Source organism: Balaenoptera physalus (assembly GCF_965194825.1).
Source record: "Balaenoptera physalus genome assembly, chromosome: 10".
NCBI classification, from domain to species: domain Eukaryota; kingdom Metazoa; phylum Chordata; class Mammalia; order Artiodactyla; family Balaenopteridae; genus Balaenoptera; species Balaenoptera physalus.
This window is the reverse complement of record NC_138889.1, coordinates 435,957-580,135: the sequence shown is the minus strand read 5'-3', so window position 1 is coordinate 580,135 and position 144,179 is coordinate 435,957.

The following is a 144,179-nucleotide window of genomic DNA, read 5'->3' as shown; positions in this document are numbered from 1 at the left end:
ACCCTAACACGTACCCTAATCCTAAACCGTACCCTAAACCGAGCCCTAACCCTAACACTAACCCTAACCCTAACCCTAACCGATACCCTACGCAGTACCCGAAGCCCTCACCGAACCCGTACCCTAAGCCGTACCCTAAGCCTAACCCTAAGCCTAACCCAAACCCTAGGCTACCCTTGACTGCTTCTGCCTCCAATAGATTTCCTAAGCATTAGTGTTTTAAGGAACAGCTTTAAAAAAGAATCCTAATGTGATTTCTTTATAATGGGTGTGTTCCTTATTTTATCCTAGTGTCTAAACTCTTCTCCATGGCTGGACCCCCAAATAATATTCCTTTACGTGCTAAGGGGTATCTAGAGAGTGGGATAGGTTTAATAACTACCCTAAACCTAATGCATACCCGAACCCTAACCCCTACCCTAACCCTAACACGTAACCTAATCCTAACCCGTTCCCTAAACGGAGCCCTAAACCTAACCCTATCCCATACCCTACGCCGTACCCGAAGCCCTCCCCGAACCCGTACCCTAAGCCGTACCCTAAGCCGTACCCTAAGCCTAGGCTACCCTTGACTGCTTCTGCCTCCAATAGATTTCCTAAGCACTAGTGTTTAAAGGAACAGCTTAAAAAGAGAATCCTAATGTGATTTCTTTATAATGGGTGTGTTCCTTATCTTATCCTAGTGTCTAAACTCTTCTCCATGGCTGGACCTGCAAATAGTATTCCTTTACGTGCTAAGGGGTATCTAGAGAGTGGGATAGGTTTAATAACTACCCTAACCCTAATGCGTACCCTAACCCTAACCCCTACCCTAACCCTAACACGTACACTAATCCTAACCCGTACCCTAAACGGAGCCCTAACCCTAACACTAACCCTAACCCTAACCCTAACCCATACCCTACGCCGTACCCGAAGCCCTCCCCGAACCTGTACCCTAAGCCGTACCCTAAGCCGTACCCTAAGCCTAACCCTAACCCTAGGCTACCCTTGACTGCTTCTGCCTCCAATAGATTTCCTAAGCACTAGTGTTTTAAGGAACAGCTTGAAAAGAGAATCCTAATGTGATTTCTTTATAATGGGTGTGTTCCTTATCTTATCCTAGTGTCAAAACTCTTCTCCATGGCTGGACCCCCAAATAATATTCGTTTACGTGCTAAGGTGTATCTAGAGAGTGGGATAGGTTTAATAACTACCCTAACCCTAACGCGTACCCTAACCCTAACCCCTACCCTAATCCTAACATGTACCCTGATCCTAACCCGTATCCTAAACTGAGCCCTAACCCTAACACTAACCCTAACCCTAACCCTAACCCATACCCTACGCCGTACCCAAACCCCTCCCCGAACCCGTACCCTAAGCCGTACCCTAAGCCGTACCCTAAGCCTAACCCTAACCCTAGGCTACCCTTGACTGCTTCTGCCTCCAATAGATTTCCTAAGCACTAGTGTTTTAAGGAACAGCTTAAAAAGAGAATCCTAATGTGATTTCTTTATAATGGGTGTGTTCCTTATCTTATCCTAGTGTCAAAACTCTTCTCCATGGCTGGACCCCCAAATAATATTCGTTTACGTGCTAAGGTGTATCTAGAGAGTGGGATAGGTTTAATAACTACCCTAACCCTAACGCGTACCCTAACCCTAACCCCTACCCTAATCCTAACATGTACCCTGATCCTAACCCGTATCCTAAACTGAGCCCTAACCCTAACACTAACCCTAACCCTAACCCTAACCCATACCCTACGCCGTACCCAAACCCCTCCCCGAACCCGTACCCTAAGCCGTACCCTAAGCCGTACCCTAAGCCTAACCCTAACCCTAGGCTACCCTTGACTGCTTCTGCCTCCAATAGATTTCCTAAGCACTAGTGTTTTAAGGAACAGCTTAAAAAGAGAATCCTAATGTGATTTCTTTATAATGGGTGTGTTCCTTATCTTATCCTAGTGTCTAAACTCTTCTCCATGGCTGGACCCCCAAATAATACTCCTTTACGTGCTAAGGGGTATCTAGAGAGTGGGATAGGTTTAATAACTACCCTAACCCTAACGCGTACCCTAACCCTAACCCCTACCCTAACCCTAACACGTACCCTAATCCTAAACCGTACCCTAAACCGAGCCCTAACCCTAACACTAACCCTAACCCTAACCCTAACCGATACCCTACGCAGTACCCGAAGCCCTCACCGAACCCGTACCCTAAGCCGTACCCTAAGCCTAACCCTAAGCCTAACCCAAACCCTAGGCTACCCTTGACTGCTTCTGCCTCCAATAGATTTCCTAAGCATTAGTGTTTTAAGGAACAGCTTTAAAAGAGAATCCTAATGTGATTTCTTTATAATGGGTGTGTTCCTTATTTTATCCTAGTGTCTAAACTCTTCTCCATGGCTGGACCCCCAAATAATATTCCTTTACGTGCTAAGGGGTATCTAGAGAGTGGGATAGGTTTAATAACTACCCTAAACCTAATGCATACCCGAACCCTAACCCCTACCCTAACCCTAACACGTAACCTAATCCTAACCCGTTCCCTAAACGGAGCCCTAACCCTAACCCTATCCCATACCCTACGCCGTACCCGAAGCCCTCCCCGAACCCGTACCCTAAGCCGTTCCCTAAGCCTAACCCTAACCCTAGGCTACCCTTGACTGCTTCTGCCTCCAATAGATTTCCTAAGCACTAGTGTTTAAAGGAACAGCTTAAAAAGAGAATCCTAATGTGATTTCTTTATAATGGGTGTGTTCCTTATCTTATCCTAGTGTCTAAACTCTTCTCCATGGCTGGACCTGCAAATAGTATTCCTTTACGTGCTAAGGGGTATCTAGAGAGTGGGATAGGTTTAATAACTACCCTAACCCTAATGCGTACCCTAACCCTAATCCCTACCCTAACCCTAACACGTAACCTAATACTAACCCGTACCCTAAACGGAGCCCTAACCCTAACACTAACCCTAACCCTAACCCTAACCCATACCCTACGCCGTACCCGAAGCCCTCCCCGAACCCGTACCCTAAGCCGTACCCTAAGCCTAACCCTAAGCCTAACCCTAACCCTAGGCTACCCTTGACTGCTTCTGCCTCCAATAGATTTCCTAAGCACTAGTGTTTTAAGGAACAGCTTAAAAAGAGAATCCTAATGTGATTTCTTTATAATGGGTGTGTTCCTTATCTTATCCTAGTGTCAAAACTCTTCTCCATGGCTGGACCCCCAAATAATATTCGTTTACGTGCTAAGGTGTATCTAGAGAGTGGGATAGGTTTAATAACTACCCTGACCCTAACGCGTACCCTAACCCTAACCCCTACCCTAATCCTAACATGTACCCTGATCCTAACCCGTATCCTAAACTGAGCCCTAACCCTAACACTAACCCTAACCCTAACCCTAACCCATACCCTACGCCGTACCCGAACCCCTCCCCGAACCCGTACCCTAAGCCGTACCCTAAGCCGTACCCTAAGCCTAACCCTAACCCTAGGCTACCCTTTACTGCTTCTGCCTCCAATAGATTTCCTAAGCACTAGTGTTTTAAGGAACAGCTTAAAAAGAGAATCCTAATGTGATTTCTTTATAATGGGTGTGTTCCTTATCTTATCCTAGTGTCTAAACTCTTCTCCATGGCTGGACCCCCAAATAATATTCCTTTAGGTGCTAAGGGGTATCTAGAGGGTGGGATAGGTTTAATAACTACCCTAACCCTAATGCGTACCCTAACCCTAACCCCTACCCTAACCCTAACACGTACCCTAATCCTAAACCGTACCCTAAACCGAGCCCTAACCCTAACACTAACCCTAACCCTAACCCTAACCGATACCCTACGCAGTACCCGAAGCCCTCACCGAACCCGTACCCTAAGCCTAACCCTAAGCCTAACCCTAAGCCTAACCCTAACCCTAGGCTACCCTTGACTGCTTCTGCCTCCAATAGATTTCCTAAGCATTAGTGTTTTAAGGAACAGCTTTAAAAGAGAATCCTAATGTGATTTCTTTATAATGGGTGTGTTCCTTATCTTATCCTAGTGTCTAAACTCTTCTCCATGGCTGGACCCCCAAATAATATTCCTTTACGTGCTAAGGGGTATCTAGAGAGTGGGATAGGTTTAATAACTACCCTAAACCTAATGCGTACCCGAACCCTAACCCCTACCCTAACCCTAACACGTAACCTAATCCTAACCCGTTCCCTAAACGGAGCCCTAACCCTAACCCTAACCCATACCCTACGCCGTACCCGAAGCCCTCCCCGAACCCGTACCCTAAGCCGTACCCTAAGCCGTTCCCTAAGCCTAACCCTAACCCTAGGCTACCCTTGACTGCTTCTGCCTCCAATAGATTTCCTAAGCACTAGAGTTTAAAGGAACAGCTTAAAAAGAGAATCCTAATGTGATTTCTTTATAATGGGTGTGTTCCTTATCTTATCCTAGTGTCTAAACTCTTCTCCATGGCTGGACCCGCAAATAGTATTCCTTTACGTTCTAAGGGGTATCTAGAGAGTGGGATAGGTTTAATAACTACCCTAACCCTAATGCGTACCCTAACCCTAACCCCTACCCTAACCCTAACACGTACACTAATCCTAACCCGTACCCTAAACGGAGCCCTAACCCTAACACTAACCCTAACCCTAACCCTAACCCATACCCTACGCCGTACCCGAAGCCCTCCCCGAACCTGTACCCTAAGCCGTACCCTAAGCCGTACCCTAAGCCTAACCCTAACCCTAGGCTACCCTTGACTGCTTCTGCCTCCAATAGATTTCCTAAGCACTAGTGTTTTAAGGAACAGCTTAAAAAGAGAATCCTAATGTGATTTCTTTATAATGGGTGTGTTCCTTATCTTATCCTAGTGTCAAAACTCTTCTCCATGGCTGGACCCCCAAATAATATTCGTTTACGTGCTAAGGTGTATCTAGAGAGTGGGATAGGTTTAATAACTACCCTAACCCTAACGCATACCCTAACCCTAACCCCTACCCTAATCCTAACATGTACCCTGATCCTAACCCGTATCCTAAACTGAGCCCTAACCCTAACACTAACCCTAACCCTAACCCTAACCCATACCCTACGCCGTACCCGAACCCCTCCCCGAACCCGTACCCTAAGCCGTACCCTAAGCCGTACCCTAAGCCTAACCCTAACCCTAGGCTACCCTTGACTGCTTCTGCCTCCAATAGATTTCCTAAGCACTAGTGTTTCAAGGAACAGCTTAAAAAGAGAATCCTAATGTGATTTCTTTATAATGGGTGTGTTCCTTATCTTATCCTAGTGTCTAAACTCTTCTCCATGGCTGGACCCCCAAATAATATTCCTTTACGTGCTAAGGGGTATCTAGAGAGTGGGATAGGTTTAATAACTACCCTAACCCTAATGCGTACCCTAACCCTAACCCCTACCCTAACCCTAACACGTACCCTAATCCTAAACCGTACCCTAAACCGAGCCCTAACCCTAACACTAACCCTAACCCTAACCCTAACCGATACCCTACGCAGTACCCGAAGCCCTCACCGAACCCATACCCTAAGCCGTACCCTAAGCCTAACCCTAAGCCTAACCCTAACCCTAGGCTACCCTTGACTGCTTCTGCCTCCAATAGATTTCCTAAGCATTAGTGTTTTAAGGAACAGCTTTAAAAGAGAATCCTAATGTGATTTCTTTATAATGGGTGTGTTCCTTATCTTATCCTAGTGTCTAAACTCTTCTCCATGGCTGGACCCCCAAATAATATTCCTTTACGTGCTAAGGGGTATCTAGAGAGTGGGATAGGTTTAATAACTACCCTAAACCTAATGCGTACCCGAACCCTAACCCCTACCCTAACCCTAACACGTAACCTAATCCTAACCCGTTCCCTAAACGGAGCCCTAACCCTAACCCTAACCCATACCCTACGCCGTACCCGAAGCCCTCCCCGAACCCGTACCCTATGCCGTACCCTAAGCTGTACCCTAAGCCTAACCCTAACCCTAGGCTACCCTTGACTGCTTCTGCCTCCAATAGATTTCCTAAGCACTAGTGTTTAAAGGAACAGCTTAAAAAGAGAATCCTAATGTGATTTCTTTATAATGGGTGTGTTCCTTATCTTATCCTAGTGTCTAAACTCTTCTCCATGGCTGGACCTGCAAATAGTATTCCTTTACGGGCTAAGGGGTATCTAGAGAGTGGGATAGGTTTAATAACTACCCTAACCCTAATGCGTACCCTAACCCTAACCCCTACCCTAACCCTAACACGTACACTAATCCTAACCCGTACCCTAAACGGAGCCCTAACCCTAACACTAACCCTAACCCTAACCCTAACCCATACCCTACGCCGTACCCGAAGCCCTCCCCGAACCTGTACCCTAAGCCGTACCCTAAGCCGTACCCTAAGCCTAACCCTAACCCTAGGCTACCCTTGACTGCTTCTGCCTCCAATAGATTTCCTAAGCACTAGTGTTTTAAGGAACAGCTTAAAAAGAGAATCCTAATGTGATTTCTTTATAATGGGTGTGTTCCTTATCTTATCCTAGTGTCAAAACTCTTCTCCATGGCTGGACCCCCAAATAATATTCGTTTACGTGCTAAGGTGTATCTAGAGAGTGGGATAGGTTTAATAACTACCCTAACCCTAACGCGTACCCTAACCCTAACCCCTACCCTAATCCTAACATGTACCCTGATCCTAACCCGTATCCTAAACTGAGCCCTAACCCTAACACTAACCCTAACCCTAACCCTAACCCATACCCTACGCCGTAACCAAACCCCTCCCCGAACCCGTACCCTAAGCCGTACCCTAAGCCTAACCCTAACCCTAGGCTACCCTTGACTGCTTCTGCCTCCAATAGATTTCCTAAGCACTAGTGTTTTAAGGAACAGCTTAAAAAGAGAATCCTAATGTGATTTCTTTATAATGGGTGTGTTCCTTATCTTATCCTAGTGTCTAAACTCTTCTCCATGGCTGGACCCCCAAATAATATTCCTTTACGTGCTAAGGGGTATCTAGAGAGTGGGATAGGTTTAATAACTACCCTAACCCTAACGCGTACCCTAACCCTAACCCCTACCCTAACCCTAACACGTACCCTAATCCTAAACCGTACCCTAAACCGAGCCCTAACCCTAACACTAACCCTAACCCTAACCCTAACCGATACCCTACGCAGTACCCGAAGCCCTCACCGAACCCGTACCCTAAGCCGTACCCTAAGCCTAACCCTAAGCCTAACCCAAACCCTAGGCTACCCTTGACTGCTTCTGCCTCCAATAGATTTCCTAAGCATTAGTGTTTTAAGGAACAGCTTTAAAAGAGAATCCTAATGTGATTTCTTTATAATGGGTGTGTTCCTTATTTTATCCTAGTGTCTAAACTCTTCTCCATGGCTGGACCCCCAAATAATATTCCTTTACGTGCTAAGGGGTATCTAGAGAGTGGGATAGGTTTAATAACTACCCTAAACCTAATGCATACCCGAAACCTAACCCCTACCCTAACCCTAACACGTAACCTAATCCTAACCCGTTCCCTAAACGGAGCCCTAAACCTAACCCTATCCCATACCCTACGCCGTACCCGAAGCCCTCCCCGAACCCGTACCCTAAGCCGTACCCTAAGCCGTACCCTAAGCCTAACCCTAACCCTAGGCTACCCTTGACTGCTTCTGCCTCCAATAGATTTCCTAAGCACTAGTGTTTAAAGGAACAGCTTAAAAAGAGAATCCTAATGTGATTTCTTTATAATGGGTGTGTTCCTTATCTTATCCTAGTGTCTAAACTCTTCTCCATGGCTGGACCTGCAAATAGTATTCCTTTACGTGCTAAGGGGTATCTAGAGAGTGGGATAGGTTTAATAACTACCCTAACCCTAATGCGTACCCTAACCCTAACCCCTACCCTAACCCTAACACGTACACTAATCCTAACCCGTACCCTAAACGGAGCCCTAACCCTAACACTAACCCTAACCCTAACCCTAACCCATACCCTACGCCGTACCCAAAGCCCTCCCCGAACCTGTACCCTAAGCCGTACCCTAAGCCGTACCCTAAGCCTAACCCTAACCCTAGGCTACCCTTGACTGCTTCTGCCTCCAATAGATTTCCTAAGCACTAGTGTTTTAAGGAACAGCTTGAAAAGAGAATCCTAATGTGATTTCTTTATAATGGGTGTGTTCCTTATCTTATCCTAGTGTCAAAACTCTTCTCCATGGCTGGACCCCCAAATAATATTCGTTTACGTGCTAAGGTGTATCTAGAGAGTGGGATAGGTTTAATAACTACCCTAACCCTAACGCGTACCCTAACCCTAACCCCTACCCTAATCCTAACATGTACCCTGATCCTAACCCGTATCCTAAACTGAGCCCTAACCCTAACACTAACCCTAACCCTAACCCTAACCCATACCCTACGCCGTACCCAAACCCCTCCCCGAACCCGTACCCTAAGCCGTACCCTAAGCCGTACCCTAAGCCTAACCCTAACCCTAGGCTACCCTTGACTGCTTCTGCCTCCAATAGATTTCCTAAGCACTAGTGTTTTAAGGAACAGCTTAAAAAGAGAATCCTAATGTGATTTCTTTATAATGGGTGTGTTCCTTATCTTATCCTAGTGTCTAAACTCTTCTCTACGTCTGGACCCCCAAATAATATTCCTTTACGTGCTAAGGGGTATCTAGAGAGTGGGATAGTTTTAATAACTACCCTAACCATAACGCGTACCCTAACCCTAACCCATACCCTAAACATAACACGTACCCTAATCGTAACCCGTACCCTAAACCGAGCCCTAACCCTAACACTAACCCTAACCCTAACCCTAACCCATACCCTACACCGTACACGAAGCCCTCCCCGAACCCGTACCGTAAGCCGTACCCTAAGCCTAACCCTAAGCCTAACCCTACCCCTAGGCTACCCTTGACTGCTTCTGCCTCCAATAGATTTCCTAAGCACTAGTGTTTTAAGGAACAGCTTAAAAAGAGAATCCTAATGTGATTTCTTTATAATGGGTGTGTTCCTTAACTTATCCTAGTGTCTAAACTCTTCTCTACGGCTGGACCTCCCAATAATATTCCTTTACGTGCTAAGGGGAATCTAGAGAGTGGGATAGGTTTAATAACTACACTAACCCTAACGCGTACCCTAACCCAACCCCTACCCTAACCCTAACACATACCCTAATCCTAACCAATAACCTAAACCGAGCCCTAAACCTAACACTAACCCTAACCCTAACCCTAACCCATACACTTCGCCGTACACGAAGCCCTCCCCGAACCCGTACCCTAAGCCTAACCCTAAGCCTAACCCTAAGCCTAACCCTAATCCTAGGCTACCGTTGACTGATTCTGCCTCCAATACATTTCCTAAGCACTAGTGTTTTAAGGAACAGCTTAAAAAGAGAATCCTAATGTGATTTCTTTGTAATGTGTGTGTTCCTTATATTATCTTAGTGTCTAAACTCTTCTCCATGGCTGGACCCCCAAATAATATTCCTTTACGTGCTAAGGGGTATCTACAGAGTGGGAGAGGTTTAATAACTACCCTAACCCTAACACGTACCCTAACCCTAACCGCTACACTAACCCTAACACGTGCCCTAATCCTAACCCGTACCCTAAACCGAGCCCTAACCCTAACAGTAACCCTAACCCTAACCCTAACCCATACCCTACGCCGTACCCTAAGCCCTCCCCGAACCCGTACCCTAAGCCGTACCCTAAGCCTAACCCTAAGCCTAACCCTAACCCTAGGCTACCCTTGACTGCTTCTGCCTCCAATAGATTTCCTAAGCACTAGTGTTTTAAGGAACAGCTTAAAAAGAGAATCCTAATGTGATTTCCTTATAATGTGTGTGTTCCTTATATTATCTTAGTGTCTAAACTCTTCTCCATGGCTGGACCCCCAAATAATATTACTTTACGGGCTAAGGGGTATCTAGAGAGTGGGATAGGTTTAATAACTACCCTAACACTAACGCGTACCCTAACCCTAACCCCTACCCTAACACTAACACGTATCCTAATCCTAACCCGTACCCTAAACCGAGCCGTAACCCTAACACTAACCCTAACCTTAACCCTAACCCATACCCTACGCCGTACCCGAAGCCCTCCCCGAACCCGTACCCTAAGCCGTACCCTAAGCCTAACCCTAAGCCTAACCCTAACCCTAGGCTACCCTTGACTGCTTCTGCCTCCAATAGATTTCCTAAGCACTAGTGTTTTAAGGAACAGCTTAAAAAGAGAATCCTAATGTGATTTCTTTATAATGTGTGTGTTCCTTATCTAATCCTAGTGTCTAAACTGTTCTCCATGGCTGGACCCCCAAATAATATTCCTTTACGTGCTAAGGGGTATCTAGAGAGTGGGATAGGTTTAATCACTATCCTAACCCTAACGCGTACCCTAACCCTAACCCCTACCCTAACCCTAACACGTACCCTAATCCTAACCCGTACCCTAAACCGAGCCCTAACCCTAACACTAACCTAACCCTAACCCTAACCCATACCCTACGCCGTACCCGAAGCCCTCCCCGAACCCGTACCCTAAGCCGTACCCTAAGCCGTACCCTAAGCCTAACCCTAACCCTAGGCTACCCTCGACTGCTTCTGCCTCCAATAGATTTCCTAAGCACTAGTGTTTTAAGGAACAGCTTAAAAAGAGAATCCTAATGTGATTTCTTTATAATGGGTGTGTTCCTTCTCTTATCCTAGTGTCTAAACTCTTCTCCATGACTGGAACCCCAAATAATATTCCTTTACGTACTAAGGGATATCTAGAGAATGGGATAGGTTTAATAACTACCCTAACCCTAACGCGTACCCTAACCCTAACCCCTACCATAACCCTAACGCGTACCCTAATCCTAACCCGTACCCTAAACCGAGCCCTAACCCTAACACTAACCCTAACCCTAACCCATACCCTACGCCGTACCCGAAGCCCTCCCCGAACCCGTACCCTAAGCCGTACCCTAAGCCTAACACTAAGCCTAACCCTAACCCTAGGCTACTCTTGACTGCTTCTGCCTCCAATAGATATCCTAAGCACTAGTGTTTTAAGGAACAGCTTAAAAAGAGAATCCTAATGTGATTTCTTTATAATGTGTGTGTTCCTTATATTATCTTAGTGTCTAAACTCTTCTCCATGGCTGGACCCCCAAATAATATTACTTTACGGGCTAAGGGGTATCTAGAGAGTGGGATAGGTTTAATAACTACCCTAACACTAACGCGTACCCTAACCCTAACCCCTACCCTAACACTAACACGTACCCTAATCCTAACCCGTACCCTAAACCGAGCCCTAACCCTAACACTAACCTAACACTAACCCTAACCCTTGACTGCTTCTGCCTCCAATACATTTCCTAAGCACTAGTGTTTTAAGGAACAGCTTAAAAAGAGAATCCTAATGTGATTTCTTTATAATGGGTGTGTTCCGTATCTAATCCTAGTGTGTAAACTCTTCTCCATGGCTGGACCCCCAAATAATATTCTTTTACGTGCTAAGGGGTATCTAGAGAGTGGGATAGTTTTAATCAGTACCCTAACCCTAACGCGTACCCTAACCCTAACTCCTACCCTAACCCTAACACGTACCCTAATCCTAACCCGTACCCTAAACCAAGCCGTAACCCTAACACTAACCCTAACCCTAACCCTAACCCATACCCTACGCCGTACCCGAAGCCCTCCCCGAACCCGTACACTAAGCCATACCCTAAGCCTAACCCTAAGCCTAACCCTAACCCTAGTCTACCCTTGACTGCTTCTGCCTCCAATAGATTTCTTAAGCACTAGTGTTTTAAGGAACAGCTTAAAAAGGGAATCCTAATGTGATATCTTTATAATGGGTGTGTTCCTTATCTTATCCTAGTGTCTAAAGTCTTCTCCATGGCTGGACCCCCAAATAATATTCCTTTACGTGCTAAGGGGTATCTAGAGAGTGGGATAGGTTTAATCACTACCCTAACCCTAACGCGTACCCTAACCCTAACCCCTACCCTAACCCTAACACGTACCCTAACCCTAACCCGTACCCTAAACGGAGCCCTAACCCTAACACTAACCCTAACTAAAACCCTAACCCATACACTACGCCGTACCCGAAGCCCTCCCCGAACCCGTACCCTAAGCCGTACCCTAAGCCTAACCCTAAGCCTAACACTAACCCTAGGCTACCCTTGACTGCTTCTGCCTCCAATAGATTTCCTAAGCACTAGTGTTTTAAGGAACAGCTTAAAAAGAGAATCCTAATGTGATTTCTTTATAATGGGTGTGTTCCTTATCTTATCGTAGTGTCTAAACTCTTCTCCATGGCTGGACCCCCAAATAATATTCCTTTACGTGCTATGGGGTATCTAGAGAGTGGGATAGGTTTAATAACTACCCTAACCCTAACGCGTACCCTAACCCTAACCCCTACCCTAACCCTAACACGTATCCTAATCCTAACCTGTACCCTAAACCGAGCCCTAACCCTAACACTAACCTAACCCTAACCCTAACCCATACCCTACGGCGTACCCGAAGCCCTCCCCAAACCCGTACCCTAAGCCATACCCTAAGCCTAACCCTAAGCCTAACGCTAACCCTAGGCTACCCTTGACTGCTTCTGCCTCCAATAGATTTCCTAAGCACTAGTGTTTTAAGGAACAGCTTAAAAAGAGAATCCTAATGTGATTTCTTTATAATGGGTGTGTTCCTTCTCTTATCCTAGTGTCTAAACTCTTTTCCATGGCTGGACCCCCAAATAATATTCCTTTATGTGCTAAGGGGTATCTAGAGAGTGGGATAGGTTTAATAACTACCCTAACCCTAATCCGTACCCTAACCCTAACCCCTACCCTAACCCTAACACGTACCCTAATCCTAACCCGTACCCTAAACCGAGCCCTAACCCTAACACTAACCTAACACTAACCCTAACCCATACCCTACGCCGTACCCGAAGCCCTCCCCGTACCCGTACCCTAAGCCGTACCCTAAGCCGTACCCTAAGCCTAACCCTAACCCTAGGCTACCCTTGACTGCTTCTGCCTCCAATACATTTCCTAAGCACTAGTGTTTTAAGGAACAGCTTAAAAAGAGAATCCTAATGTGATTTCTTTATAATGGGTGTGTTCCGTATCTAATCCTAGTGTGTAAACTCTTCTCCATGGCTGGACCCCCAAATAATATTCTTTTACGTGCTAAGGGGTATCTAGAGAGTGGGATAGGTTTAATCAGTACCCTAACCCTAACGCGTACCCTAACCCTAACTCCTACCCTAACCCTAACACGTACCCTAATCCTAACCCGTACCCTAAACCGAGCCGTAACCCTAACACTAACCCTAACCCTAACCCTAACCCCTACCCTAACCGTAACACGTACCCTAAGCCTAACCCGTACCCTAAACCGAGCCCTAACCCTAACACTAACCCTAACTAAAACCCTAACCCATACACTACGCCGTACCCGAAGCCCTCCCCGAACCCGTACCCTAAGCCGTACCCTAAGCCTAACCCTAAGCCTAACCCTAACCCTAGGCTACCCTTGACTTCTTCTGCCTCCAATAGATTTCCTAAGCATTAGTGTTTTAAGGAACAGCTTAAAAAGAGAATCCTAATGTGATTTCTTTATAATGGGTGTGTTCCTTATCTTATCGTAGTGTCTAAACTCTTCTCCATGGCTGGACCCCCAAATAATATTCCTTTACGTGCTAAGGGGTATCTAGAGAGTGGGATAGGTTTAATAACTACCCTAACCCTAACGCGTACCCTAACCCTAACCCCTACACTAACCCTAACACGTGCCCTAATCCTAACCCGTACCCTAAACCGAGCCCTAACCCTAACAGTAACCCTAAACCTAACCCTAACCCATACCCTACGCCGTACCCTAAGTCCTCCCCGAACCCGTACCCTAAGCCGTACCCTAAGCCTAACCCTAAGCCTAACCCTAACCCTAGGCTACCCTTGACTGCTTCTGCCTCCAATAGATTTCCTAAGTACTAGTGTTTTAAGGAACAGCTTAAAAAGATAATCCTAATGTGATTTCTTTATAATGTGTGTGTTCCTTATATTATCTTAGTGTCTAAACTCTTCTCCATGGCTGGACCCCCAAATAATATTACTTTACGGGCTAAGGGGTATCTAGAGAGTGGGATAGGTTTAATAACTACCCTAACCCTAACGCGTACCCTAACCCTAACCCCTACCCTAACCCTAACACGTACCCTAATCATAACCCGTACCCTAAACCGAGCCCTATCCCTAACACTAACCTAACCCTAACCCTAACCCATACCCTACGCCGTACCCGAAGCCCTCCCCGAACCCGTACCCTAAGCCATACCCTAAGCCTAACCCTAAGCCTAACGCTAACCCTAGGCTACCCTTGACTGCTTCTGCCTCCAATACATTTCCTAAGCACTATTGTTTTAAGGAACAGCTTAAAAAGAGAATCCTAATGTGATTTCTTTATAATGGGTGTGTTCCTTCTCTTATCCTAGTGTCTAAACTCTTTTCCATGGCTGGACCCCCAAATAATATTCCTTTATGTGCTAAGGGGTATCTAGAGAGTGGGATAGGTTTAATAACTCCCCTAACCCTAATCCGTACCCTAACCCTAACCCCTACCCTAACCCTAACACGTACCCTAATCCTAACCCGTACCCTAAACCGAGCCCTAACCCTAACACTAACCCTAACCTTAACCCTAACCCATACCCTACGCCGTACCCGAAGCCCTCCCCGAACCCGTACCCTAAGCCGTACCCTAAGCCTAACCCTAAGCCTAACCCTAACCCTAGGCTACCCTTGACTGCTTCTGCCTCCAATAGATTTCCTAAGCATTAGTGTTTTAAGGAACAGCTTTAAAAGAGAATCCTAATGTGATTTCTTTATAATGGGTGTGTTCCTTATCTTATCCTAGTGTCTAAACTCTTCTCCATGGCTGGACCCCCAAATAATATTCCTTTACGTGCTAAGGGGTATCTAGAGAGTGGGATAGGTTTAATAACTACCCTAACCCTAACGCGTACCCTAACCCTAACCCCTACCCTAACCCTAACACGTACCCTAATCCTAAACCGTACCCTAAACCGAGCCCTAACCCTAACACTAACCCTAACCCTAACCCTAACCGATACCCTACGCAGTACCCGAAGCCCTCACCGAACCCGTACCCTAAGCCGTACCCTAAGCCTAACCCTAAGCCTAACCCAAACCCTAGGCTACCCTTGACTGCTTCTGCCTCCAATAGATTTCCTAAGCATTAGTGTTTTAAGGAACAGCTTTAAAAAAGAATCCTAATGTGATTTCTTTATAATGGGTGTGTTCCTTATTTTATCCTAGTGTCTAAACTCTTCTCCATGGCTGGACCCCCAAATAATATTCCTTTACGTGCTAAGGGGTATCTAGAGAGTGGGATAGGTTTAATAACTACCCTAAACCTAATGCATACCCGAACCCTAACCCCTACCCTAACCCTAACACGTAACCTAATCCTAACCCGTTCCCTAAACGGAGCCCTAAACCTAACCCTATCCCATACCCTACGCCGTACCCGAAGCCCTCCCCGAACCCGTACCCTAAGCCGTACCCTAAGCCGTACCCTAAGCCTAGGCTACCCTTGACTGCTTCTGCCTCCAATAGATTTCCTAAGCACTAGTGTTTAAAGGAACAGCTTAAAAAGAGAATCCTAATGTGATTTCTTTATAATGGGTGTGTTCCTTATCTTATCCTAGTGTCTAAACTCTTCTCCATGGCTGGACCTGCAAATAGTATTCCTTTACGTGCTAAGGGGTATCTAGAGAGTGGGATAGGTTTAATAACTACCCTAACCCTAATGCGTACCCTAACCCTAACCCCTACCCTAACCCTAACACGTACACTAATCCTAACCCGTACCCTAAACGGAGCCCTAACCCTAACACTAACCCTAACCCTAACCCTAACCCATACCCTACGCCGTACCCGAAGCCCTCCCCGAACCTGTACCCTAAGCCGTACCCTAAGCCGTACCCTAAGCCTAACCCTAACCCTAGGCTACCCTTGACTGCTTCTGCCTCCAATAGATTTCCTAAGCACTAGTGTTTTAAGGAACAGCTTGAAAAGAGAATCCTAATGTGATTTCTTTATAATGGGTGTGTTCCTTATCTTATCCTAGTGTCAAAACTCTTCTCCATGGCTGGACCCCCAAATAATATTCGTTTACGTGCTAAGGTGTATCTAGAGAGTGGGATAGGTTTAATAACTACCCTAACCCTAACGCGTACCCTAACCCTAACCCCTACCCTAATCCTAACATGTACCCTGATCCTAACCCGTATCCTAAACTGAGCCCTAACCCTAACACTAACCCTAACCCTAACCCTAACCCATACCCTACGCCGTACCCAAACCCCTCCCCGAACCCGTACCCTAAGCCGTACCCTAAGCCGTACCCTAAGCCTAACCCTAACCCTAGGCTACCCTTGACTGCTTCTGCCTCCAATAGATTTCCTAAGCACTAGTGTTTTAAGGAACAGCTTAAAAAGAGAATCCTAATGTGATTTCTTTATAATGGGTGTGTTCCTTATCTTATCCTAGTGTCAAAACTCTTCTCCATGGCTGGACCCCCAAATAATATTCGTTTACGTGCTAAGGTGTATCTAGAGAGTGGGATAGGTTTAATAACTACCCTAACCCTAACGCGTACCCTAACCCTAACCCCTACCCTAATCCTAACATGTACCCTGATCCTAACCCGTATCCTAAACTGAGCCCTAACCCTAACACTAACCCTAACCCTAACCCTAACCCATACCCTACGCCGTACCCAAACCCCTCCCCGAACCCGTACCCTAAGCCGTACCCTAAGCCGTACCCTAAGCCTAACCCTAACCCTAGGCTACCCTTGACTGCTTCTGCCTCCAATAGATTTCCTAAGCACTAGTGTTTTAAGGAACAGCTTAAAAAGAGAATCCTAATGTGATTTCTTTATAATGGGTGTGTTCCTTATCTTATCCTAGTGTCTAAACTCTTCTCCATGGCTGGACCCCCAAATAATACTCCTTTACGTGCTAAGGGGTATCTAGAGAGTGGGATAGGTTTAATAACTACCCTAACCCTAACGCGTACCCTAACCCTAACCCCTACCCTAACCCTAACACGTACCCTAATCCTAAACCGTACCCTAAACCGAGCCCTAACCCTAACACTAACCCTAACCCTAACCCTAACCGATACCCTACGCAGTACCCGAAGCCCTCACCGAACCCGTACCCTAAGCCGTACCCTAAGCCTAACCCTAAGCCTAACCCAAACCCTAGGCTACCCTTGACTGCTTCTGCCTCCAATAGATTTCCTAAGCATTAGTGTTTTAAGGAACAGCTTTAAAAGAGAATCCTAATGTGATTTCTTTATAATGGGTGTGTTCCTTATTTTATCCTAGTGTCTAAACTCTTCTCCATGGCTGGACCCCCAAATAATATTCCTTTACGTGCTAAGGGGTATCTAGAGAGTGGGATAGGTTTAATAACTACCCTAAACCTAATGCATACCCGAACCCTAACCCCTACCCTAACCCTAACACGTAACCTAATCCTAACCCGTTCCCTAAACGGAGCCCTAACCCTAACCCTATCCCATACCCTACGCCGTACCCGAAGCCCTCCCCGAACCCGTACCCTAAGCCGTTCCCTAAGCCTAACCCTAACCCTAGGCTACCCTTGACTGCTTCTGCCTCCAATAGATTTCCTAAGCACTAGTGTTTAAAGGAACAGCTTAAAAAGAGAATCCTAATGTGATTTCTTTATAATGGGTGTGTTCCTTATCTTATCCTAGTGTCTAAACTCTTCTCCATGGCTGGACCTGCAAATAGTATTCCTTTACGTGCTAAGGGGTATCTAGAGAGTGGGATAGGTTTAATAACTACCCTAACCCTAATGCGTACCCTAACCCTAATCCCTACCCTAACCCTAACACGTAACCTAATACTAACCCGTACCCTAAACGGAGCCCTAACCCTAACACTAACCCTAACCCTAACCCTAACCCATACCCTACGCCGTACCCGAAGCCCTCCCCGAACCCGTACCCTAAGCCGTACCCTAAGCCTAACCCTAAGCCTAACCCTAACCCTAGGCTACCCTTGACTGCTTCTGCCTCCAATAGATTTCCTAAGCACTAGTGTTTTAAGGAACAGCTTAAAAAGAGAATCCTAATGTGATTTCTTTATAATGGGTGTGTTCCTTATCTTATCCTAGTGTCAAAACTCTTCTCCATGGCTGGACCCCCAAATAATATTCGTTTACGTGCTAAGGTGTATCTAGAGAGTGGGATAGGTTTAATAACTACCCTGACCCTAACGCGTACCCTAACCCTAACCCCTACCCTAATCCTAACATGTACCCTGATCCTAACCCGTATCCTAAACTGAGCCCTAACCCTAACACTAACCCTAACCCTAACCCTAACCCATACCCTACGCCGTACCCGAACCCCTCCCCGAACCCGTACCCTAAGCCGTACCCTAAGCCGTACCCTAAGCCTAACCCTAACCCTAGGCTACCCTTTACTGCTTCTGCCTCCAATAGATTTCCTAAGCACTAGTGTTTTAAGGAACAGCTTAAAAAGAGAATCCTAATGTGATTTCTTTATAATGGGTGTGTTCCTTATCTTATCCTAGTGTCTAAACTCTTCTCCATGGCTGGACCCCCAAATAATATTCCTTTAGGTGCTAAGGGGTATCTAGAGGGTGGGATAGGTTTAATAACTACCCTAACCCTAATGCGTACCCTAACCCTAACCCCTACCCTAACCCTAACACGTACCCTAATCCTAAACCGTACCCTAAACCGAGCCCTAACCCTAACACTAACCCTAACCCTAACCCTAACCGATACCCTACGCAGTACCCGAAGCCCTCACCGAACCCGTACCCTAAGCCTAACCCTAAGCCTAACCCTAAGCCTAACCCTAACCCTAGGCTACCCTTGACTGCTTCTGCCTCCAATAGATTTCCTAAGCATTAGTGTTTTAAGGAACAGCTTTAAAAGAGAATCCTAATGTGATTTCTTTATAATGGGTGTGTTCCTTATCTTATCCTAGTGTCTAAACTCTTCTCCATGGCTGGACCCCCAAATAATATTCCTTTACGTGCTAAGGGGTATCTAGAGAGTGGGATAGGTTTAATAACTACCCTAAACCTAATGCGTACCCGAACCCTAACCCCTACCCTAACCCTAACACGTAACCTAATCCTAACCCGTTCCCTAAACGGAGCCCTAACCCTAACCCTAACCCATACCCTACGCCGTACCCGAAGCCCTCCCCGAACCCGTACCCTAAGCCGTACCCTAAGCCGTTCCCTAAGCCTAACCCTAACCCTAGGCTACCCTTGACTGCTTCTGCCTCCAATAGATTTCCTAAGCACTAGAGTTTAAAGGAACAGCTTAAAAAGAGAATCCTAATGTGATTTCTTTATAATGGGTGTGTTCCTTATCTTATCCTAGTGTCTAAACTCTTCTCCATGGCTGGACCCGCAAATAGTATTCCTTTACGTTCTAAGGGGTATCTAGAGAGTGGGATAGGTTTAATAACTACCCTAACCCTAATGCGTACCCTAACCCTAACCCCTACCCTAACCCTAACACGTACACTAATCCTAACCCGTACCCTAAACGGAGCCCTAACCCTAACACTAACCCTAACCCTAACCCTAACCCATACCCTACGCCGTACCCGAAGCCCTCCCCGAACCTGTACCCTAAGCCGTACCCTAAGCCGTACCCTAAGCCTAACCCTAACCCTAGGCTACCCTTGACTGCTTCTGCCTCCAATAGATTTCCTAAGCACTAGTGTTTTAAGGAACAGCTTAAAAAGAGAATCCTAATGTGATTTCTTTATAATGGGTGTGTTCCTTATCTTATCCTAGTGTCAAAACTCTTCTCCATGGCTGGACCCCCAAATAATATTCGTTTACGTGCTAAGGTGTATCTAGAGAGTGGGATAGGTTTAATAACTACCCTAACCCTAACGCATACCCTAACCCTAACCCCTACCCTAATCCTAACATGTACCCTGATCCTAACCCGTATCCTAAACTGAGCCCTAACCCTAACACTAACCCTAACCCTAACCCTAACCCATACCCTACGCCGTACCCGAACCCCTCCCCGAACCCGTACCCTAAGCCGTACCCTAAGCCGTACCCTAAGCCTAACCCTAACCCTAGGCTACCCTTGACTGCTTCTGCCTCCAATAGATTTCCTAAGCACTAGTGTTTCAAGGAACAGCTTAAAAAGAGAATCCTAATGTGATTTCTTTATAATGGGTGTGTTCCTTATCTTATCCTAGTGTCTAAACTCTTCTCCATGGCTGGACCCCCAAATAATATTCCTTTACGTGCTAAGGGGTATCTAGAGAGTGGGATAGGTTTAATAACTACCCTAACCCTAATGCGTACCCTAACCCTAACCCCTACCCTAACCCTAACACGTACCCTAATCCTAAACCGTACCCTAAACCGAGCCCTAACCCTAACACTAACCCTAACCCTAACCCTAACCGATACCCTACGCAGTACCCGAAGCCCTCACCGAACCCATACCCTAAGCCGTACCCTAAGCCTAACCCTAAGCCTAACCCTAACCCTAGGCTACCCTTGACTGCTTCTGCCTCCAATAGATTTCCTAAGCATTAGTGTTTTAAGGAACAGCTTTAAAAGAGAATCCTAATGTGATTTCTTTATAATGGGTGTGTTCCTTATCTTATCCTAGTGTCTAAACTCTTCTCCATGGCTGGACCCCCAAATAATATTCCTTTACGTGCTAAGGGGTATCTAGAGAGTGGGATAGGTTTAATAACTACCCTAAACCTAATGCGTACCCGAACCCTAACCCCTACCCTAACCCTAACACGTAACCTAATCCTAACCCGTTCCCTAAACGGAGCCCTAACCCTAACCCTAACCCATACCCTACGCCGTACCCGAAGCCCTCCCCGAACCCGTACCCTATGCCGTACCCTAAGCTGTACCCTAAGCCTAACCCTAACCCTAGGCTACCCTTGACTGCTTCTGCCTCCAATAGATTTCCTAAGCACTAGTGTTTAAAGGAACAGCTTAAAAAGAGAATCCTAATGTGATTTCTTTATAATGGGTGTGTTCCTTATCTTATCCTAGTGTCTAAACTCTTCTCCATGGCTGGACCTGCAAATAGTATTCCTTTACGGGCTAAGGGGTATCTAGAGAGTGGGATAGGTTTAATAACTACCCTAACCCTAATGTGTACCCTAACCCTAACCCCTACCCTAACCCTAACACGTACACTAATCCTAACCCGTACCCTAAACAGAGCCCTAACCCTAACACTAACCCTAACCCTAACCCTAACCCATACCCTACGCCGTACCCGAAGCCCTCCCCGAACCTGTACCCTAAGCCGTACCCTAAGCCGTACCCTAAGCCTAACCCTAACCCTAGGCTACCCTTGACTGCTTCTGCCTCCAATAGATTTCCTAAGCACTAGTGTTTTAAGGAACAGCTTAAAAAGAGAATCCTAATGTGATTTCTTTATAATGGGTGTGTTCCTTATCTTATCCTAGTGTCAAAACTCTTCTCCATGGCTGGACCCCCAAATAATATTCGTTTACGTGCTAAGGTGTATCTAGAGAGTGGGATAGGTTTAATAACTACCCTAACCCTAACGCGTACCCTAACCCTAACCCCTACCCTAATCCTAACATGTACCCTGATCCTAACCCGTATCCTAAACTGAGCCCTAACCCTAACACTAACCCTAACCCTAACCCTAACCCATACCCTACGCCGTACCCAAACCCCTCCCCGAACCCGTACCCTAAGCCGTACCCTAAGCCTAACCCTAACCCTAGGCTACCCTTGACTGCTTCTGCCTCCAATAGATTTCCTAAGCACTAGTGTTTTAAGGAACAGCTTAAAAAGAGAATCCTAATGTGATTTCTTTATAATGGGTGTGTTCCTTATCTTATCCTAGTGTCTAAACTCTTCTCCATGGCTGGACCCCCAAATAATATTCCTTTACGTGCTAAGGGGTATCTAGAGAGTGGGATAGGTTTAATAACTACCCTAACCCTAACGCGTACCCTAACCCTAACCCCTACCCTAACCCTAACACGTACCCTAATCCTAAACCGTACCCTAAACCGAGCCCTAACCCTAACACTAACCCTAACCCTAACCCTAACCGATACCCTACGCAGTACCCGAAGCCCTCACCGAACCCGTACCCTAAGCCGTACCCTAAGCCTAACCCTAAGCCTAACCCAAACCCTAGGCTACCCTTGACTGCTTCTGCCTCCAATAGATTTCCTAAGCATTAGTGTTTTAAGGAACAGCTTTAAAAGAGAATCCTAATGTGATTTCTTTATAATGGGTGTGTTCCTTATTTTATCCTAGTGTCTAAACTCTTCTCCATGGCTGGACCCCCAAATAATATTCCTTTACGTGCTAAGGGGTATCTAGAGAGTGGGATAGGTTTAATAACTACCCTAAACCTAATGCATACCCGAAACCTAACCCCTACCCTAACCCTAACACGTAACCTAATCCTAACCCGTTCCCTAAACGGAGCCCTAAACCTAACCCTATCCCATACCCTACGCCGTACCCGAAGCCCTCCCCGAACCCGTACCCTAAGCCGTACCCTAAGCCGTACCCTAAGCCTAACCCTAACCCTAGGCTACCCTTGACTGCTTCTGCCTCCAATAGATTTCCTAAGCACTAGTGTTTAAAGGAACAGCTTAAAAAGAGAATCCTAATGTGATTTCTTTATAATGGGTGTGTTCCTTATCTTATCCTAGTGTCTAAACTCTTCTCCATGGCTGGACCTGCAAATAGTATTCCTTTACGTGCTAAGGGGTATCTAGAGAGTGGGATAGGTTTAATAACTACCCTAACCCTAATGCGTACCCTAACCCTAACCCCTACCCTAACCCTAACACGTACACTAATCCTAACCCGTACCCTAAACGGAGCCCTAACCCTAACACTAACCCTAACCCTAACCCTAACCCATACCCTACGCCGTACCCGAAGCCCTCCCCGAACCTGTACCCTAAGCCGTACCCTAAGCCGTACCCTAAGCCTAACCCTAACCCTAGGCTACCCTTGACTGCTTCTGCCTCCAATAGATTTCCTAAGCACTAGTGTTTTAAGGAACAGCTTGAAAAGAGAATCCTAATGTGATTTCTTTATAATGGGTGTGTTCCTTATCTTATCCTAGTGTCAAAACTCTTCTCCATGGCTGGACCCCCAAATAATATTCGTTTACGTGCTAAGGTGTATCTAGAGAGTGGGATAGGTTTAATAACTACCCTAACCCTAACGCGTACCCTAACCCTAACCCCTACCCTAATCCTAACATGTACCCTGATCCTAACCCGTATCCTAAACTGAGCCCTAACCCTAACACTAACCCTAACCCTAACCCTAACCCATACCCTACGCCGTACCCAAACCCCTCCCCGAACCCGTACCCTAAGCCGTACCCTAAGCCGTACCCTAAGCCTAACCCTAACCCTAGGCTACCCTTGACTGCTTCTGCCTCCAATAGATTTCCTAAGCACTAGTGTTTTAAGGAACAGCTTAAAAAGAGAATCCTAATGTGATTTCTTTATAATGGGTGTGTTCCTTATCTTATCCTAGTGTCTAAACTCTTCTCCATGGCTGGACCCCCAAATAATATTCCTTTACGTGCTAAGGGGTATCTAGAGAGTGGGATAGGTTTAATAACTACCCTAACCCTAACGCGTACCCTAACCCTAACCCCTACCCTAACCCTAACACGTACCCTAATCCTAAACCGTACCCTAAACCGAGCCCTAACCCTAACACTAACCCTAACCCTAACCCTAACCGATACCCTACGCAGTACCCGAAGCCCTCACCGAACCCGTACCCTAAGCCGTACCCTAAGCCTAACCCTATGCCTAACCCAAACCCTAGGCTACCCTTGACTGCTTCTGCCTCCAATAGATTTCCTAAGCATTAGTGTTTTAAGGAACAGCTTTAAAAGAGAATCCTAATGTGATTTCTTTATAATGGGTGTGTTCCTTATTTTATCCTAGTGTCTAAACTCTTCTCCATGGCTGGACCCCCAAATAATATTCCTTTACGTGCTAAGGGGTATCTAGAGAGTGGGATAGGTTTAATAACTACCCTAAACCTAATGCATACCCGAACCCTAACCCCTACCCTAACCCTAACACGTAACCTAATCCTAACCCGTTCCCTAAACGGAGCCCTAACCCTAACCCTATCCCATACCCTACGCCGTACCCGAAGCCCTCCCCGAACCCGTACCCTAAGCCGTACCCTAAGTCTAACCCTAACCCTAGGCTACCCTTGACTGCTTCTGCCTCCAATAGATTTCCTAAGCACTAGTGTTTAAAGGAACAGCTTAAAAAGAGAATCCTAATGTGATTTCTTTATAATGGGTGTGTTCCTTATCTTATCCTAGTGTCTAAACTCTTCTCCATGGCTGGACCTGCAAATAGTATTCCTTTACGTGCTAAGGGGTATCTAGAGAGTGGGATAGGTTTAATAACTACCCTAACCCTAATGCGTACCCTAACCCTAATCCCTACCCTAACCCTAACACGTAACCTAATACTAACCCGTACCCTAAACGGAGCCCTAACCCTAACACTAACCCTAACCCTAACCCTAACCCATACCCTACGCCGTACCCGAAGCCCTCCCCGAACCCGTACCCTAAGCCGTACCCTAAGCCTAACCCTAAGCCTAACCCTAACCCTAGGCTACCCTTGACTGCTTCTGCCTCCAATAGATTTCCTAAGCACTAGTGTTTTAAGGAACAGCTTAAAAAGAGAATCCTAATGTGATTTCTTTATAATGGGTGTGTTCCTTATCTTATCCTAGTGTCAAAACTCTTCTCCATGGCTGGACCCCCAAATAATATTCGTTTACGTGCTAAGGTGTATCTAGAGAGTGGGATAGGTTTAATAACTACCCTGACCCTAACGCGTACCCTAACCCTAACCCCTACCCTAATCCTAACATGTACCCTGATCCTAACCCGTATCCTAAACTGAGCCCTAACCCTAACACTAACCCTAACCCTAACCCTAACCCATACCCTACGCCGTACCCGAACCCCTCCCCGAACCCGTACCCTAAGCCGTACCCTAAGCCGTACCCTAAGCCTAACCCTAACCCTAGGCTACCCTTTACTGCTTCTGCCTCCAATAGATTTCCTAAGCACTAGTGTTTTAAGGAATAGCTTAAAAAGAGAATCCTAATGTGATTTCTTTATAATGGGTGTGTTCCTTATCTTATCCTAGTGTCTAAACTCTTCTCCATGGCTGGACCCCCAAATAATATTCCTTTAGGTGCTAAGGGGTATCTAGAGAGTGGGATAGGTTTAATAACTACCCTAACCCTAATGCGTACCCTAACCCTAACCCCTACCCTAACCCTAACACGTACCCTAATCCTAAACCGTACCCTAAACCGAGCCCTAACCCTAACACTAACCCTAACCCTAACCCTAACCGATACCCTACGCAGTACCCGAAGCCCTCACCGAACCCGTACCCTAAGCCTAACCCTAAGCCTAACCCTAAGCCTAACCCTAACCCTAGGCTACCCTTGACTGCTTCTGCCTCCAATAGATTTCCTAAGCATTAGTGTTTTAAGGAACAGCTTTAAAAGAGAATCCTAATGTGATTTCTTTATAATGGGTGTGTTCCTTATCTTATCCTAGTGTCTAAACTCTTCTCCATGGCTGGACCCCCAAATAATATTCCTTTACGTGCTAAGGGGTATCTAGAGAGTGGGATAGGTTTAATAACTACCCTAAACCTAATGCGTACCCGAACCCTAACCCCTACCCTAACCCTAACACGTAACCTAATCCTAACCCGTTCCCTAAACGGAGCCCTAACCCTAACCCTAACCCATACCCTACGCCGTACCCGAAGCCCTCCCCGAACCCGTACCCTAAGCCGTACCCTAAGCCGTTCCCTAAGCCTAACCCTAACCCTAGGCTACCCTTGACTGCTTCTGCCTCCAATAGATTTCCTAAGCACTAGAGTTTAAAGGAACAGCTTAAAAAGAGAATCCTAATGTGATTTCTTTATAATGGGTGTGTTCCTTATCTTATCCTAGTGTCTAAACACTTCTCCATGGCTGGACCCGCAAATAGTATTCCTTTACGTTCTAAGGGGTATCTAGAGAGTGGGATAGGTTTAATAACTACCCTAACCCTAATGCGTACCCTAACCCTAACCCCTACCCTAACCCTAACACGTACACTAATCCTAACCCGTACCCTAAACGGAGCCCTAACCCTAACACTAACCCTAACCCTAACCCTAACCCATACCCTACGCCGTACCCGAAGCCCTCCCCGAACCTGTACCCTAAGCCGTACCCTAAGCCGTACCCTAAGCCTAACCCTAACCCTAGGCTACCCTTGACTGCTTCTGCCTCCAATAGATTTCCTAAGCACTAGTGTTTTAAGGAACAGCTTGAAAAGAGAATCCTAATGTGATTTCTTTATAATGGGTGTGTTCCTTATCTTATCCTAGTGTCAAAACTCTTCTCCATGGCTGGACCCCCAAATAATATTCGTTTACGTGCTAAGGTGTATCTAGAGAGTGGGATAGGTTTAATAACTACCCTAACCCTAACGCGTACCCTAACCCTAACCCCTACCCTAATCCTAACATGTACCCTGATCCTAACCCGTATCCTAAACTGAGCCCTAACCCTAACACTAACCCTAACCCTAACCCTAACCCATACCCTACGCCGTACCCAAACCCCTCCCCGAACCCGTACCCTAAGCCGTACCCTAAGCCGTACCCTAAGCCTAACCCTAACCCTAGGCTACCCTTGACTGCTTCTGCCTCCAATAGATTTCCTAAGCACTAGTGTTTTAAGGAACAGCTTAAAAAGAGAATCCTAATGTGATTTCTTTATAATGGGTGTGTTCCTTATCTTATCCTAGTGTCTAAACTCTTCTCCATGGCTGGACCCCCAAATAATATTCCTTTACGTGCTAAGGGGTATCTAGAGAGTGGGATAGGTTTAATAACTACCCTAACCCTAACGCGTACCCTAACCCTAACCCCTACCCTAACCCTAACACGTACCCTAATCCTAAACCGTACCCTAAACCGAGCCCTAACCCTAACACTAACCCTAACCCTAACCCTAACCGATACCCTACGCAGTACCCGAAGCCCTCACCGAACCCGTACCCTAAGCCGTACCCTAAGCCTAACCCTAAGCCTAACCCAAACCCTAGGCTACCCTTGACTGCTTCTGCCTCCAATAGATTTCCTAAGCATTAGTGTTTTAAGGAACAGCTTTAAAAGAGAATCCTAATGTGATTTCTTTATAATGGGTGTGTTCCTTATTTTATCCTAGTGTCTAAACTCTTCTCCATGGCTGGACCCCCAAATAATATTCCTTTACGTGCTAAGGGGTATCTAGAGAGTGGGATAGGTTTAATAACTACCCTAAACCTAATGCATACCCGAACCCTAACCCCTACCCTAACCCTAACACGTAACCTAATCCTAACCCGTTCCCTAAACGGAGCCCTAACCCTAACCCTATCCCATACCCTACGCCGTACCCGAAGCCCTCCCCGAACCCGTACCCTAAGCCGTACCCTAAGTCTAACCCTAACCCTAGGCTACCCTTGACTGCTTCTGCCTCCAATAGATTTCCTAAGCACTAGTGTTTAAAGGAACAGCTTAAAAAGAGAATCCTAATGTGATTTCTTTATAATGGGTGTGTTCCTTATCTTATCCTAGTGTCTAAACTCTTCTCCATGGCTGGACCTGCAAATAGTATTCCTTTACGTGCTAAGGGGTATCTAGAGAGTGGGATAGGTTTAATAACTACCCTAACCCTAATGCGTACCCTAACCCTAATCCCTACCCTAACCCTAACACGTAACCTAATACTAACCCGTACCCTAAACGGAGCCCTAACCCTAACACTAACCCTAACCCTAACCCTAACCCATACCCTACGCCGTACCCGAAGCCCTCCCCGAACCCGTACCCTAAGCCGTACCCTAAGCCTAACCCTAAGCCTAACCCTAACCCTAGGCTACCCTTGACTGCTTCTGCCTCCAATAGATTTCCTAAGCACTAGTGTTTTAAGGAACAGCTTAAAAAGAGAATCCTAATGTGATTTCTTTATAATGGGTGTGTTCCTTATCTTATCCTAGTGTCAAAACTCTTCTCCATGGCTGGACCCCCAAATAATATTCGTTTACGTGCTAAGGTGTATCTAGAGAGTGGGATAGGTTTAATAACTACCCTGACCCTAACGCGTACCCTAACCCTAACCCCTACCCTAATCCTAACATGTACCCTGATCCTAACCCGTATCCTAAACTGAGCCCTAACCCTAACACTAACCCTAACCCTAACCCTAACCCATACCCTACGCCGTACCCGAACCCCTCCCCGAACCCGTACCCTAAGCCGTACCCTAAGCCGTACCCTAAGCCTAACCCTAACCCTAGGCTACCCTTTACTGCTTCTGCCTCCAATAGATTTCCTAAGCACTAGTGTTTTAAGGAACAGCTTAAAAAGAGAATCCTAATGTGATTTCTTTATAATGGGTGTGTTCCTTATCTTATCCTAGTGTCTAAACTCTTCTCCATGGCTGGACCCCCAAATAATATTCCTTTAGGTGCTAAGGGGTATCTAGAGAGTGGGATAGGTTTAATAACTACCCTAACCCTAATGCGTACCCTAACCCTAACCCCTACCCTAACCCTAACACGTACCCTAATCCTAAACCGTACCCTAAACCGAGCCCTAACCCTAACACTAACCCTAACCCTAACCCTAACCGATACCCTACGCAGTACCCGAAGCCCTCACCGAACCCGTACCCTAAGCCTAACCCTAAGCCTAACCCTAAGCCTAACCCTAACCCTAGGCTACCCTTGACTGCTTCTGCCTCCAATAGATTTCCTAAGCATTAGTGTTTTAAGGAAGAGCTTTAAAAGAGAATCCTAATGTGATTTCTTTATAATGGGTGTGTTCCTTATCTTATCCTAGTGTCTAAACTCTTCTCCATGGCTGGACCCCCAAATAATATTCCTTTACGTGCTAAGGGGTATCTAGAGAGTGGGATAGGTTTAATAACTACCCTAAACCTAATGCGTACCCGAACCCTAACCCCTACCCTAACCCTAACACGTAACCTAATCCTAACCCGTTCCCTAAACGGAGCCCTAACCCTAACCCTAACCCATACCCTACGCCGTACCCGAAGCCCTCCCCGAACCCGTACCCTAAGCCGTACCCTAAGCCGTTCCCTAAGCCTAACCCTAACCCTAGGCTACCCTTGACTGCTTCTGCCTCCAATAGATTTCCTAAGCACTAGAGTTTAAAGGAACAGCTTAAAAAGAGAATCCTAATGTGATTTCTTTATAATGGGTGTGTTCCTTATCTTATCCTAGTGTCTAAACTCTTCTCCATGGCTGGACCCGCAAATAGTATTCCTTTACGTTCTAAGGGGTATCTAGAGAGTGGGATAGGTTTAATAACTACCCTAACCCTAATGCGTACCCTAACCCTAACCCCTACCCTAACCCTAACACGTACACTAATCCTAACCCGTACCCTAAACGGAGCCCTAACCCTAACACTAACCCTAACCCTAACCCTAACCCATACCCTACGCCGTACCCGAAGCCCTCCCCGAACCTGTACCCTAAGCCGTACCCTAAGCCGTACCCTAAGCCTAACCCTAACCCTAGGCTACCCTTGACTGCTTCTGCCTCCAATAGATTTCCTAAGCACTAGTGTTTTAAGGAACAGCTTAAAAAGAGAATCCTAATGTGATTTCTTTATAATGGGTGTGTTCCTTATCTTATCCTAGTGTCAAAACTCTTCTCCATGGCTGGACCCCCAAATAATATTCGTTTACGTGCTAAGGTGTATCTAGAGAGTGGGATAGGTTTAATAACTACCCTAACCCTAACGCATACCCTAACCCTAACCCCTACCCTAATCCTAACATGTACCCTGATCCTAACCCGTATCCTAAACTGAGCCCTAACCCTAACACTAACCCTAACCCTAACCCTAACCCATACCCTACGCCGTACCCGAACCCCTCCCCGAACCCGTACCCTAAGCCGTACCCTAAGCCGTACCCTAAGCCTAACCCTAACCCTAGGCTACCCTTGACTGCTTCTGCCTCCAATAGATTTCCTAAGCACTAGTGTTTCAAGGAACAGCTTAAAAAGAGAATCCTAATGTGATTTCTTTATAATGGGTGTGTTCCTTATCTTATCCTAGTGTCTAAACTCTTCTCCATGGCTGGACCCCCAAATAATATTCCTTTACGTGCTAAGGGGTATCTAGAGAGTGGGATAGGTTTAATAACTACCCTAACCCTAATGCGTACCCTAACCCTAACCCCTACCCTAACCCTAACACGTACCCTAATCCTAAACCGTACCCTAAACCGAGCCCTAACCCTAACACTAACCCTAACCCTAACCCTAACCGATACCCTACGCAGTACCCGAAGCCCTCACCGAACCCATACCCTAAGCCGTACCCTAAGCCTAACCCTAAGCCTAACCCTAACCCTAGGCTACCCTTGACTGCTTCTGCCTCCAATAGATTTCCTAAGCATTAGTGTTTTAAGGAACAGCTTTAAAAGAGAATCCTAATGTGATTTCTTTATAATGGGTGTGTTCCTTATCTTATCCTAGTGTCTAAACTCTTCTCCATGGCTGGACCCCCAAATAATATTCCTTTACGTGCTAAGGGGTATCTAGAGAGTGGGATAGGTTTAATAACTACCCTAAACCTAATGCGTACCCGAACCCTAACCCCTACCCTAACCCTAACACGTAACCTAATCCTAACCCGTTCCCTAAACGGAGCCCTAACCCTAACCCTAACCCATACCCTACGCCGTACCCGAAGCCCTCCCCGAACCCGTACCCTATGCCGTACCCTAAGCTGTACCCTAAGCCTAACCCTAACCCTAGGCTACCCTTGACTGCTTCTGCCTCCAATAGATTTCCTAAGCACTAGTGTTTAAAGGAACAGCTTAAAAAGAGAATCCTAATGTGATTTCTTTATAATGGGTGTGTTCCTTATCTTATCCTAGTGTCTAAACTCTTCTCCATGGCTGGACCTGCAAATAGTATTCCTTTACGGGCTAAGGGGTATCTAGAGAGTGGGATAGGTTTAATAACTACCCTAACCCTAATGCGTACCCTAACCCTAACCCCTACCCTAACCCTAACACGTACACTAATCCTAACCCGTACCCTAAACGGAGCCCTAACCCTAACACTAACCCTAACCCTAACCCTAACCCATACCCTACGCCGTACCCGAAGCCCTCCCCGAACCTGTACCCTAAGCCGTACCCTAAGCCGTACCCTAAGCCTAACCCTAACCCTAGGCTACCCTTGACTGCTTCTGCCTCCAATAGATTTCCTAAGCACTAGTGTTTTAAGGAACAGCTTAAAAAGAGAATCCTAATGTGATTTCTTTATAATGGGTGTGTTCCTTATCTTATCCTAGTGTCAAAACTCTTCTCCATGGCTGGACCCCCAAATAATATTCGTTTACGTGCTAAGGTGTATCTAGAGAGTGGGATAGGTTTAATAACTACCCTAACCCTAACGCGTACCCTAACCCTAACCCCTACCCTAATCCTAACATGTACCCTGATCCTAACCCGTATCCTAAACTGAGCCCTAACCCTAACACTAACCCTAACCCTAACCCTAACCCATACCCTACGCCGTACCCAAACCCCTCCCCGAACCCGTACCCTAAGCCGTACCCTAAGCCTAACCCTAACCCTAGGCTACCCTTGACTGCTTCTGCCTCCAATAGATTTCCTAAGCACTAGTGTTTTAAGGAACAGCTTAAAAAGAGAATCCTAATGTGATTTCTTTATAATGGGTGTGTTCCTTATCTTATCCTAGTGTCTAAACTCTTCTCCATGGCTGGACCCCCAAATAATATTCCTTTACGTGCTAAGGGGTATCTAGAGAGTGGGATAGGTTTAATAACTACCCTAACCCTAACGCGTACCCTAACCCTAACCCCTACCCTAACCCTAACACGTACCCTAATCCTAAACCGTACCCTAAACCGAGCCCTAACCCTAACACTAACCCTAACCCTAACCCTAACCGATACCCTACGCAGTACCCGAAGCCCTCACCGAACCCGTACCCTAAGCCGTACCCTAAGCCTAACCCTAAGCCTAACCCAAACCCTAGGCTACCCTTGACTGCTTCTGCCTCCAATAGATTTCCTAAGCATTAGTGTTTTAAGGAACAGCTTTAAAAGAGAATCCTAATGTGATTTCTTTATAATGGGTGTGTTCCTTATTTTATCCTAGTGTCTAAACTCTTCTCCATGGCTGGACCCCCAAATAATATTCCTTTACGTGCTAAGGGGTATCTAGAGAGTGGGATAGGTTTAATAACTACCCTAAACCTAATGCATACCCGAAACCTAACCCCTACCCTAACCCTAACACGTAACCTAATCCTAACCCGTTCCCTAAACGGAGCCCTAAACCTAACCCTATCCCATACCCTACGCCGTACCCGAAGCCCTCCCCGAACCCGTACCCTAAGCCGTACCCTAAGCCGTACCCTAAGCCTAACCCTAACCCTAGGCTACCCTTGACTGCTTCTGCCTCCAATAGATTTCCTAAGCACTAGTGTTTAAAGGAACAGCTTAAAAAGAGAATCCTAATGTGATTTCTTTATAATGGGTGTGTTCCTTATCTTATCCTAGTGTCTAAACTCTTCTCCATGGCTGGACCTGCAAATAGTACTCCTTTACGTGCTAAGGGGTATCTAGAGAGTGGGATAGGTTTAATAACTACCCTAACCCTAATGCGTACCCTAACCCTAACCCCTACCCTAACCCTAACACGTACACTAATCCTAACCCGTACCCTAAACGGAGCCCTAACCCTAACACTAACCCTAACCCTAACCCTAACCCATACCCTACGCCGTACCCGAAGCCCTCCCCGAACCTGTACCCTAAGCCGTACCCTAAGCCGTACCCTAAGCCTAACCCTAACCCTAGGCTACCCTTGACTGCTTCTGCCTCCAATAGATTTCCTAAGCACTAGTGTTTTAAGGAACAGCTTGAAAAGAGAATCCTAATGTGATTTCTTTATAATGGGTGTGTTCCTTATCTTATCCTAGTGTCAAAACTCTTCTCCATGGCTGGACCCCCAAATAATATTCGTTTACGTGCTAAGGTGTATCTAGAGAGTGGGATAGGTTTAATAACTACCCTAACCCTAACGCGTACCCTAACCCTAACCCCTACCCTAATCCTAACATGTACCCTGATCCTAACCCGTATCCTAAACTGAGCCCTAACCCTAACACTAACCCTAACCCTAACCCTAACCCATACCCTACGCCATACCCAAACCCCTCCCCGAACCCGTACCCTAAGCCGTACCCTAAGCCGTACCCTAAGCCTAACCCTAACCCTAGGCTACCCTTGACTGCTTCTGCCTCCAATAGATTTCCTAAGCACTAGTGTTTTAAGGAACAGCTTAAAAAGAGAATCCTAATGTGATTTCTTTATAATGGGTGTGTTCCTTATCTTATCCTAGTGTCTAAACTCTTCTCCATGGCTGGACCCCCAAATAATATTCCTTTACGTGCTAAGGGGTATCTAGAGAGTGGGATAGGTTTAATAACTACCCTAACCCTAACGCGTACCCTAACCCTAACCCCTACCCTAACCCTAACACGTACCCTAATCCTAAACCGTACCCTAAACCGAGCCCTAACCCTAACACTAACCCTAACCCTAACCCTAACCGATACCCTACGCAGTACCCGAAGCCCTCACCGAACCCGTACCCTAAGCCGTACCCTAAGCCTAACCCTAAGCCTAACCCAAACCCTAGGCTACCCTTGACTGCTTCTGCCTCCAATAGATTTCCTAAGCATTAGTGTTTTAAGGAACAGCTTTAAAAGAGAATCCTAATGTGATTTCTTTATAATGGGTGTGTTCCTTATTTTATCCTAGTGTCTAAACTCTTCTCCATGGCTGGACCCCCAAATAATATTCCTTTACGTGCTAAGGGGTATCTAGAGAGTGGGATAGGTTTAATAACTACCCTAAACCTAATGCATACCCGAACCCTAACCCCTACCCTAACCCTAACACGTAACCTAATCCTAACCCGTTCCCTAAACGGAGCCCTAACCCTAACCCTAACCCATACCCTACGCCGTACCCGAAGCCCTCCCCGAACCCGTACCCTAAGCCGTACCCTAAGCCGTACCCTAAGCCTAACCCTAACCCTAGGCTACCCTTGACTGCTTCTGCCTCCAATCGATTTCCTAAGCACTAGTGTTTAAAGGAACAGCTTAAAAAGAGAATCCTAATGTGATTTCTTTATAATGGGTGTGTTCCTTATCTTATCCTAGTGTCTAAACTCTTCTCCATGGCTGGACCTGCAAATAGTATTACTTTACGTGATAAGGGGTATCTAGAGAGTGGGATAGGTTTAATAACTACCCTAACCCTAATGCGTACCCTAACCCTAACCCCTACCCTAACCCTAACACGTAACCTAATCCTAACCCGTACCCTAAACGGAGCCCTAACCCTAACACTAACCCTAACCCTAACCCTAACCCATACCCTACGACGTACCCGAAGCCCTCCCCGAACCTGTACCCTAAGCCGTACCCTAAGCCGTACCCTAAGCCTAACCCTAACCCTAGGATACCCTTGACTGCTTCTGCCTCCAATAGATTTCCTAAGCACTAGTGTTTTAAGGAACAGCTTAAAAAGAGAATCCTAATGTGATTTCTTTATAATGGGTGTGTTCCTTATCTTATCCTAGTGTCAAAACTCTTCTCCATGGCTGGACCCCCAAATAATATTCGTTTACGTGCTAAGGTGTATCTAGAGAGTGGGATAGGTTTAATAACTACCCTAACCCTAACGCGTACCCTAACCCTAACCCCTACCCTAATCCTAACATGTACCCTGATCCTAACCCGTATCCTAAACTGAGCCCTAACCCTAACACTAACCCTAACCCTAACCCTAACCCATACCCTACGCCGTACCCGAACCCCTCCCCGAACCCGTACCCTAAGCCGTACCCTAAGCCGTACCCTAAGCCTAACCCTAACCCTAGGCTACCCTTGACTGCTTCTGCCTGCAATAGATTTCCTAAGCACTAGTGTTTTAAGGGACAGCTTAAAAAGAGAATCCTAATGTGATTTCTTTATAATGGGTGTGTTCCTTATCTTATCCTAGTGTCTAAACTCTTCTCCATGGCTGGACCCCCAAATAATATTCCTTTACGTGCTAAGGGGTATCTAGAGAGTGGGATAGGTTTAATAACTACCCTAAACCTAATGCGTACCCGAACCCTAACCCCTACCCTAACCCTAACACGTAACCTAATCCTAACCCGTTCCCTAAACGGAGCCCTAACCCTAACCCTAACCCATACCCTACGCCGTACCCGAAGCCCTCCCCGAACCCGTACCCTAAGCCGTACCCTAAGCCGTACCCTAAGCCTAACCCTAACCCTAGGCTACCCTTGACTGCTTCTGCCTCCAATCGATTTCCTAAGCACTAGTGTTTAAAGGAACAGCTTAAAAAGAGAATCCTAATGTGATTTCTTTATAATGGGTGTGTTCCTTATCTTATCCTAGTGTCTAAACTCTTCTCCATGGCTGGACCTGCAAATAGTATTACTTTACGTGATAAGGGGTATCTAGAGAGTGGGATAGGTTTAATAACTACCCTAACCCTAATGCGTACCCTAACCCTAACCCCTACCCTAACCCTAACACGTAACCTAATCCTAACCCGTACCCTAAACGGAGCCCTAACCCTAACACTAACCCTAACCCTAACCCTAACCCATACCCTACGACGTACCCGAAGCCCTCCCCGAACCTGTACCCTAAGCCGTACCCTAAGCCGTACCCTAAGCCTAACCCTAACCCTAGGATACCCTTGACTGCTTCTGCCTCCAATAGATTTCCTAAGCACTAGTGTTTTAAGGAACAGCTTAAAAAGAGAATCCTAATGTGATTTCTTTATAATGGGTGTGTTCCTTATCTTATCCTAGTGTCAAAACTCTTCTCCATGGCTGGACCCCCAAATAATATTCGTTTACGTGCTAAGGTGTATCTAGAGAGTGGGATAGGTTTAATAACTACCCTAACCCTAACGCGTACCCTAACCCTAACCCCTACCCTAATCCTAACATGTACCCTGATCCTAACCCGTATCCTAAACTGAGCCCTAACCCTAACACTAACCCTAACCCTAACCCTAACCCATACCCTACGCCGTACCCGAACCCCTCCCCGAACCCGTACCCTAAGCCGTACCCTAAGCCGTACCCTAAGCCTAACCCTAACCCTAGGCTACCCTTGACTGCTTCTGCCTGCAATAGATTTCCTAAGCACTAGTGTTTTAAGGGACAGCTTAAAAAGAGAATCCTAATGTGATTTCTTTATAATGGGTGTGTTCCTTATCTTATCCTAGTGTCTAAACTCTTCTCCATGGCTGGACCCCCAAATAATATTCCTTTACGTGCTAAGGGGTATCTAGAGAGTGGGATAGGTTTAATAACTACCCTAAACCTAATGCGTACCCGAACCCTAACCCCTACCCTAACCCTAACACGTAACCTAATCCTAACCCGTTCCCTAAACGGAGCCCTAACCCTAACCCTAACCCATACCCTACGCCGTACCCGAAGCCCTCCCCGAACCCGTACCCTAAGCCGTACCCTAAGCCTAACCCTAACCCTAGGCTACCCTTGACTGCTTCTGCCTCCAATAGATTTCCTCAGCACTAGTGTTTAAAGGAACAGCTTAAAAAGAGAATCCTAATGTGATTTCTTTATAATGGGTGTGTTCCTTATCTTATCCTAGTGTCTAAACTCTTCTCCATGCCTGGACCTGCAAATAGTATTCCTTTACGTGCTAAGGGGTATCTAGAGAGTGGGATAGGTTTAATAACTACCCTAACCCTAACGCGTACCCTAACCCTAACCCCTACCCTAATCCTAACATGTACCCTGATCCTAACCCGTATCCTAAACTGAGCCCTAACCCTAACACTAACCCTAAACCTAACCCTAACCCTAACCCATACGCTACGCCGTACTCGAACCCCTCCCGAACCCGTACCCTAAACCGTACCCTAAGCCTAACCCTAACCCTAGGCTACCCTTGACTACTTCTGCCTCCAATAGATTTCCTAAGCACTAGTGTTTAAAGGAACAGCTTAAAAAGAGAATCCTAATGTGATTTCTTTATAATGGGTGTGTTCCTTATCTTATCCTAGTGTCTAAACTCTTCTCCATGGCTGGACCTGCAAATAGTATTCCTTTACGTGCTAAGGGGTATCTAGAGAGTGGGATAGGTTTAATAACTACCCTAACCCTAATGCGTACCCTAACCCTAACCCCTACCCTAACCCTAACACCTAACCTAATCCTAACCCGTACCCTAAACGGAGCCCTAACCCTAACACTAACCCTAACCCTAACCCTAACCCATACCCTACGCCGTACCCGAAGCCCTCCCCGAACCTGTACCCTAAGCCGTACCCTAAGCCGTACCCTAAGCCTAACCCTAACCCTAGGCTACCCTTGACAGCTTCTGCCTCCAATAGATTTCCTAAGCACTAGTGTTTTAAGGAACAGCTTAAAAAGAGAATCCTAATGTGATTTCTTTATAATGGGTGTGTTCCTTATCTTATCCTAGTGTCAAAACTCTTCTCCATGGCTGGACCCCCAAATAATATTCGTTTACGTGCTAAGGTGTATCTAGAGAGTGGGATAGGTTTAATAACTACCCTAACCCTAACGCGTACCCTAACCCTAACCCCTACCCTAATCCTAACATGTACCCTGATCCTAACCCGTATCCTAAACTGAGCCCTAACCCTAACACTAACCCTAACCCTAACCCTAACCCATACCCTACGCCGTACCCGAACCCCTCCCCGAACCCGTACCCTAAGCCGTACCCTAAGCCGTACCCTAAGCCTAACCCTAACCCTAGGCTACCCTTGACTGCTTCTGCCTCCAATAGATTTCCTAAGCACTAGTGTTTAAAGGAACAGCTTAAAAAGAGAATCCTAATGTGATTTCTTTATAATGGGTGTGTTCCTTATCTTATCCTAGTGTCTAAACTCTTCTCCATGGCTGGACCTGCAAATAGTATTCCTTTACGTGCTAAGGGGTATCTAGAGAGTGGGATAGGTTTAATAACTACCCTAACCCTAATGCGTACCCTAACCCTAACCCCTACCCTAACCCTAACACGTAACCTAATCCTAACCCGTTCCCTAAACGGAGCCCTAACCCTAACACTAACCCTAACCCTAACCCTAACCCATACCCTACGCCGTACCCGAACCCCTCCCCGAACCCGTACCCTAAGCCGTACCCTAAGCCGTACCCTAAGCCTAACCCTAACCCTAGGCTACCCTTGACTGCTTCTGCCTCCAATAGATTTCCTAAGCACTAGTGTTTTAAGGAACAGCTTAAAAAGAGAATCCTAATGTGATTTCTTTATAATGGGTGTGTTCCTTATCTTATCCTAGTGTCAAAACTCTTCTCCATGGCTGGACCCCCAAATAATATTCGTTTACGTGCTAAGGTGTATCTAGAGAGTGGGATAGGTTTAATAACTACCCTAACCCTAACGCGTACCCTAACCCTAACCCCTACCCTAATCCTAACATGTACCCTGATCCTAACCCGTATCCTAAACTGAGCCCTAACCCTATCACTAACCCTAACCCTAACCCAAACCCATACCCTACGCCGTACCCGAACCCCTCCCCGAACCCGTACCCTAAGCCGTACCCTAATCCGTACCCTAAGCCGTACCCTAACCCTAGGCTACCCTTGACTGCTTCTGCCTCCAATAGATTTCCTAAGCACTAGTGTTTTAAGGAACAGCTTAAAAAGAGAATCCTAATGTGATTTCTTTATAATGGGTGTGTTCCTTATCTTATCCTAGTGTCTAAACTCTTCTCCATGGCTGGACCCCCAAATAATATTCGTTTACGTGCTAAGGTGTATCTAGAGAGTGGGATAGGTTTAATAACTACCCTAACCCTAACGCGTACCCTAACCCTAACCCCTACCCTAATCCTAACATGTACCCTGATCCTAACCCGTATCCTAAACTGAGCCCTAACCCTAACACTAACCCTAACCCTAACCCTAACCCATACCCTACGCCGTACCCGAACCCCTCCCCGAACCCGTACCCTAAGCCGTACCCTAAGCCGTACCCTAAGCCTAACCCTAACCCTAGGCTACCCTTGACTGCTTCTGCCTGCAATAGATTTCCTAAGCACTAGTGTTTTAAGGGACAGCTTAAAAAGAGAATCCTAATATGATTTCTTTATAATGGGTGTGTTCCTTATCTTATCCTAGTGTCTAAACTCTTCTCCATGGCTGGACCCCCAAATAATATTCCTTTACGTGCTAAGGGGTATCTAGAGAGTGGGATAGGTTTAATAACTACCCTAAACCTAATGCGTACCCGAACCCTAACCCCTACCCTAACCCTAACACGTAACCTAATCCTAACCCGTTCCCTAAACGGAGCCCTAACCCTAACCCTAACCCATACCCTACGCCGTACCCGAAGCCCTCCCCGAACCCGTACCCTAAGCCGTACCCTAAGCCTAACCCTAACCCTAGGCTACCCTTGACTGCTTCTGCCTCCAATAGATTTCCTCAGCACTAGTGTTTAAAGGAACAGCTTAAAAAGAGAATCCTAATGTGATTTCTTTATAATGGGTGTGTTCCTTATCTTATCCTAGTGTCTAAACTCTTCTCCATGCCTGGACCTGCAAATAGTATTCCTTTACGTGCTAAGGGGTATCTAGAGAGTGGGATAGGTTTAATAACTACCCTAACCCTAACGCGTACCCTAACCCTAACCCCTACCCTAATCCTAACATGTACCCTGATCCTAACCCGTATCCTAAACTGAGCCCTAACCCTAACACTAACCCTAAACCTAACCCTAACCCTAACCCATACGCTACGCCGTACTCGAACCCCTCCCGAACCCGTACCCTAAACCGTACCCTAAGCCTAACCCTAACCCTAGGCTACCCTTGACTACTTCTGCCTCCAATAGATTTCCTAAGCACTAGTGTTTAAAGGAACAGCTTAAAAAGAGAATCCTAATGTGATTTCTTTATAATGGGTGTGTTCCTTATCTTATCCTAGTGTCTAAACTCTTCTCCATGGCTGGACCTGCAAATAGTATTCCTTTACGTGCTAAGGGGTATCTAGAGAGTGGGATAGGTTTAATAACTACCCTAACCCTAATGCGTACCCTAACCCTAACCCCTACCCTAACCCTAACACCTAACCTAATCCTAACCCGTACCCTAAACGGAGCCCTAACCCTAACACTAACCCTAACCCTAACCCTAACCCATACCCTACGCCGTACCCGAAGCCCTCCCCGAACCTGTACCCTAAGCCGTACCCTAAGCCGTACCCTAAGCCTAACCCTAACCCTAGGCTACCCTTGACTGCTTCTGCCTCCAATAGATTTCCTAAGCACTAGTGTTTTAAGGAACAGCTTAAAAAGAGAATCCTAATGTGATTTCTTTATAATGGGTGTGTTCCTTATCTTATCCTAGTGTCAAAACTCTTCTCCATGGCTGGACCCCCAAATAATATTCGTTTACGTGCTAAGGTGTATCTAGAGAGTGGGATAGGTTTAATAACTACCCTAACCCTAACGCGTACCCTAACCCTAACCCCTACCCTAATCCTAACATGTACCCTGATCCTAACCCGTATCCTAAACTGAGCCCTAACCCTAACACTAACCCTAACCCTAACCCTAACCCATACCCTACGCCGTACCCGAACCCCTCTCCGAACCCGTACCCTAAGCCGTACCCTAAGCCGTACCCTAAGCCTAACCCTAACCCTAGGCTACCCTTGACTGCTTCTGCCTCCAATAGATTTCCTAAGCACTAGTGTTTAAAGGAACAGCTTAAAAAGAGAATCCTAATGTGATTTCTTTATAATGGGTGTGTTCCTTATCTTATCCTAGTGTCTAAACTCTTCTCCATGGCTGGACCTGCAAATAGTATTCCTTTACGTGCTAAGGGGTATCTAGAGAGTGGGATAGGTTTAATAACTACCCTAACCCTAATGCGTACCCTAACCCTAACCCCTACCCTAACCCTAACACGTAACCTAATCCTAACCCGTTCCCTAAACGGAGCCCTAACCCTAACACTAACCCTAACCCTAACCCTAACCCATACCCTACGCCGTACCCGAACCCCTCCCCGAACCCGTACCCTAAGCCGTACCCTAAGCCGTACCCTAAGCCTAACCCTAACCCTAGGCTACCCTTGACTGCTTCTGCCTCCAATAGATTTCCTAAGCACTAGTGTTTTAAGGAACAGCTTAAAAAGAGAATCCTAATGTGATTTCTTTATAATGGGTGTGTTCCTTATCTTATCCTAGTGTCAAAACTCTTCTCCATGGCTGGACCCCCAAATAATATTCGTTTACGTGCTAAGGTGTATCTAGAGAGTGGGATAGGTTTAATAACTACCCTAACCCTAACGCGTACCCTAACCCTAACCCCTACCCTAATCCTAACATGTACCCTGATCCTAACCCGTATCCTAAACTGAGCCCTAACCCTATCACTAACCCTAACCCTAACCCTAACCCATACCCTACGCCGTACCCGAACCCCTCCCCGAACCCGTACCCTAAGCCGTACCCTAATCCGTACCCTAAGCCGTACCCTAACCCTAGGCTACCCTTGACTGCTTCTGCCTCCAATAGATTTCCTAAGCACTAGTGTTTTAAGGAACAGCTTAAAAAGAGAATCCTAATGTGATTTCTTTATAATGGGTGTGTTCCTTATCTTATCCTAGTGTCTAAACTCTTCTCCATGGCTGGACCCCCAAATAATATTCCTTTACGTGCTAAGGGGTATCTAGAGAGTGGGATAGGTTTAATAACTACCCTAACCCTAATGCGTACCCTAACCGTAACCCCTACCCTAACCCTAACACGTACCCTAATCCTAAACCGTACCCTAAACCGAGCCCTAACCCTAACACTAACCCTAACCCTAACCCTAACCGATACCCTACGCAGTACCCGAAGGCCTCACCGAACCCGTACCCTAAGCCTAACCCTAAGCGTAACCCTAAGCCTAACCCTAACCCTAGGCTACCCTTGACTGCTTCTGCCTCCAATAGATTTCCTAAGCATTAGTGTTTTAAGGAACAGCTTTAAAAGAGAATCCTAATGTGATTTCTTTATAATGGGTGTGTTCCTTATCTTATCCTAGTGTCTAAACTCTTCTCCATGGCTGGACCCCCAAATAATATTCCTTTACGTGCTAAGGGGTATCTAGAGAGTGGGATAGGTTTAATAACTACCCTAAACCTAATGCGTACCCGAACCCTAACCCCTACCCTAACCCTAACACGTAACCTAATCCTAACCCGTTCCCTAAACGGAGCCCTAACCCTAACCCTAACCCATACCCTACGCCGTACCCGAAGCCCTCCCCGAACCCGTACCCTAAGCCGTACCCTAAGCCGTACCCTAAGCCTAACCCTAACCCTAGGCTACCCTTGACTGCTTCTGCCTCCAATAGATTTCCTAAGCACTAGTGTTTAAAGGAACAGCTTAAAAAGAGAATCCTAATGTGATTTCTTTATAATGGGTGTGTTCCTTATCGTATCCTAGTGTCTAAACTCTTCTCCATGGCTGGACCTGCAAATAGTATTCCTTTACGTGCTAAGGGGTATCTAGAGAGTGGGATAGGTTTAATAACTACCCTAACCCTAATGCGTACCCTAACCCTAACCCCTACCCTAACCCTAACACGTAACCTAATCCTAACCCATACCCTAAACGGAGCCTTAACCCTAACACCAACCCTAACCCTAACCCTAACCCATACCCTACGCCGTACCCGAAGCCCTCCCCGAACCTGTACCCTAAGCCGTACCCTAAGCCGTACCCTAAGCCTAACCCTAACCCTAGGCTACCCTTGACTGCTTCTGCCTCCAATAGATTTCCTAAGCACTAGTGTTTTAAGGAACAGCTTAAAAAGAGAATCCTAATGTGATTTCTTTATAATGGGTGTGTTCCTTATCTTATCCTAGTGTCAAAACTCTTCTCCATGGCTGGACCCCCAAATAATATTCGTTTACGTGCTAAGGTGTATCTAGAGAGTGGGATAGGTTTAATAACTACCCTAACCCTAACGCGTACCCTAACCCTAACCCCTACCCTAATCCTAACATGTACCCTGATCCTAACCCGTATCCTAAACTGAGCCCTAACCCTAACACTAACCCTAACCCTAACCCTAACCCATACCCTACGCCGTACCCGAACCCCTCCCCGAACCCGTACCCTAAGCCGTACCCTAAGCCGTACCCTAAGCCTAACCCTAACCCTAGGCTACCCTTGACTGCTTCTGCCTCCAATAGATTTCCTAAGCACTAGTGTTTTAAGGAACAGCTTAAAAAGAGAATCCTAATGTGATTTCTTTATAATGGGTGTGTTCCTTATCTTATCCTAGTGTCTAAACTCTTCTCCATGGCTGGACCCCAAAATAATATTCCTTTACGTGCTAAGGGGTATCTAGAGAGTGGGATAGGTTTAATAACTACCCTAACCCTAATGCGTACCCTAACCCTAACCCCTACCATAACCCTAACACGTACCCTAATCCTAAACCGTACCCTAAACCGAGCCCTAACCCTAACACTAACCCTAACCCTAACCCTAACCGATACCCTACGCAGTACCCGAAGCCCTCACCGAACCCGTACCCTAAGCCGTACCCTAAGCCTAACCCTAAGCCTAACCCTAACCCTAGGCTACCCTTGACTGCTTCTGCCTCCAATAGATTTCCTAAGCATTAGTGTTTTAAGGAACAGCTTTAAAAGAGAATCCTAATGTGATTTCTTTATAATGGGTGTGTTCCTTATCTTATCCTAGTGTCTAAACTCTTCTCCATGGCTGGACCCCCAAATAATATTCCTTTACGTGCTAAGGGGTATCTAGAGAGTGGGATAGGTTTAATAACTACCCTAATCCTAATGCGTACCCGAACCCTAACCCCTACCCTAACCCTAACACGTAACCTAATCCTAACCCGTTCCCTAAACGGAGCCCTAACCCTAACCCTAACCCATACCCTACGCCGTACCCGAAGCCCTCCCCGAACCCGTACCCTAAGCCGTACCCTAAGCCGTACCCTAAGCCTAACCCTAACCCTAGGCTACCCTTGACTGCTTCTGCCTCCAATAGATTTCCTAAGCACTAGTGTTTAAAGGAACAGCTTAAAAAGAGAATCCTAATGTGATTTCTTTATAATGGGTGTGTTCCTTATCTTATCCTAGTGTCTAAACTCTTCTCCATGGCTGGACCTGCAAATAGTATTCCTTTACGTGCTAAGGGGTATCTAGAGAGTGGGATAGGTTTAATAACTACCCTAACCCTAATGCGTACCCTAACCCTAACCCCTACCCTAACCCTAACACGTAACCTAATCCTAACCCGTACCCTAAACGGAGCCGTAACCCTAACACTAACCCTAACCCTAACCCTAACCCATACCCTACGCCGTACCCGAAGCCCTCCCCGAACCTGTACCCTAAGCCGTACCCTAAGCCGTACCCTAAGCCTAACCCTAACCCTAGGCTACCCTTGACTGCTTCTGCCTCCAATAGATTTCCTAAGCACTAGTGTTTTAAGGAACAGCTTAAAAAGAGAATCCTAATGTGATTTCTTTATAATGGGTGTGTTCCTTATCTTATCCTAGTGTCAAAACTCTTCTCCATGGCTGGACCCCCAAATAATATTCGTTTACGTGCTAAGGTGTATCTAGAGAGTGGGATAGGTTTAATAACTACCCTAACCCTAACGCGTACCCTAACCCTAACCCCTACCCTAATCCTAACATGTACCCTGATCCTAACCCGTATCCTAAACTGAGCCCTAACCCTAACACTAACCCTAACCCTAACCCTAACCCATACCCTACGCTGTACCCGAACCCCTCCCCGAACCCGTACCCTAAGCCGTACCCTAAGCCGTACCCAAAGCCTAACCCTAACCCTAGGCTACCCTTGACTGCTTCTGCCTCCAATAGATTTCCTAAGCACTAGTGTTTTAAGGAACTGCTTAAAAAGAGAATCCTAATGTGATTTCTTTATAATGGGTGTGTTCCTTATCTTATCCTAGTGTCTAAACTCTTCTCCATGGCTGGACCCCCAAATAATATTCCTTTACGTGCTAAGGGGTATCTAGAGAGTGGGATAGGTTTAATAACTACCCTAACCCTAATGCGTACCCTAACCCTAACCCCTACCCTAACCCTAACACGTACCCTAATCCTAAACCGTACCCTAAACCGAGCCCTAACCCTAACACTAACCCTAACCCTAACCCTAACCGATACCCTACGCAGTACCCGAAGCCCTCCCCGAACCCGTATCCTAAGCCGTACCCTAAGCCGTTCCCTAAGCCTAACCCTAACCCTAGGCTACCCTTGACTGCTTCTGCCTCCAATAGATTTCCTAAGCACTAGTGTTTAAAGGAACAGCTTAAAAAGAGAATCCTAATGTGATTTCTTTATAATGGGTGTGTTCCTTATCTTATCCTAGTGTCTAAACTCTTCTCCATGGCTGGACCTGCAAATAGTATTCCTTTACGTGCTAAGGGGTATCTAGAGAGTGGGATAGGTTTAATAACTACCCTAACCCTAATGCGTACCCTAACCCTAACCCCTACCCTAACCCTAACACGTAACCTAATCCTAACCCGTACCCTAAACGGAGCCCTAACCCTAACACTAACCCTAACCCTAACCCTAACCCATACCCTACGCCGTACTCGAAGCCCTCCCCGAACCTGTACCCTAAGCCGTACCCTAAGCCGTACCCAAAGCCTAAACCTAACCCTAGGCTACCCTTGACTGCTTCTGCCTCCAATAGATTTCCTAAGCACTAGTGTTTTAAGGAACAGCTTAAAAAGAGAATCCTAATGTGATTTCTTTATAATGGGTGTGTTCCTTATCTTATCCTAGTGTCAAAACTCTTCTCCATGGCTGGACCCCCAAATAATATTCGTTTACGTGCTAAGGTGTATCTAGAGAGTGGGATAGGTTTAATAACTACCCTAACCCTAACGCGTACCCTAACCCTAACCCCTACCCTAATCCTAACATGTACCCTGATCCTAACCCGTATCCTAAACTGAGCCCTAACCCTAACACTAACCCTAACCCTAACCCTAACCCATACCCTACGCCGTACCCGATCCCCTCCCCGAACCCGTACCCTAAGCCGTACCCTAAGCCGTACCCTAAGCCTAACCCTAACCCTAGGCTACCCTTGACTGCTTCTGCCTCCAATAGATTTCCTAAGCACTAGTGTTTCAAGGAACAGCTTAAAAAGAGAATCCTAATGTGATTTCTTTATAATGGGTGTGTTCCTTATCTTATCCTAGTGTCTAGACTCTTCTCCATGGCTGGACCCCCAAATAATATTCCTTTACGTGCTAAGGGGTATCTAGAGAGTGGGATAGGTTTAATAACTACCCTAACCCTAATGCGTACCCTAACCCTAACCCCAACCCTAACCCTAACACGTACCCTAATCCTAAACCGTACCCTAAACCGAGCCCTAACCCTAACACTAACCCTAACCCTAACCCTAACCGATACCCTACGCAGTACCCGAAGCCCTCACCGAACCCGTACCCTAAGCCGTACCCTAAGCCTAACCCTAAGCCTAACCCTAACCCTAGGCTACCCTTGACTGCTTCTGCCTCCAATAGATTTCCTAAGCATTAGTGTTTTAAGGAACAGCTTTAAAAGAGAATCCTAATGTGATTTCTTTATAATGGGTGTGTTCCTTATCTTATCCTAGTGTCTAAACTCTTCTCCATGGCTGGACCCCCAAATAATATTCCTTTACGTGCTAAGGGGTATCTAGAGAGTGGGATAGGTTTAATAACTACCCTAATCCTAATGCGTACCCGAACCCTAACCCCTACCCTAACCCTAACACGTAACCTAATCCTAACCCGTTCCCTAAACGGAGCCCTAACCCTAACCCTAACCCATACCCTACGCCGTACCCGAAGCCCTCCCCGAACCCGTACCCTAAGCCGTACCCTAAGCCGTACCCTAAGCCTAACCCTAACCCTAGGCTACCCTTGACTGCTTCTGCCTCCAATAGATTTCCTAAGCACTAGTGTTTAAAGGAACAGCTTAAAAAGAGAATCCTAATGTGATTTCTTTATAATGGGTGTGTTCCTTATCTTATCCTAGTGTCTAAACTCTTCTCCATGGCTGGACCCGCAAATAGTATTCCTTTACGTGCTAAGGGGTATCTAGAGAGTGGGATAGGTTTAATAACTACCCTAACCCTAATGCGTACCCTAACCCTAACCCCTACCCTAACCCTAACACGTACACTAATCCTAACCCGTACCCTAAACGGAGCCCTAACCCTAACACTAACCCTAACCCTAACCCTAACCCATACCCTACGCCGTACCCGAAGCCCTCACCGAACCTGTACCCTAAGCCGTACCCTAAGCCGTACCCTAAGCCTAACCCTAACCCTAGGCTACCCTTGACTGCTTCTGCCTCCAATAGATTTCCTAAGCACTAGTGTTTTAAGGAACAGCTTAAAAAGAGAATCCTAATGTGATTTCTTTATAATGGGTGTGTTCCTTATCTTATCCTAGTGTCAAAACTCTTCTCCATGGCTGGACCCACAAATAATATTCGTTTACGTGCTAAGGTGTATCTAGAGAGTGGGATAGGTTTAATAACTACCCTAACCCTAACGCGTACCCTAACCCTAACCCCTACCCTAATCCTAACACGTACCCTGATCCTAACCCGTATCCTAAACTGAGCCCTAACCCTAACACTAACCCTAACCCTAACCCTAACCCATACCCTACGCCGTACCCAAACCCCTCCCCGAACCCGTACCCTAAGCCGTACCCTAAGCCGTACCCTAAGCCTAACCCTAACCCTAGGCTACCCTTGACTGCTTCTGCCTCCAATAGATTTCCTAAGCACTAGTGTTTTAAGGAACAGCTTAAAAAGAGAATCCTAATGTGATTTCTTTATAATGGGTGTGTTCCTTATCTTATCCTAGTGTCTAAACTCTTCTCCATGGCTGGACCCCCAAATAATATTCCTTTACGTGCTAAGGGGTATCTAGAGTGGGATAGGTTTAATAACTACCCTAACCCTAACGCGTACCCTAACCCTAACCCCTACCCTAACCCTAACACGTACCCTAATCCTAAACCGTACCCTAAACCGAGCCCTAACCCTAACACTAACCCTAACCCTAACCCTAACCGATACCCTACGCAGTACCCGAAGCCCTCACCGAACCCGTACCCTAAGCCGTACCCTAAGCCTAACCCTAAGCCTAACCCAAACCCTAGGCTACCCTTGACTGCTTCTGCCTCCAATAGATTTCCTAAGCATTAGTGTTTTAAGGAACAGCTTTAAAAGAGAATCCTAATGTGATTTCTTTATAATGGGTGTGTTCCTTATTTTATCCTAGTGTCTAAACTCTTCTCCATGGCTGGACCCCCAAATAATATTCCTTTACGTGCTAAGGGGTATCTAGAGAGTGGGATAGGTTTAATAACTACCCTAAACCTAATGCATACCCGAACCCTAACCCCTACCCTAACCCTAACACGTAACCTAATCCTAACCCGTTCCCTAAACGGAGCCCTAACCCTAACCCTATCCCATACCCTACGCCGTACCCGAAGCCCTCCCCGAACCCGTACCATAAGCCGTACCCTAAGCCTAACACTAACCCTAGGCTACCCTTGACTGCTTCTGCCTCCAATAGATTTCCTAAGCACTAGTGTTTAAAGGAACAGCTTAAAAAGAGAATCCTAATGTGATTTCTTTATAATGGGCGTGTTCCTTATCTTATCCTAGTGTCTAAACTCTTCTCCATGGCTGGACCTGCAAATAGTATTCCTTTACGTGCTAAGGGGTATCTAGAGAGTGGGATAGGTTTAATAACTACCCTAACCCTAATGCGTACCCTAACCCTAACCCCTACCCTAACCCTAACACGTACACTAATCCTAATACGTACCCTAAACGGAGCCCTAACCCTAACACTAACCCTAACCCTAACCCTAACCCATACCCTATGCCGTACCCGAAGCCCTCCCCGAACCTGTACCCTAAGCCGTACCCTAAGCCGTACCCTCAGCCTAACCCTAACCCTAGGCTACCCTTGACTGCTTCTGCCTCCAATAGATTTCCTAAGCACTAGTGTTTTAAGGAACAGCTTAAAAAGAGAATCCTAATGTGATTTCTTTATAATGGGTGTGTTCCTTATCTTATCCTAGTGTCAAAACTCTTCTCCATGGCTGGACCCCCAAATAATATTCGTTTACGTGCTAAGGTGTATCTAGAGAGTGGGATAGGTTTAATAACTACCCTAACCCTAACGCGTACCCTAACCCTAACCCCTACCCTAATCCTAACATGTACCCTGATCCTAACCCGTATCCTAAACTGAGCCCTAACCCTAACACTAACCCTAACCCTAACCCTAACCCATACCCTACGCCGTACCCAAACCCCTCCCCGAACCCGTACCCTAAGCCGTACCCTAAGCCGTACCCTAAGCCTAACCCTAACCCTAGGCTACCCTTGACTGCTTCTGCCTCCAATAGATTTCCTAAGCACTAGTGTTTTAAGGAACAGCTTAAAAAGAGAATCCTAATGTGATTTCTTTATAATGGGTGTGTTCCTTATCTTATCCTAGTGTCTAAACTCTTCTCCATGGCTGGACCCCCAAATAATATTCCTTTACGTGCTAAGGGGTATCTAGAGAGTGGGATAGGTTTAATAACTACCCTAACCCTAACGCGTACCCTAACCCTAACCCCTACCCTAACCCTAACACGTACCCTAATCCTAAACCGTACCCTAAACCGAGCCCTAACCCTAACACTAACCCTAACCCTAACCCTAACCGATACCGTACGCAGTACCCGAAGCCCTCACCGAACCCGTACCCTAAGCCGTACCCTAAGCCTAACCCTAAGCCTAACCCAAACCCTAGGCTACCCTTGACTGCTTCTGCCTCCAATAGATTTCCTAAGCATTAGTGTTTTAAGGAACAGCTTTAAAAGAGAATCCTAATGTGATTTCTTTATAATGGGTGTGTTCCTTATTTTATCCTAGTGTCTAAACTCTTCTCCATGGCTGGACCCCCAAATAATATTCCTTTACGTGCTAAGGGGTATCTAGAGAGTGGGATAGGTTTAATAACTACCCTAAACCTAATGCATACCCGAACCCTAACCCCTACCCTAACCCTAACACGTAACCTAATCCTAACCCGTTCCCTAAACGGAGCCCTAACCCTAAACCTATCCCATACCCTACGCCGTACCCGAAGCCCTCCCCGAACCCGTACCCTATGCCGTACCCTAAGCTGTACCCTAAGCCTAACCCTAACCCTAGGCTACCCTTGACTGCTTCTGCCTCCAATAGATTTCCTAAGCACTAGTGTTTAAAGGAACAGCTTAAAAAGAGAATCCTAATGTGATTTCTTTATAATGGGTGTGTTCCTTATCTTATCCTAGTGTCTAAACTCTTCTCCATGGCTGGACCTGCAAATAGTATTCCTTTACGTGCTAAGGGGTATCTAGAGAGTGGGATAGGTTTAATAACTACCCTAACCCTAATGCGTACCCTAACCCTAACCCCTACCCTAACCCTAACACGTACACTAATCCTAACCCGTACCCTAAACGGAGCCCTAACCCTAACACTAACCCTAACCCTAACCCTAACCCATACCCTACGCCGTACCCGAAGCCCTCCCCGAACCTGTACCCTAAGCCGTACCCTAAGCCGTACCCTAAGCCTAACCCTAACCCTAGGCTACCCTTGACTGCTTCTGCCTCCAATAGATTTCCTAAGCACTAGTGTTTTAAGGAACAGCTTAAAAAGAGAATCCTAATGTGATTTCTTTATAATGGGTGTGTTCCTTATCTTATCCTAGTGCAAAACTCTTCTCCATGGCTGGACCCCCAAATAATATTCGTTTACGTGCTAAGGTGTATCTAGAGAGTGGGATAGGTTTAATAACTACCCTAACCCTAACGCGTACCCTAACCCTAACCCCTACCCTAATCCTAACATGTACCCTGATCCTAACCCGTATCCTAAACTGAGCCCTAACCCTAACACTAACCCTAACCCTAACCCTAACCCATACCCTACGCCGTACCCAAACCCCTCCCCGAACCCGTACCCTAAGCCGTACCCTAAGCCGTACCCTAAGCCTAACCCTAACCCTAGGCTACCCTTGACTGCTTCTGCCTCCAATAGATTTCCTAAGCACTAGTGTTTTAAGGAACAGCTTAAAAAGAGAATCCTAATGTGATTTCTTTATAATGGGTGTGTTCCTTATCTTATCCTAGTGTCTAAACTCTTCTCCATGGCTGGACCCCCAAATAATATTCCTTTACGTGCTAAGGGGTATCTAGAGAGTGGGATAGGTTTAATAACTACCCTAACCCTAACGCGTACCCTAACCCTAACCCCTACCCTAACCCTAACACGTACCCTAATCCTAAACCGTACCCTAAACCGAGCCCTAACCCTAACACTAACCCTAACCCTAACCCTAACCGATACCCTACGCAGTACCCGAAGCCCTCACCGAACCCGTACCCTAAGCCGTACCCTAAGCCTAACCCTAAGCCTAACCCAAACCCTAGGCTACCCTTGACTGCTTCTGCCTCCAATAGATTTCCTAAGCATTAGTGTTTTAAGGAACAGCTTTAAAAGAGAATCCTAATGTGATTTCTTTATAATGGGTGTGTTCCTTATTTTATCCTAGTGTCTAAACTCTTCTCCATGGCTGGACCCCCAAATAATATTCCTTTACGTGCTAAGGGGTATCTAGAGAGTGGGATAGGTTTAATAACTACCCTAAACCTAATGCATACCCGAACCCTAACCCCTACCCTAACCCTAACACATAACCTAATCCTAACCTGTTCCCTAAACGGAGCCCTAACCCTAACCCTATCCCATACCCTACGCCGTACCCGAAGCCCTCCCCGAACCCGTACCCTAAGCCGTTCCCTAAGCCTAACCCTAACCCTAGGCTACCCTTGACTGCTTCTGCCTCCAATAGATTTCCTAAGCACTAGTGTTTAAAGGAACAGCTTAAAAAGAGAATCCTAATGTGATTTCTTTATAATGGGTGTGTTCCTTATCTTATCCTAGTGTCTAAACTCTTCTCCATGGCTGGACCCGCAAATAGTATTCCTTTACGTGCTAAGGGGTATCTAGAGAGTGGGATAGGTTTAATAACTACCCTAACCCTAATGCGTACCCTAACCCTAACCCCTACCCTAACCCTAACACGTAACCTAATCCTAACCCGTACCCTAAACGGAGCCCTAACCCTAACACTAACCCTAACCCTAACCCTAACCCATACCCTACGCCGTACCCGAAGCCCTCCCCGAACCTGTACCCTAAGCCGTACCCTAAGCCGTACCCTAAGCCTAACCCTAACCCTAGGCTACCCTTGACTGCTTCTGCCTCCAATAGATTTCCTAAGCACTAGTGTTTTAAGGAACAGCTTAAAAAGAGAATCCTAATGTGATTTCTTTATAATGGGTGTGTTCCTTATCTTATCCTAGTGTCAAAACTCTTCTCCATGGCTGGACCCCCAAATAATATTCGTTTACGTGCTAAGGTGTATCTAGAGAGTGGGATAGGGTTAATAACTACCCTAACCCTAACGCGTACCCTAACCCTAACCCCTACCCTAATCCTAACATGTACCCTGATCCTAACCCGTATCCTAAACTGAGCCCTAACCCTAACACTAACCCTAACCCTAACCCTAACCCATACCCTACGCCGTACCCGAACCCCTCCCCGAACCCGTACCCTAAGCCGTACCCTAAGCCGTACCCTAAGCCTAACCCTAACCCTAGGCTACCCTTGACTGCTTCTGCCTCCAATAGATTTCCTAAGCACTAGTGTTTCAAGGAACAGCTTAAAAAGAGAATCCTAATGTGATTTCTTTATAATGGGTGTGTTCCTTATCTTATCCTAGTGTCTAAACTCTTCTCCATGGCTGGACCCCCAAATAATATTCCTTTACGTGCTAAGGGGTATCTAGAGAGTGGGATAGGTTTAATAACTACCCTAACCCTAATGCGTACCCTAACCCTAACCCCTACCCTAACCCTAACACGTACCCTAATCCTAAACCGTACCCTAAACCGAGCCCTAACCCTAACACTAACCCTAACCCTAACCCTAACCGATACCCTACGCAGTAAGCGAAGCCCTCACCGAACCCGTACCCTAAGCCGTACCCTAAGCCTAACCCTAAGCCTAACCCTAACCCTAGGCTACCCTTGACTGCTTCTGCCTCCAATAGATTTCCTAAGCATTAGTGTTTTAAGGAACAGCTTTAAAAGAGAATCCTAATGTGATTTCTTTATAATGGGTGTGTTCCTTATCTTATCCTAGTGTCTAAACTCTTCTCCATGGCTGGACCCCCAAATAATATTCCTTTACGTGCTAAGGGGTATCTAGAGAGTGGGATAGGTTTAATAACTACCCTAAACCTAATGCGTACCCGAACCCTAACCCCTACCCTAACCCTAACACGTAACCTAATCCTAACCCGTTCCCTAAACGGAGCCCTAACCCTAACCCTAACCCATACCCTATGCCGTACCCGAAGCCCTCCCCGAACCCGTACCCTAAGCCGTACCCTAAGCCGTACCCTAAGCCTAACCCTAACCCTAGGCTACCCTTGACTGCTTCTGCCTCCAATAGATTTCCTAAGCACTAGTGTTTAAAGGAACAGCTTAAAAAGAGAATCCTAATGTGATTTCTTTATAATGGGTGTGTTCCTTATCTTATCCTAGTGTCTAAACTCTTCTCCATGGCTGGACCTGCAAATAGTATTCCTTTACGTGCTAAGGGGTATCTAGAGAGTGGGATAGGTTTAATAACTACCCTAACCCTAATGCGTACCCTAACCCTAACCCCTACCCTAACCCTAACACGTACACTAATCCTAACCCGTACCCTAAACGGAGCCCTAACCCTAACACTAACCCTAACCCTAACCCTAACCCATACCCTACGCCGTACTCGAAGCCCTCCCCGAACCTGTACCCTAAGCCGTACCCTAAGCCGTACCCTAAGCCTAACCCTAACCCTAGGCTACCCTTGACTGCTTCTGCCTCCAATAGATTTCCTAAGCACTAGTGTTTTAAGGAACAGCTTAAAAAGAGAATCCTAATGTGATTTCTTTATAATGGGTGTGTTCCTTATCTTATCCTAGTGTCAAAACTCTTCTCCATGGCTGGACCCCCAAATAATATTCGTTTACGTGCTAAGGTGTATCTAGAGAGTGGGATAGGTTTAATAACTACCCTAACCCTAACGCGTACCCTAACCCTAACCCCTACCCTAATCCTAACATGTACCCTGATCCTAACCCGTATCCTAAACTGAGCCCTAACCCTAACACTAACCCTAACCCTAACCCTAACCCATACCCTACGCCGTACCCAAACCCCTCCCCGAACCCGTACCCTAAGCCGTACCCTAAGCCGTACCCTAAGCCTAACCCTAACCCTAGGCTACCCTTGACTGCTTCTGCCTCCAATAGATTTCCTAAGCACTAGTGTTTTAAGGAACAGCTTAAAAAGAGAATCCTAATGTGATTTCTTTATAATGGGTGTGTTCCTTATCTTATCCTAGTGTCTAAACTCTTCTCCATGGCTGGATCCACAAATAATATTCCTTTACGTGCTAAGGGGTATCTAGAGAGTGGGATAGGTTTAATAACTACCCTAACCCTAACGCGTACCCTAACCCTAACCCCTACCCTAACCCTAACACGTACCCTAATCCTAAACCGTACCCTAAACCGAGCCCTAACCCTAACACTAACCCTAACCCTAACCCTAACCGATACCCTACGCAGTACCCGAAGCCCTCACCGAACCCGTACCCTAAGCCGTACCCTAAGCCTAACCCTAAGCCTAACCCAAACCCTAGGCTACCCTTGACTGCTTCTGCCTCCAATAGATTTCCTAAGCATTAGTGTTTTAAGGAACAGCTTTAAAAGAGAATCCTAATGTGATTTCTTTATAATGGGTGTGTTCCTTATTTTATCCTAGTGTCTAAACTCTTCTCCATGGCTGGACCCCCAAATAATATTCCTTTACGTGCTAAGGGGTATCTAGAGAGTGGGATAGGTTTAATAACTACCCTAAACCTAATGCATACCCGAACCCTAACCCCTACCCTAACCCTAACACGTAACCTAATCCTAACCCGTTCCCTAAACGGAGCCCTAACCCTAACCCTATCCCATACCCTACGCCGTACCCGAAGCCCTCCCCGAACCCGTACCCTAAGCCGTACCCTAAGTCTAACCCTAACCCTAGGCTACCCTTGACTGCTTCTGCCTCCAATAGATTTCCTAAGCACTAGTGTTTAAAGGAACAGCTTAAAAAGAGAATCCTAATGTGATTTCTTTATAATGGGTGTGTTCCTTATCTTATCCTAGTGTCTAAACTCTTCTCCATGGCTGGACCTGCAAATAGTATTCCTTTACGTGCTAAGGGGTATCTAGAGAGTGGGATAGGTTTAATAACTACCCTAACCCTAATGCGTACCCTAACCCTAATCCCTACCCTAACCCTAACACGTAACCTAATACTAACCCGTACCCTAAACGGAGCCCTAACCCTAACACTAACCCTAACCCTAACCCTAACCCATACCCTACGCCGTACCCGAAGCCCTCACCGAACCCGTACCCTAAGCCGTACCCTAAGCCTAACCCTAAGCCTAACCCTAACCCTAGGCTACCCTTGACTGCTTCTGCCTCCAATAGATTTCCTAAGCACTAGTGTTTTAAGGAACAGCTTAAAAAGAGAATCCTAATGTGATTTCTTTATAATGGGTGTGTTCCTTATCTTATCCTAGTGTCAAAACTCTTCTCCATGGCTGGACCCCCAAATAATATTCGTTTACGTGCTAAGGTGTATCTAGAGAGTGGGATAGGTTTAATAACTACCCTGACCCTAATGCGTACCCTAACCCTAACCCCTACCCTAACCCTAACACGTACCCTAATCCTAAACCGTACCCTAAACCGAGCCCTAACCCTAACACTAACCCTAACCCTAACCCTAACCGATACCCTACGCAGTACCCGAAGCCCTCACCGAACCCGTACCCTAAGCCGTACCCTAACCCTAACCCTAAGCCTAACCCTAACCCTAGGCTACCCTTGACTGCTTCTGCCTCCAATAGATTTCCTAAGCACTAGTGTTTTAAGGAACAGCTTAAAAAGAGAATCCTAATGTGATTTCTTTATAATGGGTGTGTTCCTTATCTTATCCTAGTGTCTAAACTCTTCTCCATGGCTGGACCCCCAAATAATATTCCTTTACGTGCTAAGGGGTATCTAGAGAGTGGGATAGGTTTAATAACTACCCTAAACCTAATGCGTACCCGAACCCTAACCCCTACCCTAACCCTAACACGTAACCTAATCCTAACCCGTTCCCTAAACGGAGCCCTAACCCTAACCCTAACCCATACCCTACGCCGTACCCGAAGCCCTCCCCGAACCCGTACCCTAAGCCGTACCCTAAGCCTAACCCTAACCCTAGGCTACCCTTGACTGCTTCTGCCTCCAATAGATTTCCTCAGCACTAGTGTTTAAAGGAACAGCTTAAAAAGAGAATCCTAATGTGATTTCTTTATAATGGGTGTGTTCCTTATCTTATCCTAGTGTCTAAACTCTTCTCCATGGCTGGACCTGCAAATAGTATTCCTTTACGTGCTAAGGGGTATCTAGAGAGTGGGATAGGTTTAATAACTACCCTAACCCTAACGCGTACCCTAACCCTAACCCCTACCCTAAACCTAACATGTACCCTGATCCTAACCCGTATCCTAAACTGAGCCCTAACCCTAACACTAACCCTAAACCTAACCCTAACCCTAACCCATACGCTACGCCGTACTCGAACCCCTCCCGAACCCGTACCCTAAGCCGTACCCTAAGCCTAACCCTAACCCTAGGCTACCCTTGACTGCTTCTGCCTCCAATAGATTTCCTAAGCACTAGTGTTTAAAGGAACAGCTTAAAAAGAGAATCCTAATGTGATTTCTTTATAATGGGTGTGTTCCTTATCTTATCCTAGTGTCTAAACTCTTCTCCATGGCTGGACCTGCAAATAGTATTCCTTTAAGTGCTAAGGGGTATCTAGAGAGTGGGATAGGTTTAATAACTACCCTAACCCTAATGCGTACCCTAACCCTAACCCATACCCTAACCCTAACACCTAACCTAATCCTAACCCGTACCCTAAACGGAGCCCTAACCCTAACACTAACCCTAACCCTAACCCTAACCCATACCCTACGCCGTACCCGAAGCCCTCCCCGAACCCGTACCCTAAGCCGTACCCTAAGCCGTACCCTAAGCCTAACCCTAACCCTAGGCTACCCTTGACTGCTTCTGCCTCCAATAGATTTCCTAAGCACTAGTGTTTTAAGGAACAGCTTAAAAAGAGAATCCTAATGTGATTTCTTTATAATGGGTGTGTTCCTTATCTTATCCTAGTGTCAAAACTCTTCTCCATGGCTGGACCCCCAAATAGTATTCGTTTACGTGCTAAGGTGTATCTAGAGAGTGGGATAGGTTTAATAACTACCCTAACCCTAACGCGTACCCTAACCCTAACCCCTACCCTAATCCTAACATATACCCTGATCCTAACCCGTATCCTAAACTGAGCCCTAACCCTAACACTAACCCTAACCCTAACCCTAACCCATACCCTACGCCGTACCCGAACCCCTCCCCGAACCCGTACCCTAAGCCGTACCCTAATCCGTACCCTAAGCCGTACCCTAACCCTAGGCTACCCTTGACTGCTTCTGCCTCCAATAGATTTCCTAAGCACTAGTGTTTTAAGGAACAGCTTAAAAAGTGAATCCTAATGTGATTTCTTTATAATGGGTGTGTTCCTTATCTTATCCTAGTGTCTAAACTCTTCTCCATGGCTGGACCCCCAAATAATATTCCTTTACGTGCTAAGGGGTATCTAGAGAGTGGGATAGGTTTAATAACTACCCTAAACCTAATGCGTACCCGAACCCTAACCCCTACCCTAACCCTAACACGTAACCTAATCCTAACCCGTTCCCTAAACGGAGCCCTAACCCTAACCCTAACCCATACCCTACGCCGTTCCCGAAGCCCTCCCCGAACCCGTACCCTAAGCCGTACCCTAAGCCGTACCCTAAGCCTAACCCTAACCCTAGGCTACCCTTGACTGCTTCTGCCTCCAATAGATTTCCTAAGCACTAGTGTTTAAAGGAACAGCTTAAAAAGAGAATCCTAATGTGATTTCTTTATAATGGGTGTGTTCCTTATCGTATCCTAGTGTTTAAACTCTTCTCCATGGCTGGACCTGCAAATAGTATTCCTTTACGTGCTAAGGGGTATCTAGAGAGTGGGATAGGTTTAATAACTACCCTAACCCTAATGCGTACCCTAACCCTAACCCCTACCCTAACCCTAACACGTAACCTAATCCTAACCCATACCCTAAACGGAGCCCTAACCCTAACACTAACCCTAACCCTAACCCTAACCCATACCCTACGCCGTACCCGAAGCCCTCCCCGAACCTGTACCCTAAGCCGTACCCTAAGCCGTACCCTAAGCCTAACCCTAACCCTAGGCTACCCTTGACTGCTTCTGCCTCCAATAGATTTCCTAAGCACTAGTGTTTTAAGGAACAGCTTAAAAAGAGAATCCTAATGTGATTTCTTTATAATGGGTGTGTTCCTTATCTTATCCTAGTGTCTAAACTCTTCTCCATGGCTGGACCCCAAAATAATATTCCTTTACGTGCTGAGGGGTATCTAGAGAGTGGGATAGGTTTAATAACTACCCTAACCCTAACGCGTACCCTAACCCTAACCCCTACCCTAATCCTAACATGTACCCTGATCCTAACCCGTATCCTAAACTGAGCCCTAACCCTAACACTAACCCTAACCCTAACCCTAACCCATACCCTACGCTGTACCCGAACCCCTCCACGAACCCGTACCCTAAGCCGTACCCTAAGCCGTACCCTAAGCCTAACCCTAACCCTAGGCTACCCTTGACTGCTTCTGCCTCCAATAGATTTCCTAAGCACTAGTGTTTTAAGGAACTGCTTAAAAAGAGAATCCTAATGTGATTTCTTTATAATGGGTGTGTTCCTTATCTTATCCTAGTGTCTAAACTCTTCTCCATGGCTGGACCCCCAAATAATATTCCTTTACGTGCTAAGGGGTATCTAGAGAGTGGGATAGGTTTAATAACTACCCTAACCCTAATGCGTACCCTAACCCTAACCCCTACCCTAACCCTAACACGTACCCTAATCCTAAACCGTACCCTAAACCGAGCCCTAACCCTAACACTAACCCTAACCCTAACTCTAACCGATACCCTACGCAGTACCCGAAGCCCTCACCGAACCCGTACCCTAAGCCGTACCCTAAGCCTAACCCTAAGCCTAACCCTAACCCTAGGCTACCCTTGACTGCTTCTGCCTCCAATAGATTTCCTAAGCATTAGTGTTTTAAGGAACAGCTTTAAAAGAGAATCCTAATGTGATTTCTTTATAATGGGTGTGTTCCTTATCTTATCCTAGTATCTAAACTCTTCTCCGTGGCTGGACCCCCAAATAATATTCCTTTACGTGCTAAGGGGTATCTAGAGAGTGGGATAGGTTTAATAACTACCCTAAACCTAATGCGTACACGAACCCTAACCCCTACCCTAACCCTAACACGTAACCTAATCCTAACCCGTTCCCTAAACGGAGCCCTAACCCTAACCCTAACCCATACCCTACGCCGTACCCGAACCCCTCCCCGAACCCGTACCCTAAGCCGTACCCTAAGCCTAACCCTAAGCCTAACCCTAACCCTAGGCTACCCTTGACTGCTTCTGCCTCCAATAGATTTCCTAAGCATTAGTGTTTTAAGGAACAGCTTAAAAAGAGAATCCTAATGTGATTTCTTTATAATGGGTGTGTTCCTTATCTTATCCTAGTGTCTAAACTCTTCTCCATGGCTGGACCCCCAAATAATATTCCTTTACGTGCTAAGGGGTATCTAGAGAGTGGGATAGGTTTAATAACTAGCCTAACCCTAATGCGTACCCTAACCCTAACCCCTACCCTAACCCTAACACGTACCCTAATCCTAAACCGTACCCTAAACCGAGCCCTAACCCTAACACTAACCCTAACCCTAACCCTAACCCATACCCTACGCCGTACCCGAAGCCCTCCCCGAACCCGTACCCTAAGCCGTACCCTAAGCCGTACCCTAAGCCGTACCCTAACCCTAGGCTACCCTTGACTGCTTCTGCCTCCAATAGATTTCCTAAGCACTAGTGTTTTAAGGAACAGCTTAAAAAGAGAATCCTAATGTGATTTCTTTATAATGGGTGTGTTCCTTATCTTACCCTAGTGTCTAAACTCTTCTCCATGGCTGGACCTCCAAATAGTATTCCTTTACGTGCTAAGGGGTATCTAGAGAGTGGGATAGGTTGAATAACTACCCTAACACTAACGCGTACCCTAACCCTAACCCCTACCCTAAACCTAACACGTACCCTAATCCTAACCAATAACCTAAACCGAGCCCTAACCCTAACACTAACCCTAACCCTAACCCTAACCCATACTCTACGCCGTACCCGAAGCCCTCCCCGAACCTGTACCCTAAGCCGTACCCTAAGCCGTACCCTAAGCCTAAACCTAACCCTAGGCTACCCTTGACTGCTTCTGCCTCCAATAGATTTCCTAAGCACTAGTGTTTTAAGGAACAGCTTAAAAAGAGAATCCTAATGTGATTTCTTTATAATGGGTGTGTTCCTTATCTTATCCTAGTGTCTAAACTCTTCTCCATGGCCGGACCCCCAAATAATATTCCTTTACATGCTAAGGGGTATCTAGAGAGTGGGATAGGTTTAATAACTACCCTAACCCTAATGCGTACCCTAACCCTAACCCCTACCCTAACCCTAACACGTACCCTAATCCTAAACCGTATCCTAAACCGAGCCCTAACCCTAACACTAACCCTAACCCTAACCCTAACCGATACCCTACGCAGTATCCGAAGCCCTCACCGAACCCGTACCCTAAGCCGTACCCTAAGCCTAACCCTAAGCCTAACCCTAACCCTAGGCTACCCTTGACTGCTTCTGCCTCCAATAGATTTCCTAAGCACTAGTGTTTTAAGGAACAGCTTAAAAAGAGAATCCTAATGTGATTTCTTTATAATGGGTGTGTTCCATATCTTATCCTAGTGTCTAAACTCTTCTCCATGGCTGGACCCCCAAATAATATTCCTTTACGTGCTAAGGGGTATCTAGAGAGTGGGATAGGTTTAATAACTACCCTAACCCTAATGCGTACCCTAACCCTAACCCCTACCCTAACCCTAACACGTAACCTAATCCTAACCCGTACCCTAAACGGAGCCCTAACCCTAACACTAACCCTAACCCTAACCCTAACCCATACCCTACGCCGTACCCGAAGCCCTCCCAGAACCCGTACCCTAAGCCGTACCCTAAGCCGTACCCTAAGCCTAACCCTAACCCTAGGCTACCCTTGACTGCTTCTGCCTCCAATAGATTTCCTAAGCACTAGTGTTTTAAGGAACAGCTTAAAAAGAGAATCCTAATGTGATTTCTTTATAATTGGTGTGTTCCTTATCTTATCCTAGTGTCTAAACTCTTCTCCATGGCTGGACCTCCAAAGAGTATTCCTTTACGTGCTAAGGGGTATCTACAGAGTGGGATAGGTTTAATAACTACCCTAACACTAACGCGTACCCTAAACCTAACCCCTACCCTAACCCTAACACGTACCCTAATCCTAACCAATAACCTAAACCGAGCCCTAACCCTAACACTAACCCTAACCCTAACCCTAACCCATACTCTACGCCGTACCCGAAGCCCTCCCCGAACCTGTACCCTAAGCCGTACCCTAAGCCGTACCCTAAGCCTAACCCTAACCCTAGGCTATCCTTGACTGCTTCTGCCTCCAATAGATTTCCTAAGCACTAGTGTTTTAAGGAACAGCTTAAAAAGAGAATACTAATGTGATTTCTTTATAATGGGTGTGTTCCTTATCTTATCCTAGTGTCAAAACTCTTCTCCATGGCTGGACCCCCAAATAATATTCCTTTACGTGCTAAGGTGTATCTAGAGAGTGGGATAGGTTTAATAACTACCCTAACCCTAACGCATACCCTAACCCTAACCCCTACCCTAATCCTAACATGTACCCTAATCCTAACCCGTATCCTAAACTGAGCCCTAACCCTAACACTAACCCTAACCCTAACCCTAACCCATACCCTACGCCGTACCCGAACCCCTCCCCGAACCCTAACCCTAAGCCGTACCCTAAGCCGTACCCTAAGCCTAACACTAACCCTAGGCTACCCTTGACTGCTTCTGCCTCCAATAGATTTCCTAAGCACTAGTGTTTTAAGGAACAGCTTAAAAAGAGAATCCTAATGTGATTTCTTTATAATGGGTGTGTTCCTTATCTTATCCTAGTGTCTAAACTCTTCTCCATGGCTGGACCCCAAAATAATATTCCTTTACGTGCTGAGGGGTATCTAGAGAGTGGGATAGGTTTAATAACTACCCTAACCCTAACGCGTACCCTAACCCTAACCCCTACCCTAATCCTAACATGTACCCTGATCCTAACCCGTATCCTAAACTGAGCCCTAACCCTAACACTAACCCTAACCCTAACCCTAACCCATACCCTACGCTGTACCCGAACCCCTCCACGAACCCGTACCCTAAGCCGTACCCTAAGCCGTACCCTAAGCCTAACCCTAACCCTAGGCTACCCTTGACTGCTTCTGCCTCCAATAGATTTCCTAAGCACTAGTGTTTTAAGGAACTGCTTAAAAAGAGAATCCTAATGTGATTTCTTTATAATGGGTGTGTTCCTTATCTTATCCTAGTGTCTAAACTCTTCTCCATGGCTGGACCCCCAAATAATATTCCTTTACGTGCTAAGGGGTATCTAGAGAGTGGGATAGGTTTAATAACTACCCTAACCCTAATGCGTACCCTAACCCTAACCCCTACCCTAACCCTAACACGTACCCTAATCCTAAACCGTACCCTAAACCGAGCCCTAACCCTAACACTAACCCTAACCCTAACTCTAACCGATACCCTACGCAGTACCCGAAGCCCTCACCGAACCCGTACCCTAAGCCGTACCCTAAGCCTAACCCTAAGCCTAACCCTAACCCTAGGCTACCCTTGACTGCTTCTGCCTCCAATAGATTTCCTAAGCATTAGTGTTTTAAGGAACAGCTTTAAAAGAGAATCCTAATGTGATTTCTTTATAATGGGTGTGTTCCTTATCTTATCCTAGTATCTAAACTCTTCTCCGTGGCTGGACCCCCAAATAATATTCCTTTACGTGCTAAGGGGTATCTAGAGAGTGGGATAGGTTTAATAACTACCCTAAACCTAATGCGTACACGAACCCTAACCCCTACCCTAACCCTAACACGTAACCTAATCCTAACCCGTTCCCTAAACGGAGCCCTAACCCTAACCCTAACCCATACCCTACGCCGTACCCGAACCCCTCCCCGAACCCGTACCCTAAGCCGTACCCTAAGCCTAACCCTAAGCCTAACCCTAACCCTAGGCTACCCTTGACTGCTTCTGCCTCCAATAGATTTCCTAAGCATTAGTGTTTTAAGGAACAGCTTAAAAAGAGAATCCTAATGTGATTTCTTTATAATGGGTGTGTTCCTTATCTTATCCTAGTGTCTAAACTCTTCTCCATGGCTGGACCCCCAAATAATATTCCTTTACGTGCTAAGGGGTATCTAGAGAGTGGGATAGGTTTAATAACTAGCCTAACCCTAATGCGTACCCTAACCCTAACCCCTACCCTAACCCTAACACGTACCCTAATCCTAAACCGTACCCTAAACCGAGCCCTAACCCTAACACTAACCCTAACCCTAACCCTAACCCATACCCTACGCCGTACCCGAAGCCCTCCCCGAACCCGTACCCTAAGCCGTACCCTAAGCCGTACCCTAAGCCGTACCCTAACCCTAGGCTACCCTTGACTGCTTCTGCCTCCAATAGATTTCCTAAGCACTAGTGTTTTAAGGAACAGCTTAAAAAGAGAATCCTAATGTGATTTCTTTATAATGGGTGTGTTCCTTATCTTACCCTAGTGTCTAAACTCTTCTCCATGGCTGGACCTCCAAATAGTATTCCTTTACGTGCTAAGGGGTATCTAGAGAGTGGGATAGGTTGAATAACTACCCTAACACTAACGCGTACCCTAACCCTAACCCCTACCCTAAACCTAACACGTACCCTAATCCTAACCAATAACCTAAACCGAGCCCTAACCCTAACACTAACCCTAACCCTAACCCTAACCCATACTCTACGCCGTACCCGAAGCCCTCCCCGAACCTGTACCCTAAGCCGTACCCTAAGCCGTACCCTAAGCCTAAACCTAACCCTAGGCTACCCTTGACTGCTTCTGCCTCCAATAGATTTCCTAAGCACTAGTGTTTTAAGGAACAGCTTAAAAAGAGAATCCTAATGTGATTTCTTTATAATGGGTGTGTTCCTTATCTTATCCTAGTGTCTAAACTCTTCTCCATGGCCGGACCCCCAAATAATATTCCTTTACATGCTAAGGGGTATCTAGAGAGTGGGATAGGTTTAATAACTACCCTAACCCTAATGCGTACCCTAACCCTAACCCCTACCCTAACCCTAACACGTACCCTAATCCTAAACCGTATCCTAAACCGAGCCCTAACCCTAACACTAACCCTAACCCTAACCCTAACCGATACCCTACGCAGTATCCGAAGCCCTCACCGAACCCGTACCCTAAGCCGTACCCTAAGCCTAACCCTAAGCCTAACCCTAACCCTAGGCTACCCTTGACTGCTTCTGCCTCCAATAGATTTCCTAAGCACTAGTGTTTTAAGGAACAGCTTAAAAAGAGAATCCTAATGTGATTTCTTTATAATGGGTGTGTTCCATATCTTATCCTAGTGTCTAAACTCTTCTCCATGGCTGGACCCCCAAATAATATTCCTTTACGTGCTAAGGGGTATCTAGAGAGTGGGATAGGTTTAATAACTACCCTAACCCTAATGCGTACCCTAACCCTAACCCCTACCCTAACCCTAACACGTAACCTAATCCTAACCCGTACCCTAAACGGAGCCCTAACCCTAACACTAACCCTAACCCTAACCCTAACCCATACCCTACGCCGTACCCGAAGCCCTCCCAGAACCCGTACCCTAAGCCGTACCCTAAGCCGTACCCTAAGCCTAACCCTAACCCTAGGCTACCCTTGACTGCTTCTGCCTCCAATAGATTTCCTAAGCACTAGTGTTTTAAGGAACAGCTTAAAAAGAGAATCCTAATGTGATTTCTTTATAATTGGTGTGTTCCTTATCTTATCCTAGTGTCTAAACTCTTCTCCATGGCTGGACCTCCAAAGAGTATTCCTTTACGTGCTAAGGGGTATCTACAGAGTGGGATAGGTTTAATAACTACCCTAACACTAACGCGTACCCTAAACCTAACCCCTACCCTAACCCTAACACGTACCCTAATCCTAACCAATAACCTAAACCGAGCCCTAACCCTAACACTAACCCTAACCCTAACCCTAACCCATACTCTACGCCGTACCCGAAGCCCTCCCCGAACCTGTACCCTAAGCCGTACCCTAAGCCGTACCCTAAGCCTAACCCTAACCCTAGGCTATCCTTGACTGCTTCTGCCTCCAATAGATTTCCTAAGCACTAGTGTTTTAAGGAACAGCTTAAAAAGAGAATACTAATGTGATTTCTTTATAATGGGTGTGTTCCTTATCTTATCCTAGTGTCAAAACTCTTCTCCATGGCTGGACCCCCAAATAATATTCCTTTACGTGCTAAGGTGTATCTAGAGAGTGGGATAGGTTTAATAACTACCCTAACCCTAACGCATACCCTAACCCTAACCCCTACCCTAATCCTAACATGTACCCTAATCCTAACCCGTATCCTAAACTGAGCCCTAACCCTAACACTAACCCTAACCCTAACCCTAACCCATACCCTACGCCGTACCCGAACCCCTCCCCGAACCCTAACCCTAAGCCGTACCCTAAGCCGTACCCTAAGCCTAACACTAACCCTAGGCTACCCTTGACTGCTTCTGCCTCCAATAGATTTCCTAAGCACTAGTGTTTTAAGGAACAGCTTAAAAAGAGAATCCTAATGTGATTTCTTTATAATGGGTGTGTTCCTTATCTTATCCAAGTGTCTAAACTCTTCTCCATGGCTGGACCCCCAAATAATATTCCTTTACGTGCTAAGGGGTATCTAGAGAGTGGGATAGGTTTAATAACTAGCCTAACCCTAATGCGTACCCTAACCCTAACCCCTACCCTAACCCTAACACGTACCCTAATCCTAAACCGTACCCTAAACCGAGCCCTAACCCTAACACTAACCCTAACCCTAACCCTAACCGATACCCTACGCAGTACCCGAAGCCCTCACCGAACCCGTACCCTAAGCCGTACCCTAAGCCGTACCCTAAGCCTAACCCTAACCCTAGGCTACCCTTGACTGCTTCTGCCTCCAATAGATTTCCTAAGCACTAGTGTTTTAAGGAACAGCTTAAAAAGAGAATCCTAATGTGATTTCTTTATAATGGGTGTGTTCCTTATCTTATCCTAGTGTCTAAACTCTTCTCCATGGCTGGACCTCCAAATAGTATTCCTTTACGTGCTAAGGGGTATCTACAGAGTGGGATAGGTTTAATAACTACCCTAACATTAACGCGTACCCTATCCCTAACCCCTACCCTAAAACTAACACGTACCCTAATCCTAACCAATAACCTAAACCGAGCCCTAACCCTAACACTAACCCTAACCCTAACCCTAACCCATACCCTACGCCGTACCCGAAGCCCTCCCCGAACCTGTACCCTAAGCCGTACCCTAAGCCGTACCCTAAGCCGTACCCTAACCCTAGGCTACCCTTGACTGCTTCTGCCTCCAATAGATTTCCAAAGCACTAGTGTTTTAAGGAACAGCTTAAAAAGAGAATCCTAATCTGATTTCTTTATAATGGGTGTGTTCCTTATCTTATCCTAGTGTCAAAACTCTTCTCCATGGCTGGACCCCCAAATAATATTCGTTTACGTGCTAAGGTGTATCTAGAGAGTGGGATAGGTTTAATAACTACCCTAACCCTAACGCGTACCCTAACCCTAACCCCTACCCTAACCCTAACACGTACCCTAATCCTAAACCGTACCCTAAACCGAGCCCTAACCCTAACACTAACCCTAACCCTAACCCTAACCGATACCCTACGCAGTACCCGAAGCCCTCACCGAACCCGTACCCTAAGCCGTACCCTAAGCCTAACCCTAAGCCTAACCCTAACCCTAGGCTACCCTTGACTGCTTCTGCCTCCAATAGATTTCCTAAGCATTAGTGTTTTAAGGAACAGCTTTAAAAGAGAATCCTAATGTGATTTCTTTATAATGGGTGTGTTCCTTATCTTATCCTAGTGTCTAAACTCTTCTCCATGGCTGGACCCCCAAATAATATTCCTTTACGTGCTAAGGGGTATCTAGAGAGTGGGATAGGTTTAATAACTACCCTAAACCTAATGCGTACCCGAACCCTAACCCCTACCCTAACCCTAACACGTAACCTAATCCTAACCCGTTCCCTAAACGGAGCTCTAACCCTAACCCTAACCCATACCCTACGCCGTACCCGAAGCCCTCCCCGAACCCGTACCCTAAGCCGTACCCTAAGCCGTACCCTAAGCCTAACCCTAACCCTAGGCTACCCTTGACTGCTTCTGCCTCCAATAGATTTCCTAAGCACTAGTGTTTAAAGGAACAGCTTAAAAAGAGAATCCTAATGTGATTTCTTTATAATGGGTGTGTTCCTTATCTTATCCTAGTGTCTAAACTCTTCTCCATGGCTGGACCTGCAAATAGTATTCCTTTACGTGCTACGGGGTATCTAGAGAGTGGGATAGGTTTAATAACTACCCTAACCCTAATGAGTACCCTAACCCTAACCCCTACCCTAACCCTAACACGTAACCTAATCCTAACCCGTACCCTAAACGGAGCCCTAACCCTAACACTAACCCTAACCCTAACCCTAACCCATACCCTACGCCGTACCCGAAGCCCTCCCCGAACCTGTACCCTAAGCCATACCCTAAGCCGTACCCTAAGCCTAACCCTATCCCTAGGCTACCCTTGACTGCTTCTGCCTCCAATAGATTTCCTAAGCACTAGTGTTTTAAGGAACAGCTTAAAAAGAGAATCCTAATGTGATTTCTTTATAATGGGTGTGTTCCTTATCTTATCCTAGTGTCAAAACTCTTCTCCATGGCTGGACCCCCAAATAATATTCGTTTACGTGCTAAGGTGTATCTAGAGAGTGGGATAGGTTTAATAACTACCCTAACCCTAACGCGTACCCTAACCCTAACCCCTACCCTAATCCTAACATGTACCCTGATCCTAACCCGTATCCTAAACTGAGCCCTAACCCTAACACTAACCCTAACCCTAACCCTAACCCATACCCTACGCCGTACCCGAACCCCTCCCCGAACCCGTACCCTAAGCCGTACCCTAAGCCGTACCCTAAGCCTATCCCTAACCCTAGGCTACCCTTGACTGCTTCTGCCTCCATTAGATTTCCTAAGCACTAGTGTTTTAAGGAACAGCTTAAAAAGAGAATCCTAATGTGATTTCTTTATAATGGGTGTGTTCCTTATCTTATCCTAGTGTCTAAACTCTTCTCCATGGCTGGACCCCCAAATAATATTCCTTTACGGGCTAAGGGGTATCTAGAGAGTGGGATAGGTTTAATAACTACCCTAACCCTAATGCGTACCCTAACCCTAACCCCTACCCTAACCCTAACACGTACCCTAATCCTAAACCGTACCCTAAACCGAGCCCTAACCCTAACACTAACCCTAACCCTAACCCTAACCGATACCCTACGCAGTACCCGAAGCCCTCACCGAACCCGTACCCTAAGCCGTACCCTAAGCCTAACCCTAAGCCTAACCCTAACCCTAGGCTACCCTTGACTGCTTCTGCCTCCAATAGATTTCCTAAGCATTAGTGTTTTAAGGAACAGCTTTAAAAGAGAATCCTAATGTGATTTCTTTATAATGGGTGTGTTCCTTATCTTATCCTAGTGTCTAAACTCTTCTCCATGGCTGGACCCCCAAATAATATTCCTTTACGTGCTAAGGGGTATCTAGAGAGTGGGATAGGTTTAATAACTACCCTAAACCTAATGCGTACCCGAACCCTAACCCCTACCCTAACCCTAACACGTAACCTAATCCTAACCCCTTCCCTAAACGGAGCCCTAACCCTAACCCTAACCCATACCCTACGCCGTACCCGAAGCCCTCCCCGAACCCGTACCCTAAGCCGTACCCTAAGCCGTACCCTAAGCCTAACCCTAACCCTAGGCTACCCTTGACTGCTTCTGCCTCCAATAGATTTCCTAAGCACTAGTGTTTAAAGGAACAGTTTAAAAAGAGAATCCTAATGTGATTTCTTTATAATGGGTGTGTTCCTTATCTTATCCAAGTGTCTAAACTCTTCTCCATGGCTGGACCTGCAAATAGTATTCCTTTACGTGCTAAGGGGTATCTAGAGAGTGGGATAGGTTTAATAACTACCCTAACCCTAATGCGTACCCTAAGCCTAACCCCTACCCTAACCCTAACACGTAACCTAATCCTAACCAATAACCTAAACCGAGCCCTAACCCTAACACTAACCCTAACCCTAACCCTAACCCATACCCTACGCCGTACCCGAAGCCCTCACCGAACCTGTACCCTAAGCCGTACCCTAAGCCGTACCCTAAGCCTAACCCTAACCCTAGGCTACCCTTGACTGCTTCTGCCTCCAATAGATTTCCTAAGCACTAGTGTTTTAAGGAACAGCTTAAAAAGAGAATCCTAATGTGATTTCTTTATAATGGGTGTGTTCCTTATCTTATCCTAGTGTCAAAACTCTTCTCCATGGCTGGACCCACAAATAATATTCGTTTACGTGCTAAGGTGTATCTAGAGAGTGGGATAGGTTTAATAACTACCCTAACCCTAACGCGTACCCTAACCCTAACCCCTACCCTAATCCTAACACGTACCCTGATCCTAACCCGTATCCTAAACTGAGCCCTAACCCTAACACTAACCCTAACCCTAACCCTAACCCATACCCTACGCCGTACCCAAACCCCTCCCCGAACCCGTACCCTAAGCCGTACCCTAAGCCGTACCCTAAGCCTAACCCTAACCCTAGGCTACCCTTGACTGCTTCTGCCTCCAATAGATTTCCTAAGCACTAGTGTTTTAAGGAACAGCTTAAAAAGAGAATCCTAATGTGATTTCTTTATAATGGGTGTGTTCCTTATCTTATCCTAGTGTCTAAACTCTTCTCCATGGCTGGACCCCCAAATAATATTCCTTTACGTGCTAAGGGGTATCTAGAGTGGGATAGGTTTAATAACTACCCTAACCCTAACGCGTACCCTAACCCTAACCCCTACCCTAACCCTAACACGTACCCTAATCCTAAACCGTACCCTAAACCGAGCCCTAACCCTAACACTAACCCTAACCCTAACCCTAACCGATACCCTACGCAGTACCCGAAGCCCTCACCGAACCCGTACCCTAAGCCGTACCCTAAGCCTAACCCTAAGCCTAACCCAAACCCTAGGCTACCCTTGACTGCTTCTGCCTCCAATAGATTTCCTAAGCATTAGTGTTTTAAGGAACAGCTTTAAAAGAGAATCCTAATGTGATTTCTTTATAATGGGTGTGTTCCTTATTTTATCCTAGTGTCTAAACTCTTCTCCATGGCTGGACCCCCAAATAATATTCCTTTACGTGCTAAGGGGTATCTAGAGAGTGGGATAGGTTTAATAACTACCCTAAACCTAATGCATACCCGAACCCTAACCCCTACCCTAACCCTAACACGTAACCTAATCCTAACCGTTCCCTAAACGGAGCCCTAACCCTAACCCTATCCCATACCCTACGCCGTACCCGAAGCCCTCCCCGAACCCGTACCCTAAGCCGTACCCTAAGCCTAACACTAACCCTAGGCTACCCTTGACTGCTTCTGCCTCCAATAGATTTCCTAAGCACTAGTGTTTAAAGGAACAGCTTAAAAAGAGAATCCTAATGTGATTTCTTTATAATGGGTGTGTTCCTTATCTTATCCTAGTGTCTAAACTCTTCTCCATGGCTGGACCTGCAAATAGTATTCCTTTACGTGCTAAGGGGTATCTAGAGAGTGGGATAGGTTTAATAACTACCCTAACCCTAATGCGTACCCTAACCCTAACCCCTACCCTAACCCTAACACGTACACTAATCCTAATACGTACCCTAAACGGAGCCCTAACCCTAACACTAACCCTAACCCTAACCCTAACCCATACCCTACGCCGTACCCGAAGCCCTCCCCGAACCTGTACCCTAAGCCGTACCCTAAGCCGTACCCTCAGCCTAACCCTAACCCTAGGCTACCCTTGACTGCTTCTGCCTCCAATAGATTTCCTAAGCACTAGTGTTTTAAGGAACAGCTTAAAAAGAGAATCCTAATGTGATTTCTTTATAATGGGTGTGTTCCTTATCTTATCCTAGTGTCAAAACTCTTCTCCATGGCTGGACCCCCAAATAATATTCGTTTACGTGCTAAGGTGTATCTAGAGAGTGGGATAGGTTTAATAACTACCCTAACCCTAACGCGTACCCTAACCCTAACCCCTACCCTAATCCTAACATGTACCCTGATCCTAACCCGTATCCTAAACTGAGCCCTAACCCTAACACTAACCCTAACCCTAACCCTAACCCATACCCTACGCCGTACCCAAACCCCTCCCCGAACCCGTACCCTAAGCCGTACCCTAAGCCGTACCCTAAGCCTAACCCTAACCCTAGGCTACCCTTGACTGCTTCTGCCTCCAATAGATTTCCTAAGCACTAGTGTTTTAAGGAACAGCTTAAAAAGAGAATCCTAATGTGATTTCTTTATAATGGGTGTGTTCCTTATCTTATCCTAGTGTCTAAACTCTTCTCCATGGCTGGACCCCCAAATAATATTCCTTTACGTGCTAAGGGGTATCTAGAGAGTGGGATAGGTTTAATAACTACCCTAACCCTAACGCGTACCCTAACCCTAACCCCTACCCTAACCCTAACACGTACCCTAATCCTAAACCGTACCCTAAACCGAGCCCTAACCCTAACACTAACCCTAACCCTAACCCTAACCGATACCGTACGCAGTACCCGAAGCCCTCACCGAACCCGTACCCTAAGCCGTACCCTAAGCCTAACCCTAAGCCTAACCCAAACCCTAGGCTACCCTTGACTGCTTCTGCCTCCAATAGATTTCCTAAGCATTAGTGTTTTAAGGAACAGCTTTAAAAGAGAATCCTAATGTGATTTCTTTATAATGGGTGTGTTCCTTATTTTATCCTAGTGTCTAAACTCTTCTCCATGGCTGGACCCCCAAATAATATTCCTTTACGTGCTAAGGGGTATCTAGAGAGTGGGATAGGTTTAATAACTACCCTAAACCTAATGCGTACCCGAACCCTAACCCCTACCCTAACCCTAACACGTAACCTAATCCTAACCCGTTCCCTAAACGGAGCCCTAACCCTAACCCTATCCCATACCCTACGCCGTACCAGAAGCCCTCCCCGAACCCGTACCCTATGCCGTACCCTAAGCTGTACCCTAAGCCTAACCCTAACCCTAGGCTACCCTTGACTGCTTCTGCCTCCAATAGATTTCCTAAGCACTAGTGTTTAAAGGAACAGCTTAAAAAGAGAATCCTAATGTGATTTCTTTATAATGGGTGTGTTCCTTATCTTATCCTAGTGTCTAAACTCTTCTCCATGGCTGGACCTGCAAATAGTATTCCTTTACGTGCTAAGGGGTATCTAGAGAGTGGGATAGGTTTAATAACTACCCTAACCCTAATGCGTACCCTAACCCTAACCCCTACCCTAACCCTAACACGTACACTAATCCTAACCCGTACCCTAAACGGAGCCCTAACCCTAACACTAACCCTAACCCTAACCCTAACCCATACCCTACGCCGTACCCGAAGCCCTCCCCGAACCTGTACACTAAGCCGTACCCTAAGCCGTACCCTAAGCCTAACCCTAACCCTAGGCTACCCTTGACTGCTTCTGCCTCCAATAGATTTCCTAAGCACTAGTGTTTTAAGGAACAGCTTAAAAAGAGAATCCTAATGTGATTTCTTTATAATGGGTGTGTTCCTTATCTTATCCTAGTGCAAAACTCTTCTCCATGGCTGGACCCCCAAATAATATTCGTTTACGTGCTAAGGTGTATCTAGAGAGTGGGATAGGTTTAATAACTACCCTAACCCTAATGCGTACCCTAACCCTAACCCCTACCCTAATCCTAACATGTACCCTGATCCTAACCCGTATCCTAAACTGAGCCCTAACCCTAACACTAACCCTAACCCTAACCCTAACCCATACCCTACGCCGTACCCAAACCCCTCCCCGAACCCGTACCCTAAGCCGTACCCTAAGCCGTACCCTAAGCCTAACCCTAACCCTAGGCTACCCTTGACTGCTTCTGCCTCCAATAGATTTCCTAAGCACTAGTGTTTTAAGGAACAGCTTAAAAAGAGAATCCTAATGTGATTTCTTTATAATGGGTGTGTTCCTTATCTTATCCTAGTGTCTAAACTCTTCTCCATGGCTGGACCCCCAAATAATATTCCTTTACGTGCTAAGGGGTATCTAGAGAGTGGGATAGGTTTAATAACTACCCTAACCCTAACGCGTACCCTAACCCTAACCCCTACCCTAACCCTAACACGTACCCTAATCCTAAACCGTACCCTAAACCGAGCCCTAACCCTAACACTAACCCTAACCCTAACCCTAACCGATACCCTACGCAGTACCCGAAGCCCTCACCGAACCCGTACCCTAAGCCGTACCCTAAGCCTAACCCTAAGCCTAACCCAAACCCTAGGCTACCCTTGACTGCTTCTGCCTCCAATAGATTTCCTAAGCATTAGTGTTTTAAGGAACAGCTTTAAGAAAGAATCCTAATGTGATTTCTTTATAATGGGTGTGTTCCTTATTTTATCCTAGTGTCTAAACTCTTCTCCATGGCTGGACCCCCAAATAATATTCCTTTACGTGCTAAGGGGTATCTAGAGAGTGGGATAGGTTTAATAACTACCCTAAACCTAATGCATACCCGAACCCTAACCCCTACCCTAACCCTAACACATAACCTAATCCTAACCTGTTCCCTAAACGGAGCCCTAACCCTAACCCTATCCCATACCCTACGCCGTACCCGAAGCCCTCCCCGAACCCGTACCCTAAGCCATTCCCTAAGCCTAACCCTAACCCTAGGCTACCCTTGACTGCTTCTGCCTCCAATAGATTTCCTAAGCACTAGTGTTTAAAGGAACAGCTTAAAAAGAGAATCCTAATGTGATTTCTTTATAATGGGTGTGTTCCTTATCTTATCCTAGTGTCTAATCTCTTCTCCATGGCTGGACCCGCAAATAGTATTCCTTTACGTGCTAAGGGGTATCTAGAGAGTGGGATAGGTTTAATAACTACCCTAACCCTAATGCGTACCCTAACCCTAACCCCTACCCTAACCCTAACACGTAACCTAATCCTAACCCGTACCCTAAACGGAGCCCTAACCCTAACACTAACCCTAACCCTAACCCTAACCCATACCCTACGCCGTACCCGAAGCCCTCCCCGAACCTGTACCCTAAGCCGTACCCTAAGCCGTACCCTAAGCCTAACCCTAACCCTAGGCTACCCTTGACTGCTTCTGCCTCCAATAGATTTCCTAAGCACTAGTGTTTTAAGGAACAGCTTAAAAAGAGAATCCTAATGTGATTTCTTTATAATGGGTGTGTTCCTTATCTTATCCTAGTGTCAAAACTCTTCTCCATGGCTGGACCCCCAAATAATATTCGTTTACGTGCTAAGGTGTATCTAGAGAGTGGGATAGTGTTAATAACTACCCTAACCCTAACGCGTACCCTAACCCTAACCCCTACCCTAATCCTAACATGTACCCTGATCCTAACCCGTATCCTAAACTGAGCCCTAACCCTAACACTAACCCTAACCCTAACCCTAACCCATACCCTACGCCGTACCCGAACCCCTCCCCGAACCCGTACCCTAAGCCGTACCCTAAGCCGTACCCTAAGCCTAACCCTAACCCTAGGCTACCCTTGACTGCTTCTGCCTCCAATAGATTTCCTAAGCACTAGTGTTTCAAGGAACAGCTTAAAAAGAGAATCCTAATGTGATTTCTTTATAATGGGTGTGTTCCTTATCTTATCCTAGTGTCTAAACTCTTCTCCATGGCTGGACCCCCAAATAATATTCCTTTACGTGCTAAGGGGTATCTAGAGAGTGGGATAGGTTTAATAACTACCCTAACCCTAATGCGTACCCTAACCCTAACCCCTACCCTAACCCTAACACGTACCCTAATCCTAAACCGTACCCTAAACCGAGCCCTAACCCTAACACTAACCCTAACCCTAACCCTAACCGATACCCTACGCAGTAAGCGAAGCCCTCACCGAACCCGTACCCTAAGCCGTACCCTAAGCCTAACCCTAAGCCTAACCCTAACCCTAGGCTACCCTTGACTGCTTCTGCCTCCAATAGATTTCCTAAGCATTAGTGTTTTAAGGAACAGCTTTAAAAGAGAATCGTAATGTGATTTCTTTATAATGGGTGTGTTCCTTATCTTATCCTAGTGTCTAAACTCTTCTCCATGGCTGGACCCCCAAATAATATTCCTTTACGTGCTAAGGGGTATCTAGAGAGTGGGATAGGTTTAATAACTACCCTAAACCTAATGCGTACCCGAACCCTAACCCCTACCCTAACCCTAACACGTAACCTAATCCTAACCCGTTCCCTAAACGGAGCCCTAACCCTAACCCTAACCCATACCCTATGCCGTACCCGAAGCCCTCCCCGAACCCGTACCCTAAGCCGTACCCTAAGCCGTACCCTAAGCCTAACCCTAACCCTAGGCTACCCTTGACTGCTTCTGCCTCCAATAGATTTCCTAAGCACTAGTGTTTAAAGGAACAGCTTAAAAAGAGAATCCTAATGTGATTTCTTTATAATGGGTGTGTTCCTTATCTTATCCTAGTGTCTAAACTCTTCTCCATGGCTGGACCTGCAAATAGTATTCCTTTACGTGCTAAGGGGTATCTAGAGAGTGGGATAGGTTTAATAACTACCCTAACCCTAATGCGTACCCTAACCCTAACCCCTACCCTAACCCTAACACGTACACTAATCCTAACCCGTACCCTAAACGGAGCCCTAACCCTAACACTAACCCTAACCCTAACCCTAACCCATACCCTACGCCGTACTCGAAGCCCTCCCCGAACCTGTACCCTAAGCCGTACCCTAAGCCGTACCCTAAGCCTAACCCTAACCCTAGGCTACCCTTGACTGCTTCTGCCTCCAATAGATTTCCTAAGCACTAGTGTTTTAAGGAACAGCTTAAAAAGAGAATCCTAATGTGATTTCTTTATAATGGGTGTGTTCCTTATCTTATCCTAGTGTCAAAACTCTTCTCCATGGCTGGACCCCCAAATAATATTCGTTTACGTGCTAAGGTGTATCTAGAGAGTGGGATAGGTTTAATAACTACCCTAACCCTAACGCGTACCCTAACCCTAACCCCTACCCTAATCCTAACATGTACCCTGATCCTAACCCGTATCCTAAACTGAGCCCTAACCCTAACACTAACCCTAACCCTAACCCTAACCCATACCCTACGCCGTACCCAAACCCCTCCCCGAACCCGTACCCTAAGCCGTACCCTAAGCCGTACCCTAAGCCTAACCCTAACCCTAGGCTACCCTTGACTGCTTCTGCCTCCAATAGATTTCCTAAGCACTAGTGTTTTAAGGAACAGCTTAAAAAGAGAATCCTAATGTGATTTCTTTATAATGGGTGTGTTCCTTATCTTATCCTAGTGTCTAAACTCTTCTCCATGGCTGGATCCACAAATAATATTCCTTTACGTGCTAAGGGGTATCTAGAGAGTGGGATAGGTTTAATAACTACCCTAACCCTAACGCGTACCCTAACCCTAACCCCTACCCTAACCCTAACACGTACCCTAATCCTAAACCGTACCCTAAACCGAGCCCTAACCCTAACACTAACCCTAACCCTAACCCTAACCGATACCCTACGCAGTACCCGAAGCCCTCACCGAACCCGTACCCTAAGCCGTACCCTAAGCCTAACCCTAAGCCTAACCCAAACCCTAGGCTACCCTTGACTGCTTCTGCCTCCAATAGATTTCCTAAGCATTAGTGTTTTAAGGAACAGCTTTAAAAGAGAATCCTAATGTGATTTCTTTATAATGGGTGTGTTCCTTATTTTATCCTAGTGTCTAAACTCTTCTCCATGGCTGGACCCCCAAATAATATTCCTTTACGTGCTAAGGGGTATCTAGAGAGTGGGATAGGTTTAATAACTACCCTAAACCTAATGCATACCCGAACCCTAACCCCTACCCTAACCCTAACACGTAACCTAATCCTAACCCGTTCCCTAAACGGAGCCCTAACCCTAACCCTATCCCATACCCTACGCCGTACCCGAAGCCCTCCCCGAACCCGTACCCTAAGCCGTACCCTAAGTCTAACCCTAACCCTAGGCTACCCTTGACTGCTTCTGCCTCCAATAGATTTCCTAAGCACTAGTGTTTAAAGGAACAGCTTAAAAAGAGAATCCTAATGTGATTTCTTTATAATGGGTGTGTTCCTTATCTTATCCTAGTGTCTAAACTCTTCTCCATGGCTGGACCTGCAAATAGTATTCCTTTACGTGCTAAGGGGTATCTAGAGAGTGGGATAGGTTTAATAACTACCCTAACCCTAATGCGTACCCTAACCCTAATCCCTACCCTAACCCTAACACGTAACCTAATACTAACCCGTACCCTAAACGGAGCCCTAACCCTAACACTAACCCTAACCCTAACCCTAACCCATACCCTACGCCGTACCCGAAGCCCTCCCCGAACCCGTACCCTAAGCCGTACCCTAAGCCTAACCCTAAGCCTAACCCTAACCCTAGGCTACCCTTGACTGCTTCTGCCTCCAATAGATTTCCTAAGCACTAGTGTTTTAAGGAACAGCTTAAAAAGAGAATCCTAATGTGATTTCTTTATAATGGGTGTGTTCCTTATCTTATCCTAGTGTCAAAACTCTTCTCCATGGCTGGACCCCCAAATAATATTCGTTTACGTGCTAAGGTGTATCTAGAGAGTGGGATAGGTTTAATAACTACCCTGACCCTAATGCGTACCCTAACCCTAACCCCTACCCTAACCCTAACACGTACCCTAATCCTAAACCGTACCCTAAACCGAGCCCTAACCCTAACACTAACCCTAACCCTAACCCTAACCGATACCCTACGCAGTACCCGAAGCCCTCACCGAACCCGTACCCTAAGCCGTACCCTAACCCTAACCCTAAGCCTAACCCTAACCCTAGGCTACCCTTGACTGCTTCTGCCTCCAATAGATTTCCTAAGCACTAGTGTTTTAAGGAACAGCTTAAAAAGAGAATCCTAATGTGATTTCTTTATAATGGGTGTGTTCCTTATCTTATCCTAGTGTCTAAACTCTTCTCCATGGCTGGACCCCCAAATAATATTCCTTTACGTGCTAAGGGGTATCTAGAGAGTGGGATAGGTTTAATAACTACCCTAAACCTAATGCGTACCCGAACCCTAACCCCTACCCTAACCCTAACACGTAACCTAATCCTAACCCGTTCCCTAAACGGAGCCCTAACCCTAACCCTAACCCATACCCTACGCCGTACCCGAAGCCCTCCCCGAACCCGTACCCTAAGCCGTACCCTAAGGCTAACCCTAACCCTAGGCTACCCTTGACTGCTTCTGCCTCCAATAGATTTCCTCAGCACTAGTGTTTAAAGGAACAGCTTAAAAAGAGAATCCTAATGTGATTTCTTTATAATGGGTGTGTTCCTTATCTTATCCTAGTGTCTAAACTCTTCTCCATGGCTGGACCTGCAAATAGTATTCCTTTACGTGCTAAGGGGTATCTAGAGAGTGGGATAGGTTTAATAACTACCCTAACCCTAACGCGTACCCTAACCCTAACCCCTACCCTAAACCTAACATGTACCCTGATCCTAACCCGTATCCTAAACTGAGCCCTAACCCTAACACTAACCCTAAACCTAACCCTAACCCTAACCCATACGCTACGCCGTACTCGAACCCCTCCCGAACCCGTACCCTAAGCCGTACCCTAAGCCTAACCCTAACCCTAGGCTACCCTTGACTGCTTCTGCCTCCAATAGATTTCCTAAGCACTAGTGTTTAAAGGAACAGCTTAAAAAGAGAATCCTAATGTGATTTCTTTATAATGGGTGTGTTCCTTATCTTATCCTAGTGTCTAAACTCTTCTCCATGGCTGGACCTGCAAATAGTATTCCTTTAAGTGCTAAGGGGTATCTAGAGAGTGGGATAGGTTTAATAACTACCCTAACCCTAATGCGTACCCTAACCCTAACCCATACCCTAACCCTAACACCTAACCTAATCCTAACCCGTACCCTAAACGGAGCCCTAACCCTAACACTAACCCTAACCCTAACCCTAACCCATACCCTACGCCGTACCCGAAGCCCTCCCCGAACCCGTACCCTAAGCCGTACCCTAAGCCGTACCCTAAGCCTAACCCTAACCCTAGGCTACCCTTGACTGCTTCTGCCTCCAATAGATTTCCTAAGCACTAGTGTTTTAAGGAACAGCTTAAAAAGAGAATCCTAATGTGATTTCTTTATAATGGGTGTGTTCCTTATCTTATCCTAGTGTCAAAACTCTTCTCCATGGCTGGACCCCCAAATAGTATTCGTTTACGTGCTAAGGTGTATCTAGAGAGTGGGATAGGTTTAATAACTACCCTAACCCTAACGCGTACCCTAACCCTAACCCCTACCCTAATCCTAACATATACCCTGATCCTAACCCGTATCCTAAACTGAGCCCTAACCCTAACACTAACCCTAACCCTAACCCTAACCCATACCCTACGCCGTACCCGAACCCCTCCCCGAACCCGTACCCTAAGCCGTACCCTAATCCGTACCCTAAGCCGTACCCTAACCCTAGGCTACCCTTGACTGCTTCTGCCTCCAATAGATTTCCTAAGCACTAGTGTTTTAAGGAACAGCTTAAAAAGTGAATCCTAATGTGATTTCTTTATAATGGGTGTGTTCCTTATCTTATCCTAGTGTCTAAACTCTTCTCCATGGCTGGACCCCCAAATAATATTCCTTTACGTGCTAAGGGGTATCTAGAGAGTGGGATAGGTTTAATAACTACCCTAAACCTAATGCGTACCCGAACCCTAACCCCTACCCTAACCCTAACACGTAACCTAATCCTAACCCGTTCCCTAAACGGAGCCCTAACCCTAACCCTAACCCATACCCTACGCCGTTCCCGAAGCCCTCCCCGAACCCGTACCCTAAGCCGTACCCTAAGCCGTACCCTAAGCCTAACCCTAACCCTAGGCTACCCTTGACTGCTTCTGCCTCCAATAGATTTCCTAAGCACTAGTGTTTAAAGGAACAGCTTAAAAAGAGAATCCTAATGTGATTTCTTTATAATGGGTGTGTTCCTTATCGTATCCTAGTGTTTAAACTCTTCTCCATGGCTGGACCTGCAAATAGTATTCCTTTACGTGCTAAGGGGTATCTAGAGAGTGGGATAGGTTTAATAACTACCCTAACCCTAATGCGTACCCTAACCCTAACCCCTACCCTAACCCTAACACGTAACCTAATCCTAACCCATACCCTAAACGGAGCCCTAACCCTAACACTAACCCTAACCCTAACCCTAACCCATACCCTACGCCGTACCCGAAGCCCTCCCCGAACCTGTACCCTAAGCCGTACCCTAAGCCGTACCCTAAGCCTAACCCTAACCCTAGGCTACCCTTGACTGCTTCTGCCTCCAATAGATTTCCTAAGCACTAGTGTTTTAAGGAACAGCTTAAAAAGAGAATCCTAATGTGATTTCTTTATAATGGGTGTGTTCCTTATCTTATCCTAGTGTCAAAACTCTTCTCCATGGCTGGTCCCCCAAATAATATTCGTTTACGTGCTAAGGTGTATCTAGAGAGTGGGATAGGTTTAATAACTACCCTAACCCTAACGCGTACCCTAACCCTAACCCCTACCCTAATCCTAACATGTACCCTGATCCTAACCCGTATCCTAAACTGAGCCCTAACCCTAACACTAACCCTAACCCTAACCCTAACCCATACCCTACGCCGTACCCGAACCCCTCCCCGAACCCGTACCCTAAGCCGTACCCTAAGCCGTACCCTAAGCCTAACCCTAACCCTAGGCTACCCTTGACTGCTTCTGCCTCCAGTAGATTTCCTAAGCACTAGTGTTTTAAGGAACAGCTTAAAAAGAGAATCCTAATGTGATTTCTTTATAATGGGTGTGTTCCTTATCTTATCCTAGTGTCTAAACTCTTCTCCGTGGCTGGACCCCCAAATAATATTCCTTTACGTGCTAAGGGGTATCTAGAGAGTGGGATAGGTTTAATAACTACCCTAAACCTAATGCGTACACGAACCCTAACCCCTACCCTAACCCTAACACGTAACCTAATCCTAACCCGTTCCCTAAACGGAGCCCTAACCCTAACCCTAACCCATACCCTACGCCGTACCCGAACCCCTCCCCGAACCCGTACCCTAAGCCGTACCCTAAGCCTAACCCTAAGCCTAACCCTAACCCTAGGCTACCCTTGACTGCTTCTGCCTCCAATAGATTTCCTAAGCATTAGTGTTTTAAGGAACAGCTTAAAAAGAGAATCCTAATGTGATTTCTTTATAATGGGTGTGTTCCTTATCTTATCCTAGTGTCTAAACTCTTCTCCATGGCTGGACCCCCAAATAATATTCCTTTACGTGCTAAGGGGTATCTAGAGAGTGGGATAGGTTTAATAACTAGCCTAACCCTAATGCGTACCCTAACCCTAACCCCTACCCTAACCCTAACACGTAACCTAATCCTAACCCGTTCCCTAAACGGAGCCCTAACCCTAACCCTAACCCATACCCTACGCCGTACCCGAAGCCCTCCCCGAACCCGTACCCTAAGCCGTACCCTTAGCCGTACCCTAAGCCTAACCCTAACCCTAGGCTACCCTTGACTGCTTCTGCCTCCAATAGATTTCCTAAGCACTAGTGTTTAAAGGAACAGCTTAAAAAGAGAATCCTAATGTGATTTCTTTATAATGGGTGTGTTCCTTATCTTATCCTAGTGTCTAAACTCTTCTCCATGGCTGGACCTGCAAATAGTATTCCTTTACGTGCTAAGGGGTATCTAGAGAGTGGGATAGGTTTAATAACTACCCTAACCCTAATGCGTACCCTAACCCTAACCCCTACCCTAACCTTAACACGTAACCTAATCCTAACCCGTACCCTAAACGGAGCCCTAACCCTAACACTAACCCTAACCCTAACCCTAACCCATACCCTACGCCGTACCCGAACCCCTCCCCGAACCCGTACCCTAAGCCGTACCCTAAGCCGTACCCTAAGCCTAACCCTAACCCTAGGCTACCCTTGACTGCTTCTGCCTCCAATAGATTTCCTAAGCACTAGTGTTTTAAGGAACAGCTTAAAAAGAGAATCCTAATGTGATTTCTTTATAATGGGTGTGTTCCTTATCTTATCCTAGTGTCTAAACTCTTCTCCATGGCTGGACCCCAAAATAATATTCCTTTACGTGCTGAGGGGTATCTAGAGAGTGGGATAGGTTTAATAACTACCCTAACCCTAACGCGTACCCTAACCCTAACCCCTACCCTAATCCTAACATGTACCCTGATCCTAACCCGTATCCTAAACTGAGCCCTAACCCTAACACTAACCCTAACCCTAACCCTAACCCATACCCTACGCTGTACCCGAACCCCTCCACGAACCCGTACCCTAAGCCGTACCCTAAGCCGTACCCTAAGCCTAACCCTAACCCTAGGCTACCCTTGACTGCTTCTGCCTCCAATAGATTTCCTAAGCACTAGTGTTTTAAGGAACTGCTTAAAAAGAGAATCCTAATGTGATTTCTTTATAATGGGTGTGTTCCTTATCTTATCCTAGTGTCTAAACTCTTCTCCATGGCTGGACCCCCAAATAATATTCCTTTACGTGCTAAGGGGTATCTAGAGAGTGGGATAGGTTTAATAACTACCCTAACCCTAATGCGTACCCTAACCCTAACCCCTACCCTAACCCTAACACGTACCCTAATCCTAAACCGTACCCTAAACCGAGCCCTAACCCTAACACTAACCCTAACCCTAACTCTAACCGATACCCTACGCAGTACCCGAAGCCCTCACCGAACCCGTACCCTAAGCCGTACCCTAAGCCTAACCCTAAGCCTAACCCTAACCCTAGGCTACCCTTGACTGCTTCTGCCTCCAATAGATTTCCTAAGCATTAGTGTTTTAAGGAACAGCTTTAAAAGAGAATCCTAATGTGATTTCTTTATAATGGGTGTGTTCCTTATCTTATCCTAGTATCTAAACTCTTCTCCGTGGCTGGACCCCCAAATAATATTCCTTTACGTGCTAAGGGGTATCTAGAGAGTGGGATAGGTTTAATAACTACCCTAAACCTAATGCGTACACGAACCCTAACCCCTACCCTAACCCTAACACGTAACCTAATCCTAACCCGTTCCCTAAACGGAGCCCTAACCCTAACCCTAACCCATACCCTACGCCGTACCCGAACCCCTCCCCGAACCCGTACCCTAAGCCGTACCCTAAGCCTAACCCTAAGCCTAACCCTAACCCTAGGCTACCCTTGACTGCTTCTGCCTCCAATAGATTTCCTAAGCATTAGTGTTTTAAGGAACAGCTTAAAAAGAGAATCCTAATGTGATTTCTTTATAATGGGTGTGTTCCTTATCTTATCCTAGTGTCTAAACTCTTCTCCATGGCTGGACCCCCAAATAATATTCCTTTACGTGCTAAGGGGTATCTAGAGAGTGGGATAGGTTTAATAACTAGCCTAACCCTAATGCGTACCCTAACCCTAACCCCTACCCTAACCCTAACACGTACCCTAATCCTAAACCGTACCCTAAACCGAGCCCTAACCCTAACACTAACCCTAACCCTAACCCTAACCCATACCCTACGCCGTACCCGAAGCCCTCCCCGAACCCGTACCCTAAGCCGTACCCTAAGCCGTACCCTAAGCCTAACCCTAACCCTAGGCTACCCTTGACTGCTTCTGCCTCCAATAGATTTCCTAAGCACTAGTGTTTTAAGGAACAGCTTAAAAAGAGAATCCTAATGTGATTTCTTTATAATGGGTGTGTTCCTTATCTTACCCTAGTGTCTAAACTCTTCTCCATGGCTGGACCTCCAAATAGTATTCCTTTACGTGCTAAGGGGTATCTAGAGAGTGGGATAGGTTGAATAACTACCCTAACACTAACGCGTACCCTAACCCTAACCCCTACCCTAAACCTAACACGTACCCTAATCCTAACCAATAACCTAAACCGAGCCCTAACCCTAACACTAACCCTAACCCTAACCCTAACCCATACTCTACGCCGTACCCGAAGCCCTCCCCGAACCTGTACCCTAAGCCGTACCCTAAGCCGTACCCTAAGCCTAAACCTAACCCTAGGCTACCCTTGACTGCTTCTGCCTCCAATAGATTTCCTAAGCACTAGTGTTTTAAGGAACAGCTTAAAAAGAGAATCCTAATGTGATTTCTTTATAATGGGTGTGTTCCTTATCTTATCCTAGTGTCTAAACTCTTCTCCATGGCCGGACCCCCAAATAATATTCCTTTACATGCTAAGGGGTATCTAGAGAGTGGGATAGGTTTAATAACTACCCTAACCCTAATGCGTACCCTAACCCTAACCCCTACCCTAACCCTAACACGTACCCTAATCCTAAACCGTATCCTAAACCGAGCCCTAACCCTAACACTAACCCTAACCCTAACCCTAACCGATACCCTACGCAGTATCCGAAGCCCTCACCGAACCCGTACCCTAAGCCGTACCCTAAGCCTAACCCTAAGCCTAACCCTAACCCTAGGCTACCCTTGACTGCTTCTGCCTCCAATAGATTTCCTAAGCACTAGTGTTTTAAGGAACAGCTTAAAAAGAGAATCCTAATGTGATTTCTTTATAATGGGTGTGTTCCATATCTTATCCTAGTGTCTAAACTCTTCTCCATGGCTGGACCCCCAAATAATATTCCTTTACGTGCTAAGGGGTATCTAGAGAGTGGGATAGGTTTAATAACTACCCTAACCCTAATGCGTACCCTAACCCTAACCCCTACCCTAACCCTAACACGTAACCTAATCCTAACCCGTACCCTAAACGGAGCCCTAACCCTAACCCTAACCCTAACCCATACCCTACGCCGTACCCGAAGCCCTCCCCGAACCCGTACCCTAAGCCGTACCCTAAGCCGTACCCTAAGCCTAACCCTAACCCTAGGCTACCCTTGACTGCTTCTGCCTCCAATAGATTTCCTAAGCACTAGTGTTTTAAGGAACAGCTTAAAAAGAGAATCCTAATGTGATTTCTTTATAATTGGTGTGTTCCTTATCTTATCCTAGTGTCTAAACTCTTCTCCATGGCTGGACCTCCAAAGAGTATTCCTTTACGTGCTAAGGGGTATCTACAGAGTGGGATAGGTTTAATAACTACCCTAACACTAACGCGTACCCTAAACCTAACCCCTACCCTAACCCTAACACGTACCCTAATCCTAACCAATAACCTAAACCGAGCCCTAACCCTAACACTAACCCTAACCTTAACCCTAACCCATACTCTACGCCGTACCCGAAGCCCTCCCCGAACCTGTACCCTAAGCCGTACCCTAAGCCGTACCCTAAGCCTAACCCTAACCCTAGGCTATCCTTGACTGCTTCTGCCTCCAATAGATTTCCTAAGCACTAGTGTTTTAAGGAACAGCTTAAAAAGAGAATACTAATGTGATTTCTTTATAATGGGTGTGTTCCTTATCTTATCCTAGTGTCAAAACTCTTCTCCATGGCTGGACCCCCAAATAATATTCCTTTACGTGCTAAGGTGTATCTAGAGAGTGGGATAGGTTTAATAACTACCCTAACCCTAACGCATACCCTAACCCTAACCCCTACCCTAATCCTAACATGTACCCTAATCCTAACCCGTATCCTAAACTGAGCCCTAACCCTAACACTAACCCTAACCCTAACCCTAACCCATACCCTACGCCGTACCCGAACCCCTCCCCGAACCCTAACCCTAAGCCGTACCCTAAGCCGTACCCTAAGCCTAACACTAACCCTAGGCTACCCTTGACTGCTTCTGCCTCCAATAGATTTCCTAAGCACTAGTGTTTTAAGGAACAGCTTAAAAAGAGAATCCTAATGTGATTTCTTTATAATGGGTGTGTTCCTTATCTTATCCAAGTGTCTAAACTCTTCTCCATGGCTGGACCCCCAAATAATATTCCTTTACGTGCTAAGGGGTATCTAGAGAGTGGGATAGGTTTAATAACTAGCCTAACCCTAATGCGTACCCTAACCCTAACCCCTACCCTAACCCTAACACGTACCCTAATCCTAAACCGTACCCTAAACCGAGCCCTAACCCTAACACTAACCCTAACCCTAACCCTAACCGATACCCTACGCAGTACCCGAAGCCCTCACCGAACCCGTACCCTAAGCCGTACCCTAAGCCGTACCCTAAGCCTAACCCTAACCCTAGGCTACCCTTGACTGCTTCTGCCTCCAATAGATTTCCTAAGCACTAGTGTTTTAAGGAACAGCTTAAAAAGAGAATCCTAATGTGATTTCTTTATAATGGGTGTGTTCCTTATCTTATCCTAGTGTCTAAACTCTTCTCCATGGCTGGACCTCCAAATAGTATTCCTTTACGTGCTAAGGGGTATCTACAGAGTGGGATAGGTTTAATAACTACCCTAACATTAACGCGTACCCTATCCCTAACCCCTACCCTAAAACTAACACGTACCCTAATCCTAACCAATAACCTAAACCGAGCCCTAACCCTAACACTAACCCTAACCCTAACCCTAACCCATACCCTACGCCGTACCCGAAGCCCTCCCCGAACCTGTACCCTAAGCCGTACCCTAAGCCGTACCCTAAGCCGTACCCTAACCCTAGGCTACCCTTGACTGCTTCTGCCTCCAATAGATTTCCAAAGCACTAGTGTTTTAAGGAACAGCTTAAAAAGAGAATCCTAATCTGATTTCTTTATAATGGGTGTGTTCCTTATCTTATCCTAGTGTCAAAACTCTTCTCCATGGCTGGACCCCCAAATAATATTCGTTTACGTGCTAAGGTGTATCTAGAGAGTGGGATAGGTTTAATAACTACCCTAACCCTAACGCGTACCCTAACCCTAACCCCTACCCTAACCCTAACACGTACCCTAATCCTAAACCGTACCCTAAACCGAGCCCTAACCCTAACACTAACCCTAACCCTAACCCTAACCGATACCCTACGCAGTACCCGAAGCCCTCACCGAACCCGTACCCTAAGCCGTACCCTAAGCCTAACCCTAAGCCTAACCCTAACCCTAGGCTACCCTTGACTGCTTCTGCCTCCAATAGATTTCCTAAGCATTAGTGTTTTAAGGAACAGCTTTAAAAGAGAATCCTAATGTGATTTCTTTATAATGGGTGTGTTCCTTATCTTATCCTAGTGTCTAAACTCTTCTCCATGGCTGGACCCCCAAATAATATTCCTTTACGTGCTAAGGGGTATCTAGAGAGTGGGATAGGTTTAATAACTACCCTAAACCTAATGCGTACCCGAACCCTAACCCCTACCCTAACCCTAACACGTAACCTAATCCTAACCCGTTCCCTAAACGGAGCTCTAACCCTAACCCTAACCCATACCCTACGCCGTACCCGAAGCCCTCCCCGAACCCGTACCCTAAGCCGTACCCTAAGCCGTACCCTAAGCCTAACCCTAACCCTAGGCTACCCTTGACTGCTTCTGCCTCCAATAGATTTCGTAAACACTAGTGTTTAAAGGAACAGCTTAAAAAGAGAATCCTAATGTGATTTCTTTATAATGGGTGTGTTCCTTATCTTATCCTAGTGTCTAAACTCTTCTCCATGGCTGGACCTGCAAATAGTATTCCTTTACGTGCTACGGGGTATCTAGAGAGTGGGATAGGTTTAATAACTACCCTAACCCTAATGAGTACCCTAACCCTAACCCCTACCCTAACCCTAACACGTAACCTAATCCTAACCCGTACCCTAAACGGAGCCCTAACCCTAACACTAACCCTAACCCTAACCCTAACCCATACCCTACGCCGTACCCGAAGCCCTCCCCGAACCTGTACCCTAAGCCATACCCTAAGCCGTACCCTAAGCCTAACCCTATCCCTAGGCTACCCTTGACTGCTTCTGCCTCCAATAGATTTCCTAAGCACTAGTGTTTTAAGGAACAGCTTAAAAAGAGAATCCTAATGTGATTTCTTTATAATGGGTGTGTTCCTTATCTTATCCTAGTGTCTAAACTCTTCTCCATGGCTGGACCCCCAAATAATATTCGTTTACGTGCTAAGGTGTATCTAGAGAGTGGGATAGGTTTAATAACTACCCTAACCCTAACGCGTACCCTAACCCTAACCCCTACCCTAATCCTAACATGTACCCTGATCCTAACCCGTATCCTAAACTGAGCCCTAACCCTAACACTAACCCTAACCCTAACCCTAACCCATACCCTACGCCGTACCCGAACCCCTCCCCGAACCCGTACCCTACGCCGTACCCTAAGCCGTACCCTAAGCCTATCCCTAACCCTAGGCTACCCTTGACTGCTTCTGCCTCCATTAGATTTCCTAAGCACTAGTGTTTTAAGGAACAGCTTAAAAAGAGAATCCTAATGTGATTTCTTTATAATGGGTGTGTTCCTTATCTTATCCTAGTGTCTAAACTCTTCTCCATGGCTGGACCCCCAAATAATATTCCTTTACGGGCTAAGGGGTATCTAGAGAGTGGGATAGGTTTAATAACTACCCTAACCCTAATGCGTACCCTAACCCTAACCCCTACCCTAACCCTAACACGTACCCTAATCCTAAACCGTACCCTAAACCGAGCCCTAACCCTAACACTAACCCTAACCCTAACCCTAACCGATACCCTACGCAGTACCCGAAGCCCTCACCGAACCCGTACCCTAAGCCGTACCCTAAGCCTAACCCTAAGCCTAACCCTAACCCTAGGCTACCCTTGACTGCTTCTGCCTCCAATAGATTTCCTAAGCATTAGTGTTTTAAGGAACAGCTTTAAAAGAGAATCCTAATGTGATTTCTTTATAATGGGTGTGTTCCTTATCTTATCCTAGTGTCTAAACTCTTCTCCATGGCTGGACCCCCAAATAATATTCCTTTACGTGCTAAGGGGTATCTAGAGAGTGGGATAGGTTTAATAACTACCCTAAACCTAATGCGTACCCGAACCCTAACCCCTACCCTAACCCTAACACGTAACCTAATCCTAACCCCTTCCCTAAACGGAGCCCTAACCCTAACCCTAACCCATACCCTACGCCGTACCCGAAGCCCTCCCCGAACCCGTACCCTAAGCCGTACCCTAAGCCGTACCCTAAGCCTAACCCTAACCCTAGGCTACCCTTGACTGCTTCTGCCTCCAATAGATTTCCTAAGCACTAGTGTTTAAAGGAACAGTTTAAAAAGAGAATCCTAATGTGATTTCTTTATAATGGGTGTGTTCCTTGTCTTATCCAAGTGTCTAAACTCTTCTCCATGGCTGGACCTGCAAATAGTATTCCTTTACGTGCTAAGGGGTATCTAGAGAGTGGGATAGGTTTAATAACTACCCTAACCCTAATGCGTACCCTAAGCCTAACCCCTACCCTAACCCTAACACGTAACCTAATCCTAACCAATAACCTAAACCGAGCCCTAACCCTAACACTAACCCTAACCCTAACCCTAACCCATACCCTACGCCGTACCCGAAGCCCTCCCCGAACCTGTACCCTAAGCCGTACCCTAAGCCGTACCCTAAGCCTAACCCTAACCCTAGGCTACCCTTGACTGCTTCTGCCTCCAATAGATTTCCAAAGCACTAGTGTTTTAAGGAACAGCTTAAAAAGAGAATCCTAATCTGATTTCTTTATAATGGGTGTGTTCCTTATCTTATCCTAGTGTCAAAACTCTTCTCCATGGCTGGACCCCCAAATAATATTCGTTTACGTGCTAAGGTGTATCTAGAGAGTGGGATAGGTTTAATAACTAACCTAACCCTAACGCGTACCCTAACCCTAACCCCTACCCTAATCCTAACATGTACCCTGAACCTAACCCGTATCCTAAACTGAGCCCTAACCCTAACACTAACCCTAACCCTAACCCTAACCCATACCCTACGCCGTACCCGAAGCACTCCCCGAACCCGTACCCTAAGCCGTACCCTAAGCCGTACCCTAAGCCTAACCCTAACCCTAGGCTACCCTTGACTGCTTCTGCCTCCAATAGATTTCCTAAGCACTAGTGTTTTAAGGAACAGCTTAAAAAGAGAATCCTAATGTGATTTCTTTATAAGGGGTGTGTTCCTTATCTTATCCTAGTGTCTAAACTCTTCTCCATGGCTGGACCCCCAAATAATATTCCTTTACGTGCTAAGGGGTATCTAGAGAGTGGGATAGGTTTAATAACTACCCTAACCCTAATGCGTACCCTAACCCTAACCCCTACCCTAACCCTAACACGTACCCTAATCCTAAACCGTACCCTAAACCGAGCCCTAACCCTAACACTAACCCTAACGCTAACCCTAACCGATACCCTACGCAGTACCCGAAGCCCTCACCGAACCCGTACCCTAAGCCGTACCCTAAGCCTAACCCTAAGCCTAACCCTAACCCTAGGCTACCCTTGACTGCTTCTGCCTCCAATAGATTTCCTAAGCATTAGTGTTTTAAGGAACAGCTTTAAAAGAGAATCCTTATGTGATTTCTTTATAAAGGGTTTGTTCCTTATCTTATCCTAGTGTCTAAACTCTTCTCCATGGCTGGACACCCAAATAATATTCCTTTACGTGCTAAGGGGTATCTAGAGAGTGGGATAGGTTTAATAACTACCCTAAACCTAATGCGTACGCGAACCCTAACCCCTACCCTAACCCTAACACGTAACCTAATCCTAACCCGTTCCCTAAACGGAGCTCTAACCCTAACCCTAACCCATACCCTACGCCGTACCCGAAGCCCTCCCCGAACCCGTACCCTAAGCCGTACCCTAAGCCTAACCCTAACCCTAGGCTACCCTTGACTGCTTCTGCCTCCAATAGATTTCCTAAGCACTAGTGTTTAAAGGAACAGCTTAAAAAGAGAATCCTAATGTGATTTCTTTATAATGGGTGTGTTCCTTATCTTATCCTAGTGTCTAAACTCTTCTCCATGGCTGGACCTGCAAATAGTATTCCTTTACGTGCTAAGGGGTATCTAGAGAGTGGGATAGGTTTAATAACTACCCTAACCCTAATGCGTACCCTAACCCTAACCCCTACCCTAACCCTAACACGTAACCTAATCCTAACCCGTACCCTAAACGGAGCCCTAACCCTAACACTAACCCTAACCCTAACCCTAACCCATACCCTACGCCGTACCCGAAGCCCTCCCCGAACCTGTACCCTAAGCCGTACCCTAAGCCGTACCCTAAGCCTAACCCTAACCCTAGGCTACCCTTGACTACTTCTGCCTCCAATAGATTTCCTAAGCACTAGTGTTTTAAGGAACAGCTTAAAAAGAGAATCCTAATGTGATTTCTTTATAATGGGTGTGTTCCTTATCTTATCCTAGTGTCAAAACTCTTCTCCATGGCTGGACCCCCAAATAATATTCGTTTACGTGCTAAGGTGTATCTAGAGAGTGGGATAGGTTTAATAACTACCCTAACCCTAACGCGTACCCTAACCCTAACCCCTACCCTAATCCTAACATGTACCCTGATCCTAACCCGTATCCTAAACTGAGCGCTAACCCTAACACTAACCCTAACCCTAACCCATACCCTACGCCGTACCCGAACCCCTCCCCGAACCCGTACCCTAAGCCGTACCCTAAGCCGTACCCTAAGCCTAACCCTAACCCTAGGCTACCCTTGACTGCTTCTGCCTCCAATAGATTTCCTAAGCACTAGTGTTTTAAGGAACAGCTTAAAAAGAGAATCCTAATGTGATTTCTTTATAATGGGTGTGTTCCTTATCTTATCCTAGTGTCTAAACTCTTCTCCATGGCTGGACCCCCAAATAATATTCCTTTACGTGCTAAGGGTTATCTAGAGAGTGGGATAGGTTTAATAACTACCCTAACCCTAATGCGTACCCTAACCCTAACCCCTACCCTAACCCTAACACGTACCCTAATCCTAAACCGTAACCTAAACCGAGCCCTAACCCTAACACTAACCCTAACCCTAACCCTAACCGATACCCTACGCAGTACCTGAAGCCCTCACCGAACCCGTACCCTAAGCCGTACCCTAAGCCTAACCCTAAGCCTAACCCTAACCCTAGGCTACCCTTGACTGCTTCTGCCTCCAATAGATTTCCTAAGCATTAGTGTTTTAAGGAACAGCTTTAAAAGAGAATCCTAATGTGATTTCTTTATAATGGGTGTGTTCCTTATCTTATCCTAGTGTCTAAACTCTTCTCCATGGCTGGACCCCCAAATAATATTCCTTTACGTGCTAAGGGGTATCTAGAGAGTGGGATAGGTTTAATAACTACCGTAAACCTAATGCGTACCCGAACCCTAACCCCTACCCTAACCCTAACACGTAACCTAATCCTAACCCGTTCCCTAAACGGAGCCCTAACCCTAACCCTAACCCATACCCTACGCCGTACCCGAAGCCCTCCCCGAACCCGTACCCTAAGCCGTACCCTAAGCCGTACCCTAAGCCTAACCCTAACCCTAGGCTACCCTTGTCTGCTTCTGCCTCCAATAGATTTCCTAAGCACTAGTGTTTAAAGGAACAGCTTAAAAAGAGAATCCTAATGTGATTTCTTTATAATGGGTGTGTTCCTTATCTTATCCTAGTGTCTAAACTCTTCTCCATGGCTGGACCTGCAAATAGTATTCCTTTACGTGCTAAGGGGTATCTAGAGAGTGGGATAGGTTTAATAACTACCCTAACCCTAATGCGTACCCTAACCCTAACCCCTAACCTAACCCTAACACGTAACCTAATCCTAACCCGTACCCTAAACGGAGCCCTAACCCTAACACTAACCCTAACCCTAACCCTAACCCATACCCTACGCCGTACCCGAAGCCCTCCCCGAACCTGTACCCTAAGCCGTACCCTAAGCCGTACCCTAAGCCTAACCCTAACCCTAGGCTACCCTTGACTGCTTCTGCCTCCAATAGATTTCCTAAGCACTAGTGTTTTAAGGAACAGCTTAAAAAGAGAATCCTAATGTGATTTCTTTATAATGGGTGTGTTCCTTATCTTATCCTAGTGTCAAAACTCTTCTCCATGGCTGGACCCCCAAATAATATTCGTTTACGTGCTAAGGTGTATCTAGAGAGTGGGATAGGTTTAATAACTACCCTAACCCTAACGCGTACCCTAACCCTAACCCCTACCCTAATCCTAACATGTACCCTGATCCTAACCCGTATCCTAAACTGAGCCCTAACCCTAACACTAACCCTAACCCTAACCCTAACCCATACCCTACGCCGTACCCGAACCCCTCCCCGAACCCATACCCTAAGCCGTACCCTAAGCCGTACCCTAAGCCTAACCCTAACCCTAGGCTACCCTTGACTGCTTCTGCCTCCAATAGATTTCCTAAGCACTAGTGTTTTAAGGAACAGCTTAAAAAGAGAATCCTAATGTGATTTCTTTATAATGGGTGTGTTCCTTATCTTATCCTAGTGTCTAAACTCTTCTCCATGGCTGGACCCCCAAATAATATTCCTTTACGTGCTAAGGGGTATCTAGAGAGTGGGGTAGGCTTAATAACTACCCTAACCCTAATGCGTACCCTAACCCTAACCCCTACCCTAACCCTAACACGTACCCTAATCCTAAACCGTACCCTAAACCGAGCCCTAACCCTAACACTAACCCTAACCCTAACCCTAACCGATACCCTACGCAGTACCCGAAGCCCTCACCGAACTCGTACCCTAAGCCTAACCCTAAGCCTAACCCTAACCCTAGGCTACCCTTGACTGCTTCTGCCTCCAATAGATTTCCTAAGCATTAGTGTTTTAAGGAACAGCTTTAAAAGAGAATCCTAATGTGATTTCTTTATAATGGGTGTGTTCCTTATCTTATCCTAGTGTCTAAACTCTTCTCCATGGCTGGACCCCCAAATAATATTCCTTTACGTGCTAAGGGGTATCTAGAGAGTGGGATAGGTTTAATAACTACCGTAAACCTAATGCGTACCCGAACCCTAACCCCTACCCTAACCCTAACACGTAACCTAATCCTAACCCGTTCCCTAAACGGAGCCCTAACCCTAACCCTAACCCATACCCTACGCCGTACCCGAAGCCCTCCCCGAACCCGTACCCTAAGCCGAACCCTAAGCCGTACCCTAAGCCTAACCCTAACCCTAGGCTACCCTTGACTGCTTCTGCCTCCAATAGATTTCCTAAGCACTAGTGTTTAAAGGAACAGCTTAAAAAGAGAATCCTAATGTGATTTCTTTATAATGGGTGTGTTCCTTATCTTATCCTAGTGTCTAAACTCTTCTCCATGGCTGGACCTGCAAATAGTATTCCTTTACGTGCTAAGGGGTATCTAGAGAGTGGGATAGGTTTAATAACTACCCTAACCCTAATGCGTACCCTAACCCTAACCCCTACCCTAACCCTAACACGTAACCTAATCCTAACCCGTACCCTAAACGGAGCCCTAACCCTAACACTAACCCTAACCCTAACCCTAACCCATACCCTACGCCGTACCCGAAGCCCTCCCCGAACCTGTACCCTAAGCCGTACCCTAAGCCGTACCCTAAGCCTAACCCTAACCCTAGGCTACCCTTGACTGCTTCTGCCTCCAATAGATTTCCTAAGCACTAGTGTTTTAAGGAACAGCTTAAAAAGAGAATCCTAATGTGATTTCTTTATAATGGGTGTGTTCCTTATCTTATCCTAGTGTCAAAATTCTTCTCCATGGCTGGACCCCCAAATAATATTCGTTTACGTGCTAAGGTGTATCTAGAGAGTGGGATAGGTTTAATAACTACCCTAACCCTAACGCGTACCCTAACCCTAACCCCTACCCTAATCCTAACATGTACCCTGATCCTAACCCGTATCCTAAACAGAGCCCTAACCCTAACACTAACCCTAACCCTAACCCTAACCCATACCCTACGCCGTACCCGAACCCCTCCCCGAACCCGTACCCTAAGCCGTACCCTAAGCCGTACCCTAAGCCTAACCCTAACCCTAGGCTACCCTTGACTGCTTCTGCCTCCAATAGATTTCCTAAGCACTAGTGTTTTAAGGAACAGCTTAAAAAGAGAATCCTAATGTGATTTCTTTATAATGGGTGTGTTCCTTATCTTATCCTAGTGTCAAAACTCTTCTCCATGGCTGGACCCCCAAATAATATTCGTTTACGTGCTAAGGTGTATCTAGAGAGTGGGATAGGTTTAATAACTACCCTAACCCTAACGCGTACCCTAACCCTAACCCCTACCCTAACCCTAACACGTACCCTAATCCTAAACCGTACCCTAAACCGAGCCCTAACCCTAACACTAACCCTAACCCTAACCCTAACCGATACCCTACGCAGTACCCGAAGCCCTCACCGAACCCGTACCCTAAGCCGTACCCTAAGCCTAACCCTAAGCCTAACCCTAACCGTAGGCTACCCTTGACTGCTTCTGCCTCCAATAGATTTCCTAAGCATTAGTGTTTTAAGGAACAGCTTTAAAAGAGAATCCTAATGTGATTTCTTTATAATGGGTGTGTTCCTTATCTTATCCTAGTGTCTAAACTCTTCTCCATGGCTGGACCCCCAAATAATATTCCTTTACGTGCTAAGGGGTATCTAGAGAGTGCGATAGGTTTAATAACTACCCTAACCCTAATGCGTACCCTAACCCTAACACGTACCCTAATCCTAAACCGTACCCTAAACCGAGCCCTAACCCTAACACTAACCCTAACCCTAACCCTAACCGATACCCTACGCAGTACCCGAAGCCCTCACCGAACCCGTACCCTAAGCCGTACCCTAAGCCTAACCCTAAGCCTAACCCTAACCCTAGGCTACCCTTGACTGCTTCTGCCTCCAATAGATTTCCTAAGCATTAGTGTTTTAAGGAACAGCTTTAAAAGAGAATCCTAATGTGATTTCTTTATAATGGGTGTGTTCCTTATCTTATCCTAGTATCTAAACTCTTCTCCGTGGCTGGACCCCCAAATAATATTCCTTTACGTGCTAAGGGGTATCTAGAGAGTGGGATAGGTTTAATAACTACCCTAAACCTAATGCGTACATGAACCCTAACCCCTACCCTAACCCTAACACGTAACCTAATCCTAACCCGTTCCCTAAACGGAGCCCTAACCCTAACCCTAACCCATACCCTACGCCGTACCCGAAGCCCTCCCCGAACCCGTACCCTAAGCCGTACCCTAGGCCGTACCCTAAGCCTAACCCTAACCCTAGGCTACCCTTGACTGCTTCTGCCTCCAATAGATTTCCTAAGCACTAGTGTTTTAAGGAACAGCTTAAAAAGAGAATCCTAATGTGATTTCTTTATAATGGGTGTGTTCCTTATCTTATCCTAGTGTCTAAACTCTTCTCCATGGCTGGACCTGCAAATAGTATTCCTTTACGTGCTAAGGGGTATCTAGAGAGTGGGATAGGTTTAATAACTACCCTAACCCTAATGCGTACCCTAACCCTAACCCCTAACCTAACCCTAACACGTAACCTAATCCTAACCCGTACCCTAAACGGAGCCCTAACCCTAACACTAACCCTAACCCTAACCCTAACCCATACCCTACGCCGTACCCGAAGCCCTCCCCGAACCTGTACCCTAAGCCGTACCCTAAGCCGTACCCTAAGCCTAACCCTAACCCTAGGCTACCCTTGACTACTTCTGCCTCCAATAGATTTCCTAAGCACTAGTGTTTTAAGGAACAGCTTAAAAAGAGAATCCTAATGTGATTTCTTTATAATGGGTGTGTTCCTTATCTTATCCTAGTATCAAAACTCTTCTCCATGGCTGGACCCCCAAATAATATTCCTTTACGTGCTAAGGTGTATCTAGAGAGTGGGATAGGTTTAATAACTACCCTAACCCTAATGCGTACCCTAACCCTAACCCCTACCCTAACCCTAACACGTACCCTAATCCTAAACCGTACCCTAAACCGAGCCCTAACCCTAACACTAACCCTAACCCTAACCCTAACCGATACCCTACGCAGTACCCGAAGCCCTCACCGAACCCGTACCCTAAGCCGTACCCTAAGCCTAACCCTAAGCCTAACCCTAACCCTAGGCTACCCTTGACTGCTTCTGCCTCCAATAGATTTCCTAAGCATTAGTGTTTTAAGGAACAGCTTTAAAAGAGAATCCTAATGTGATTTCTTTATAATGGGTGTGTTCCTTATCTTATCCTAGTGTCTAAACTCTTCTCCATGGCTGGACCCCCAAATAATATTCCTTTACGTGCTAAGGGGTATCTAGAGAGTGGGATAGGTTTAATAACTACCGTAAACCTAATGCGTACCCGAACCCTAACCCCTACCCTAACCCTAACACGTAACCTAATCCTAACCCGTTCCCTAAACGGAGCCCTAACCCTAACCCTAACCCATACCCTACGCCGTACCCGAAGCCCTCCCCGAACCCGTACCCTAAGCCGTACCCTAAGCCGTACCCTAAGCCTAACCCTAACCCTAGGCTACCCTTGTCTGCTTCTGCCTCCAATAGATTTCCTAAGCACTAGTGTTTAAAGGAACAGCTTAAAAAGAGAATCCTAATGTGATTTCTTTATAATGGGTGTGTTCCTTATCTTATCCTAGTGTCTAAACTCTTCTCCATGGCTGGACCTGCAAATAGTATTCCTTTACGTGCTAAGGGGTATCTAGAGAGTGGGATAGGTTTAATAACTACCCTAACCCTAATGCGTACCCTAACCCTAACCCCTACCCTAACCCTAACACGTAACCTAATCCTAACCCGTACCCTATACGGAGCCCTAACCCTAACACTAACCCTAACACTAACCCTAACCCATACCCTACGCCGTACCCGAAGCCCTCCCCGAACCTGTACCCTAAGCCGTACCCTAAGCCGTACCCTAAGCCTAACCCTAACCCTAGGCTACCCTTGACTGCTTCTGCCTCCAATAGATTTCCTAAGCACTAGTGTTTTAAGGAACAGCTTAAAAAGAGAATCCTAATGTGATTTCTTTATAATGGGTGTGTTCCTTATCTTATCCTAGTGTCTAAACTCTTCTCCATGGCTGGACCCCCAAATAATATTCCTTTACGTGCTAAGGGGTATCTAGAGAGTGGGATAGGTTTAATAACTTCCCTAACCCTAATGCGTACCCTAACCCTAACCCCTACCCTAACCCTAACACGTACCCTGATCCTAAACCGTACCCTAAACCGAGCCCTAACCCTAACACTAACCCTAACCCTAACCCTAACCGATACCCTACGCAGTACCCGAAGCCCTCACCGAACCCGTACCCTAAGCCGTACCCTAAGCCTAACCCTAAGCCTAACCCTAACCCTAGGCTACCCTTGACTGCTTCTGCCTCCAATAGATTTCCTAAGCATTAGTGTTTTAAGGAACAGCTTTAAAAGAGAATCCTAATGTGATTTCTTTATAATGGGTGTGTTCCTTATCTTATCCTAGTGTCTAAACTCTTCTCCATGGCTGGACCCCCAAATAATATTCCTTTACGTGCTAAGGGGTATCTAGAGAGTGGGATAGGTTTAATAACTACCGTAAACCTAATGCGTACCCGAACCCTAACCCCTACCCTAACCCTAACACGTAACCTAATCCTAACCCGTTCCCTAAACGGAGCCCTAACCCTAACACTAACCCATACCCTACGCCGTACCCGAAGCCCTCCCCGAACCCGTACCCTAAGCCGTACCCTAAGCCGTACCCTAAGCCTAACCCTAACCCTAGGCTACCCTTGACTGCTTCTGCCTCCAATAGATTTCCTAAGCACTAGTGTTTAAAGGAACAGCTTAAAAAGAGAATCCTAATGTGATTTCTTTATAATGGGTGTGTTCCTTATCTTATCCTAGTGTCTAAACTCTTCTCCATGGCTGGACCTGCAAATAGTATTCCTTTACCTGCTAAGGGGTATCTAGAGAGTGGGATAGGTTTAATAACTACCCTAACCCTAATGCGTACCCTAACCCTAACCCCTACCCTAACCCTAACACGTAACCTAATCCTAACCCGTACCCTAAACGGAGCCCTAACCCTAACACTAACCCTAACCCTAACCCTAACCCATACCCTACGCCGTACCCGAAGCCCTCCCCGAACCTGTACCCTAAGCCGTACCCTAAGCCGTACCCTAAGCCTAACCCTAACCCTAGGCTACCCTTGACTGCTTCTGCCTCCAATAGATTTCCTAAGCACTAGTGTTTTAAGGAACAGCTTAAAAAGAGAATCCTAATGTGATTTCTTTATAATGGGTGTGTTCCTTATCTTATCCTAGTGTCAAAATTCTTCTCCATGGCTGGACCCCCAAATAATATTCGTTTACGTGCTAAGGTGTATCTAGAGAGTGGGATAGGTTTAATAACTACCCTAACCCTAACGCGTACCCTAACCCTAACCCCTACCCTAATCCTAACATGTACCCTGATCCTAACCCGTATCCTAAACTGAGCCCTAACCCTAACACTAACCCTAACCCTAACCCTAACCCATACCCTACGCCGTACCCGAACCCCTCCCCGAACCCGTACCCTAAGCCGTACCCTAAGCCGTACCCTAAGCCTAACCCTAACCCTAGGCTACCCTTGACTGCTTCTGCCTCCAATAGATTTCCTAAGCACTAGTGTTTTAAGGAACAGCTTAAAAAGAGAATCCTAATGTGATTTCTTTATAATGGGTGTGTTCCTTATCTTATCCTAGTGTCAAAACTCTTCTCCATGGCTGGACCCCCAAATAATATTCGTTTACGTGCTAAGGTGTATCTAGAGAGTGGGATAGGTTTAATAACTACCCTAACCCTAACGCGTACCCTAACCCTAACCCCTACCCTAACCCTAACACGTACCCTAATCCTAAACCGTACCCTAAACCGAGCCCTAACCCTAACACTAACCCTAACCCTAACCCTAACCGATACCCTACGCAGTACCCGAAGCCCTCACCGAACCCGTACCCTAAGCCGTACCCTAAGCCTAACCCTAAGCCTAACCCTAACCGTAGGCTACCCTTGACTGCTTCTGCCTCCAATAGATTTCCTAAGCATTAGTGTTTTAAGGAACAGCTTTAAAAGAGAATCCTAATGTGATTTCTTTATAATGGGTGTGTTCCTTATCTTATCCTAGTGTCTAAACTCTTCTCCATGGCTGGACCCCCAAATAATATTCCTTTACGTGCTAAGGGGTATCTAGAGAGTGGGATAGGTTTAATAACTACCCTAACCCTAATGCGTACCCTAACCCTAACACGTACCCTAATCCTAAACCGTACCCTAAACCGAGCCCTAACCCTAACACTAACCCTAACCCTAACCCTAACCGATACCCTACGCAGTACCCGAAGCCCTCACCGAACCCGTACCCTAATCCGTACCCTAAGCCTAACCCTAAGCCTAACCCTAACCCTAGGCTACCCTTGACTGCTTCTGCCTCCAATAGATTTCCTAAGCATTAGTGTTTTAAGGAACAGCTTTAAAAGAGAATCCTAATGTGATTTCTTTATAATGGGTGTGTTCCTTATCTTATCCTAGTATCTAAACTCTTCTCCGTGGCTGGACCCCCAAATAATATTCCTTTACGTGCTAAGGGGTATCTAGAGAGTGGGATAGGTTTAATAACTACCCTAAACCTAATGCGTACATGAACCCTAACCCCTACCCTAACCCTAACACGTAACCTAATCCTAACCCGTTCCCTAAACGGAGCCCTAACCCTAACCCTAACCCATACCCTACGCCGTACCCGAAGCCCTCCCCGAACCCGTACCCTAAGCCGTACCCTAGGCCGTACCCTAAGCCTAACCCTAACCCTAGGCTACCCTTGACTGCTTCTGCCTCCAATAGATTTCCTAAGCACTAGTGTTTTAAGGAACAGCTTAAAAAGAGAATCCTAATGTGATTTCTTTATAATGGGTGTGTTCCTTATCTTATCCTAGTGTCTAAACTCTTCTCCATGGCTGGACCTGCAAATAGTATTCCTTTACGTGCTAAGGGGTATCTAGAGAGTGGGATAGGTTTAATAACTACCCTAACCCTAATGCGTACCCTAACCCTAACCCCTACCCTAACGCTAACACGTACCCTAATCCTAAACCGTACCCTAAACCGAGCCCTAAACCTAACACTAACCCTAACCCTAACCCTAACCGATACCCTACGCAGTACCCGAAGCCCTCACCGAACCCGTACCCTAAGCCGTACCCTAAGCCTAACCCTAAGCCTAACCCTAACCCTAGGCTACCCTTGACTGCTTCTGCCTCCAATAGATTTCCTAAGCATTAGTGTTTTAAGGAACAGCTTTAAAAGAGAATCCTAATGTGATTTCTTTATAATGGGTGTGTTCCTTATCTTATCCTAGTGTCTAAACTCTTCTCCATGGCTGGACCACCAAATAATATTCCTTTACCTGCTAAGTGGTATCTAGAGAGTGGGATAGGTTTAATAACTACCCTAAACCTAATGCGTACCCGAACCCTAACCCCTACCCTAACCCTAACACGTAACCTACTCCTAACCCGTTCCCTAAACGGAGCCCTAACCCTAACCCTAACCCATACCCTACGCCGTACCCGAAGCCCTCCCCGAACCCGTACCCTAAGCCGTACCCTAAGCCGTACCCTAAGCCTAACCCTAACCCTAGGCTACCCTTGACTGCTTCTGCCTCCAATAGATTTCCTAAGCACTAGTGTTTAAAGGAACAGCTTAAAAAGAGAATCCTAATGTGATTTCTTTATAATGGGTGTGTTCCTTATCTTATCCTAGTGTCTAAACTCTTCTCCATGGCTGGACCTGCAAATAGTATTCCTTTACGTGCTAAGGGGTATCTAGAGAGTGGGATAGGTTTAATAACTACCCTAACCCTAATGCGTACCCTAACCCTAACCCCTACCCTAACCCTAACACGTAACCTAATCCTAACCCGTACCCTAAACGGAGCCCTAACCCTAACACTAACCCTAACCCTAACCCTAACCCATACCCTACGCCGTACCCGAAGCCCTCCCCGAACCTGTACCCTAAGCCGTACCCTAAGCCGTACCCTAAGCCTAAACCTAACCCTAGGCTACCCTTGACTGCTTCTGCCTCCAATAGATTTCCTAAGCACTAGTGTTTTAAGGAACAGCTTAAAAAGAGAATCCTAATGTGATTTCTTTATAATGGGTGTGTTCCTTATCTTATCCTAGTGTCAAAACTCTTCTCCATGGCTGGACCCCCAAATAATATTCGTTTACGTGCTAAGGTGTATCTAGAGAGTGGGATAGGTTTAATAACTACCCTAACCCTAACGCGTACCCTAACCCTAACCCCTACCCTAATCCTAACATGTACCCTGATCCTAACCCGTATCCTAAACTGAGCCCTAACCCTAACACTAACCCTAACCCTAACCCTAACCCATACCCTACGCCGTACCCGAACCCCTCCCCGAACCCGTACCCTAAGCCGTACCCTAAGCCGTTCCCTGAGCCTAACCCTAACCCTAGGCTACCCTTGACTGCTTCTGCCTCCAATAGATTTCCTAAGCACTAGTGTTTTAAGGAACAGCTTAAAAAGAGAATCCTAATGTGATTTCTTTATAATGGGTGTGTTCCTTATCTTATCCTAGTGTCTAAACTCTTCTCCATGGCTGGATCCCCAAATAATATTCCTTTACGTGCTAAGGGGTATCTAGAGAGTGGGATAGGTTTAATAACTACCCTAACCCTAATGCGTACCCTAACCCTAACCCCTACCCTAACCCTAACACGTACCCTAATCCTAAACCGTACCCTAAACCGAGCCCTAACCCTAACACTAACCCTAACCCTAACCCTAACCGATACCCTACGCAGTACCCGAAGCCCTCACCGAACCCGTACCCTAAGCCGTACCCTAAGCCGTACCCTAAGCCTAACCCTAACCCTAGGCTACCCTTGACTGCTTCTGCCTCCAATAGATTTTCTAAGCATTAGTGTTTTAAGGAACAGCTTTAAAAGAGAATCCTAATGTGATTTCTTTATAATGTGTGTGTTCCTTATCTTATCCTAGTGTCTAAACTCTTCTCCATGGCTGGACCCCCAAATAATATTCCTTTACGTGCTAAGGGGTATCTAGAGAGTGGGATAGGTTTAATAACTACCCTAAACCTAATGCGTACCCGAACCCTAACCCCTACCCTAACCCTAACACGTAACCTAATCCTAACCCGTTCCCTAAACGGAGCCCTAACCCTAACCCTAACCCATACCCTACGCCGTACCCGAAGCCCACCCCGAACCCGTACCCTAAGCCGTACCCTAAGCCGTACCCTAAGCCTAACCCTAACCCTAGGCTACCCTTGACTGCTTCTGCCTCCAATAGATTTCCTAAGCACTAGTGTTTAAAGGAACAGCTTAAAAAGAGAATCCTAATGTGATTTCTTTATAATGGGTGTGTTCCTTATCTTATCCTAGTGTCTAAACTCTTCTCCATGGCTGGACCTGCAAATAGTATTCCTTTACGTGCTAAGGGGTATCTAGAGAGTGGGATACGTTTAATAACTACCCTAACCCTAATGCGTACCCTAACCCTAACCCCTACCCTAACCCTAACACGTAACCTAATCCTAACCCGTACCCTAAACGGAGCCCTAACCCTAACACTAACCCTAACCCTAACCCTAACCCATACCCTACGCCGTACCCGAAGCCCTCCCCGAACCTGTACCCTAAGCCGTACCCTAAGCCGTACCCTAAGCCTAACCCTAACCCTAGGCTACCCTTGACTGCTTCTGCCTCCAATAGATGTCCTAAGCACTAGTGTTTTAAGGAACAGCTTAAAAAGAGAATCCTAATGTGATTTCTTTATAATGGGTGTGTTCCTTATCTTATCCTAGTGTCAAAACTCTTCTCCATGGCTGGACCCCCAAATAATATTCGTTTACGTGCTAAGGTGTATCTAGAGGATGGGATAGGTTTAATAACTACCCTAACCCTAACGCGTACCCTAACCCTAACCCCTACCCTAATCCTAACATGTACCCTGATCCTAACCCGTATCCTAAACTGAGCCCTAACCCTAACACTAACCCTAACCCTAACCCTAACCCATACCCTACGCCGTACCCGAACCCCTCCCCGAACCCATACCCTAAGCCGTACCCTAAGCCGTACCCTAAGCCTAACCCTAACCCTAGGCTACCCTTGACTGCTTCTGCCTCCAATAGATTTCCTAAGCACTAGTGTTTTAAGGAACAGCTTAAAAAGAGAATCCTAATGTGATTTCTTTATAATGGGTGTGTTCCTTATCTTATCCTAGTGTCTAAACTCTTCTCCATGGCTGGACCCCCAAATAATATTCCTTTACGTGCTAAGGGGTATCTAGAGAGTGGGATAGGTTTAATAACTACCCTAACCCTAATGCGTACCCTAACCCTAACCCCTACCCTAACCCTAACACGTACCCTAATCCTAAACCGTACCCTAAACCGAGCCCTAACCCTAACACTAACCCTAACCCTAACCCTAACCGATACCCTACGCAGTACCCGAAGCCCTCACCGAACCCGTACCCTAAGCCGTACCGTAAGCCTAACCCTAAGCCTAACCCTAACGCTAGGCTACCCTTGACTGCTTCTGCCTCCAATAGATTTCCTAAGCATTAGTGTTTTAAGGAACAGCTTTAAAAGAGAATCCTAATGTGATTTCTTTATAATGGGTGTGTTCCTTATCTTATCCTAGTGTCTAAACTCTTCTCCATGGCTGGACCCCCAAATAATATTCCTTTACGTGCTAAGGGGTATCTAGAGAGTTGGATAGGTTTAATAACTACCCTAACCCTAACGCGTACCCTAACCCTAACCCCTACCCTAATACTAACATGTACCCTGATCCTAACCCGTATCCTAAACTGAGCCCTAACCCTAACACTAACCCTAACTCTAACCCTAACCCATACCCTACGCCGTACCCGAACCCCTCCCCGAACCCGTACCCTAAGCCGTACCCTAAGCCGTTCCCTGAGCCTAACCCTAACCCTAGGCTACCCTTGACTGCTTCTGCCTCCAATAGATTTCCTAAGCACTAGTGTTTTAAGGAACAGCTTAAAAAGAGAATCCTAATGTGATTTCTTTATAATGGGTGTGTTCCTTATCTTATCCTAGTGTCTAAACTCTTCTCCATGGCTGGATCCCCAAATAATATTCCTTTACGTGCTAAGGGGTATCTAGAGAGTGGGATAGGTTTAATAACTACCCTAACCCTAATGCGTACCCTAACCCTAACCCCTACCCTAACCCTAACACGTACCCTAATCCTAAACCGTACCCTAAACCGAGCCCTAACCCTAACACTAACCCTAACCCTAACCCTAACCGATACCCTACGCAGTACCCGAAGCCCTCACCAAACCCGTACCCTAAGCCGTACCCTAAGCCTAACCCTAAGCCTAACCCTAACCCTAGGCTACCCTTGACTGCTTCTGCCTCCAATAGATTTCCTAAGCATTAGTGTTTTAAGGAACAGCTTTAAAAGAGAATCCTAATGTGATTTCTTTATAATGGGTGTGTTCCTTATCTTATCCTAGTGTCTAAACTCTTCTCCATGGCTGGACCCCCAAATAATATTCCTTTACGTGCTAAGGGGTATCTAGAGAGTGGGATAGGTTTAATAACTACCCTAAACCTAATGCGTACCCGAACCCTAACCCCTACCCTAAACCTAACACGTACCCTAATCCTAAACCGTTCCCTAAACGGAGCCCTAACCCTAACCCTAACCCATACCCTACGCCGTACCCGAAGCCCTCCCCGAACCCGTACCCTAAGCCGTACCCTAAGCCGTACCCTAAGCCTAACCCTAACCCTAGGCTACCCTTGACTGCTTCTGCCTCCAATAGATTTCCTAAGCACTAGTGTTTAAAGGAACAGCTTAAAAAGAGAATCCTAATGTGATTTCTTTATAATGGGTGTGTTCCTTATCTTATCCTAGTGTCTAAACTCTTCTCCATGGCTGGACCTGCAAATAGTATTCCTTTACGTGCTAAGGGGTATCTAGAGAGTGGGATAGGTTTAATAACTACCCTAACCCTAATGCGTACCCTAACCCTAACCCCTACCCTAACCCTAACACGTAACCTAATCCTAACCCGTACCCTAAACGGAGCCCTAACCCTAACACTAACCCTAACCCTAACCCTAACCCATACCCTACGCCGTACCCGAAGCCCTCCCCGAACCCGTACCCTAAGCCGTACCCTAAGCCGTACCCTAAGCCTAACCCTAACCCTAGGCTACCCTTGACTGCTTCTGCCTCCAATAGATTTCCTAAGCACTAGTGTTTTAAGGAACAGCTTAAAAAGAGAATCCTAATGTGATTTCTTTATAATGGGTGTGTTCCTTATCTTATCCTAGTGTCAAAATTCTTCTCCATGGCTGGACCCCCAAATAATATTCGTTTACGTGCTAAGGTGTATCTAGAGAGTGGGATAGGTTTAATAACTACCCTAACCCTAACGCGTACCCTAACCCTAACCCCTACCCTAATCCTAACATGTACCCTGATCCTAACCCGTATCCTAAACTGAGCCCTAACCCTAACACTAACCCTAACCCTAACCCTAACCCATACCCTACGCCGTACCCGAACCCCTCCCCGAACCCGTACCCTAAGCCGTACCCTAAGCCGTACCCTGAGCCTAACCCTAACCCTAGGCTACCCTTGACTGCTTCTGCCTCCAATAGATTTCCTAAGCACTAGTGTTTTAAGGAACAGCTTAAAAAGAGAATCCTAATGTGATTTCTTTATAATGGGTGTGTTCCTTATCTTATCCTAGTGTCAAAACTCTTCTCCATGGCTGGACCCCCAAATAATATTCGTTTACGTGCTAAGGTGTATCTAGAGAGTGGGATAGGTTTAATAACTACCCTAACCCTAACGCGTACCCTAACCCTAACCCCTACCCTAATCCTAACATGTACCCTGATCCTAACCCGTATCCTAAACTGAGCCCTAACCCTAACACTAACCCTAACCCTAACCCTAACCCATACCCTACGCCGTACCCGAACCCCTCCCCGAACCCGTACCCTAAGCCGTACCCTAAGCCGTACCCTGAGCCTAACCCTAACCCTAGGCTACCCTTGACTGCTTCTGCCTCCAATAGATTTCCTAAGCACTAGTGTTTTAAGGAACAGCTTAAAAAGAGAATCCTAATGTGATTTCTTTATAATGGGTGTGTTCCTTATCTTATCCTAGTGTCTAAACTCTTCTCCATGGCTGGACCCCCAAATAATATTCCTTTACGTGCTAAGGGGTATCTAGAGAGTGGGATAGGTTTAATAACTACCCTAACCCTAATGCGTACCCTAACCCTAACCCCTACCCTAACCCTAACACGTACCCTAATCCTAAACCGTATCTAAACCGAGCCCTAACCCTAACACTAACCCTAACCCTAACCCTAACCGATACCCTACGCAGTACCCGAAGCCCTCACCGAACCCGTACCCTAAGCCGTACCGTAAGCCTAACCCTAAGCCTAACCCTAACCCTAGGCTACCCTTGACTGCTTCTGCCTCCAATAGATTTCCTAAGCATTAGTGTTTTAAGGAACAGCTTTAAAAGAGAATCCTAATGTGATTTCTTTATAATGGGTGTGTTCCTTATCTTATCCTAGTGTCTAAACTCTTCTCCATGGGTGGACCCCCAAATAATATTCCTTTACGTGCTAAGGGGTATCTAGAGAGTGGGATAGGTTTAATAACTACCCTAAACCTAATGCGTACCCGAACCCTAACCCCTACCCTAACCCTAACACGTAACCTAATCCTAACCCGTTCCCTAAACGGAGCCCTAACCCTAACCCTAACCCATACCCTACGCCGTACCCGAAGCCCTCCCCGAACCCGTACCTTAAGCCGTACCCTAGGCCGTACCCTAAGCCTAACCCTAACCCTAGGCTACCCTTGACTGCTTCTGCCTCCAATAGATTTCCTAAGCACTAGTGTTTAAAGGAACAGCTTAAAAAGAGAATCCTAATGTGATTTCTTTATAATGGGTGTGTTCCTTATCTTATCCTAGTGTCTAAACTCTTCTCCATGGCTGGACCTGCAAATAGTATTCCTTTACGTGCTAAGGGGTATCTAGAGAGTGGGATAGGTTTAATAACTACCCTAACCCTAATGCGTACCCTAACCCTAACCCCTACCCTAACCCTAACACGTAACCTAATCCTAACCCGTACCCTAAACGGAGCCCTAACCCTAACACTAACCCTAACCCTAACCCTAACCCATACCCTACGCCGTACACGAAGCCCTCCCCGAACCTGTACCCTAAGCCGTACCCTAAGCCGTACCCTAAGCCTAACCCTAACCCTAGGCTACCCTTGACTGCTTCTGCCTCCAATAGATTTCCTAAGCACTAGTGTTTTAAGGAACAGCTTTAAAAGAGAATCCTAATGTGATTTCTTTATAATGGGTGTGTTCCTTATCTTATCCTAGTGTCAAAACTCTTCTCCATGGCTGGACCCCCAAATAATATTCGTTTACGTGCTAAGGTGTATCTAGAGAGTGGGATAGGTTTAATAACTACCCTAACCCTAACGCGTACCCTAACCCTAACCCCTACCCTAATCCTAACATGTACCCTGATCCTAACCCGTATCCTAAACTGAGCCCTAACCCTAACACTAACCCTAACCCTAACCCTAACCCATACCCTACGCCGTACCCGAAGCCCTCACCGAACCCGTACCCTAAGCCGTACCCTAAGCCGTACCCTAAGCCTAACCCTAACCCTAGGCTACCCTTGACTGCTTCTGCCTCCAATAGATTTCCTAAGCACTAGTGTTTAAAGGAACAGCTTAAAAAGAGAATCCTAATGTGATTTCTTTATAATGGGTGTGTTCCTTATCTTATCCTAGTGTCTAAACTCTTCTCCATGGCTGGACCTGCAAATAGTATTCCTTTACGTGCTAAGGGGTATCTAGAGAGTGGGATAGGTTTAATAACTACCCTAACCCTAATGCGTACCCTAACCCTAACCTCTACCCTAACCCTAACACGTAACCTAATCCTAACCCGTACCCTAAACGGAGCCCTAACCCTAACACTAACCCTAACCCTAACCCTAACCCATACCCTACGCCGTACCCGAAGCCCTCCCCGAACCTGTACCCTAAGCCGTACCCTAAGCCGTACCCTAAGCCTAACCCTAACCCTAGGCTACCCTTGACTGCTTCTGCCTCCAATAGATTTCCTAAGCACTAGTGTTTAAAGGAACAGCTTAAAAAGAGAATCCTAATGTGATTTCTTTATAATGGGTGTGTTCCTTATCTTATCCTAGTGTCTAAACTCTTCTCCATGGCTGGACCTGCAAAAATATTCCTTTACGTGCTAAGGGGTATCTAGAGAGTGGGATAGGTTTAATAACTACCCTAACCCTAATGCGTACCCTAACCCTAACCCCTACCCTAACCCTAACACGTAACCTAATCCTAACCCGTACCCTAAACGGAGCCCTAACCCTAACACTAACCCTAACCCTAACCCTAACCCATACCCTACGCCGTACCCGAAGCCCTCCCCGAACCTGTACCCTAAGCCGTACCCTAAGCCGTACCCTAAGCCTAACCCTAACCCTAGGCTACCCTTGACTGCTTCTGCCTCCAATAGATTTCCTACGCACTAGTGTTTTAAGGAACAGCTTAAAAAGAGAATCCTAATGTGATTTCTTTATAATGGGTGTGTTCCTTATCTTATCTTAGTGTCTAAACTCTTCTCCATGGCTGGACCCCCAAATAATATTCCTTTACGTGCTAAGGGGTATCTAGAGAGTGGGATAGGTTTAATAACTACCCTAACCCTAATGCGTACCCTAACCCTAACCCCTACCCTAACCCTAACACGTACCCTAATCCTAAACCGTACCCTAAACCGAGCCCTAACCCTAACACTAACCCTAACCCTAACCCTAACCGATACCCTACGCAGTACCGGAAGCCCTCACCGAACCCGTACCCTAAGCCGTACCCTAAGCCGTACCCTAAGCCTAACCCTAACCCTAGGCTACCCTTGACTGCTTCTGCCTCCAATAGATTTCCTAAGCATTAGTGTTTTAAGGAACAGCTTTAAAAGAGAATCCTAATGTGATTTCTTTATAATGGGTGTGTTCCTTATCTTATCCTAGTGTCTAAACTCTTCTCCATGGCTGGACCCCCAAATAATATTCCTTTACGTGCTAAGGGGTATCTAGAGAGTGGGATAGGTTTAATAACTACCCTAAACCTAATGCGTACCCGAACCCTAACCCCTACCCTAACCCTAACACGTAACCTAATCCTAACCCGTTCCCTAAACGGAGCCCTAACACTAACCCTAACCCATACCCTACGCCGTACCCGAAGCCCTCCCCGAACCCGTACCCTAAGCCGTACCCTAAGCCGTACCCTAAGCCTAACCCTAACCCTAGGCTACCCTTGACTGCTTCTGCCTCCAATAGATTTCCTAAGCACTAGTGTTTAAAGGAACAGCTTAAAAAGAGAATCCTAATGTGATTTCTTTATAATGGGTGTGTTCATTATCTTATCCTAGTGTCTAAACTCTTCTCCATGGCTGGACCTGCAAATAGTATTCCTTTACGTGCTAAGGGGTATCTAGAGAGTGGGATAGGTTTAATAACTACCCTAACCCTAATGCGTACCCTAACCCTAACCCCTACCCTAACCCTAACACGTAACCTAATCCTAACCCGTACCCTAAACGGAGCCCTAACCCTAACACTAACCCTAACCCTAACCCTAACCCATACCCTAAGCCGTACCCGAAGCCCTCCCCGAACCTGTACCCTAAGCCGTACCCTAAGCCGTACCCTAAGCCTAACCCTAACCCTAGGCTACCCTTGACTGCTTCTGCCTCCAATAGATTTCCTAAGCACTAGTGTTTAAAGGAACAGCTTAAAAAGAGAATCCTAATGTGATTTCTTTATAATGGGTGTGTTCCTTATCTTATCCTAGTGTCTAAACTCTTCTCCATGGCTGGACCTGCAAAAATATTCCTTTACGTGCTAAGGGGTATCTAGAGAGTGGGATAGGTTTAATAACTACCCTAACCCTAATGCGTACCCTAACCCTAACCCCTACCCTAACCCTAACACGTACCCTAATCCTAAACCGTACCCTAAACCGAGGCCTAACCCTAACACTAACCCTAACCCTAACCCTAACCGATACCCTACGCAGTACCCGAAGCCCTCACCCAACCCGTACCCTAAGCCGTACCCTAAGCCTAACCCTAAGCCTAACCCTAACCCTAGGCTACCCTTGACTGCTTCTGCCTCCAATAGATTTCCTAAGCATTAGTGTTTTAAGGAACAGCTTTAAAAGAGAATCCTAATGTGATTTCTTTATAATGGGTGTGTTCCTTATCTTATCCTAGTGTCTAAACTCTTCTCCATGGCTGGACCCCCAAATAATATTCCTTTACGTGCTAAGGGGTATCTAGAGAGTGGGATAGGTTTAATAACTACCCTAAACCTAATGCGTACCCGAACCCTAACCCCTACCCTAACCCTAACACGTAACCTAATCCTAACCCGTTCCCTAAACGGAGCCCTAACCCTAACCCTAACCCATACCCTACGCCGTACCCGAAGCCCTCCCCGAACCCGTACCCTAAGCCGTACCCTAAGCCTAACCCTAAGCCTAACCCTAACCCTAGGCTACCCTTGACTGCTTCTGCCTCCAATAGATTTCCTAAGCACTAGTATTTTAAGGAACAGCTTAAAAAGAGAATCCTAATGTGATTTCTTTATAATGGGTGTGTTCCTTATCTTATCCTAGTGTCAAAACTCTTCTCCATGGCTGGACCCCCAAATAATATTCGTTTACGTGCTAAGGTGTATCTAGAGAGTGGGATAGGTTTAATAACTACCCTAACCCTAACGCGTACCCTAACCCTAACCCCTACCCTAATCCTAACATGTACCCTGATCCTAACCCGTATCCTAAACTGAGCCCTAACCCTAACACTAACCCATACCCTACGCCGTACCCGAACCCCTCCCCGAACCCGTACCCTAAGCCGTACCCTAAGCCGTACCCTAAGCCTATCCCTAACCCTAGGCTACCCTTGACTGCTTCTGCCTCCAATAGATTTCCTAAGCACTAGTGTTTTAAGGAACAGCTTAAAAAGAGAATCCTAATGTGATTTGTTTATAATGGGTGTGTTCCTTATCTTATCCTAGTGTCTAAACTCTTCTCCATGGCTGGACCCCCAAATAATATTCCTTTACGTGCTAAGGGGTATCTAGAGAGTGGGATAGGTTTAATAACTACCCTAACCCTAATGCGTACCCTAACCCTAACCCCTACCCTAACCCTAACACGTACCCTAATCCTAAACCGTACCCTAAACCGAGCCCTAACCCTAACACTAACCCTAACCCTAACCCTAACCGTTACCCTACGCAGTACCCGAAGCCCTCACCGAACCCGTACCCTAAGCCGTACCCTAAGCCTAACCCTAAGCCTAACCCTAACCCTAGGCTACCCTTGACTGCTTCTGCCTCCAATAGATTTCCTAAGCATTAGTGTTTTAAGGAACAGCTTTAAAAGAGAATCCTAATGTGATTTCTTATAATGGGTGTGTTCCTTATCTTATCCTAGTGTCTAAACTCTTCTCCATGGCTGGACCCCCAAATAATATTCCTTTACGTGCTAAGGGGTATCTAGAGAGTGGGATAGGTTTAATAACTACCCTAAACCTAATGCGTACCCGAACCATAACCCCTACCCTAACCCTAACACGTAACCTAATCCTAACCCGTTCCCTAAACGGAGCCCTAACCCTAACCCAAACCCATACCCTACGCCGTACACGAAGCCCTCCCCGAACCCGTACCCTAAGCCGTACCCTAAGCTGTACCCTAAGCCTAACCCTAACCCTAGGCTACCCTTGACTGCTTCTGCCTCCAATAGATTTCCTAAGCACTAGTGTTTAAAGGAACAGCTTAAAAAGAGAATCCTAATGTGATTTCTTTATAATGGGTGTGTTCCTTATCATATCCTAGTGTCTAAACTCTTCTCCATGGCTGGACCTGCAAATTGTATTCCTTTACGTGCTAAGGGGTATCTGGAGAGTGGGATAGGTTTAATAACTACCCTAACCCTAATGTGTACCCTAACCCTAACCCCTACCCTAACCCTAACACGTAACCTAATCCTAACCCGTACCCTAAACGGAGCCCTAACCCTAACACTAACCCTAACCCTAACCCTAACCCATACCCTACGCTGTACCCGAAGCCCTCCCCGAACCTGTACCCTAAGCCGTACCCTAAGCCGTACCCTAAGCCTAACCCTAACCCTAGGCTACCCTTGACTGCTTCTGCCTCCAATAGATTTCCTAAGCACTAGTGTTTTAAGGAACAGCTTAAAAAGAGAATCCTAATGTGATTTCTTTATAATGGGTGTGTTCCTTATCTTATCCTAGTGTCAAAACTCTTCTCCATGGCTGGACCCCCAAATAATATTCGTTTACGTGCTAAGGTGTATCTAGAGAGTGGGATAGGTTTAATAACTACCCTAACCCTAACGCGTACCCTAACCCTAACCCCTACCCTAATCCTAACATGTACCCTGATCCTAACACGTATCCTAAACTGAGCCCTAACCCTAACCCTAACCCATACCCTACGCCGTACCCGAACCCCTCCCCGAACCCGTACCCTAAGCCGTACCCTAAGCCTAACCCTAACCCTAGGCTACCCTTGACTGCTTCTGCCTCCAATAGATTTCCTAAGCACTAGTGTTTTAAGGAACAGCTTAAAAAGAGAATCCTAATGTGATTTCTTTATAATGGGTGTGTTCCTTATCTTATCCTAGTGTCTAAACTCTTCTCCATGGCTGGACCCCCAAATAATATTCCTTTACGTGCTAAGGGGTATCTAGAGAGTGGGATAGGTTTAATAACTACCCTAACCCTAATGCGTACCCTAACCCTAACCCCTACCCTAACCCTAACACGTACCCTAATCCTAAACCGTACCCTAAACCGAGCCCTAACCCTAACACTAACCTTAACCCTAACCCTAACCGATACCCTACGCAGTACCCGAAGCCCTCACCGAACCCGTACCCTAAGCCGTACCCTAAGCCTAACCCTAAGTCTAACCCTAACCCTAGGCTACCCTTGACTGCTTCTGCCTCCAATAGATTTCCTAAGCATTAGTGTTTTAAGGAAGAGCTTTAAAAGAGAATCCTAATGTGATTTCTTTATAATGGGTGTGTTCCTTATCTTATCCTAGTGTCTAAACTCTTCTCCATGGCTGGACCCCCAAATAATATTCCTTTACGTGCTAAGGGGTATCTAGAGAGTGGGATAGGTTTAATAACTACCCTAAACCTAATGCGTACCCGAACCCTAACTCCTACCCTAACCCTAACACGTAACCTAATCCTAACCCGTTCCCTAAATGGAGCCCTAACCCTAACCTTAACCCATACCCTACGCCGTACCCTAAGCCCTCCCCGAACCCGTACCCTAAGCCGTACCCTAAGCCGTACCCTAAGCCTAACCCTAACCCTAGGCTACCCTTGACTGCTTCTGCCTCCAATAGATTTCCTAAACACTAGTGTTTAAAGGAACAGCTTAAAAAGAGAATCCTAATGTGATTTCTTTATAATGGGTGTGTTCCTTATCTTATCCTAGTGTCTAAACTCTTCTCCATGGCTGGACCTGCAAATAGTATTCCTTTACGTGCTAAGGGGTATCTAGAGAGGGGATAGGTTTAATAACTACCCTAACCCTAATGCGTACCCTAACCCTAACCCCTACCCTAACCCTAACACGTAACCTAATCCTAACCCGTACCCTAAACGGAGCCCTAACCCTAACACTAACCCTAACCCTAACCCTAACCCATACCCTACGCCGTACCCGAAGCCCTCCCCGAACCTGTACCCTAAGCCGTACCCTAAGCCGTACCCTAAGCCTAAACCTAACCCTAGGCTAACCTTGACTGCTTCTGCCTCCAATAGATTTCCTAAGCACTAGTGTTTTAAGGAACAGCTTAAAAAGAGAATCCTAATGTGATTTCTTTATAATGGGTGTGTTCCTTATCTTATCCTAGTGTCAAAACTCTTCTCCATGGCTGGACCCCCAAATAATATTCGTTTAGGTGCTAAGGTGTATCTAGAGAGTGGGATAGGTTTAATAACTACCCTAACCCTAACGCGTACCCTAACCCTAACCCCTACCCTAATCCTAACATGTACCCTGATCCTAACCCGTATCCTAAACTGAGCCCTAACCCTAACACTAACCCTAACCCTAACCCTAACCCATACCCTACGCCGTACCCGAACCCCTCCCCGAACCCGTACCCTAAGCCGTACCCTAAGCCGTACCCTAACCCTAACCCTAACCCTAGGCTACCCTTGACTGCTTCTGCCTCCAATAGATTTCCTAAGCACTAGTGTTTTAAGGAACAGCTTAAAAAGAGAATCCTAATGTGATTTCTTTATAATGGGTGTGTTCCTTATCTTATCCTAGTGTCTAAACTCTTCTCCATGGCTGGACCCCCAAATAATATTCCTTTACGTGCTAAGGGGTATCTAGAGAGTGGGATAGGTTTAATAACTACCCTAACCCTAATGCGTACCCTAACCCTAACCCCTACCCTAACCCTAACACGTACCCTAATCCTAAACCGTACCCTAAACCGAGCCCTAACCCTAACACTAACCCTAACCCTAACCCTAACCGTTACCCTACGCAGTACCCGAAGCCCTCACCGAACCCGTACCCTAAGCCGTACCCTAAGCCTAACCCTAAGCCTAACCCTAACCCTAGGCTACCCTTGACTGCTTCTGCCTCCAATAGATTTCCTAAGCATTAGTGTTTTAAGGAACAGCTTTAAAAGAGAATCCTAATGTGATTTCTTATAATGGGTGTGTTCCTTATTTTATCCTAGTGTCTAAACTCTTCTCCATGGCTGGACCCCCAAATAATATTCCTTTACGTGCTAAGGGGTATCTAGAGAGTGGGATAGGTTTAATAACTACCCTAAACCTAATGCGTACCCGAACCCTAACCCCTACCCTAACCCTAACACGTAACCTAATCCTAACCCGTTCCCTAAACGGAGCCCTAACCCTAACCCTAACCCATACCCTACGCCGTACCCGAAGCCCTCCCCGAACCCGTACCCTAAGCCGTACCCTAAGCCGTACCCTAAGCCTAACCCTAACCCTAGGCTACCCTTGACTGCTTCTGCCTCCAATAGATTTCCTAAGCACTAGTGTTTAAAGGAACAGCTTAAAAAGAGAATCCTAATGTGATTTCTTTATAATGGGTGTGTTCCTTATCTTATCCTAGTGTCTAAACTCTTCTCCATGGCTGGACCTGCAAATAGTATTCCTTTACGTGCTAAGGGGTATCTAGAGAGTGGGATAGGTTTAATAACTACCCTAACCCTAATGCGTACCCTAACCCTAACCCCTACCCTAACCCTAACACGTAACCTAATCCTAACCCGTACCCTAAACGGAGCCCTAACCCTAACACTAACCCTAACCCTAACCCTAACCCATACCCTACGCCGTACCCGAAGCCCTCCCCGAACCTGTACCCTAAGCCGTACCCTAAGCCGTACCCTAAGCCTAAACCTAACCCTAGGCTACCCTTGACTGCTTCTGCCTCCAATAGATTTCCTAAGCACTAGTGTTTTAAGGAACAGCTTAAAAAGAGAATCCTAATGTGATTTCTTTATAATGGGTGTGTTCCTTATCTTATCCTAGTGTCAAAACTCTTCTCCATGGCTGGACCCCCAAATAATATTCGTTTAGGTGCTAAGGTGTATCTAGAGAGTGGGATAGGTTTAATAACTACCCTAACCCTAACGCGTACCCTAACCCTAACCCCTACCCTAATCCTAACATGTACCCTGATCCTAACCCGTATCCTAAACTGAGCCCTAACCCTAACACTAACCCTAACCCTAACCCTAACCCATACCCTACGCCGTACACGAACCCCTCCCCGAACCCGTACCCTAAGCCGTACCCTAAGCCGTACCCTAACCCTAACCCTAACCCTAGGCTACCCTTGACTGCTTCTGCCTCCAATAGATTTCCTAAGCACTAGTGTTTTAAGGAACAGCTTAAAAAGAGAATCCTAATGTGATTTCTTTATAATGGGTGTGTTCCTTATCTTATCCTAGTGTCTAAACTCTTCTCCATGGCTGGACCCCCAAATAATATTCCTTTACGTGCTAAGGGGTATCTAGAGAGTGGGATAGGTTTAATAACTACCCTAACCCTAATGCGTACCCTAACCCTAACCCCTACCCTAACCCTAACACGTACCCTAATCCTAAACCGTACCCTAAACCGAGCCCTAACCCTAACACTAACCCTAACCCTAACCCTAACCGTTACCCTACGCAGTACCCGAAGCCCTCACCGAACCCGTACCCTAAGCCGTACCCTAAGCCTAACCCTAAGCCTAACCCTAACCCTAGGCTACCCTTGACTGCTTCTGCCTCCAATAGATTTCCTAAGCATTAGTGTTTTAAGGAACAGCTTTAAAAGAGAATCCTAATGTGATTTCTTATAATGGGTGTGTTCCTTATCTTATCCTAGTGTCTAAACTCTTCTCCATGGCTGGACCCCCAAATAATATTCCTTTACGTGCTAAGGGGTATCTAGAGAGTGGGATAGGTTTAATAACTACCCTAAACCTAATGCGTACCCGAACCCTAACCCCTACCCTAACCCTAACACGTAACCTAATCCTAACCCGTTCCCTAAACGGAGCCCTAACCCTAACCCTAACCCATACCCTACGCCGTACCCGAAGCCCTCCCCGAACCCGTACCCTAAGCCGTACCCTAAGCCGTACCCTAAGCCTAACCCTAACCCTAGGCTACCCTTGACTGCTTCTGCCTCCAATAGATTTCCTAAGCACTAGTGTTTAAAGGAACAGCTTAAAAAGAGAATCCTAATGTGATTTCTTTATAATGGGTGTGTTCCTTATCTTATCCTAGTGTCTAAACTCTTCTCCATGGCTGGACCTGCAAATAGTATTCCTTTACGTGCTAAGGGGTATCTAGAGAGTGGGATAGGTTTAATAACTACGCTAACCCTAATGCGTACCCTAACCCTAACCCCTACCCTAACCCTAACACGTAACCTAATCCTAACCCGTACCCTAAACGGAGCCCTAACCCTAACACTAACCCTAAACCTAACCCTAACCCATACCCTACGCCGTACCCGAAGCCCTCCCCGAACCTGTACCCTAAGCCGTACCCTAAGCCGTACCCTAAGCCTAAACCTAACCCTAGGCTACCCTTGACTGCTTCTGCCTCCAATAGATTTCCTAAGCACTAGTGTTTTAAGGAACAGCTTAAAAAGAGTATCCTAATGTGATTTCTTTATAATGGGTGTGTTCCTTATCTTATCCTAGTGTCAAAACTCTTCTCCATGGCTGGACCCCCAAATAATATTCGTTTACGTGCTAAGGTGTATCTAGAGAGTGGGATAGGTTTAATAACTACCCTAACCCTAACGCGTACCCTAACCCTAACCCCTACCCTAATCCTAACATGTACCCTGATCCTAACCCGTATCCTAAACTGAGCCCTAACCCTAACACTAACCCTAACCCTAACCCTAACCCATACCCTACGCCGTACCCGAACCCCTCCCCGAACCCGTACCCTAAGCTGTACCCTAAGCCATACCCTAAGCCGTACCCTAACCCTAGGCTACCCTTGACTGCTTCTGCCTCCAATAGATTTCCTAAGCACTAGTGTTTTAAGGAACAGCTTAAAAAGAGAATCCTAATGTGATTTCTTTATAATGGGTGTGTTCCTTATCTTATCCTAGTGTCTAAACTCTTCTCCATGGCTGGACCCCCAAATAATATTCCTTTACGTGCTAAGGGGTATCTAGTGAGTGGGATAGGTTTAATAACTACCCTAACCCTAATGCGTACCCTAACCCTAACCCCTACCCTAACCCTAACACGTACCCTAATCCTAAACCGTACCCTAAACCGAGCCCTAACCCTAACACTAACCCTAACCCTAACCCTAACCGATACCCTACGCAGTACCCGAAGCCCTCACCAAACCCGTACCCTAAGCCGTACCCTAAGCCTAACCCTAAGCCTAACCCTAACCCTAGGCTACCCTTGACTGCTTCTGCCTCCAATAGATTTCCTAAGCATTAGTGTTTTAAGGAACAGCTTTAAAAGAGAATCCTAATGTGATTTCTTTATAATGGGGGTGTTCCTTATCTTATCCTAGTGTCTAAACTCTTCTCCATGGCTGGACCCCCAAATAATATTCCTTTACGTGCTAAGGGGTATCTAGAGAGTGGGATAGGTTTAATAACTACCCTAAACCTAATGTGTACCCGAACCCTAACCCCTACCCTAACCCTAACACGTAACCTAATCCTAACCCGTTCCCTAAACGGAGCCCTAACCCTAACCCTAACCCATACCCTACGCCGTACCAGAAGCCCTCCCCGAACCCGTACCCTAAGCCGTACCCTAAGCCGTACCCTAAGCCTAACCCTAACCCTAGGCTACCCTTGACTGCTTCTGCCTCCAATAGATTTCCTAAGCACTAGTGTTTAAAGGAACAGCTTAAAAAGAGAATCCTAATGTGATTTCTTTATAATGGGTGTGTTCCTTATCTTATCCTAGTGTCTAAACTCTTCTCCATGGCTGGACCTGCAAATAGTATTCCTTTACGTGCTAAGGGGTATCTAGAGAGTGGGATAGGTTTAATAACTACCCTAACCCTAATGCGTACCCTAACCCTAACCCCTACCCTAACCCTAACACGTAACCTAATCCTAACCCGTATCCTAAACGGAGCCCTAACCCTAACACTAACCCTAACCCTAACCCTAACCCATACCCTACGCCGTACCCGAAGCCCTCCCCGAACCTGTACCCTAAGCCGTACCCTAAGCCGTACCCTAAGCCTAACCCTAACCCTAGGCTACCCTTGACTGCTTCTGCCTCCAATAGATTTCCTAAGCACTAGTGTTTTAAGGAACAGCTTAAAAAGAGAATCCTAATGTGATTTCTTTATAATGGGTGTGTTCCTTATCTTATCCTAGTGTCAAAACTCTTCTCCATGGCTGGACCCCCAAATAATATTCGTTTATGTGCTAAGGTGTATCTAGAGAGTGGGATAGGTTTAATAACTACCCTAACCCTAACGCGTACCCTAACCCTAACCCCTACCCTAATCCTAACATGTACCCTGATCCTAACCCGTATCCTAAACTGAGCCCTAACCCTAACACTAACCCTAACCCTAACCCTAACCCATACCCTACGCCGTACCCGAACCCCTCCCCGAACCCATACCCTAAGCCGTACCCTAAGCCGTACCCTAAGCCTAACCCTAACCCTAGGCTACCCTTGACTGCTTCTGCCTCCAATAGATTTCCTAAGCACTAGTGTTTTAAGGAACAGCTTAAAAAGAGAATCCTAATGTGATTTCTTTATAATGGGTGTGTTCCTTATCTTATCCTAGTGTCTAAACTCTTCTCCATGGCTGGACCCCCAAATAATATTCCTTTACGTGCTAAGGGGTATCTAGAGAGTGGGATAGGTTTAATAACTACCCTAACCCTAATGCGTACCCTAACCCTAACCCCTACCCTAACCCTAAGACGTACCCTAATCCTAAACCGTACCCTAAACCGAGCCCTAACCCTAACACTAACCCTAACCCTAACCCTAACCGATACCCTACGCAGTACCCGAAGCCCTCACCGAACCCGTACCCTAAGCCGTACCCTAAGCCTAACCCTAAGCCTAACCCTAACCCTAGGCTACCCTTGACGGCTTCTGCCTCCAATAGATTTCCTAAGCATTAGTGTTTTAAGGAACAGCTTTAAAAGAGAATCCTAATGTGATTTCTTTATAATGGGTGTGTTCCTTATCTTATCCTAGTGTCTAAACTCTTCTCCATGGCTGGACCCCCAAATAATATTCCTTTACGTGCTAAGGGGTATCTAGAGAGTGGGATAGGTTTAATAACTACCCTAAACCTAATGCGTACCCGAACCCTAACCCCTACCCTAACCCTAACACGTAACCTAATCCTAACCCGTTCCCTAAACGGAGCCCTAACCCTAACCCTAACCCATACCCTACGCCGTACCCGAAGCCCTGCCCGAACCCGTACCCTAAGCCATACCCTAAGCCGTACCCTAAGCCTAACCCTAACCCTAGGCTACCCTTGACTGCTTCTGCCTCCAATAGATTTCCTAAGCACTAGTGTTTAAAGGAACAGCTTAAAAAGAGAATCCTAATGTGATTTCTTTATAATAGGTGTGTTCCTTATCTTATCCTAGTGTCTAAACTCTTCTCCATGGCTGGACCTGCAAATAGTATTCCTTTACGTGCTAAGGGGTATCTAGAGAGTGGGATAGGTTTAATAACTACCCTAACCCTAATGCGTACCCTAACCCTAACCCCTACCCTAACCCTAACACGTAACCTAATCCTAACCCGTACCCTAAACGGAGGCCTAATCCTAACACTAACCCTAACCCTAACCCTAACCCATACCCTACGCCGTACCCGAACCCCTCCCCAAACCCGTACCCTAAGCCGTACCCTAAGCCTAACCCTAACCCTAGGCTACCCTTGACTGCTTCTGCCTCCAATAGATTTCCTAAGCATTAGTGTTTTAAGGATCAGCTTTAAAAGAGAATCCTAATGTGATTTCTTTATAATGGGTGTGTTCCTTATCTTATCCTAGTGTCTAAACTCTTCTCCATGGCTGGACCCCCAAATAATATTCCTTTTTGTGCTAAGGGGTATCTAGAGAGTGGGATAGGTTTAATAACTACCCTAACCCTAATGTGTACCCTAACCCTAATGTGTACCCTAACCCTAACACGTACCCTAATCCTAAACCGTACCCTAAACCGAGCCCTAACCCTAACACTAATCCTAACCCTAACCCTAACCGATACCCTACGCAGTACCCGAAGCCCTCACCGAACCCGTACCCTAAGCCGTACCCTAAGCCTAACCCTAAGCCTAACCCTAACCCTAGGCTACCCTTGACTGCTTCTGCCTCCAATAGATTTCCTAAGCATTAGTGTTTTAAGGAACAGCTTTAAAAGAGAATCCTAATGTGATTTCTTTATAATGGGTGTGTTCCTTATCTTATCCTAGTGTCTAAACTCTTCTCCATGGCTGGACCCCCAAATAATATTCCTTTACGTGCTAAGGGGTATCTAGAGAGTGGGATAGGTTTAATAACTACCCTAACCCTAATGCGTACCCTAACCCTAACCCCTACCCTAACCCTAACACGTAACCTAATCCTAACCCGTACCCTAAACGGAGCCCTAACCCTAACACTAACCATAACACTAACACTAACCCATACCCTACGCCGTACCCGAAGCCCTCCCCGAACCTGTACCCTAAGCCGTACCCTAAGCCGTACCCTAAGCCTAACCCTAACCCTAGGCTACCCTTGACTGCTTCTGCCTCCAATAGATTTCCTAAGCACTAGTGTTTTAAGGAACAGCTTAAAAAGAGAATCCTAATGTGATTTCTTTATAATGGGTGTGTTCCTTATCTTATCCTAGTGTCAAAACTCTTCTCCATGGCTGGACCCCAAAATAATATTCGTTTACGTGCTAAGGTGTATCTAGAGAGTGGGATAGGTTTAATAACTACCCTAACCCTAACGCGTACCCTAACCCTAACCCCTACCCTAATCCTAACATGTACCCTGATCCTAACCCGTATCCTAAACTGAGCCCTAACCCTAACACTAACCCTAACCCTAACCCTAACCCATACCCTACGCCGTACCCGAACCCCTCCCCGAACCCGTACCCTAAGCCGTACCCTAAGCCGTACCCTAAGCCTAACCCTAACCCTAGGCTACCCTTGACTGCTTCTGCCTCCAATACATTTCCTAAGCACTAGTGTTTTAAGGAACAGCTTAAAAAGAGAATCCTAATGTGATATCTTTATAATGGGTGTGTTCCTTATCTTATCCTAGTGTCTAAACTCTTCTCCATGGCTGGACCCCCAAATAATATTCCTTTACGTGCTAAGGGGTATCTAGAGAGTGGGATAGGTTTAATAACTACAGTAACCCTAATGCGTACCCTAACCCTAACCCCTACCCTAACCCTAACACGTACCCTAATCCTAAACCGTACCCTAAACCGAGCCCTAACCCTAACACTAACCCTAACCCTAACCCTAACCGTTACCCTACGCAGTACCCGAAGCCCTCACCGAACCCGTACCCTAAGCCGTACCCTAAGCCTAACCCTAAGCCTAACCCTAACCCTAGGCTACCCTTGACTGCTTCTGCCTCCAATAGATTTCCTAAGCATTAGTGTTTTAAGGAACAGCTTTAAAAGAGAATCCTAATGTGATTTCTTATAATGGGTGTGTTCCTTATTTTATCCTAGTGTCTAAACTCTTCTCCATGGCTGGACCCCCAAATAATATTCCTTTACGTGCTAAGGGGTATCTAGAGAGTGGGATAGGTTTAATAACTACCCTAAACCTAATGCGTACCCGAACCCTAACCCCTACCCTAACCCTAACACGTAACCTAATCCTAACCCGTTCCCTAAACGGAGCCCTAACCCTAACCCTAACCCATACCCTACGCCGTACCCGAAGCCCTCCCCGAACCCGTACCCTAAGCCGTACCCTAAGCCGTACCCTAAGCCTAACCCTAACCCTAGGCTACCCTTGACTGCTTCTGCCTCCAATAGATTTCCTAAGCACTAGTGTTTAAAGGAACAGCTTAAAAAGAGAATCCTAATGTGATTTCTTTATAATGGGTGTGTTCCTTATCTTATCCTAGTGTCTAAACTCTTCTCCATGGCTGGACCTGCAAATAGTATTCCTTTACGTGCTAAGGGGTATCTAGAGAGTGGGATAGGTTTAATAACTACCCTAACCCTAATGCGTACCCTAACCCTAACCCCTACCCTAACCCTAACACGTAACCTAATCCTAACCCGTACCCTAAACGGAGCCCTAACCCTAACACTAACCCTAACCCTAACCCTAACCCATACCCTACGCCGTACCCGAAGCCCTCCCCGAACCTGTACCCTAAGCCGTACCCTAAGCCGTACCCTAAGCCTAAACCTAACCCTAGGCTACCCTTGACTGCTTCTGCCTCCAATAGATTTCCTAAGCACTAGTGTTTTAAGGAACAGCTTAAAAAGAGAATCCTAATGTGATTTCTTTATAATGGGTGTGTTCCTTATCTTATCCTAGTGTCAAAACTCTTCTCCATGGCTGGACCCCCAAATAATATTCGTTTAGGTGCTAAGGTGTATCTAGAGAGTGGGATAGGTTTAATAACTACCCTAACCCTAACGCGTACCCTAACCCTAACCCCTACCCTAATCCTAACATGTACCCTGATCCTAACCCGTATCCTAAACTGAGCCCTAACCCTAACACTAACCCTAACCCTAACCCTAACCCATACCCTACGCCGTACACGAACCCCTCCCCGAACCCGTACCCTAAGCCGTACCCTAAGCCGTACCCTAACCCTAACCCTAACCCTAGGCTACCCTTGACTGCTTCTGCCTCCAATAGATTTCCTAAGCACTAGTGTTTTAAGGAACAGCTTAAAAAGAGAATCCTAATGTGATTTCTTTATAATGGGTGTGTTCCTTATCTTATCCTAGTGTCTAAACTCTTCTCCATGGCTGGACCCCCAAATAATATTCCTTTACGTGCTAAGGGGTATCTAGAGAGTGGGATAGGTTTAATAACTACCCTAACCCTAATGCGTACCCTAACCCTAACCCCTACCCTAACCCTAACACGTACCCTAATCCTAAACCGTACCCTAAACCGAGCCCTAACCCTAACACTAACCCTAACCCTAACCCTAACCGTTACCCTACGCAGTACCCGAAGCCCTCACCGAACCCGTACCCTAAGCCGTACCCTAAGCCTAACCCTAAGCCTAACCCTAACCCTAGGCTACCCTTGACTGCTTCTGCCTCCAATAGATTTCCTAAGCATTAGTGTTTTAAGGAACAGCTTTAAAAGAGAATCCTAATGTGATTTCTTATAATGGGTGTGTTCCTTATCTTATCCTAGTGTCTAAACTCTTCTCCATGGCTGGACCCCCAAATAATATTCCTTTACGTGCTAAGGGGTATCTAGAGAGTGGGATAGGTTTAATAACTACCCTAAACCTAATGCGTACCCGAACCCTAACCCCTACCCTAACCCTAACACGTAACCTAATCCTAACCCGTTCCCTAAACGGAGCCCTAACCCTAACCCTAACCCATACCCTACGCCGTACCCGAAGCCCTCCCCGAACCCGTACCCTAAGCCGTACCCTAAGCCGTACCCTAAGCCTAACCCTAACCCTAGGCTACCCTTGACTGCTTCTGCCTCCAATAGATTTCCTAAGCACTAGTGTTTAAAGGAACAGCTTAAAAAGAGAATCCTAATGTGATTTCTTTATAATGGGTGTGTTCCTTATCTTATCCTAGTGTCTAAACTCTTCTCCATGGCTGGACCTGCAAATAGTATTCCTTTACGTGCTAAGGGGTATCTAGAGAGTGGGATAGGTTTAATAACTACGCTAACCCTAATGCGTACCCTAACCCTAACCCCTACCCTAACCCTAACACGTAACCTAATCCTAACCCGTACCCTAAACGGAGCCCTAACCCTAACACTAACCCTAAACCTAACCCTAACCCATACCCTACGCCGTACCCGAAGCCCTCCCCGAACCTGTACCCTAAGCCGTACCCTAAGCCGTACCCTAAGCCTAAACCTAACCCTAGGCTACCCTTGACTGCTTCTGCCTCCAATAGATTTCCTAAGCACTAGTGTTTTAAGGAACAGCTTAAAAAGAGTATCCTAATGTGATTTCTTTATAATGGGTGTGTTCCTTATCTTATCCTAGTGTCAAAACTCTTCTCCATGGCTGGACCCCCAAATAATATTCGTTTACGTGCTAAGGTGTATCTAGAGAGTGGGATAGGTTTAATAACTACCCTAACCCTAACGCGTACCCTAACCCTAACCCCTACCCTAATCCTAACATGTACCCTGATCCTAACCCGTATCCTAAACTGAGCCCTAACCCTAACACTAACCCTAACCCTAACCCTAACCCATACCCTACGCCGTACCCGAACCCCTCCCCGAACCCGTACCCTAAGCTGTACCCTAAGCCATACCCTAAGCCGTACCCTAACCCTAGGCTACCCTTGACTGCTTCTGCCTCCAATAGATTTCCTAAGCACTAGTGTTTTAAGGAACAGCTTAAAAAGAGAATCCTAATGTGATTTCTTTATAATGGGTGTGTTCCTTATCTTATCCTAGTGTCTAAACTCTTCTCCATGGCTGGACCCCCAAATAATATTCCTTTACGTGCTAAGGGGTATCTAGTGAGTGGGATAGGTTTAATAACTACCCTAACCCTAATGCGTACCCTAACCCTAACCCCTACCCTAACCCTAACACGTACCCTAATCCTAAACCGTACCCTAAACCGAGCCCTAACCCTAACACTAACCCTAACCCTAACCCTAACCGATACCCTACGCAGTACCCGAAGCCCTCACCAAACCCGTACCCTAAGCCGTACCCTAAGCCTAACCCTAAGCCTAACCCTAACCCTAGGCTACCCTTGACTGCTTCTGCCTCCAATAGATTTCCTAAGCATTAGTGTTTTAAGGAACAGCTTTAAAAGAGAATCCTAATGTGATTTCTTTATAATGGGGGTGTTCCTTATCTTATCCTAGTGTCTAAACTCTTCTCCATGGCTGGACCCCCAAATAATATTCCTTTACGTGCTAAGGGGTATCTAGAGAGTGGGATAGGTTTAATAACTACCCTAAACCTAATGTGTACCCGAACCCTAACCCCTACCCTAACCCTAACACGTAACCTAATCCTAACCCGTTCCCTAAACGGAGCCCTAACCCTAACCCTAACCCATACCCTACGCCGTACCAGAAGCCCTCCCCGAACCCGTACCCTAAGCCGTACCCTAAGCCGTACCCTAAGCCTAACCCTAACCCTAGGCTACCCTTGACTGCTTCTGCCTCCAATAGATTTCCTAAGCACTAGTGTTTAAAGGAACAGCTTAAAAAGAGAATCCTAATGTGATTTCTTTATAATGGGTGTGTTCCTTATCTTATCCTAGTGTCTAAACTCTTCTCCATGGCTGGACCTGCAAATAGTATTCCTTTACGTGCTAAGGGGTATCTAGAGAGTGGGATAGGTTTAATAACTACCCTAACCCTAATGCGTACCCTAACCCTAACCCCTACCCTAACCCTAACACGTAACCTAATCCTAACCCGTATCCTAAACGGAGCCCTAACCCTAACACTAACCCTAACCCTAACCCTAACCCATACCCTACGCCGTACCCGAAGCCCTCCCCGAACCTGTACCCTAAGCCGTACCCTAAGCCGTACCCTAAGCCTAATCCTAACCCTAGGCTACCCTTGACTGCTTCTGCCTCCAATAGATTTCCTAAGCACTAGTGTTTTAAGGAACAGCTTAAAAAGAGAATCCTAATGTGATTTCTTTATAATGGGTGTGTTCCTTATCTTATCCTAGTGTCAAAACTCTTCTCCATGGCTGGACCCCCAAATAATATTCGTTTATGTGCTAAGGTGTATCTAGAGAGTGGGATAGGTTTAATAACTACCCTAACCCTAACGCGTACCCTAACCCTAACCCCTACCCTAATCCTAACATGTACCCTGATCCTAACCCGTATCCTAAACTGAGCCCTAACCCTAACACTAACCCTAACCCTAACCCTAACCCATACCCTACGCCGTACCCGAACCCCTCCCCGAACCCATACCCTAAGCCGTACCCTAAGCCGTACCCTAAGCCTAACCCTAACCCTAGGCTACCCTTGACTGCTTCTGCCTCCAATAGATTTCCTAAGCACTAGTGTTTTAAGGAACAGCTTAAAAAGAGAATCCTAATGTGATTTCTTTATAATGGGTGTGTTCCTTATCTTATCCTAGTGTCTAAACTCTTCTCCATGGCTGGACCCCCAAATAATATTCCTTTACGTGCTAAGGGGTATCTAGAGAGTGGGATAGGTTTAATAACTACCCTAACCCTAATGCGTACCCTAACCCTAACCCCTACCCTAACCCTAAGACGTACCCTAATCCTAAACCGTACCCTAAACCGAGCCCTAACCCTAACACTAACCCTAACCCTAACCCTAACCGATACCCTACGCAGTACCCGAAGCCCTCACCGAACCCGTACCCTAAGCCGTACCCTAAGCCTAACCCTAAGCCTAACCCTAACCCTAGGCTACCCTTGACGGCTTCTGCCTCCAATAGATTTCCTAAGCATTAGTGTTTTAAGGAACAGCTTTAAAAGAGAATCCTAATGTGATTTCTTTATAATGGGTGTGTTCCTTATCTTATCCTAGTGTCTAAACTCTTCTCCATGGCTGGACCCCCAAATAATATTCCTTTACGTGCTAAGGGGTATCTAGAGAGTGGGATAGGTTTAATAACTACCCTAAACCTAATGCGTACCCGAACCCTAACCCCTACCCTAACCCTAACACGTAACCTAATCCTAACCCGTTCCCTAAACGGAGCCCTAACCCTAACCCTAACCCATACCCTACGCCGTACCCGAAGCCCTGCCCGAACCCGTACCCTAAGCCATACCCTAAGCCGTACCCTAAGCCTAACCCTAACCCTAGGCTACCCTTGACTGCTTCTGCCTCCAATAGATTTCCTAAGCACTAGTGTTTAAAGGAACAGCTTAAAAAGAGAATCCTAATGTGATTTCTTTATAATAGGTGTGTTCCTTATCTTATCCTAGTGTCTAAACTCTTCTCCATGGCTGGACCTGCAAATAGTATTCCTTTACGTGCTAAGGGGTATCTAGAGAGTGGGATAGGTTTAATAACTACCCTAACCCTAATGCGTACCCTAACCCTAACCCCTACCCTAACCCTAACACGTAACCTAATCCTAACCCGTACCCTAAACGGAGGCCTAATCCTAACACTAACCCTAACCCTAACCCTAACCCATACCCTACGCCGTACCCGAAACCCTCCCCAAACCCGTACCCTAAGCCGTACCCTAAGCCTAACCCTAACCCTAGGCTACCCTTGACTGCTTCTGCCTCCAATAGATTTCCTAAGCATTAGTGTTTTAAGGATCAGCTTTAAAAGAGAATCCTAATGTGATTTCTTTATAATGGGTGTGTTCCTTATCTTATCCTAGTGTCTAAACTCTTCTCCATGGCTGGACCCCCAAATAATATTCCTTTTTGTGCTAAGGGGTATCTAGAGAGTGGGATAGGTTTAATAACTACCCTAACCCTAATGTGTACCCTAACCCTAATGTGTACCCTAACCCTAACACGTACCCTAATCCTAAACCGTACCCTAAACCGAGCCCTAACCCTAACACTAATCCTAACCCTAACCCTAACCGATACCCTACGCAGTACCCGAAGCCCTCACCGAACCCGTACCCTAAGCCGTACCCTAAGCCTAACCCTAAGCCTAACCCTAACCCTAGGCTACCCTTGACTGCTTCTGCCTCCAATAGATTTCCTAAGCATTAGTGTTTTAAGGAACAGCTTTAAAAGAGAATCCTAATGTGATTTCTTTATAATGGGTGTGTTCCTTATCTTATCCTAGTGTCTAAACTCTTCTCCATGGCTGGACCCCCAAATAATATTCCTTTACGTGCTAAGGGGTATCTAGAGAGTGGGATAGGTTTAATAACTACCCTAACCCTAATGCGTACCCTAACCCTAACCCCTACCCTAACCCTAACACGTAACCTAATCCTAACCCGTACCCTAAACGGAGCCCTAACCCTAACACTAACCATAACACTAACACTAACCCATACCCTACGCCGTACCCGAAGCCCTCCCCGAACCTGTACCCTAAGCCGTACCCTAAGCCGTACCCTAAGCCTAACCCTAACCCTAGGCTACCCTTGACTGCTTCTGCCTCCAATAGATTTCCTAAGCACTAGTGTTTTAAGGAACAGCTTAAAAAGAGAATCCTAATGTGATTTCTTTATAATGGGTGTGTTCCTTATCTTATCCTAGTGTCAAAACTCTTCTCCATGGCTGGACCCCAAAATAATATTCGTTTACGTGCTAAGGTGTATCTAGAGAGTGGGATAGGTTTAATAACTACCCTAACCCTAACGCGTACCCTAACCCTAACCCCTACCCTAATCCTAACATGTACCCTGATCCTAACCCGTATCCTAAACTGAGCCCTAACCCTAACACTAACCCTAACCCTAACCCTAACCCATACCCTACGCCGTACCCGAACCCCTCCCCGAACCCGTACCCTAAGCCGTACCCTAAGCCGTACCCTAAGCCTAACCCTAACCCTAGGCTACCCTTGACTGCTTCTGCCTCCAATACATTTCCTAAGCACTAGTGTTTTAAGGAACAGCTTAAAAAGAGAATCCTAATGTGATATCTTTATAATGGGTGTGTTCCTTATCTTATCCTAGTGTCTAAACTCTTCTCCATGGCTGGACCCCCAAATAATATTCCTTTACGTGCTAAGGGGTATCTAGAGAGTGGGATAGGTTTAATAACTACAGTAACCCTAATGCGTACCCTAACCCTAACCCCTACCCTAACCCTAACACGTACCCTAATCCTAAACCGTACCCTAAACCGAGCCGTAACCCTAACACTAACCCTAACCCTAACCCTAACCGATACCCTACGCAGTACCCGAAGCCCTCACCGAACCCGTACCCTAAGCCGTACCCTAAGCCTAACCCTAAGCCTAACCCTAACCCTAGGCTACCCTTGACTGCTTCTGCCTCCAATAGATTTCCTAAGCATTAGTGTTTTAAGGAACAGCTTTAAAAGAGAATCCTAATGTGATTTCTTTATAATGGGTGTGTTCCTTATCTTATCCTAGTGTCTAAACTCTTCTCCATGGCTGGACCCCCAAATAATATTCCTTTACGTGCTAAGGGGTATCTAGAGAGTGGGATAGGTTTAATAACTACCCTAAACCTAATGCGTACCCGAACCCTAACCCCTACCCTAACCCTAACACGTAAACTAATCCTAACCCGTTCCCTAAACGGAACCCTAACCCTAACCCTAACCCATACCCTACGCCGTACCCGAAGCCCTCCCCGAACCTGTACCCTAAGCCGTACCCTAAGCCGTACCCTAAGCCTAACCCTAACCCTAGGCTACCCTTGACTGCTTCTGCCTCCAATAGATTTCCTAAGCACTAGTGTTTTATGGAACAGCTTAAAAAGAGAATCCTAATGTGATTTCTTTATAATGGGTGTGTTCCTTATCTTATCCTAGTGTCAAAACTCTTCTCCATGGCTGGACCCCCAAATAATATTCGTTTACGTGCTAAGGTGTATCTAGAGAGTGGGATAGGTTTAATAACTACCCTAACCCTAACGCGTACCCTAACCCTAACCCCTACCCTAATCCTAACATGTACCCTGATCCTAACCCGTATCCTAAACTGAGCCCTAACCCTAACACTAACCCTAACCCTAACCCTAACCCATACCCTACGCCGTACCCGAACCCCTCCCCGAATCCGTACCCTAAGCCGTACCCTAAGCCGTACCCAAAGCCTAAACCTAACCCTAGGCTACCCTTGACTGCTTCTGCCTCCAATACATTTCCTAAGCACTAGTGTTTTAAGGAACAGCTTAAAAAGAGAATCCTAATGTGATTTCTTTATAATGGGTGTGTTCCTTATCTTATCCTAGCGTCTAAACTCTTCTCCATGGCTGGACCCCCAAATAATATTCCTTTACGTGCTAAGGGGTATCTAGAGAGTGGGATAGGTTTAATAACTACCCTAACCCTAATGCGTACCCTAACCCTAACCCCTACCCTAACCCTAACACGTAACCTAATCCTAACCCGTACCCTAAACGGAGCCCTAACCCTAACACTAACCCTAACCCTAACCCTAACCCATACCCTACGCCGTACCCGAAGCCCTCCCCGAACCTGTACCCTAAGCCGTACTCTAAGCCGTACCCTAAGCCTAACCCTAACCCTAGGCTACCCTTGACTGCTTCTGCCTCCAATAGATTTCCTAAGCACTAGTGTTTTAAGGAACAGCTTAAAAAGAGAATCCTAATGTGATTTCTTTATAATGGGTGTGTTCCTTATCTTATCCTAGTGTCAAAACTCTTCTCCATGGCTGGACCCCCAAATAATATTCGTTTACGTGCTAAGGTGTATCTAGGGAGTGGGATAGGTTTAATAACTACACTAACCCTAACGCGTACCCTAACCCTAACCCCTACCCTAATCCTAACATGTACCCTGATCCTAATCCGTATCCTAAACTGAGCCCTAACCCTAACACTAACCCTAACCCTAACCCTAACCCATACCCTACGCCGTACCCGAACCCCTCCCCGAACCCGTACCCTAAGCCGTACCCTAAGCCGTACCCTAAGCCTAACCCTAACCCTAGGCTACCCTTGACTGCTTCTGCCTCCAATACATTTCCTAAGCACTAGTGTTTTAAGGAACAGCTTAAAAAGAGAATCCTAATGTGATTTCTTTATAATGGGTGTGTTCCTTATCTTATCCTAGTGTCTAAACTCTTCTCCATGGCTGGACCCCCAAATAATATTCCTTTACGTGCTAAGGGGTATCTAGAGAGTGGGATAGGTTTAATAACTACCCTAACCCTAATGCGTACCCTAACCCTAACCCCTACCCTAACCCTAACACGTACCCTAATCCTAAACCGTACCCTAAACCGAGCCCTAACCCTAACACTAACCCTAACCCTAACCCTAACCGATACTCTACACAGTACCCGAAGCCCTCACCGAACCCGTACCCTAAGCCGTACCCTAAGCCTAACCCTAAGCCTAACCCTAACCCTAGGCTACCCTTGACTGCTTCTGCCTCCAATAGATTTCCTAAGCATTAGTGTTTTAAGGAACAGCTTTAAAAGAGAATCCTAATGTGATTTCTTTATAATGGGTGTGTTCCTTATCTTATCCTAGTGTCTTAACTCTTCTCCATGGCTGGACCCCCAAATAATATTCCTTTACGTGCTAAGGGGTATCTAGAGAGTGGGATGGGTTTAATAACTACCCTAAACCTAATGCGTACCCGAACCCTAACCCCTACCCTAACCCTAACACGTAACCTAATCCTAACCCGTTCCCTAAACGGAGCCCTAACCCTAACCCTAACCCATACCCTACGCCGTACCCGAAGCCCTCCCCGAACCCGTACCCTAAGCCGTACCCTAAGCCGTACCCTAAGCCTAACCCTAACCCTAGGCTACCCTTGACTGCTTCTGCCTCCAATAGATTTCATAAGCACTAGTGTTTAAAGGAACAGCTTAAAAAGAGAATCCTAATGTGATTTCTTTATAATGGGTGTGTTCCTTATCTTATCCTAGTGTCTAAACTCTTCTTCATGGCTGGACCTGCAAAGAGTATTCCTTTACGTGCTAAGGGGTATCTAGAGAGTGGGATAGGTTTAATAACTACCCTAACCATAATGCGTACCCTAACCCTAACCCCTACCCTAACCCTAACACGTAACCTAATCCTAACCCGTACCCTAAACGGAGCCCTAACCCTAACACTAACCCTAACCCTAACCCTAACCCATACCCTACGCCGTACCCGAAGCCCTCCCCGAACCTGTACCCTAAGCCGTACCCTAAGCCGTACCCTAAGCCTAACCCTAACCCTAGGCTACCCTTGACTGCTTCTGCCTCCAATAGATTTCCTAAGCACTAGTGTTTTAAAGAACAGCTTAAAAAGAGAATCCTAATGTGATTTCTTTATAATGGGTGTGTTCCTTATATTATCCTAGTGTCAAAACTCTTCTCCATGGCTGGACCCCCAAATAATATTCGTTTACGTGTTAAGGTGTATCTAGAGAGTGGGATAGGTTTAATAACTACCCTAACCCTAACGCGTACCCTAACCCTAACCCCTACCCTAATCCTAACATGTACCCTGATCCTAACCCGTATCCTAAACTGAGCCCTAACCCTAACACTAACCCTAACCCTAACCCTAACCCATACCCTACGCCGTACCCGAACCCCTCCCCGAACCGGTACCCTAAGCCGTAACCTAAGCCTAACCCTAACCCTAGGCTACCCTTGACTGCTTCTGCCTCCAATAGATTTCCTAAGCATTAGTGTTTTAAGGATCAGCTTTAAAAGAGAATCCTAATGTGATTTCTTTATAATGGGTGTGTTCCTTATCTTATCCTAGTGTCTAAACTCTTCTCCATGGCTGGACCCCCAAATAATATTCCTTTTCGTGCTAAGGGGTATCTAGAGAGTGGGATAGGTTTAATAACTACCCTAACCCTAATGTGTACCCTAACCCTAACCCCTACCCTAACCCTAACACGTACCCTAATCCTAAACCGTACCCTAAACCGAGCCCTAACCCTAACACTAATCCTAACCCTAACCCTAACCGATACCCTACGCAGTACCCGAAGCCCTCACCGAACCCGTACCCTAAGCCGTACCCTAAGCCTAACCCTAAGCCTAACCCTAACCCTAGGCTACCCTTGACTGCTTCTGCCTCCAATAGATTTCCTAAGCATTAGTGTTTTAAGGAACAGCTTTAAAAGAGAATCCTAATGTGATTTCTTTATAATGGGTGTGTTCCTTATCTTATCCTAGTGTCTAAACTCTTCTCCATGGCTGGACCCCCAAATAATATTCCTTTACGTGCTAAGGGGTATCTAGAGAGTGGGATAGGTTTAATAACTACCCTAACCCTAATGCGTACCCTAACCCTAACCCCTACCCTAACCCTAACACGTAACCTAATCCTAACCCGTACCCTAAACGGAGCCCTAACCCTAACACTAACCCTAACCCTAACCCTAACCCATACCCTACGCCGTACCCGAAGCCCTCCCCGAACCTGTACCCTAAGCCGTACCCTAAGCCGTACCCTAAGCCTAACCCTAACCCTAGGCTACCCTTGACTGCTTCTGCCTCCAATAGATTTCCTAAGCACTAGTGTTTTAAGGAACAGCTTAAAAAGAGAATCCTAATGTGATTTCTTTATAATGGGTGTGTTCCTTATCTTATCCTAGTGTCAAAACTCTTCTCCATGGCTGGACCCCAAAATAATATTCGTTTACGTGCTAAGGTGTATCTAGAGAGTGGGATAGGTTTAATAACTACCCTAACCCTAACGCGTACCCTAACCCTAACCCCTACCCTAATCCTAACATGTACCCTGATCCTAACCCGTATCCTAAACTGAGCCCTAACCCTAACACTAACCCTAACCCTAACACTAACCCATACCCTACGCCGTACCCGAACCCCTCCCCGAACCCGTACCCTAAGCCGTACCCTAAGCCGTACCCTAAGCCTAACCCTAACCCTAGGCTACCCTTGACTGCTTCTGCCTCCAATACATTTCCTAAGCACTAGTGTTTTAAGGAACAGCTTAAAAAGAGAATCCTAATGTGATTTGTTTATAATGGGTGTGTTCCTTATCTTATCCTAGTGTCTAAACTCTTCTCCATGGCTGGACCCCCAAATAATATTCCTTTACGTGCTAAGGGGTATCTAGAGAGTGGGATAGGTTTAATAACTACCCTAACCCTAATGCGTACCCTAACCCTAACCCCTACCCTAACCCTAACACGTACCCTAATCCTAAACCGTACCCTAAACCGAGCCCTAACCCTAACACTAACCCTAACCCTAACCCTAACCGATACCCTACGCAGTACCCGAAGCCCTCACCGAACCCGTACCCTAAGCCGTACCCTAAGCCTAACCCTAAGCCTAACCCTAACCCTAGGCTACCCTTGACTGCTTCTGCCTCCAATAGATTTCCTAAGCATTAGTGTTTTAAGGAACAGCTTTAAAAGAGAATCCTAATGTGATTTCTTTATAATGGGTGTGTTCCTTATTTTATCCTAGTGTCTAAACTCTTCTCCATGGCTGGACCCCCAAATAATATTCCTTTACGTGCTAAGGGGTATCTAGAGAGTGGGATAGGTTTAATAACTACCCTAAACCTAATGCGTACCCGAACCCTAACCCCTACCCTAACCCTAACACGTAACCTAATCCTAATCCGTTCCCTAAACGGAGCCCTAACCCTAACCCTAACCCATACCCTACGCCGTACCCGAAGCCCTGCCCGAACCCGTACCCTAAGCCATACCCTAAGCCGTACCCTAAGCCTAACCCTAACCCTAGGCTACCCTTGACTGCTTCTGCCTCCAATAGATTTCCTAAGCACTAGTGTTTAAAGGAACAGCTTAAAAAGAGAATCCTAATGTGATTTCTTTATAATGGGTGTGTTCCTTATCTTATCCTAGTGTCTAAACTCTTCTCCATGGCTGGACCTGCAAATAGTATTCCTTTACGTGCTAAGGGGTATCTAGAGAGTGGGATAGGTTTAATAACTACCCTAACCCTAATGCGTACCCTAACCCTAACCCCTACCCTAACCCTAACACGTAACCTAATCCTAACCCGTACCCTAAACGGAGGCCTAACCCTAACACTAACCCTAACCCTAACCCTAACCCATACCCTACGCCGTACCCGAAGCCCTCCCCGAACCTGTACCCTAAGCCGTACCCTAAGCCGTACCCTAAGCCTAACCCTAACCCTAGGCTACCCTTGACTGCTTCTGCCTCCAATAGATTTCCTAAGCACTAGTATTTTAAGGAACAGCTTAAAAAGAGAATCCTAATGTGATTTCTTTATAATGGGTGTGTTCCTTATCTTATCCTAGTGTCAAAACTCTTCTCCATGGCTGGACCCCCAAATAATATTCGTTTACGTGCTAAGGTGTATCTAGAGAGTGGGATAGGTTTAATAACTACCCTAACCCTAATGCGTACCCTAACCCTAACCCCTACCCTAATCCTAACATGTACCCTGATCCTAACCCGTATCCTAAACTGAGCCCTAACCCTAACACTAACCCTAACCCTAACCCTAACCCATACCCTACGCCGTACCCGAACCCCTCCCCGAACCCGTACCCTAAGCCGTACCCTAAGCCGTACCCTAAGCCATACCCTAACCCTAGGCTACCCTTGACTGCTTCTGCCTCCAATAGATTTCCTAAGCACTAGTGTTTTAAGGAACAGCTTAAAAAGAGAATCCTAATGTGATTTCTTTATAATGGGTGTGTTCCTTATCTTATCCTAGTGTCTAAACTCTTCTCCATGGCTGGACCCCCAAATAATATTCCTTTACGTGCTAAGGGGTATCTAGAGAGTGGGATAGGTTTAATAACTACCCTAACCCTAATGCGTACCCTAACCCTAACCCCTACCCTAACCCTAACACGTACCCTAATCCTAAACCGTACCCTAAACCGAGCCCTAACCCTAACACTAACCCTAACCCTAACCCTAACCGATACCCTACGCAGTACCCGAAGCCCTCACCGAACCCGTACCCTAAGCCGTACCCTAAGCCTAACCCTAAGCCTAACCCTAACCCTAGGCTACCCTTGACTGCTTCTGCCTCCAATAGATTTCCTAAGCATTAGTGTTTTAAGGAACAGCTTTAAAAGAGAATCCTAATGTGATTTCTTTATAATGGGGGTGTTCCTTATCTTATCCTAGTGTCTAAACTATTCTCCATGGCTGGACCCCCAAATAATATTCCTTTACGTGCTAAGGGGTATCTAGAGAGTGGGATAGGTTTAATAACTACCCTAAACCTAATGCGTACCCGAACCCTAACCCCTACCCTAACCCTAACACGTAACCTAATCCTAACCCGTTCCCTAAACGGAGCCCTAACCCTAACCCTAACCCATACCCTACGCCGTACCAGAAGCCCTCCCCGAACCCGTACCCTAAGCCGTACCCTAAGCCGTACCCTAAACCTAACCCTAACCCTAGGCTACCCTTGACTGCTTCTGCCTCCAATAGATTTCCTAAGCACTAGTGTTTAAAGGAACAGCTTAAAAAGAGAATCCTAATGTGATTTCTTTATAATGGGTGTGTTCCTTATCTTATCCTAGTGTCTAAACTCTTCTCCATGGCTGGACCTGCAAATAGTATTCCTTTACGTGCTAAGGGGTATCTAGAGAGTGGGATAGGTTTAATAACTACCCTAACCCTAATGCGTAACCTAACCCTAACCCCTACCCTAACCCTAACACGTAACCTAATCCTAACCCGTATCCTAAACGGAGCCCTAACCCTAACACTAACCCTAACCCTAACCCTAACCCATACCCTACGCCGTACCCGAAGCCCTCCCCGAACCTGTACCCTAAGCCGTACCCTAAGCCGTACCCTAAGCCTAACCCTAACCCTAGGCTACCCTTGACTGCTTCTGCCTCCAATAGATTTCCTAAGCACTAGTGTTTTAAGGACCAGCTTAAAAAGAGAATCCTAATGTGATTTCTTTATAATGGGTGTGTTCCTTATCTTATCCTAGTGTCAAAACTCTTCTCCATGGCTGGACCCCCAAATAATATTCGTTTATGTGCAAAGGTGTATCTAGAGAGTGGGATAGGTTTAATAACTACCCTAACCCTAACGCGTACCCTAACCCTAACCCCTACCCTAATCCTAACATGTACCCTGATCGTAACCCGTATCCTAAACTGAGCCCTAACCCTAACACTAACCCTAACCCTAACCCTAACCCATACCCTACGCCGTACCCGAACCCCTCCCCGAACCCATACCCTAAGCCGTACCCTAAGCCGTACCCTAAGCCTAACCCTAACCCTAGGCTACCCTTGACTGCTTCTGCCTCCAATAGATTTCCTAAGCATTAGTGTTTTAAGGAACAGCTTTAAAAGAGAATCCTAATGTGATTTCTTTATAATGGGTGTGTTCCTTATCTTATCCTAGTGTCTAAACTCTTCTCCATGGCTGGACCTGCAAATAGTATTTCTTTACGTGCTAAGGGGTATCTAGAGAGTGGGATAGGTTTAATAACTACCCTAACCCTAATGCGTACCCTAACCCTAACCCCTACCCTAACCCTAACACGTAACCTAATCCTAACCCGTACCCTAAACGGAGCCCTAACCCTAACACTAACCCTAACCCTAACCCTAACCCATACCCTACGCCGTACCCGAAGCCCTCCCCGAACCCCTCCCCGAACCCGTACCCTAAGCCGTAACCTAAGCCTAACCCTAACCCTAGGCTACCCTTGACCGCTTCTGCCTCCAATAGATTTCCTAAGCATTAGTGTTTTAAAGAACAGCTTTAAAAGAGAATCCTAATGTGATTTCTTTATAATGGGTGTGTTCCTTATCTTATCCTAGTGTCTAAACTCTTCTCCATGGCTGGACCCCCAAATAATATTCCTTTACGTACTAAGGTGTATCTAGAGAGTGGGATAGGTTTAATAACTACCCTAACCCTAATGCGTACCCTAACCCTAACCCCTACCCTAACACTAACACGTACCCTAATCCTAAACCGTACCCTAAACCGAGCCGTAACCCTAACACTAACCCTAACCCTAACCCTAACCGATACCCTACGCAGTACCCGAAGCCCTCACCGAACCCGTCCCCTAAGCCGTACCCTAAGCCTAACCCTAAGCCTAACCCTAACCCTAGGCTACCCTTGACTGCTTCTGCCTCCAATAGATTTCCTAAGCATTAGTGTTTTAAGGAACAGCTTTAAAAGAGAATCCTAATGTGATTTCTTTATAATGGGTGTGTTCCTTATCTTATCCTAGTGTCTAAACTCTTCTCCATGGCTGGACCCCCAAATAATATTCCTTTACGTGCTAAGGGGTATCTAGAGAGTGGGATAGGTTTAATAACTACCCTAACCCTAATGCGTACCCTAACCCTAACCCCTACCCTAACCCTAACACGTAACCTAATCCTAACCCGTACCCTAAACGGAGCCCTAACCCTAACACTAACCCTAACCCTAACCCTAACCCATACCCTACGCCGTACCCGAAGCCCTCCCCGAACCTGTACCCTAAGCCGTACCCTAAGCCGTACCCTAAGCCTAACCCTAACCCTAGGCTACCCTTGACTGCTTCTGCCTCCAATAGATTTCCTAAGCACTAGTGTTTTAAGGAACAGCTTAAAAAGAGAATCCTAATGTGATTTCTTTATAATGGGTGTGTTCCTTATCTTATCCTAGTGTCAAAACTCTTCTCCATGGCTGGACCCCAAAATAATATTCGTTTACGTGCTAAGGTGTATCTAGAGAGTGGGATAGGTTTAATAACTACCCTAACCCTAACGCGTACCCTAACCCTAACCCCTACCCTAATCCTAACATGTACCCTGATCCTAACCCGTATCCTAAACTGAGCCCTAACCCTAACACTAACCCTAACCCTAACCCTAACCCATACCCTACGCCGTACCCGAACCCCTCCCCGAACCCGTACCCTAAGCCGTACCCTAAGCCGTACCCTAAGCCTAACCCTAACCCTAGGCTACCCTTGACTGCTTCTGCCTCCAATACATTTCCTAAGCACTAGTGTTTTAAGGAACAGCTTAAAAAGAGAATCCTAATGTGATTTGTTTATAATGGGTGTGTTCCTTATCTTATCCTAGTGTCTAAACTCTTCTCCATGGCTGGACCCCCAAATAATATTCCTTTACGTGCTAAGGGGTATCTAGAGAGTGGGATAGGTTTAATAACTACCCTAAACCTAATGCGTACCCGAACCCTAACCCCTACCCTAACCCTAACACGTAACCTAATCCTAACCCGTTCCCTAAACGGAGCCCTAACCCTAACCCTAACCCATACCCTACGCCGTACCCGAAGCCCTGCCCGAACCCGTACCCTAAGCCATACCCTAAGCCGTACCCTAAGCCTAACCCTAACCCTAGGCTACCCTTGACTGCTTCTGCCTCCAATAGATTTCCTAAGCACTAGTGTTTAAAGGAACAGCTTAAAAAGAGAATCCTAATGTGATTTCTTTATAATGGGTGTGTTCCTTATCTTATCCTAGTGTCTAAACTCTTCTCCATGGCTGGACCTGCAAATAGTATTCCTTTACGTGCTAAGGGGTATCTAGAGAGTGGGATAGGTTTAATAACTACCCTAACCCTAATGCGTACCCTAACCCTAACCCCTACCCTAACCCTAACACGTAACCTAATCCTAACCAGTACCCTAAACGGAGGCCTAACCCTAACACTAACCCTAACCCTAACCCTAACCCATACCCTACGCCGTACCCGAAGCCCTCCCCGAACCTGTACCCTAAGCCGTACCCTAAGCCGTACCCTAAGCCTAACCCTAACCCTAGGCTACCCTTGACTGCTTCTGCCTCCAATAGATTTCCTAAGCACTAGTATTTTAAGGAACAGCTTAAAAAGAGAATCCTAATGTGATTTCTTTATAATGGGTGTGTTCCTTATCTTATCCTAGTGTCAAAACTCTTCTCCATGGCTGGACCCCCAAATAATATTCGTTTACGTGCTAAGGTGTATCTAGAGAGTGGGATAGGTTTAATAACTACCCTAACCCTAATGCGTACCCTAACCCTAACCCCTACCCTAATCCTAACATGTACCCTGATCCTAACCCGTATCCTAAACTGAGCCCTAACCCTAACACTAACCCTAACCCTAACCCTAACCCATACCCTACGCCGTACCCGAACCCCTCCCCGAAACCGTACCCTAAGCCGTACCCTAAGCCGTACCCTAAGCCATACCCTAACCCTAGGCTACCCTTGACTGCTTCTGCCTCCAATAGATTTCCTAAGCACTAGTGTTTTAAGGAACAGCTTAAAAAGAGAATCCTAATGTGATTTCTTTATAATGGGTGTGTTCCTTATCTTATCCTAGTGTCTAAACTCTTCTCCATGGCTGGACCCCCAAATAATATTCCTTTACGTGCTAAGGGGTATCTAGAGAGTGGGATAGGTTTAATAACTACCCTAACCCTAATGCGTACCCTAACCCTAACCCCTACCCTAACCCTAACACGTACCCTAATCCTAAACCGTACCCTAAACCGAGCCCTAACCCTAACACTAACCCTAACCCTAACCCTAACCGATACCCTACGCAGTACCCGAAGCCCTCACCGAACCCGTACCCTAAGCCGTACCCTAAGCCTAACCCTAAGCCTAACCCTAACCCTAGGCTACCCTTGACTGCTTCTGCCTCCAATAGATTTCCTAAGCATTAGTGTTTTAAGGAACAGCTTTAAAAGAGAATCCTAATGTGATTTCTTTATAATGGGGGTGTTCCTTATCTTATCCTAGTGTCTAAACTATTCTCCATGGCTGGACCCCCAAATAATATTCCTTTACGTGCTAAGGGGTATCTAGAGAGTGGGATAGGTTTAATAACTACCCTAACCCTAATGCGTACCCTAACCCTAACCCCTACCCTAACCCTAACACGTAACCTAATCCTAACCCGTATCCTAAACGGAGCCCTAACCCTAACACTAACCCTAACCCTAACCCTAACCCATACCCTACGCCGTACCCGAAGCCCTCCCCGAACCTGTACCCTAAGCCGTACCCTAAGCCGTACCCTAAGCCTAACCCTAACCCTAGGCTACCCTTGACTGCTTCTGCCTCCAATAGATTTCCTAAGCACTAGTGTTTTAAGGAACAGCTTAAAAAGAGAATCCTAATGTGATTTCTTTATAATGGGTGTGTTCCTTATCTTATCCTAGTGTCAAAACTCTTCTCCATGGCTGGACCCCCAAATAATATTCGTTTATGTGCTAAGGTGTATCTAGAGAGTGGGATAGGTTTAATAACTACCCTAACCCTAACGCGTACCCTAACCCTAACCCCTACCCTAATCCTAACATGTACCCTGATCGTAACCCGTATCCTAAACTGAGCCCTAACCCTAACACTAACCCTAACCCTAACCCTAACCCATACCCTACGCCGTACCCGAACCCCTCCCCGAACCCATACCCTAAGCCGTACCCTAAGCCGTACCCTAAGCCTAACCCTAACCCTAGGCTACCCTTGACTGCTTCTGCCTCCAATAGATTTCCTAAGCATTAGTGTTTTAAGGAACAGCTTTAAAAGAGAATCCTAATGTGATTTCTTTATAATGGGTGTGTTCCTTATCTTATCCTAGTGTCTAAACTCTTCTCCATGGCTGGACCTGCAAATAGTATTTCTTTACGTGCTAAGGGGTATCTAGAGAGTGGGATAGGT